At 43.5% G+C, this 144,179-nt stretch overlaps 2 protein-coding genes across 7 annotated transcripts in view; one reads left to right on the top strand and one right to left on the bottom strand.

The window, feature by feature from the left end:
* Positions 1-27,893, bottom strand: part of SSBP2 (single stranded DNA binding protein 2) — a 134,859-nt gene extending 106,966 nt beyond the window's left edge. For all 6 annotated transcript variants that reach the window (XR_014616933.1, XM_084225744.1, XM_084225745.1 and 3 more), the window contains exon 1: positions 27,759-27,893. Coding sequence is in view for 5 of the 6 variants with exons in the window: in XM_084225744.1 (XP_084081870.1) it covers positions 27,759-27,817 (59 nt within the window). In the remaining variant the exon portion in view is untranslated. The remainder of the gene's footprint in view (positions 1-27,758) is intronic.
* Positions 27,894-82,210: 54,317 nt separating this feature from the next.
* Positions 82,211-141,724, top strand: ATG10 (autophagy related 10). The gene is made up of 8 exons (XM_084225018.1): positions 82,211-82,305; positions 84,343-84,468; positions 88,670-88,789; positions 119,897-120,023; positions 126,463-126,560; positions 139,433-139,530; positions 139,793-139,912; positions 140,279-141,724. Exons 2-8 carry the CDS (start codon positions 84,355-84,357, stop codon positions 140,289-140,291), a joined length of 690 nt encoding a protein of 229 aa, XP_084081144.1. The 5' UTR covers positions 82,211-82,305; positions 84,343-84,354; the 3' UTR covers positions 140,292-141,724.
* Positions 141,725-144,179: the final 2,455 nt, after the last annotated feature.

Raw genomic sequence — 144,179 nt, 5'->3', positions numbered from 1 at the left:
ACTGGACTAGAGACCAGATAAGCCATGGCTTTGGATCAAATTCAAGCACTGCTTGAGAAGTTGATAAAACCTTTTCCCTGTGCTTAGGCAGCTCGATGATGGACCTCGAGGCTGCAGGGATTTCCCTGCACACCCCAGCACAAGCAGCAACCGCAGGGTCACCTGCACATCCCACACACCACTGAGATTTTGGGCTGTTCAGCCTGAGCCAGCAGGCTGCCTTTGCCAAGAGGCCCCACTTAGGCCACTCTACTGCTCCCTCTCACAGCTCAAGAATGATCTGTGTCACTGTGAGTGCCCTGTGTCCCATCAGCAGTCTGAGTGGTGCTCTTAGGAACACCCAAGTATTGAACAGAACACAAGCACTGCTTGAAGAAACAGTCCTGGGGTAGAACCTCAATGTTTTCCTGGCACTGGAGCGTCCTGAGAGCTTCTGCACTGCCATACAAACACAGCCAGTCTCAAATGTGATCAACGTGATTCACACCCAGCTATTCCTCCCTCTGCACACAGCAGAAACATTTTCTTTGCATTCATCCAAGCAACACCCAGTGCTGCGAGGAATGGGGGCCTGGTGGTGCTTCCCAAAAAAAGCTGATCCTCTCTGCCAGCAGGCAGACCCACCTCTGGTCTCTCTTCCACTTGACCCCCTACAAGATGTCCCAAAAACTGGCCTCCTGAAATGAGGCCACCCTCCCCTTGGTAACTGCTCTGATAGCACAATAAACAAGAGCAGGGTTTTTCAGTTCACCCACATACTTGCAGCTGGTTTTTTTTGTGTATTTATGTTCTCATTTCACACACTTTTGCTACTTGAACTCCTGCAGACTTCAAACACTGGCACAGCCATTACCAACCACGTGTTAAGTTGAGCACCAGTGCATAACTAAACACTGAATAGATATTTGGTATGCACTGATCTTTCGGGAAAGATCAGAGATGTGTGCCATGGTGGTGTCTGCAGTCTCCCCCACAAGCACTTAATTGCATGGTTTTACATATTTTCATCAGCTAAGGACACCTTGGTTTGTGCTGTCACACTGCAGCCTTCCCTACGTGGCTTTTATCTGACTCCAGTTGAATTTCATATTCATTTTTTGTCTCAGGTCTCAGCTCATAGAAATTACTACAGATCCAAATTACTGAAGAATCAACATACTCTTCTGAAGGCTCCAACTTGACTGGGACAATTTCCATTGATTCCCAAATACTTCATCAAAAGGCAAGCTTTCTTGATGACCTCCAAATTTCAAATTTAAAAACTGTCATTTTTACACCTGTGTTTGACATATATATTCCTCAAGATTTCCAGCAGTTTCACAGGCTTCCGAGTCCATGGTTAGGGAAAAAAAAGTAATATGTTTTATGAAAACATATTGATTTTTAAAGTTTCTAAGTAATTTGGCTTAACCCATATAAACTACACAACTTACCATAATTAAAAAATATTCCAAATGGCAGTTAAAAAATAGCTACCTGAAAAAATACATTTCAAAGTGTAAGCTGAGACTTTAATAAAAATACTTGAGGTTCCATCTCTTCCTCATAATAACGGTGGTAACCTTCGTCTTTCCTGCTGCTTTCAATGGGATAGCAATGGGTTTTTTACATGGTATTTTGTCCCTGGTATAAAATTTCCTGTATTTGGTGAGTTTAATGCCATGACCTGGCAGTAAGCAAAGGCAGCAGCACAGACCTGGCACGGAGAGAACCACAATCAGAGAACACAGCAGAGTCACAATCCTAACCAAAATGCAAACTTAAAAGCTTTTAAATCACAGAATTACTAATTGATATATGACATCTTAAAATATTACAGCTGTTTCTGAAGCAGCTGCTTGCTCTGAGTAGAAAAAAACTGTCTATAGCATCCCCTGGAGAGGGCTGAGGAGGAAGAGAGCAGAGCAGCTCCCCAAGGATGAGCTGGATCAGCACTGCCTGGACATGCAGTGCCCACCAGCCTCACTGAGCAAGCAGCACCTAATTTGATTTTCATTCATACAAAGAAATCAGTGTTTCTGAGCATCTGGCTCCTACAAGGACATGGTTTTGCTAGTAGCGTTCCCAGCCCTTCTCAGAGAATGTACATTTAATATCCTGTCCAAAGAACCCCAGGATATTTAGGGTTGGACTACTGGTCTCCCTTGTAAGTGTCATCAATAATGTTGGGCAAAAGAGTTCATTCCTCTTTTACAGCAGATCATGGTAAAACCCAAGACTGTGCCATTCCCCCTACTCACTGCATGTGTTCAGACTCTGTAAAATGCAAACTTTGCACTGAGAGCTTGGTAGGGTGCCCTGAAGACACAGTAACAAATCATTTTAGGAATTTTGTGGGAATCATACGGGATGGTAAGACACAAGAAATTCCCTGAGTATCTACCTAAAAAGTAATGGTGGCAAGTAATTTGTATGACTTATTATGAAGCAGTAAAATTTTCTTCTGGAAAGAGTAAGTTCTGAAATTGTAAGAGCGAAGGTATCAGACCTCAGAAGTCAAAGAAATTCAGGGAACTGGTGGAGAGACTTTCCTCAGAAAAACACATAACCTGGAGAAAAGAAGTGCAAGACAGATATCAGGTGCCCTAGGCTAAATGTAAAAAACTGATGGCAAATATCACTGGAAGACAAATAGGAAATAGTAAGAGGTTACTCTGGCTGTATCCAAAAATTCATTAGTGATCTCAGAAAAGACTGCAACAGCTCAAGGGAGAGGCTCAGTTGTCATCTACTGATGCAAATACTTGAATGGTGTTAATATTGTTACATTACTTTACTTTCTTCATTGCTGTTGTAGTCTTTTCTTGGATCACAGCTGTCTGTGTGCGAGGGCAAGCACACCCGTGGAGGTTCTCAGCACACCTGAACTGCATGTGCAATGCCTGAAGCACAGATTTCTCCTCAAATCATTGTGGTCTGCACCCACAGGAGAGCTGCACACAGCCTGCTCTGGCCAGACCCACACCTGCCTGCAGAGCTCCCACACATCTGGCTGGGCTCTCACCTGCTGACTCCCACACATCCGGCCACCCTGCTCCAGGGATTTACACTCTCGCCTGCTCCTCGTGCCCACCCCTGGCTGACAGAGGGAGCTGGAGGGAGTCTCTTGCTGCTCCCTCAGACTGGACCATGGCGCAGAAGGATCAGCCAAGACCCCCAATTACTCAATGTTTCCACTCAGCAACATCTCTAGATAAACTGGGGCAAGCAACTTGAGCTCTAGCTCACACATGATGACTTTGCTGAGCCACCTGTCCTCTCAGACTGCCCAGGGGATGGTTTAATACCCAAATATGAGTATTTTACAACTTTACAGATAATTTTCTTAGACTCTGAACTGGAAGTTACCAGAAACACCTTCCTTTTGAAATGCAGGCCATAAAAAAGACATAGTGGTTTTCTATATCCTCCCACAATCTTTTTATAGTAAGAATACTTTCCAAACAAAGAATCCCAGCAACAGGAGGAAGGTATTTGATAATCAGGCTCACCAAGAGTTTATCCACATATAAGAAACCTCCAAAGTTTAAAAAACCTCAGCAATAATAAAACCTTGCAGTACTGAATTTCTACTACCAATGTTTGACTAACAGTGTAGAAAATTTGAAGGCTAGCTCTCCAAACTGCTACCACTGGCTAGTGTTTGAAAGGAAGAAACCAGATACAAGAGAAAATAGATGGGAAGTATTTGATTCTCCACTGACAGCTGATGTTTGATGGAAGAACTGGCAGAGTTTTTTTTATGAAATAGGGAAAAGAGGCAAAACATTTGTCACAGTCTCCAGCTGTGCACTTTTTCTAAATCAAAATTTAAAGGGCATAAGCATGCAAAAGACTCCAGTTCTACCATGTGCAGGACCCAATTCAGACTGGTAGTTCTGCTCTTATTAGTTATAAATGCATTCCGGTACATGACATGCTCAGTTCAAAAAAGGGTTGCCTTACACTTGGTTTACTGGGGAAAATAGAAAATTCTTTATTTTCTTAAGTATATATTACTAGAATATTTTAATCCAAACTGGATTCAGTTATTAACTTCATGGATAACTTCACAGGCAGGCAGGACAAGAAATGCAGGATATAAGTCAATGTCATGTTGCCAAAATGCAATTTCTGCAGCAGGTAGACAGGAAAATAGGAGATTTCAACAGGGCATGGACAGGTTTTAGGATGCCAGAAGTTGGCACCGGAAAGTATAAATAAGCAAATAAATAAATAGATGATGTTAAAAAAAAAAAAAAAAAAGAGTGAGGGGGCAGAAAAAAAATGAGAGGAAGAAAAAAAATGGAAAAAAAATTCCAGATAGGCTCTTCACAGCCCGACAGTTTAAGGTGCTAGAAGTGTACACTTCAGTAAACTGATGTGCCCCAAAACTGCAGCCCGATTAATGTACCTGACTGAGCCAATACCTGACCACAGCCGCTGCACAACAATTCCAAGCACCAAAACCCCGGGGGATCACCATCCATGCCACTCCAGGCATAGCAAAGAAGTACCTAAAACTCTCAGCTTGTGATCAAAAGGACAAAGATAGTGAAGATGTCTTAATGGAGTCAAAGGTTTACAGATTAAAAATACTGGTGAGCTCCATGCAAGAACTTCAGTCAGTTTTTCTAAGGAGAGTTTCAGAAAATATTTTCCAATATATCATAAGTGATGCACATTTAATGTAACAAACCTGTGTAATAAGAGTGCAAAAATACTATACTTTCAAAATGAACTCAAAAATGTTTTATTAAATATAAATACCAGTTTGCTTTTTGTTCATGTGCAAACTCCTGCCTGAGCACAATTTTTCATTTCTTCTCAGTGACATTTTAGAGAATTCTGATTGAACTGCTTGAGGACACAGAAAAGTTCATTAAAAAAAAAACTCACACAACTTCCATGTGTTTTTCACTTCTCAGTTAAATATTAATAGAATATTAATATTCAGCAAATATTTGTATTTAGGATGCTGTTTACACACCACCTGAAATTGACTTGAGATATTTATGTGGTATTAAAGAGATTCTGCTCTTAAGCCACAAAGTACACACATAGAATACCAGATTCATGGAATGGTTTGGGTTGGAAGAGACCTTAAAACTCATCCTGTCCCCCCCTGCTATGGGCAGGGACACCTTCCACCGCCCCAGGTTGCTCAAAGCCCTGTACAGCCTGGCCTGGGACACTTCCAAGCACATTGCAGTAATTACACTGCTATTCCATGCTTCATTTATTGCCTTTATCCGCCTTTCTTCATTTTCCCTGTTTCTTAGCCATAAAAGAGAAACTCATCTTGAACTACTCTGGAAACTCTCAAAAGCAGATTTCGGTGTAAGAAGTTGGCACACGGGAATTACAAACAGCAGAGAACGGGGATTTGCTTTGCTGATCCTTATCCTCGACAAGACTCTTACCTGCAGAAGGAAGGGGAAAGAGACTTTCTGCTTTTTCTGCAGCCTGCCAGTACTATCTCTGCTGTGTTGTGGTAAAGTGCTGGTACTGCCAAGGGTGGGAGAGGGAAGGGAGATGTTCCAAGACTCCACCAAAGATTTTGCACAACCCACTTCCAGCACCAATTGATGAACTAAAGCCTGTTAAGATCCTTTTACTCTTTCTACCAACTATATATTTTTATCAGCATACACAAATTAATCCATTTATGCCTCCCTGTTTCATCTTTTATACACAAAGTGGAAGAGGATAGACTTTTTCAGGCACGACCACTTCAGTTTTACAATGCATTATGTTCAAATCTCAGTGAAACTATGTTTATGCCACATAAAGCTTTTATGAAGAAAAATTATGAATCAAACTGTAATATGCACTTTTTCAAAAAGAAGTATTGATGCAGGATTCTAAACAACTGCAAAGACTCAGAGTGAAGAGAAAGGTATTAAACTTGCAATGAATAGCATTGAAGTGGAAAGGAAATCAACACTTGAGATTTACTAAGGAACTCTCCTGTTTCTGCATTAACTGTTCACTTGATATTGAACAGAGTAAAAAAAAAAAAATCACAAAAATTTCAGCTCTCAGCTTAGCGGTGAATATCCTTCAGTCCTGTCTCACATCTAGTGGAGACAGATTGAAACAGAAAAAAACTGACTATACCTGAAATGAACAAAACCAACCAGCTACCATCAAAGATAAAAGGACAAGGAAAGGCATACCACAAAGACTCATTACTAAAAAAAAAACCTCACAATATATCTGTCATATTAATTCAGCACTATGTATGATTTATCTACAAAAATTTCTCTCCTCAAAAGGTGAAACCAGAAACAGATCTCACAAGAAATTGTACATACATACAGAAATCCGCATTAAATGCAACATTTTAATTCACATCAGCAGATGGCTGCATTAAAACCAAAAATAAGGAAAATGTAACTTTCTGTTTAAATTCAGAAATTATTTTTCATTAGGAATACCATTTTTTACTCTCAACAAGAGTCAAACTAAGACTTGAATCTAAATCTTGTACTCAAGTTGAAACACCCTGCTTTATCTTCCAAATTATGCTTGATGCTTGACTTGGTCCTGTGTCTATTTAGAAAACACACATTAGTTTTTTAAAATATTATTTTATTAGTATATGACAAGAATACACACAGCACCAGGCATTCACAGCTCTGGATTTCAATTTCAGCTCAAAAAGCCATTCCCTCCTCAGCAGGGTTTTACTAGAAGGCAGGAGTCAAGTCCTGGAATTATATTAGTACTAACTATAAAGTATTTATAAATCTGCATTGAGTAAATCAAATGTTTAATATATATTTTAACAAAGGGTCATTTGTTATGGATTTTAGGGCAGCAGTTAGACAAAACACTGTCTTTAACACCTTCTACTGTGTGCTTATTGCCATACATAATACACACTCTTCATGCCTGTAACCTGTTTAATAACAGACATTAATTATTTATTAGCCCTCTATAAACAATTTATAAATGTTCTCTTACTATAAAGCATGACTGGACTGGCCTTTACTCCCACAACGAAGGCGTCTGCAGAATTTTAACTGCTGCATTAGGAAGCAAACCCCACTTATAAAGAACTTAACAGTAATACACATTTTGGGATATAAAAATGTACCCAAACAGGACAGCTCATCATTTATCTCAGAATTCAGTGCTATGTAGGGAATTTCCCATAAATTTATGTGAAGTGGTTATAATAGCACTGCTAACAAAACTGAAATCATGTTTAGGTGCAACAGAAGAAGTTTTTCCATACCTTTATCATGCATCTTGAAATTGAAGAAGTTAAATTTTTCACCTTGGGTAGGCTGGAGTGTCCTACAAATAGTCTTTTTAGCAAGATCACTCCAGGCACAGCTGCCTAGGGTGCCTTGCTTGCCCAGGAGAGAGTGAAAATTTCAGGAAAACTGCGTTTTGCCACTCAAATTTTCAACAGCTTTGGAAATAAAGTTGTACATTAACTTAGGGTCAGTCTTCTCTTTCAGAGAGCTGATGTTCTTTCTATTTTTAGTATTAAAATCAGTTAATAGTTTTAGCATGTACAAGGCATTTTGTGGCTCCTTCTGGCACTGCACTGGTTTGATTTTTTTCTATAAATGCTAATTTTTCTTGCGTGAGAACTGCATTAAATTTAAAGCAAATCCTTACACCATAGCAGAACACAAGGAAAGTTCCTTAATGGCAAGACACAGGGAACAACACTTCCCTCTAAGTTTTCAAGTCTGCTGTTTGCACCTCTCCTCTCTAGGATTTTTCTCCAGCTCAGTGAGTAATCAACCACAGCTTTGTAACACTGCTAAAACTTGTGGCATTTTTCTGATTAAACTCAGAATTTTCCTTATGGAATTTTCCTTATGGGACACGTCTTTTCTGAACAGCACAAGATCTGAGCAAACTGGTGGAACATCAAACCCAAAAATATCAGTGGTGCTACATGTGTTGCCTGTGTTGCTCATCTCTGAGAGCATGTTCAGGAGAAACAACTGCAAGTAAGACCACATGCAAAAAAATTCCTAACCAGGAATAAAACAGCACAGACTGTTTAACTCCTTGCTCCCAGTGGTCTGGATTCCTTCAGGAAAGAAACACTGTACCAGGGAAACATAAAATACAAATAACACAAAAGCTCACATTATAAGATTAACTCTCATGCAGTTCAAAACTACTCATCTATTTAAAGTCAATGAGAAATATAAATCATGGTCAAGGCTGCTCTTTGTGCATGCAAAAAATGCCTGTCCTTAACAATAAAGTGTCCTCTTCAGATCTAAATTATGCCTTCTATGTATCATCGCACTTAACATGGATGGACAAACCGGAAAACAAACCAAACAACTTCATGCCCATATGAAGCTCCCAGGATAGATGACAAGTGGGTAACTGTGTAATTTGAATAAAAGAGAAAAGAAGCTTTGAGTTCACAAATGAAACAAGACTAGTCGTTGTTTATAAGATGTGTAAGTAAGAAGTAAGCGGAGATAACAAAGAACATTCAGGTAAAAGAAAACATTAGGAAAGACACAGAAGAAAAAAAACAGGATGACACACATTATGTGGCATTTAAGATCCTTAGCAAGACAGCCCAGAGCTGGATGGACAGAGGTACAAGGTGGGAATTCAAGAAGCAGAGCTGGGGGTGAGAGCAGCAGGAAAGAACACAGCTGCAGTGATAACACTGGGCTGCAAGAACTTCAACAACCCTGATGAGCAGCCTCTGGTCTCTTTGCAGCAAGGAAATCAAAGTGCCAACACAACACAGCAGAGAATTTTCTGGGGTTTCCATCATGCCTGTACATGTGATGCAGTCTTTCCACTGCTTGGTCAACAAGACAAGCCCACACAGGATTTGCAGTCACTGAAAAGGTCTTAAGCACCCTCCAGGGTGATGAAAACCACACTTCAGGACTCTCACGCAGCTATCCGATCCTTTAGAGTCCTGGAGATGCACAGCTTTGAAGGTGTCCTCAGACTACAAAGCAACAATCTAAGGTGGGGGAAAAAATACATGTATGGGAATAACAACTGAACAAGCAAAGCTGAGATAAAGATCTGTAAAGTCCAACAGGAGCCTCAAGACAACCCTGGAAAGATCAGCACAGTTAAAAACTGCTCATTATTTCACAATGTGTTCCTTTCCCACTGCCTCTGACCTAAATAATGTCCTTGCTTTTCAGGAGGTGGGCACTCTATGGCTTCTCACTGCTCCCCCTCTCCAGGAGAGCAGAAGCATTACTGTGACTGAAACCTAAACCCAGGGACTCTGCTTCTTGTGCCCCAAAGAAAATGGCAAACACCCCAAAATGAAATGCCCTTGAAAAGGGACAGAGGTAGGTAAACACTGAACTGTATCAACCATGAGACTGCAAGAGATGGAGATGCACTTGGAATTCTTAATCTCTGTGGTGTCTGTCAGATTCTCTTCATACCTAGAAATGTGGGACTGCAGGAAAAAGGGAGCAGCATGAGGAGAAAAGGGAGAAAAGGGAGCATCTGGAGGTACACGAGTCTTGCTACAGTGAAAGTAACATAAATCTGAGCCAGATGCAGCCTACCTTTATAAATTATTTATACTGGGAATTCCTGCAATTTCTCCAATCCTCCCTGAAGGTGCAACAGCCACGGAGAGATAACTTTTAATAAAATATATTTTCCAAAGGTAGCTTGGGCATCAACCATCACAACAAACAGAAGCCCCATGAGAGCTCTGGGACTGACACAGGAACGTGTCCAGGGGGCTTTGGAATGTCTACAGAGAGGGGAATTCCAGGCCCTCCCTGGGCAGTATCCCAGGGCTCTGCCATCCCAAAAGAGAAGCCAGACCCTGCTGCATCTCCCTTCCAGACCTGTGGGGACATTTGGGACAAGCTGCTCACCAGCAATGGCCACAAACATTCCTCAGGAAACCCAGCCTTGCCCTACATGTCTTCAACTCTGCAATGCCACACTAAAAATCTAAACCAAAATTTTGACTCACTGCCACCTCCTGATCTCCCTGGAAGGCCACTCACTGAAACAGAGGAAACTTCTCTCAGTACCTTTCACTGTTTTAGTAATCTTACCTATCCACGTAAATAAACATGAGCCATTGCCTGCCTGTTTGTGAAAGCCTCACATGGAATTAATGAAAGCAACATTTGCTGCTTGTTCATGAGTTTGATCACACTTCTGCAATGATGATCTCATTACACCATCCAAATATTAGAGTTTTGGGCAGGTTTTTTGGAAGGAAGATACAAGGGGTAACCATGATTTCTTTTTATATTCATCCTTAGCCAACATCACTGAAATAATTACAAGGAATTGTTACAGATGAGTAATCAGATAGTTGGCGCTCACAATTAAGGGGTGGACATTATATGTATGTTAGGAGAAGTTTTTGTAGATGTATAGTTATATTACTGTAATATGTCCTCCCCCCCCCAGCATCATTATCACCGGATGGCCTGGGGCTCCCAGTGCTCTAATTTTTCCTTATTTAGTGCTTTCTTTGTATTTTTTGTTAAAGTTTAATAAACCTTCAGAAATTTTAAAAAGTGAGCAGTTGTTTCTCACAAAAATGCAGGAGTAAAGTTATCAAGAGGCTGCAATTTTTCATTTGCCTCAGACCTGATGTGCTTTCCTGCTTTTTTTCACTCAAAAGCCTGTAAAACTATTTCATTTAAAACAGCAGAAGAAAAATACTGTTCTCATTTCAACATGCGTAAACTGTTCCCACAACAAATGTTGATACAGTATGTGATGTTTTGATTCAGAAAGTTACTAATCTCTGTTACAGACTTCATACCCCTGCACTATTCATATATGGAAGTACCAAATGCCTGGATGGAGTATAAAACTAATGTGGATTAGACCATAGCATGGAGAGGTCCTGAGGCGGTATCACCCTCCTCAAAACAAACTAATATATGCACCCCAAAAAACCCACAGAAACACTCAAAACAAACCAAAACACTCTCAAACCAATCCCCCCCGAAAGAAAACAAACAAAAAAATCCCAACCCAAACAAAAACCAAACAACAAAAAACCCCAGCCAACAAAGCACAAAAAACCCCAAAATCCCCAAAAAACAAACAAAGCAAACACCAGAAAATCCCCACAAAACCCAAAATAACCCACACAAACTAAATATAAACCACAACAACAAAAAAAACCCATCCTCGAACTCCCAAATCAGTGCTTGTGACTTCAATCTCGAGCTGAAGCACTCAGTACACACAACACTACACCAGGAATATGTTCCCCTTATGCTTCCATTCCGAGTATTTGTGTGTTAATTTTAAAAACAGCTTTTCAGAGCAGCTCCTGAGGCTGGTGCCTTTCTCGTTCTCATGCAACCTGTGACCTTTGCAGGTGAGAGGGGGAACATCAGCCCCCTGAGGTGCTTTTCACACTTCCCTCAAGGTGAACAATGGGCGGGTGCAAACTTTACAACAGCAGGACTAAATTTCAAAACCAGTAACCTGGAGATGGAAGATTAGCGGGAGACACTCGATAACGACTGGTTTGACAAAGCACTCGGAGTTCCCCAAATTCCAGTGCATCTTGCTCCACCTGGCCCCTGGGAAGGTGATTGTCTCCCATTCATCCCACCTGGCCTAAAGGGTTTTGCTGATGCCCGCGTTTTGTGCGTGTTCTACATAAATACATATTTATCTGTTGAAATCTGTGCTGTTTTCTGCGGCTAAGTTGCTCTGGAGGAGGGCACAGCTTAATTCTTGCTCCAGTTATTTCCCTCCCCAGGGCTGCCATGAAAACAAATGAAATCACATGGATGATGATCTTGTCAGGTCTCATCAGCAAAGGAAGAGCCGGCCTGGTCATTATCAGAATAAGAGATTGAAAATAGAACCTTAAAACAAAACTACCGAAATTTTATACACCGAGCTGAAGTGACTCACCGCAGCTTTTCTGTAACAAATCCCTTTCCTCTAAGGATTTTACAAAACTTTTCAGGTTCATGAAGGACCACTGGAAAAAAGTGGTACAAACAGCAAAAATAATGAGCCAGCTGCTCCATTTATTTAAGATCACTTCGACATGCATGGCAGTTTAAAACAAGTTGCACAGGAAATCCAGTCAGCAAAATATATTTTAAAAAAATTTTAAGAACTTTATTAGGACTGGATTTGCAAAGGGAAAGAAATTTCCAACCAAGATGCCAACATCTATTAGCCTGGCACAAAACAATTAAAAGTAAAGAAATTTTGACTTCTCACTAAGTGTTAAGAAGCTTAAGATTAGTATTTGGTTAATCCTTCAGTCCCACAGAGAAGCCCTCACACAGACCAGACAGCATTCTGGCGGCGGCAGTGCTGCCCCACGGCTTCTCAGCAGCATCACTCATCATGGAGCAGGAGACTGACAGCTCCAACCAGGAGCAGCTCACCTGAAACCACCTTGTACAATGCATATATGCAATCAAAGGGGCACAGAGACCCTCTGTGCCAAAAGGCTGAGGTGATAGCTAAGGGTGTAATATGAACCTGTCTTTAAAGACAAAACTGGTGTACCTACAGTGAGCTGAATCCTGTAGCAGACACTAGTGTCTGAGGAGGGACTTGTGACTCTCAGGGAGGAACAGGGCAGGAAGGACTAAACAAATATTAGTAATTTTTTTATTAAAAAATATATTCAAACATTTTAAAAGCCTTTGGGCACACACCCCCAAAAATAACCCCACTGCCCACAGTACTATTTTAGGTGCCATCTTTAAGGCTACATTCAGCTTTGCCAGCGGCTGCTGGAAGGTTGAGGGTCCCTAAGGGAATCGTTGGGTGGTGAGGAGCTGCTGCAGAATTGCCAGTGCAGATGTGTGCCCAGCCAGTCCCAGGTAATGGGATACATCCTGGTGGCCACAGCAGCCTTTGAGCAGCTCCAGCTCCTGCCACAGAGCAGACTGGGACCAGAGCTTGGACAAAGCCTCGGCAGAGAAGGCAGAGTCAGCTCCTCACTCTGCAGAGCAGGGGCCATGGCACGTATTGTCCAGTATAAGCAAACACCTTGGAGGGGATGCAGAGAAAAGGCACCATGGTCCGTTTATATACAACAGCAGATGCCATTTAATTCTCATTAAACTGAGCGTGATTCCCACCACCTGCCCCTCTCACCCCCACCTCCCAAGCCCCACAGGGACAATGCTGGAACAGCTGATGGAAACACTACACTGAGGCAAATCTACAGCTTTTCATCTTGAGTCTGAAACTTTGTTGGAAAAAGGGAAAAGAACTGATGACAGTGAGATCTATGAAATTATGGTTAAACAGGCTGAAGTGGATCTTAAAGGCAAAAGGTCAATGTGAGTGGCTTTTAATATTTTCTTTCAAAACAGTGCTCATGCGGGTTTCATGGAAGGGTAAGGTTATTCTGAAACTTGAAAATGCTGTGTGTAAGATGTGCCATCAAGTACAATATCTGGAATATTGAAGATCTCCATTAGACCACAGAAAAGACAACCAATAAAACAGTAACATTAGTAATAAGACTGAGCATTCTGCTGCTTGGAAAAAGAAAAAAAAAAAAAGGGGGGGAAAAAAGATATTTCCAAAGAAATTCTATTCTTTTAATGCAATGTCCCATTTTATGATTCTCGATTTTTAGTTTATTTACGTCTTTGTGTTTTTAGGCGGAAATCAATGATGTCTATTTTTTTATACAAACACCACCTCCTAAAATAAAAAGGAAGCTTAGGAAGCTTCAGTGAGAACACAGCTATGGCAGCATCACTCAGAGAATGGAGTAATGAAACTGATGCAAATACTTCAGACCAAGACACAAACTTCCCCCCAACTCTGAAGTGTTCAGTTTCCTGGGAGTCAGTGTGGGCAATTTGGCAGGCATGCTCATGAATATATTAACTGACAAGAGCCATCCTCCCCCTCCAGTTAATATATATCAGGAGGAAAACATGTAGAGAGGCTCAAATAGCTAAATATCTCAAGCTAAAAATATCAAGAACTCCCTCAGCTGGAAGTTGTTAGCAAGAGCTCTGATAAAAATAAGGAACCAGGACAGCATAAATTCTTTCCTTTCCCTGCAGAAAATAAACTACATTTGGGAGGAAAGTATTCAAAACATAATAAAAGAGGTGACTCACCCCTTTCAACATGCAGCACACAGTGCATGGAAAGGAGGGGAGGGGGAACAGGGATGCAAACCCTGTGCAGGAGTCCTGCAGGGAGAGGAGCAATTCCCAACTCCAGCTCAGCTCCTGGAAGGACCAACAGCTCTGCCTCACACACACCCTGCCCTGAGGGACCCTGAAGGGCTCCACAGTCCCCAGAGACAGTAAATGACCACTCTGAGTGAATGGCTGCTCCTGGATCCTTCTCCTGAGGTTAGTGGGATGCCCCTCCAGAAAGCTCCCAATACCTCCAGCAGGAACTGCAAGGCTATGGACATTTTAAATTCACCTCTTAGCCAACAACATTTCCACACATAGGCTGCATTCTTTATTTCTTGCATATTTCTCAAACTTACCTTGATGCAGTCCAGTGAGAAAACCCAGAAGTAGCAGAGCCAGCTTGGCTTTGGTTTGCAAGCAGACACATGCACATCACCCAGTTCTTTCATTTTTGGGCAGGCAGGATATCAAAAAGCAAGCCCAAACCACCTACATTTAACAGCCTTCCACACTCAGAAGAAAAAGGAGCTGAGAAGGATGGGCTTGTCTCAGCCACAGAGGAAACACAGCAAACACGGTGTCTTAGGACTACTAAACCAGAAAGTAATTTAGAATAGCATTCCATTCCTTCTTTCTGGATGGAGCATTCCACATAAAGAGAAATGATCTGGCTAAAGCACATCACGAGTGCTCATCTCACCATTTCATAATCACATAATTGACATTTGTACATCACATTGGGTCACATGCCAGAGACACTCAAGAGGGAGTGGACCTTTGAACCTTTCAGAGTCATCTCCAGTGCCTCCTTCCCTGCAGTATCCCACGGCAGGGAAGGATGCTTCTGCACACCAACATGTCCATTTCTTGTAGAAATAAAAGCTCAGGAAAGAAAGAGAGTAGTGGTGCAAGACTGTATTTGAACATCACTTGAATGCCCAAGAGAGTGATAGAATTTACTTATTTTTACAACTGCATGATGTTAAGTAAAAAAAAATATAACTCTGCCGCGAGGAAATACTCAGATCTCAGCCACCTCAGAAAGAAATTTTCTCGGACTTTATTATACAAATACAGAACACTATGAGTGGGCTGAAAAATTACTGTTTATTAAACTTGAATCTTTGAACATAAATGGAAAAAAACCTTGATTCTGATGTAAGGACATCTCAACATCTTCTCAGAGGATTGTCACAGCACAACTCATGGATTGCATCACATCCTTGAAAGAACTTTTTCTAACAGTTTGTTACAGTAATTTTTCGATTTTACATGTTGGATGAAGACACACAGAGGTTCTGGGAAGCTTCTTGTGCTGAACAGCGGGTTGAGGGAAGAGATAGGAAGGTTTGTCCCAGCAGCACACCTGCGTATCCAGGCACACTGTGTAATAACTTAGAATATTTATCTGTTACCATTGCAGCCATAAGGCTGTGGGGCAAAGAGGGTTCAAACACACTTTGATCCTTGAGATGGCTTCTGTATTATTTCAAACAGTGGCACACCTGTCCTGTGTTCTTTAAATGCTCATGTTCAGCTACAATATCTGCCAGCTGGCTCAAGAGCACCAGTTTTCCACCCATCTGAGATCCCTCCATGACCTCCACAATAGAATCCTTCATCCTGTGGCTTTCAGAGTTATCCTAAGCCCTGGAATCAGAGTGTGAGGTTCTGTCATACACCTAGGCAGAATCAATAGAGCTGAAAGGAAAAAAAAACCCACAAACTAAAAAGTGGACAAACAAGAAGGAACAAGCTTTTGGAGCACAAAAGCTTTTTCAGGTCACTTGGTCTGTCAAAAGGTAAGAAAAAACTCTTTTCTCTTTTGGATAAACTTGTGTCAGTTGCTGGGGCTGCTGTCGAGAGAGAAACATGGATGGAAGCTTGATGGGGGCATTAAAAGCTCTTGCACCAGATTAGCATTAGGGAAGCAGTGCATTCCCAGGCAGAAAAGAGTTACACATGTGGACTGCTCTTGCTGTTTCCAGAGGCTTTCATTCACACTTCTCTAAATACTCAAATACTTTGCTTTAAGAAGCTGGGGTGCTGGGTAGTTCTTTTGTTGGTCCTGAAGAGAAGTAAATACAGGTGTTGAATATTGATCCTAAAGACAAGTAAATACAGGTGCTGAACATAAAATCAGCCTTGGTGAGGTAACTATAGTCACAATACAACCAACAGGTAGGACACAGTAAATTTTGTTTCCATACCAGAGAACATGACAAGGGTATAAGGCTGCCATTGAAGCAGCTCAAAGATGGACCAAGAACGCAGTTACTCTATTAACTCTGAAAATAGCCCTTTTAATTTTATTCGTATTTGAATCAAAACTGCTTATTTTGTCTTTTTTTCCCCCACCAATCTGCTTCTGTCATTCGGAACACGCAAGTGATGCCCAATTACCTGTTCTAAAGACAAAGATATCAATCCTTGCTCCATAAATATTATTATACAAATTCATACATAAACCTATTAACACACACAAACACAGGCAACACAGTGACAAAAACTGGTGCTGGGAGAATGCAACGGTCATCTCTTTTTCAGCTATGTTAACTCTTTAAATGGGCTTGTAACAAACTGCCTGTCACAGAGCTGGACTGAAGTTTAGCTGAAATCCACAAGTGAATCACAAAGGCAGGAAGAACATGAAAACATTTCCATGTTCAGGCTGCAGAATACACAGCAGCTACTTTGCCAAGCTGCACTGTTGGTCCCTTTAATCTCGTTTCTTGGTTCCTTTCACAACACCCTCGGAATGCCTCAGAATAAGGTGTCGGGAAGCCCGAGGCACATCTGACACTACCATGGGTTAGGTTTCCCTACACTTCCCTCAATTAGTTTTTCACTTGTGCCCTGAATTACTGAGGATTTCCAATGTTTGTGTTGAGCATTAAGTGCCTGTGTTCACTTCAGCCCACAACCATTTGCAGAAGGCAAAGCTCTCTGTAAAAACACGCCACACCAGAGAGCCCCTCTAATTATGCCTTGCCCATTGAATGTGTACACTGTGCAAAGAGAAATTAAACAGAAACTAATACCAAAATACTTCCACAAGCTCTGTGTGTTTCCCTGTGGCTGCAGCTGATCATCCCCAGTGCTGCTCCATCAGGGAGCCCCTTATGCACGACCTGCTCTCTGAAATATGGAACAGGTACTCCCACAAGCTGCTGCAGGCATGACCCTGCATTTTCAAAATCATTTATTTGGCTCACAGTCCAAGTATTGAAACCACAGAGTCCTCTTTTGACTTTCTGAAGTATTTTGTAAGAGCTTTACTAGATAGCGATATGAGTGAAAAACTGCTCAATCCACTGACTTTTTTACAGGAAAAATGCTTCTGGTTTTATGGCAAGAAAAGTTTCAGTCTATTATTTAGAGTTTTTTTCCCCTAAATGAGTAATCACACCCAGAATTGGAGACTGATACTGGGCAACTTCTTTCTCTTTCTCTTTTTTTTTTTTTTTTGTTTTTTCTTCCTAGTTTAGAATTATTCACCACATAACTACATATTTACAGGTCTGATTGGGGAATATGGGTAACATTTTATAAACATTTTTTTTTTTAATTACTGGATTTAATAGGAATACATCTGCATCCAATACTCCAGTCTGCTTTTGTTTCTGATCATCTATTTGGGATAATCTGTGAAATCATTCAAAATAGTTTTTTTAAGTTCCCCAACTGCAGTTGGACAAATAATTTAAGTCTTGCATCTTTGAAGCATAAGACAGTTTTATTTGGGGTCAGGAGCTGTTTATTTGGGTTTTGCTACATTACAATAGCTCACATTATTTCAGAAAATATTTTGAAGTATATACAACTAGGTTTGTGGATGCCCATGTCTACACATAATGGTCTTGTAAAAGTAAACATCTTTCCTTCATAAAGAATTAGATGTACATTTACAAAATTAGAAGTGACACTGGATTTGAGGAGCTGCCTCTGAAGTCAGGAACACCAACGTGTTTTACCTTTCAGATCTGCTCGTCAAGCCCATTACCATCACCAGAGGCACATTTCCAAACTTCCCACACTGCTCTTCATCTCCTGATCAGAAGATCTCCTTCATCTTTTCCAGCTTTGTATTTTTGCTAACCAACTGTCCTGTGTACAAGCTCTGTGTGTTTATTTGTTGATCATATATTTCTACTCCAACCCAAAAAATCAACTTTTATTTGCCTTATTTTACAATGTGCCTACATATCGGAAATTATTTTACAACGTGCATACACACAGGAAAACCAAATTCCTCAGGCTACAATAGATGCCTTTTAGTTTTTTAAACATCACCTTCATGTACATGTATCCTCTCCAAATCCACATTTCAAGGAATATTAAACAATAAACAATGAAAGGAGCCAAACAGTTCAAGAGACGCATTATAGGAGTCATAACCTTCACTTCCAGGGCAAATTCAGATTTGGCAAGGGAGTTTCATAATTCCTGATAGACCTGATGAAATGTCAGTAACTCACCCCCCACTCCAAACACTCAAAAAGCATCTGCACCTCCCCACCAGCACCTCCACTCAAAGGCTGACCCAAACAGGAGCCATCCATGGCTGGCCCTCACTCTTTTGAGAATTAGCTGGGAGAGGACCACAACATGTCTAGCATGGAGAGATCAGGAGAGGCTTTGGGTTCTCAAATCCTGCTGTTGCTGCTCCAGGGACCTGACAAAGCACCGCAACTTCTGAGGAGCATCAGGTGGCAGCCTCACCTCGATCCTCACGGATCTCCCCATATTTATGACACAGTCACACACCCCGTGAGCCACATGATCCCCTCTGTCCCAACACTGTCAAGAACAACATAGTTATTAAGGAATTAATAACACTCCAATATCTTACTCAGAAAGCACAATGCCTCCCAAGGAAAGGAACACAGGCTACTACAGTTTGCCACTGATATTGCTGGATTTTTTTCCTAACCTCTAAAACAGGTTTTTGAGACTAAAACCAAACACTTTCTTATAAGCATTAGGCTGTTTATCACAGAAAACATAGACAGTATTTTACTTTCTTCTTCTATCTGTAAAAATGCTTAACCCAGCAATGGAACATTCTTGCTAACTTTCCAAACTCATTAGATCAATATAAAAATGCACCTGCTAGTAACAAGACATTATCAATAGCAATATAAAATTAAAATTGCATGCACTGGAATTTACATATACTGGTAACTCCTTAGTACTGATTACTTATTGCTTCTGTATTTTCAAAACACTGGATTCTTCCTATGAAAATTACAGGGTTTTGGTTTGGTTTGAAGATGAAATGTATCCCAAGACTCCAGGCATTGGAAATAAAAATGGAAATAATGTAACACATGGAACATTGTGTAATCAGTAACTTCTTAAATTTCTTTCCAATACAGTATTTTATTTAGGAATAGGAGAAAAGAAGAGAAGAAACAGTTAAACCTAAGAAGTCAGAAATTAGGAATTCATTAGCAATGTAGGCCTGATAAATCTCTTTAAGCATTTAGGGTTAACATCAAGGGTTGTACTTCAACCAGACCCACACAAACTCCAAAAAACACCAAGGCATAAGCCCAAAGGCAGATTTAAAACCTAGCAAGGGTGGGATAAAGCAGCCCATGAATTCAATGCATAGACGAGCTAAACAACCCTCACTATCCACATCCATAGCTGAAAACTATACCTGCCATCAGAAATGTGATTTCTGAAATCTGGGTTTCCTCAAATTGTAATTTTCAATTGATCTTTGTACAGGAAAGAAGGTGAGGCAAAAAGTGTGGTGTCACAGTGTTCTTCCACAGGTGGCTCCACCTTAACAATAAACCCCCAAAAATTCTGGTACTCTTGCCCAAAGAATGACAGAACTTTGGAAAGCCTAGAGAAAAAAATGGGCAAAAGAAATTATTTTAATTTAAATTTTTGTTCTTTTATCACAAACTAGGCTGGCTTTCCTTGAGAGGAGACGTGTATGTCAAAGCTGTGTGCAGCTGGGGCTTGGAGGAGCCAAAAGCTTCTCTACAAGAGCCTCAGGTCACTCTGGGCACAGGGAAAGGAGGGCCAAAGGGAGAGGAAAGGAAGGGCTTTAGGGATAGAAACACCTTCAAAACAGAAAGGCAAGAGGCCAGCATTATCTGTCAAGAAAAAGAAATATCAGCTCAGTTTGGTTCACCTGGGAGAACAGGCAGTGGGCGAGGAGAAACCGGTGGAAAAGTTAAAATACTAAATTCTGACTCTTAGCCTATCACATGACACCTGCACCAGCAAACATCTTCATGAAATTAAAAATCAGGGTACAATTGCATAAAATAAATTATGGAAGAGTCACTAACAGTTTCTATGGAAGAAAGAAGGTTTCAACAAAGCTCTTCCTACCCTCAGCTAACTCCACTAAAAGACTTTCATTAATGAGTGCTATGTAGAAATACAGAAGTGTACATGACAAATCAGAAAAAATTACAAGCCCTTCTGGGGACAGGAAGAGAATAAGGAAAGTTAATAACAGAAAATTCAATACAGGCAAATGCAGAGTACCATGCTCAGGACTAAGAAATCAAATACACAAATATGAAATGGGGAATAATTGGCAAGGCAGCTATGTTGCAAAAAGAACCTGGAGGGCGTGTGACTGCAAAAATGGATTGGATTATTTAAAAAACAAAATAAAACAACCTCCCCCCCATACAAACAAACAACTCGCCCAACAATAGCAACAATAAACATTCAAGTGTTCCAGGGAGTATTAACAGCATTGTTTTATCTATATTATGTCAAATGAAAGGTAATTATTTCATTCTGCTCTGGATATGCTACTAACAATATGGAGAAAAAACAAACAGTCCAGAGGCAAAAACCACAGAAGGTGTGAAAGGAAAAAAAAATGACCCACCACAAAAATGTTCAGTTTATTTTTCTATCTGATGGAAAGTGAAAAGCTAAGACTCTATGCTTCTGACTACTGCCATATTTCAGTTTCTTAGAAAGGGACATTTTATGTTCTCACCTTCTCCCTTCCTGGAACTGTAAGTGAGAAATACCTCAAAGACTAGAGAAGCGTGGACAGAGGTCATCAAGATTTCTGGATTAACACATTTGTTGGTGTCTGAGGTTGATTTTCTCCCAGGAGCTGAAACAACACCTGCCCACTGCCTGAACAACCTGGTGTTAGGGGTCAGTGGCTCCACAGCGCAGAAAAAAACCTTCAGCTGTGACTCAGCCTGGACCAGCACTACTTCCTGGAATGTTTGTGCACCAAAGAAAGCAGGAAACAAGTGGTCCTAACCCCAAGCAACACAGCTGGAGGCTCTACGGATGCAGCTCCTGCACACTGATGGAGAAAAAAGTCAGCTGGTTTAGCCAAAAGGAGCCTTAGCAGAAAATTCTTAAAAATAAGGTGTTTTGAGCCATTGCTTCCCACCTGCAGAGCACCACATGAGGCTGTTCAGGGCAGTGACCCTTCCATGAAGTGGCTCTGCTCAGCCACCCCAAACCACAGAACCAGGCATTTTGAGCCTCTCTCCCGAAGCACAGCAGCCTGGAGGGGCCCTGCTGCAGGTGGGTGTGCAACTCTCCAGCCTGGATCATTTCAAGTGCATTTCCCAGTGTGAAGTGTATCCACAAGAGAGACAGCAGTTTCACAAAAATACTACACTTCTACAAGTTCCTTTGGCATCTCATCCTGTGGCAAGAGAGACAGTGGAAGCTGTCTATATGCATTTCTGGTTTAAGTGATACTCCAAGAAAGAAAAATAAAATAAAATTCAGGCCTACACAGCTCAAACTGGGGACGCAACAACCAATAAACATTTTTGTGTTTTGCTTTTCTGCATCTTAGTGCCACTTCCAAACTGGCTGTCGGTCAGGAGTGGCTTGATGCCTATTTTTAGAGGTGAAGCTCAGAAACTGTGGAGCGGGGCACCAAAGAAACAACACATCTTCCTGTAGGAACAGCCGTATTATGAAACAGCAAGGCAGCCATAAGGCACAAACCGCAAGACAGCAAAATAGCAAATTATCAAATAGCTGCTCATTACCAAAACAATGCTCTTCCCTGCACAACAAAAACCCCAGAGCTTTTCTTTTTTTTCCAGAGGGGGGAAAAAAAAATCAGTGAACATGCAAATGAGGGCAAAGTGAGAAATATGCTCGATGTATATCTGCATTTTCCAAGTTAAGAGAACATTTTTGGGAATGCAAGTACAGTGCCCAGACACTGCAGAGACATACTGTTCCAGCTGCTTCTGAATGGCAAATCCTACCCTTCCCTTCCCGGGCTCTGACTTCCCTGAGTCACAGCTCCAGGACTACCCCTCGGTCTGCTGCCATCTCATAGGTGTGGGTCGGTTTTACCTTGGAGACAGCAAATATTACACCCCTGCTCTTTAAGTCCTTCCTGGCAGCAAAGGAATGGTCATTTCCCAGCACCTGGAGGGACAGAATGTTCCTCCTAGCTCAACAAAAGCTTCCCACTTCCTGACCTGCCTCCTGGCTGTCCTGGCTCTGATCCCTCTTGCCAGGTCTGTGCCCCTGGTCCAGATGCTGCAGCCTCCTCCCAGATCCCTAACCCCAGATCCCTGACCCCAGACCCCGGATCCCAGACCCCGGATCCCAGACCCCCGATCCAAGGGCCATTTCTCTTAGGGAGCAATTGTCTGTCTCCCCTCTCCAGACTGACCATTTCCATCCCATTTCCTCTAAACTCCCTGTCATCCCTGTGTCCTGGCCCCTCACAGCTGCATGGCTCCAGCTGCTCACATCTACACTTTCCTTCCCACCCAGCCCCAATTTTCCTCCCCTCTGATCCCAGGATCTGCTGCCTCCCAGCGAAGATGAAATATTCAGCGATTACAGTCAGTAAGCCCTAAGCATATGCAAATGGATCTTTTTGAAAAGGCTTGTATCCTGGCTAAATTCAGATGCTTTGTCATGCAAATGGGAGAAAGACATCTCTGGAATCAAATCCCTCATCCTTTTCTTTTTCAACCAGATTTAAAGTGTTTTGAAGGAGAGGGGTATCATTGGTCTTCCACCATAAAAAATGAGAAAACTTTTAAAACATTGGAAAACACCTATTTTCTTTGCCCAATTTTCAAAATGGGCCACATTTGAACTGAACTTTTACACACAAAAAAAAGTTACATGAATTGGCACAAGGCTTAAATATTGTACTGTAACTTTTCCACCCAAACAGTGGAAGTTTGGCAAAGGTACTGAAATCTTGGCTGCTTTAATACTTGTGACAGTATCATATGCCTGTAATTTAGGCAGAATTAATTTCTTCTGTTTAATCTGAATGGCAGCACATACATTACCTGAGACATTTTCATGTGATCCCAAGACACCTGTGCAGAGTAAATGAGCACCTGAAGCACATGGCCAATAATAAACACTGATAAATAGCTACTATTTCCAGAGCCCTCTCTTCTGCACAGTTTATTAAAATGTATATATTCTTGTAAAATGCCTGATGTTCACAGACTCCCTGAGCAGCACAACTGCAACTTTTACAAGTTAGACCTGATGGCTAGATGTCAAACCCAAACTTCACAAAACAGGCAGGATTGAACTACCAGATTTGTCTTCAGAAAGGCGGGGGGGGGAGAATTAATGCATCTTTTACCACAAAATCTTAAGAAACTAGCTGGCCACTTCCCAGGGATCAGGGATGAGTAGCAAATTCATCACTGAAGCCAGTTAATTTTTATTGCAGTTGAAAAGGAGACTTAACTATGTAAACTCGTGCAATGCAGTCTTTTCAAACCTGAGGGGGAAAAAACCCATGAAAGAAGACACCCAAAGAACTCCACTCATACCAAGGAACTGTACATATAAACAGGCAACCTCTCAAAACAGACCTGAAGAGAAGCAGTATTTTGATAATGCATCATTTTATAAGAAATTAAATTGCAGTCTCTAGTTATCCATCTGGGTGTCTGCCAAGCCCCAAGAAGGTTTGGGGCTTCTTGGGAAGAGGATTAGTTTAGATCATCACTGGAATATGAAGAAAACCGAACTCAAAACATAGATTACCACCAGAATTTAGTTTTCCTTATATGTTTGTTACAACTGCTTTTCTACAGATCTATTTTCAACTTAAAGTATTATTTATATAAAAACAGATAGATATATTTGCAAATGGAACTTGTGTGGTCTGGTCTCTTTTTTTCTGAAAGATTAACAGTTTAGAGAGTTTCACCATTCAGTGAAGTGTTGTCAGGTCCGAGCTTCTAATCTGAAATAGTCCTATATTAAGGAATAAGAGGGGGGAAAAAATGAAAAAAGATTGGTCACAGTTGCTGTGAAGAGGTAGCAATAGAGGATGTGTGGATTCTTTTTAGTCTTTTTTCCTTTGACAATGTAGTAGGGTCTGAGCTGGTGCCGGCACAGCAGTGTGGTGAAGAGCTACCGTTCAACACAGTTTTTCCATCCTTGAGCAACAGGGATGGACACAGCCCAAAATTAAGGCACAGCTGTTCCAGAGTGAGAGGAAGGGGCGGAAATCACTCTTGTGATTTTTGTCTCCTCACCTTCCTCACGCCTCACAAGCGTGCCCTCACCTTCAGTGTTTTACCCAGCCGTGCTGTGCTGCACCTCTCCGGCACAAAATTGGGTATTGTTAGCCCCAAATTCATCTACCCACACTTCACATGTGAAGCTAAATAGCGCAGGCGGTTTACCCTAGAGGTCAAGCAGAAGGGACAAAGAGAGGGACCATAAAACAAATGCCATCTTGGAACTGAAAATCTGCCAAGGGCTATTACAAATGGCTGGCAAAACTTTGTTCATTTTTATAGTAATTACATAACCTCAAAGGACACAAATACCGAATGCAGCACACAGCAAGACACCGTGCTACAAGACACACTTGGCACTGGGTTGTTCTGTAAAATATATCACAACAAATATCACAAACAGCAGCTGAACAACACACATCTTTTCCACACTTGGTAAATAAGCTTTTCACACCCTGGTCCTCTCACTGGCACACATCCTCATGGGGAACACACATGGTCCACATAATCAGGCATTAAAAACTGAGGGAGTGTATTTTTTTTTAATTTATTTCCTCAATTATTACAAGTGTATTCTGGAGATTGGTTACTGGGTACATATTTTAGGCACTTAAAATCTTGGAAACACGCCAGTGTTCAGTTGAATTTTCTGTAAAACTTTGATATTAAACATAATTATAATTCCACTTTTCTTGATTAAATAAGTACTTATTGTATCAGTCAAACATATGTATTTTTCTCTGTGGTTTCCAAATTAACACAATCTCATGCCGAAGTCAGAGCTGTATTTTTGTAGAGATATTTAATTGGACAGCCACTTCTTTTTGAGCGGAACAAAAACTCAGGCATTACCTCGGGACAAACATTTCATGGCTGTAAAACAACGTCCTAAGAGGGAAAAAACAAAATGCAACCACAGTTTTTTGGAAGTCACAAAGAAAGCATATGAAAATGGCAAGGACGTGATCCGATCAGAAAGAAGAAATTTTAACAGATGAAATACCAAAAAAATCTGGAATGTAGACTACACATAATGGTATTCAACATCATAAAGCAAGTCTCAAAGCTTTTTAATTTTTTTTTCCCACTGGAGGAAGGAGGACAGGGGTAGAAAGATGATGTTTCTAACTCCCAGCTGAGTTAATTTGTAAGGAGATGCAACCATGAAGTTTCTGACCTGTCAGGTCCACGATCTAAAAGCAAACCATTTCAGTGTTTTGCATAAAATAATCTACACGTGAGGAATCCACATTTCCAGCTGTTAGTTCTTAGTGGGAGACAACGTGTATTTAAATCGAACAGCACCATCTAGCAGGTCCTCATAACTTTACTTAGGAGGGCAGTTGCTACTTGACAATAAGTCAGTTTGGCAGGCTTGCCCTGAAAATTGTTAAGCATTTTCAGACCAAACAAAATATTACGTGCTTTATAGCGCCAAGAACACCGAAGAAAAATCGGCTACAATGAAAACAGTAGGACTGAAGACTGTTTAAAGTTTCAGCCCCACGACCAGAGCACTTGTGTGTGTGGCTTGCACTGGGTAGCTTTTGCCAAGCAGAATTAAAACAACATGATCTTCATCTGATCCGATGCAAAGCAGCCCTATGGATTTGTTTTCAGTCCCACTGTGAGATCCCACTGCGCCCTTCAGTGATTTACCGAGTGTATTGACAAACACCAGCAGCCATGTAGCACGAGGAAATGGTTTAATTCCCTAATTTTGCTAAGACAAAATAAACAGTGCTTCCACGAGCCGGCCAAGCAATTATTTTTAAAATTATCCCTCCGCTGGAACTAAGAAGTGCCACTAGTTGATCCGATTTCAGAGCCCAAGTTGTGCCTCCCGCTCCATATCAGCAATTAACGCTTCCCGGCAGGGCTGCCTCTGTCTCCCTTCACTTTGCCGTGGCAAAGTTAGGTGTGAAATTGTCAAACGCTTTAAATTCCCCTTCTCCTGTAGAAACAGAGATGCCTGGCCTGCCGCTGTTGCAGGAAACGTGCATGCCAGCCTCAGGAATTAGGAAGTCTTGAAATAAAAATAATAAAAAAAAAAACAACAACAAAACAACCAAACAAAACCAAAGATAAAAACGCAGGAAAAGAACTAACCCAACATTAACAAAAAAAAAGAAAAAAAAAAAAGGCAAGAAACCAAATGAAACCATCAAACCCCTAATTCCTAAACTCACACGCAAGGGAAAAAAAAAAAAAAAAGGAAAACAACTAACAAACAAACAAACAAAAAACTTTTAGGTGAAGGTTCAAGACAAGCTGCCTGAAGGGAAAATCCTCGGCCGTGCCCAGAGCGCAGATCCCGGGTGCGGAACCCGCTCTGGAGCGATGCGATTTTCGGAACAGAGAGGTGCGAACCCGGTCTCTGGCAGGCGGTCTCCGCCTCCGGACCCCCTGAGCAGCCTTACCCCGACCTTCCCACCTCCGCTACACTTCGTCCCCCTCCTCCTCTTCTTCTTCTTCTTCCTCCTCCTCGCACGGGCTTTTCCTCCCCCTCCACCCGCACCGTGCCAAGCCGGCCTCGGTCACGCCAAGTCGCGGCCGCTACAGGACAACTTGAGGAGACGCCGTCCATTCCCCAAGAACTGCGTGTTCCTCCCCGTTCTCCCGGCGGTGCCCGTGCCGGGGGCACCCTCAGCCCTCCCCGTCGGGCAGCGGGCAGGAGAACGCCGGAGCGCGGCTCGCCCGGGCGCGTTGCGCGCAATTAGGAATAAAAAATAATAAAACCCTAGCATGAGTTCGGGCAGGCAGCGGGAGCCCGGCCGGCCCCGGGCGGGGGGCGCGGTGCCCGCTCCCCTTTGTGCGGCGGGGCGGGCGCGGAGCCCCCCGAGAGCGAACAATGGGGGGCCGCGGCAAAAGTTGCGAAGCGGCGAGTTGGGACGCGGCCCCGGCCCCTTGCCCGGGCTCTTTGTTACCGGAGGGGTCCCGGCACCTTGCGGGGCCGGGCTGCGGGGCGGGCACGGCGGGGCAGCGTCCCGGGCGGGCCTGGGGGGACACCGCCGCGACCCCGGCCGAGCTCGGACACCGCGTCCCGGCGCGGGGAGCCGGCAGCGCGGCCGCTGCCCCCCGCGCCCCCTCGGCCGCGGAGCGCCGCAAACTTTGTGAGGGGGCCGCGCGCGCGGGGCCGGCGGGCGTGTGGGGCGGGACGGGGGGGGCGGGGGGCACTCACTTCTCGCGGGCCTGGCTGTCGGACGGGACGCTGCTGTTGCTCTTGCCTTTGCCGTACATGCCTGCGGAGAAGCTCCCGACTGTCACGCACCTGTCAACCCATCACCGCCTCCCCGGGACCGGCCCCGTCGCCACGGTGACGGGCGCCACACGCGCCCGCCATTGGCCGGGCCCGCCCCCCGCGCGGTGATGGACGGGGCGCGCATCCGGCCGGGCGCGGCCCCGCCCCCCCAGCCCCCCCCCGCGCGCCGCTCCCCGCGCGAGGGGGAATTAGAAACGGTTCGAGAAGGATTTTAAACAACCGGCTGTTCCCGGCGCCCGCCGCGCCCCCCGCCGCCGCGCCGCCGAGCGGGGAGCGCGCCGGAGAGACGCAAACTGCGGACCGGACTCACGGCCGGCCCGGCCCGGGCAGCGCTCCAGCGCCCGCTCCGTGTCCCCAGCCCGACCCCCCGGGCGGCCAAGCGAGCCCCCCACCCCAAAAACACCCCCGAAAGCACCCCCAGGGGAGGGTCTCCTCGCACCCCTCACCCCCAGGGGAAGGGACCCCCCCCCCTCCACCCAGGGGCGGTGGAGAGCGAGAGCCGGGACCGGGCTGGAGGTGGGGAGGAAACATTTCCTGAAGCGAAGCAGCGTGTCTTAGAGTAGCTTAAAAAATAATTTAAAAAAATTTAAAAAAAAAAAATAAAACCCACCCACGGTCTGAAGAAAATTCAAGGAAATGCTTTGATTTTTTTTTTTTAAAGTTACATGGCAATAATTGCGTGCTCCGCAGAGACGGCAGAGAGGCAGAGAGCGAGAGCAGCCACTGGGGCCATTTGTTACTTAATTTCTCTTTTTTTTAAGTACGCGAAGCTCTGGAATTTTTCCGCTCTTCCTCCTCAACCACAGTCCCAAATTTTGCAGATACTGATGCCTGCTTGTGTTTAAACTGCGGCTAACCTTGTACACCCACTCCCGCGTGTGACCCGTGGGAGGGGGGCTTTTAGTATTTCGATGTTTTAAGTGAGCAATGCCAACCCTTTTTTTTTTTGTGTGTGTGTGTGTGTGTGTGTGTGAAATGCACCCATCATCTGTCTCCCCGCCGTGTTGGCAGGCAAATGTCAGGAACAACCAGGGCCACGGAAAAAAAAAAAACCCGACCAAAATTCGAGCAGGGAAGTTGTGCCAGACGTAGACCACCAGCATCTGTTTATCATTGTTGGAGCTGCAAGGGGAAAAAAACATCCTCTGGATCCTGAGCTGCCGGAGCGAAGGGAATGGTTGGTGAGGTGAAGCTGGGGAGGGGGGGATTAGGAGAGTATTAATGAGCGGCTGGAACAAATTAGCGAGGGAGCAGCAGAGACAACAGGAAGGAGCGCGAGAGGCTGGAGAACCCCGAGGTGCTTGTGGCGGCTCCCTGCCCGGCGTGGGATGTGTGTGCTCGAGGAACCCACCCCAACAATTCATCTCGTCGAAACACACGGCAACAAAAGCCATTTTGTGCCAAAGTTGGTGGTCTTGGGCTTTCACCCCATTTACACGCGATTTTTAAAAATATTTCCATTTTTATTAACAGCGTGAGAGTGTGGTTGGAGTGGATGTAGGGAAAGAAGTAAATTAGGCTGACATCATTCACCCTGCTTGGGACCGAGGCTCCTGCTCCCGAGTTACACCCAGGAAACCAGAGGAAGCGGGTTATGGTGTGAGGAGAAAGTGGGAAAGGAGAAAAAGAGGGAGGAAGGAGTGAGTGGAAGGGAAGGAGAAGCCGGCAGAGGAAATGAAGGACGAGGAAACGAAGGATGCGAAAAAGAAAAAGCAAAGTAAAAGCACAGTGCACGGTGAACTTGGGGGGAAAGACCAGGGAGAGGACCTGAGACGTTGCTACAGGGTGAACCAAAGGGAGGCGTTCTGGCCGCGTTGGGGCAGAGGAATTGTCACAAGCGTCGTGCCCGGAGCTGAGGTGGCGGCCGGGCGCGGCTGGTGGCAGGACGGGGCACAGAGAGAGCCAGAGAGAGGGAATCGGGGCGGGGAACAAAGGAGGGCTCGGGCTGCGACTAAGACCTAAAAGAAGGTTGCTGAGGAAAGGAAAGGAGAGAGCGTGGACATCCTTGGCCAAGCCACAGGGGTAGCTGGAACTTCGGCGCGGATGGCCCGGAGCAGAACTTTGATGGCAGGGTTTGCTCGCCCTTGGGGAAGGGCGGGATCGCCCATCAGGCGGGATGAGCAACTCCCCTCCAAGGCTCCCCTCTGCCGCCCGCCAGCCGTGGTATCAGCAGGGCTTTCACACGAAACTGATAACGGTGGCGAAATCCTTCCCGGGCGAGACAATCCTCCAAGGCTCTCGTTTTGTCTGCCTCAATGGTTTTGGTTGATTTGTGTGTGGTTTAAGGGTGGGGGATATCTCGGGAAGGCGACTGCGTCAGTGTTGTGTCAGCCCCGTGAGGGGAGAATTTTCTCTCCTGGAAAAGGACAATGTGGAAGTGTTTCCTAAAAATGTGATGGCGAGATAGCTGTCATGTCCTTTGGATATGCATCCCAGGACGGGACTTTCGCAGCTGAAAACGCTTTGTTCCCGCTTTCCATGTGATTTATTTGCATCCCTGTGGTTTATTTTGGCCTGAAGGGCCGCCAATGGGGTGTGCAGATCAAATGGTGATTTGGGGCAGAGCGGTCTGAACTTCGGGAGGGGCCCTGGGACAGGAGCAGGACGAGCGAAGACGGTGAACGCGAAACGTTAAACGCTAAAAATTCTCTTCACAGCTACCATTTAACATTCTACCAAGCTACCATTAACATTCAGGTGGTGACTTTGTAATTTAGCTCGGAGATCCTTCAGTGGGAAGCGCAGGAATGGCGCTCTAGGGAGCAGGAGGAGAGCGGGGCTGGGACCCGCCGGGTGATGCTGCCCAGCCCTGCCCCGGAGCAGGAACGCCGTGACCCATCCGCCAGCAAATCCCCACCACCAGAGTGGGGACAAAACCGCAAAACTTAGCTCGGCAGGCAGGGAAATAACCACGGAAACCCACCCGAGCGGCGCTCCCGGGCTCGGAGTGCCAGGAATTCTCCCCGGGGGCACATTTCGCCGGGTACCCCTGCCCCGCTCCAGGCATCCGAGCACGAACGCCGCTCTCAGCAGGAGCGCTTGGATCTCGGGAGGCCGGCGCTGTAATTAATGAGATTTGAGGCGCGAGCGCCGAGACAAAATTCGAGTTTCCAATATCGGGAGTGAGGATCCAGCCTTTGTTACAAAAGGGGATGAGGGGTGGCGGTACTTTAAAGCTTCTCAGTCCGACACTGGGAAGGAATTCACAATGTATTTTTAGAGTGTTATAAAAATCTCTTACATAATGCTGATTAATTCTTCGGTTTTAGGGAAGAGCACTGGGCTTTGTGTATAAGAGTGTTGACCAGCTAAGCCACTGAAAAGGGCTGGTTTGGGCTGGATTTTTTTTCTTTTTCCCCTTTAACTTTTTCTTGGATATAGAGAGCTGCAATTATTCAATTATTACAGGATTTTGCCTTTTGTTTGGGCGTGTTATGAATGTTATTCTGGAAACTGTGCCTTATTCTTGGAAGTCTTTATCATTTTAAAACATATGCTATGTTATATCACCCTGTCTGAGATAGAGGATAGCTCCAAACTGGGTGGTTGGTTTTTTTCCCCCTCTCTCTTGCTGCAGCTAGTTAGAGTATGGATTAATGTTAAGGATATCTGCAGTGAAACCTTGCTTGTGTGGCTGACTTAAGCAACGTCACATTACAGGATCACGCTTTTATTGATACAGTAATATGTACAATTACTCTGTATTTCTGCCCATTCCGTTGATCCTCAAAAACCATTGATTACTCCAACTGCCAGGTTTCACACAGCCCTTAACAAAGGGCTGTTCAGGAAATTAAGTCAGTAAATGCTACTCCCTTATTTTAATTCCAGTTATCTATACTTATTGCTGTGTAGCTGGGAAGATTTTTCGGGCAAGATATCATGGGAGAGAGACGCTTTTGTTTAGTGTTTTTCAACAAATACGTGACCAAGGCAGCTTTGAAGCCTTTTCTGAGGAATCCTTCCTCCTTCTGTAGAATGTTTAATCTTCCTGTGGAGTGCCAACTATGAGACTCCTTCTGCAGACTTTCATTCTGGTGCCACACAGATGAGCAGGGGTTGCTCAGGTGATTGAACGAGTCCTAAATCGTTGCTGGAGGATGGAGAGAGCAGGAACGCTTAGGTCAGAACAAAATCTTTATTTGCCCCCTCTTTTCCACCAGAGAGGAGGAAAAAAAAAAAAAAGTAATTATGGCTCAGAGGTAGGGAGGGATAATCCTTGTGGGTCCCTTGCAGCTTGAGGTACTGTGTGATTCTGGATCTCAAAGAAAAAGGCTTACCAACAACCCAATAACCCCGTGCACTTTCTGCTTCCAGCAGGAGCCGCAATTCCCTCCTGCCTCTGCAGAAGGAGCCAGGCTGGTTTGGCAGCCTCCTGTGGCACAGTTCATCCTTGAAGGGGCCACAGACAGCACAAACACCATCAGCTGGGAAGGAAAACTTGCTGGGAACAAACCTTCCACGGGTTTATTGCTCTCACTGGCTGTGCTGGGGCTGTTCACACAGAGTTCAGAATGGGGAAATTATCTGTACAGGGCACCAGTGCCACACGGTCTGAACCTTGCAATGGAAAAAAAAAAAACAAACCAACACATTTCTGTGTACTGGTTTCCTCCACAGCTTCTTTTCCTGGTGTTTTATGTGGTTTCAGCCCTCCCTGGTGCTGTTTCCACTGGAGGGGCTGTCACAGCCTCTCTCTCTCACACAGACACCCGTGTGTGAGCCTTTGGTGCCGGCTGAGGGTTGAGCTTGTGCTCCCTCTCATGAAGAAAAGTTCAAATCCAGTCTTCCTCTTCTCCCCAGTCACACATTTTGACTTCTAGAATGGGAATTGATACTTCCCTTGGTGAAATGGATTTGATAATTGGGTTAAAATTATGTCTACATATACATAAACACCCCTAATATGAGACATCTCCCTGAATTCATTGGTTAACTCGTTGTTTTAAGCCATCTGATGGAAATTACATTTTACCAGACAACCCAGTATGGGGAGGGGGGGGGGGAATAGTATGAGAAAAAAGTACATTGCCTTAGTTATTAATCATTTGAAGGATAGCTGAAAGTCACCATTGCAGGCTCAGTGATGTGTCACATCAGGAGTGTGGCTCCTTGTGCTGCCAGTGACAATAAACAGAAGAAAAACTGCATGAACGCTGGGGATACAGGTGGATGTGAGGCTACATGGGACCCTGATGCTGCACGAAGCTCCACATGGACAGATCTCTCTCTCTGCTTGATGTGGGTGCAGGGATTTGTGGATTTGTGGCAAAGGACTTTGCTGCTGAAGTGCCTTAGCTGCCACTTTTAGCAGTTAGTGCTGTGCTAAAAAAAAAAAAAAAAAAAAAAAAAAAAAAAGCCCAGCCAGAAATCACATTAGCAGCATCAAAATTGCTTTTATTTTCAGGGTCAGTACCCTCAGCAATATGTTGCAGGAAAAGGTTGATCCCAGTATGGAGCTGCTGATAATTCCCAAGTTGGTTTGACATATGCAGGCTGCTGTCGACTTCAACAGGCTTATTTAACACATTTGTTTCTTTTGGGTTTAGGATTAGCCAAAATGCAATTTTGTGAAGCTGCACTGATGAGGTTGCCTGCAGTGGGCTCTGGGCCTGGCAGGACTCAGGTTGCACAAGCATGACAGCAGAAAGTCTGCCCCTTTAGCCTGGGCTTAACCATGGTTAGGGCAAAGAACCTCTTCATAGGGCTCAAGACTTTTACATTTATTAAAGTCTGCTCATAAAGAAGAGACTCCAAAGCCAGCAGTGGTGCTCAAAGTGAAGATCTGGGAAAATAAATGGCCCAAGCTATCGCGCTGTGACAGCTTTGGCAAACCTTTGCAGAGTTTTGTAAAACAAACACGCGCGATGTTCTCTTCTCCGGGTCGGTCTCTGCGTTAGAAGTTCATCCCCAACTCAGAGGATGAATAAAATAGTTCTCTCTCCCTCTCCACATATTTACTGAGCACATACTGATGAATTACGTGCCATCCCTGTGCTGCACCAGGCTCTATCAGCACGCCCTGCAGCTTTCCTGCCCTCCTGGAGGTGTGCAGCCACAGGAGATGGAGAGATCATTCCAGCCTGCTCCACGGGCTTCATATTCCAAGGAGCTAACTCATCTGGATCCCAGGAATCACAGAAAATAAAGCAACTGTCTGTGGGCCTGCTCTGCCTTTCAGCAAGCACAAAATGTACCAGTGGGCACTGATAACCCAGTGTGCCTCCGCTGGTTCTCCACCCCAAGATTTGGGTTCTTCTGCTTTTTATGAACCATTTGAGGGTTTTGTGTTCTGCTGAGAATATACTGAAAACTGAGAAAATGTCACTGTTTTGGACCTGTGGATCAAGGAGGGGGTGGTGACGATGAAAAGCACTGGCACATGTCAAACCCAAGTGGCACCAGGTCTGACTGGCTGTTTAACAGCTGGCCCAGAGCAGTGTTAAAAGTAAGAAAGGAAATCACAGCATTATTCATTAATTTATGCTTATGTATGTTTTGTTTCTCTCAACACACACACACGTGACATTGCTCATATATATTGTTCATCTGGTAAGGAAGAAATAAAAAAAGAAATTGATACCAGTCTGCATATGTGTTCAAAAGCTTAGCAAATTCTCCGAGCTCTGCTGGGGATCAGATTTCATGAAACTGCAATAAAAAAATCCTTTTTTACCTTGTCTTTGTGTGTTCTGAGGTGGGTTTGTAAGGTTTGAATTACTGGGTAATAACCAAGAAGTCTCCTTTTCATGAGCCTGCAGCTGGGAAATGGACAGTTTAATATTAATGGAAAGAACAAACTCTTCTCCTTTCTCCCTCCTTTCTTCTCTGCACTTCTGCTTCATCATTTCCTTTTCTGAGGTCCCTGTCCTGGAACTGCCTTTGTGGAAGTCCAGGATGAGCTACAAATCAGGAGTAGAGCCCAATTTTTCAATTTTTCACTTAATCACTGCAGTGAGAGTCAAATGACACCAAGTTGTGAACATTCAGGATAGAAAAAACCCACTTCATTGGAGTATTTGCAATTATTTATTTAACTGAGAAACTAATATCACATGAAACTGCAGGCTTCCCTTCTGAAATACTCAAAAAGTGCCCTGATATCAGTGTGCCAGTGGCTTCTAAGAGAAGAAAACCCTAAATGTTTGTTAAGAATTAGTTGGCAGAAATGATTGAATGAAGCAACCAGCACCACCAGTCTGTATCTTGGTGTATATCCACTGCAGGTCCATCCTGGCTTCACTTCCAGACAAGTTCATTGAGAAATGGAAGTTAAATACCAAGGTTGAGCACATTGCCACCTTTTTATCTTTACATTAAAGAACTTATTCGTATCGTTTTCCCTTTAAGCCAAGTGCTGGGAATTCAGTGTGATGGATAAGAGAGGACAACCCCAAGTCAGGGTCTCCAGGGACTGCTGGGTCTAAGGTAAACATAAAGTTAACTCTTTTTTGGGCATTTCTGGCATGAAGGAGCTCTTGGCACCCGAGGGGCTGTGGGAGCCTGTGGAGAGAAGTCATGGGACTGAACTGAGAGAGCTCCAAAACGTTTCCTGCTTCTCCTTTTCTGGGGAAAAAATTGTATACTTGGAAAAAAAAAAAAAAACCACCAAAAAACCCTTTTCTGATGAGTTCTCTGCTGGTTTTTGAGCTCTCCTTCCTGTGTCTAATCCTGTTTTTTAGGGAGCTGAACACAAGGAGCTCCTCTGACCTGGCTGGGTCCCTGTGAGGTCTGTTCACCCAGCCAGAGCTGACCTTGGGCTGGAGGCTCTGGGTGTCCCCCCAGGTGGGCTCTGTCCCAGGAAATGTGGTGGGAATGTGGGGGGGTGAGGAGAGCCCAGCCCTGGCCCAGTGGGGCAGGGACAGAACCAGGGGATGTCCCTGGGATGGGCAGGGATGGAACCAGAACCAGGGCATGTCCCTGGGATGGAACCAGACCCAGGGCATGTCTCTGGGATGGGCAGGGATGGAACCAGAACCAGGGGATGTCCCTGGGATGGAACCAGAACCAGGGGATGTCTCTGGGATGGGCAGGGATGGAACCAGAATCAGGTTCTGTCCCTGGATGGGACGGAACCAGAACCAGGGGATGTCCCTTGGATGGGGCAGGACAGAACCAGAACCAGGGGATGTCTCTGGGATGGGCAAGGATGGAACCAGAACCAGGGGATGCTCCTGGGATGGGGCAGGGACAGAACAAGGGGATGTCCCTGGGATGGGGCAGGGACAGAACCAGGGGATGGTCCTGGGATGGGCAGGGATGGAACCAGAACCAGGGGATGTCCTTGGGATGGGGCAGAACCAGAACAAGGGGATGTCCCTGGGATGGGGCAGAACCAGAACCAGGGGATGCTCCTGGGATGGGCAGGGATGAAATCAGAACCAGGGGATGTCCCTGGGATGTCCCTGGGATGGAACCAGAACCAGGGGATGTCTCTGGGATGGGCAGGGATGGAACCAGAACCAGGGCATGTCCCTAGGATGGGGCAGAACCAGAACCAGGGGATGTCCCTGGGCTGGGGCAGAACCAGAACCAGGGGATGTCCCTGGGATGGGCAGGGATGGAACCAGAACCAGGGGATGCTCCTGGGATGGGACAGAACCAGAACCAGGTCCTGAGCACAGAAACTTGTTGCCTTGGGGCTGTGAAACACACAGAGCCTTCTCCCATCTGTTGTCTCCTCAGCTCTCCACATACTTGCTGCCTGGTGTGGTGTTTTCCTGGATATCTGAGTAAGGAGGAGCCTGAAATCTAAGGTGAATTGTGTTATTTAAAATATCCTTCTTTTATGGTCAGAATTTACAGCCCAGCTTCATGAGGCTTGCCTGACCTGTGGCACCCTTTTTCCCCTGGTGATTTAGAAGTGGCCTTGAGAAGCAGAGAGGTTTTAACTCCTTCCAATTCCTTCCATGTTCTGGCTTTTCCCCCCACTTCATTTACTCCTGCGCTTAAAAAAACCCACAAAACCCAAAATAATCCTCCATCAGCACAAGGTTTGTCTGGGCAGTGCATCCCAAGGTATGGATTTTAGAGAGGGAGGATTTTTTCAGAGTGCATTTTTCATGTGGCTGCTGCTGACGGGCAGGAGGTGAGGGCAGGGAGGCAGGAGTGGAAATCTCCATGGCCTGGGAGGGCACCACGTCCCACGGTGACAACTCACTCCATTCCAGACACTGACCAGCAAACAGGGATGTGGAAGAGGAGGGCTTTTTAATCTCCCTCCTTGGCCTCGAGGGTTTTGGCCCAGAAAGAGGCAGAAGTTATATAGAATTCCCAGAATACACCCCTAACTGCATTGGCTATAATAGGATTTTTTACTGTGCAAGGAATGAAATATCAGGCTCTCATTGTTATCTTTCCTCGTGCAGCTGTAAAGAATTTATTTGTGAGTTTTACAATATCCAGAGGTGGTTCCTTTGTACCCTTTTTCAATAAAGTTGAAATGCCAAAAGTTCTCCAGTTTGTTATTGCTCTCTTTGCCCAGCACAAAGCCCTTGTAGCAATGCTGAGAGTGGCATCTCTGTCTGATCCTGAACCTCCTCTTAAAGAGGCCATCCTGGCTTCCCTGCACAGCTGGGAGATCCTTCCAATGCCATTTTTCAGCCTGCCCCTCCAGCATCCTGCCATGTGTGTTTGTGGTTTTGGGGACCTGCTTTATTTGATGTGCCCCTGGCAAGAGTCTGGGCCATACTTTGAGTTTTAGGCATTCCCTGTTCCGTGTGTTCAAATTTCTCATCAGCCCAAAAGCGTCCCACCTTAGAATGGAAAAAAAAAAAGAAAAGTTATTTAAGATTGTGGGGATAAAAATGCTTCACTAGGAGGAGTTTCCTGGAATACCAAGGACTCAGGGAACCAGTTCATTTCCATCTGCCAGCTCATGCTCCATGTGCCAGCTTGCTCCCTGGTCTCCTTTTTTACCATTCCTTAAAGAGCTGGGCCCTGATTTCTTGCTGCCTCGAGGGGAATCAGGAGTCAGCAGTGGTGTGGCTTCCCAGGCACTCCACTTTTCCATCCTCAGCCCGTGGCTGCTCCTGAGGATTGCTCTGGGTTTGATACCGAGGGTTGAGCACGTTTAATCCTGACAAACACAGCCCTTGTTTTTAAAAAAACACTGTCAGCATTAAAGGTAACCTGCAAATTGATGGAAATGACAAATTAATGCACAATAATAAGGAGATTCCATTTATATTACATTTCTCTTTCTCCCTACATGCTGATTCTTTGAAGGCAGTTTTAAAAAATACCTTTCTTTTCTTTTTTTTTTTTCTTTTTTTTAAATAGAGTGGGACTTTTTTCCTCTCTTTCAATGAATTTTATGAATCCCCTTTCCCCTCCACAGATGGCTGTCATGTCTGGGGAAACAACACAAGCTGAATTCAGCTATGGCAAGTCTGATGGTGCTCTCTGCTGAGGAGTGAGTTTCCCATTGAAACCAGGATGGTTTGGGACACTGGGAACTGCTGCTGAGGAGTAAGGAAACAACAAACTCAAATTTTTTTTGAAGGCCACGAGGGAAACAGTGAAGAAAATCTTTCATCTAAACCCTTCCAGTGACCCTACCTTATAGATGTCCATGGATTTTCAACAGGCACCACCCAGCCCTCTCCTCATCTGAGAAGCACTTGGACAGACGGATGTCAGAACAGTAGGGGACTAATAAACTGTTTCAAGGTTCCCAGATTAGGTCTGCTTGGAAATTAAAAATAGATTTATAGATACTAGCATCCCATCTGAATGTTGTCCCAGATTTCCATGGTTCCAGCGGTATCTGGCTCCTAACACAAACAAAAATGCCATAATTTGTTTTCCATCCTCTCTGATGTCAATGTAAACAATCTTTTGGAGGGGTCTGGATGTTTCTCTGCATGAGGACGAAGCTGAACTCGGCAGTATTGTGTGAGTTTATGAGAAACAGAAGGGGAATCTGACAAGCTTGGTGACGTGGTCCAAGCTATCTGAACCTCAGGGCATGTCTTACACGAGAAGGAGCACACCAGAGCTGGAGATGTGTGCTGCACTCCCTGTTCCACTGCTCATTGGCACAACCATGTCAAGGCTTGAGTTAAATGACCCAAGCAAAGGCCAAAGCAGAAGGCATAGGAGTGGCCAATGTTTCACACAGTTCACTGTCTCCTGAAGGTATTAATATGATGATATTCTCTTTATTTCAATATTTGTGAGGAAAGTCAGTTCGTACAGGGCCACGTAAAAACTCAGGGAAGGCAAGATTCACCCCATTCTCCCCTCTTTGTTTCTATTTCTTTCCCATCTATTCCTATTCCATTTAAAAATAACCTGGTGCATCTTTCCTGGAACACACAGATATATACACACACATGTCTATTTATATATATATATGCATGTAGATATGTATATACATATGTAGTCTTGGTTCTTGCCTTGCAATTTGAATTTGAATCCCATCAACTGCATTTCCCAAGGAGTTCTTGCATTCAGACCCAAGTTACCAAAAACATTTGTTTATTGCTTGCAAGCAATCATTATCTGCTGACAGAGGGCTGGAAGCCCCCTTCTAAATTGATGTATTGGAAATATTTTAGGGCTTATTTTCCTGAAGGAGCTCAGGTAAGCGAGTGAATGGGAATGAGTGCAGCCTGTCCTGCTTTTCCAAGAGCTGGGAGTGGGAATTCAGGGGTCAGGGCACCCCAGAACAAGGGATGCTGGAGCTCACCACGAGCTCCCACCCTAGCCTGCAGACCTGGCTCTTCATTTGGAAGTCCAGTCACTCCCTGCTGGGCTAACAGTGCTGCTCACCACAAAGGGCTCAGCAAGAACTGCTGCTAAAATTGCTCTGTGGTCAGTTGTGTTTCTGGGAATTAATTTCCAGGCTGCTGTGAGGAGGTTTATGGCACACTGTCTCCCCTCACTGCCAGAAGTTGCCCAGGACCTTTTCATGCACGAGCAGAGGGTTTTAAAATATGCACTTGCTTAGGCACATTATTATTCTAAACATCTCGAAGTTATGTTCTCCCTCCTTGTCACCATAGAAATGATTACACAATTACGTCCCCGCTCCTCCACGCAAGGGCTGCCTGCCCGTCTGGGGAGGGACAGAGGCTCTCCAGGGCACTGGGGATTGCTCCACTGCCAGGCAGACACCTTCCCTCCACTTCCCAGCACCTGGCAGGGAAGGAGCAGGTGCCATCCAGGCTGGCCAGAGCAGTTTTGGGAGGGGCAGGCCAGGTGCCTGCAGCCACGCACCTGCCTCACCTTTGGGGTGGCTCCTTCCTCAACCCATGGCACACTTGGCATTCCCTCTTTTTAAACCTATTTCAGGGTAATTTTTTTTAACCTCTTTCAGAAACTCCTGTTTCTGCCCCACTCTTCTCTTTGGCGGTGTTTCTTCCCTGTAGAAACGATCTTTTATGGATCTTGAGTTCAGGGTCCAAGTTCCCAACGAGTCCAAAGAATTCCCTTCTCTGAGCAGCACATTCCCCAAGAACTCTCTCCACAGAGAGCCCTTTTCAAATTCCAAACTCTGCTGAGGCTGAGTCTGTTCCTCCTTGTCCAGAAAAAGTGACACTGAAGCATTACATAAAATATCTTGCTGTGGTTTGACATCTTGTTCTGAAGGCATCATCCTGAAAAAAGGTATTGACAAACAGAGGTAATTTTAGAGAGGGAGCAAAGCAGAATGTCCAGATGCCGATGTGAGAGGATTTATGTTTTTATATATATACAGTAAAAATAGCCTGGTTAAAAGGCAACCATGAGGGTTTGGCAAGGTCCCAGCATTTAGAGGCCATGAGAATACAAACACAAATGGCTTTTACCAGTCAATTCAGGGATATTGCAGCTGACTCCAGAAGGAGCTTCCTGGGGGAAAGATGGATCCTTGGGGCTTACACAGAATAGCTGACTGCAGAGAAAATGGCATAACTAGGCAAACTGTGTGGAAATCAATAATATACATAAGTCATTGAAATAAAGGGAAAACTCCTCACAGCGAACGTCCAACGACGTTCTCAAAGGAAATGGTGAATAGCTCATCCATCAGAGCATTTACATCTCATTTGGATAAAAACTGGGATTTTTTCCACATGGATTCCCCTGGCCTCTGCCAATTCCTTGAAAGCTCGTGGGAGCCTCAGTGGGGTTTGGTTACACCTCAGCAGAGGACGAGCCCTTATCCACCCAGTAGAGAAATATTTCTCCTGGCCATCTGCCACCGGGAACCAGACCTCAGAGCTCATCCTGGTCCTCTGCCTTGCATTTCTCGTGCTCTGCCTCCCCTGTGCCTCTGGTTCTGGTGCCTCCTGCCCTGCAGGTGCTGTGCCCCACCAAACCCCATGCCAGGAGCCCCCTCCCCACTGCTGCACCCTGCAGCAGGCACAGCTGGAGCTGCTCCTGCCTGGGACCACCCTGCCCAAGCTGAATGCACCACCCTGGCTCTGTGCTGGCTCACCTCACCTGGCCAGGGCAGATCTGCTCACACAAGCTGCTGATTTGTTTATCTCTTGTTCAACAGTCAAGCACTGGAAGCCTCAAATCTAAAACTCCCCAGTTTTCCTAAGACCTTTCAAGTCAGCTTTCAAAGGCAGTCCTTTATTGCTGGGTTATAAAACCCTTTACAGAGAGAAAACTTCAAGTCTGAATATTGAAGTGAAGTGTTTAAAGTTCCTTTTTGGATTGTGAGCCTATTATTAAGGCAGGATGGGAACCAGTTTTCAGCCTGTCCTCTACACGGAGTCACTTTTTTGGACTAGGCACCGACCACAGAAGGCTTAGAAATGCCACTTGTAATTAAAAACATTGTGCCTGGATCCCTCTGCCTTTATTGAGGTGAAATGGCCACTGGAAGCAATACAAGTGGAGGCTGAGGAACAGCAGCAAGCTCTTGTCCTCTGTTTTCTAATACACTTAACTGTTTATGGATGCTGGGGAATCTTGGTACGTTCTGTACGTTTCAACAGTAAAATGGATGCAATTTCCTCCAGCTTTGACAGTGATTGTAACAACAGCCAGGGCTCTGTGAGGCCAAGCAGAGCCACCTCTCCCTGTCCCCTTCCCCGTGCCATCTGAGACGACTGCCAGCCCCTCAGCCTGCAAAAACCTGTGAGCTGCTGTCCCGGCTTTCTTTTTGTTTTTTCAGCTTTATCTCCTGTGTTTCTACTAATGCCTTGTCTACTCTGTGGATCAGAGACTTTTATCTACCCGTCTGGAAGGGCTTAGCACAAGGCAGCCCTGATCCTGCCCCAGCCATCCGACATCGGCACTAATTGCACAGCACTTTAATTCCTCTCTAAGTGTTGTGTAAACTGCTCGGCTCTTTTCCTGGTGGTGCCCAAAAAAAGGGTTTGGGTGAGATGTCCCCTGCCAGCTGCTGGCCGTGGGTCCCCTCCTGGGGGTGGAGCTGGGAAGGCACAGAAATGGTTTTTTTACCTGTCACAAACAGCCTCAGAGGTGCTGAGCTCCTTGCCATCACATATTTTCAGATGGTTCCCCACTCTGCCACATGTCTTCCATGCCCAAGTTTAGATTTCTTTCTGATGAGGGCTCCCAAACGTGCTGAATTTGGCACGAAGTTGTTTTGTGCACTCAGCAGACCACAAAGCTGAGGAGAAGCGCCAGCAGCTCATTAACCCTTGCATCCCCTCCTTTTACCATGCTCATTATATCCTTTTCCAATCCACAGAGGTACCACAGGAAAGACTTGAGGGTCAAGTGCAGCATCCCAGCATCCCAGAACTGCCTGAGAGGGTGGGAATAGGGAATTTCACCAGCTGGGATGCAGCTCCTGCACCGCCACACCAATCCATGATGCTTCCCATTTGAACAGCAGCCTTTTGCTTTCACTTGGTGTTTTTTTCAGAAGCACACCAGTGAATCTGGTTGCCACATTCCTCATGGAGTGCTCCGTGGCAGAATCCCAGCCCACAGGCAGGAGTGAGGTCGGGGCTGGGAACCTGGTGGTGCTCAGGGGGCAGCACAGGTGACATCCAGCCCCTGTCACCACCAGAGCAGTCTGGAAATATTGCAGCCTGCAGCAGGGGTGGGAGGGCTGAGAACAGCTCTGATGTGGTGCAATTTAATTCTGGCCCTGCCCGTGAATCAGCAGGACCTGGAGAGCTGTAAATCCTGGTGGATGTTGCTCCCTGCTGCTGACGGTGCAGCACGGTGCCACGCTCTGTGCTGGGGATGTGTTCAGCCAGGGCTCTGCTGGAAGGGCTCTGGATTGCTGCCACCAGAGCCAAAAACTCCTGGGGGAGGTAAAATCTGATGTGACACCACGTGTCTGGTGGGCAGCAGAGTGACAACACAGGTGCCTGGCCCCCCTGAGCCATGTCTCCACCTCTTGGGTTTGCCCTGTGTGCTTCTCAGCCAGAAGTAGAATTTTTTTTAGTCAGTTTTAACTGATTGTGAAGGCTTCTCTGCTGCCTTTTGGAGTGCAGGATGGAGGCAAGGAAAGCACTAAAAGCAGGGATTAACTGAGTCTCTGTTCTCTGCAGACAGGTAGGGCAGAAATCACCAAGGAAATCTGTGTGTTATTACTAACAAAAAATTAATGTGATTGACACATTCACCAGTTTAAATACGTCTTAAAACATTTCACAGGCAAAATCTGAAAGGCATAGGTATTTCTGCAGTGAGCCAAGGAGCTGTGAAGGAGTTGTCTTGTGTGCATGGAAAGCTTCAGGAAAGGGAAAGAGGGATGGGAAATAATGGGGGAAAACCCCCTGAACAGGGTGGTGAGTCTCTGCTGAAGCACTCGTACCTGCAGACAGACAGACAGACAGACAGACTGCGTGCTCAAGGCTGTTCTGTGCTGGAGGAGTGGGGTAGGATGGAGCTGGGAGAGCAGGCTTGGAATGCAGCAGAGGGCAGGGAGAGGGGAGCACAGAGCCAAGGGCACTGCCAGGTGTGGGGCTGAGGAGGAGAGGCCAGAATGAGCACACGGGGGGCAAGGAGGGCGATCCTGGGCTCTGTGTCCTGCTGGGAAGGAGGAGGAGGAGGAGGAGGCTCCAAGGTGCTGCCTGCTCCCTGGGGTGACACCAGCACCTGGCCAAGGGGAAGAAGGATCAGGTTCCTCCATCCAGCACTGCCAACCTGCAGGGAAATCACTCCTGGTGGGCTGGGAGGGGTGTGCAGGGCTGGAGACTGGAACCACACAGAAAGAAATGCTCAGCATCATCCAGCAGGAGCATTTATGGGGCCAGGCTTCCCTGCACCCCTCGCCAGGAAGGGGCTGGAGAACAGCTGGAGAGCCACTGATAAATTATGGCTTGTCTCCTGCCACAGACACTGAAGTGCATGATAGAAATCTGTCCTTAATGATCACTGACCTTCAAACAGGAGGGGGAAGAAAGCCAGACCCAACCTGACAGCATCTTCTCTGAAGATAAAAAACCAAAAAAAAAACCAACCTACCAAAAAAACAAACACCCAAACAAACCCCATCCCAAACCCCCTACATTTAGCTGGATTCTCATGGAGGATCACGTGTGCCACAAGAGGATAAATTTGGAGCATTCTCGGTTTCAGAGTGAATATTTTATATAAACAGACTAAACAGTATAGGAAAAATACAGTGCTGTGCACAACAGCAATGCTCAGTGAGCTAAAAAACCAGACTGGGCCAGATCTTAGTGATAATTCCCAGTGCAACCTATTCTTGAGTCTGAAGTCTCCTGAGAGATACCTTACATAACAGGAAATTGTGGATAATCACAGAAAATACATCAAAGCCATTTCAGATATTTCTAACACAACATGTACTAAATGTTATTGGGGGGGGGGGGTGGTGGTGGTTGGAAATAAATGTGCAGATTAGCATTTAGGGTTGTAGGGTTGGTTTTGGGGGTGGTTTTTGTTGTTTTGTATTTTTTTAAAATTATTATTTCTATTTTTTTCTTTTTTTTTTGGAGTCAGTTGCAATATTTCCTCCAGGAGCAGGGGCTGAGGGATTTTCCAGGGCGTGGAGTTCTGACCAGGCTGTGTGTTCCATCCTGCCCGTGTGATCTCCACGGGAGAGCACGGGGAGGGAACAGGCACGGAGGATCAGAGGCAGTCAGGGAACATTAACTGCATACATGCATAATTATGGCTACGGTGACCTGATGGAAATTTTGCAGGGATTTCAGAACGTGTGAACCTTCCCCGAGCCCTCCCCGTGTCCGTGGCCAAACAGGAGGGGTAAATAATGAAATTATGCCGTGGGGAGGCGTTAACCCACCCCAGCCCCTGGAATTGTGCTTTTTCCAAGGGAGGGTGGCAAAAGGCTGCACCAAACTGGGCTTTGCATCCACCCATTCCGGGCAGTGAAAGGAGGGAAATGCCAGAGTGGCTCTGGCTGCCACCATCCACAGGGCCCCCACTGTGGGTGCATCCCCCCATCTCTCCATCTGTGCTGTTTTCCTGTGCTCTGGAAGCATTATGATAATGGAAAGGTGGGAAAACTCACATTGACCACGGTTTTTTTGTTTGTTTATTTTTGGTTTTTGGTCGGTTTTTGGTTTTTTTGGTTTTGGGTTTTTTTGGGTTTTTTTTGTTGTTGTTGTTGTTTGTTTTTTGGTGTTTTTTTGTTTGTTTGTTTAGGGTTTTGTTCTGTTTTGTTTGGGTTTTTTGGTGGGTTTTTATTTTCTCAGTGTTGAGCACTGTGTGTGCTAACTTAGCCCGAGCTGGGGGACTGTGTGCTGTGGGGTTTCAAAAAACGCTGGGATCGATGGCACAGAATCCACCGTTCCATGGTTTTATACCAGCCTGCCTCAGTCTAAGGTCAAACTGGAAAAGTTTCCTGACAAGAGCTGCAGGTCTGAGACTCTGCCTGGCTGCTGGCTGAGCTGAGCTGCCCGGGTAGAATACAACCCGAAAAAAAATCCTCTAACAGAGGGGAGGGGGAGGGACTACAAAAAAAAAAAAAAATCCAAAAATTTAGGTTAAAAACAAAAGTTATGGCAACGTAAGTGCCTGTAAGTTTTGCAATAATCCTCCAGTACTTTTTGCATCCCAAAAGGCTCCAGATGTGACCAGCCACTGCGAAGTGGCGAGTTGTTTATCAGCATCCTGCTCCGCAGACGGGCACCTGTAATTCCACTCGCGCTTTGCATCAGCAGAATTAAGGTATCCAGTAAAAAATAAAAAAAAGGCAAAAAACCCCAAACAAACAAAAAATGAACAAACCAACCCCAAAACCCCAAAATTCTGCCAAGGTTCTGTGTTTTGGGGCATAAACAGGGACAGTGCCAAGCCCTGGCTGTCACCTCGAGGTGAGGGAGGTGTTTCTCTCTGCCGGGTGTTGAGGGTGGCTCTGCCCATGAAAAGAGTGGAAATTGATAAAAACCAGCGATCTGTTTGGCACCTGGATTGTTTCCCAGCTGTGAGGGATGGGGCTGCCCACGACCCGCAGGCTGGCTGGGTACCTGTGTGTTTGAAAAAATGCTGAATTTCGCTCCCTTCCTGATCCCTGGCCTATTCACAGCTTCATTTCTGGTTTGGGGAGCAAAACTTCCTCTTGATGACTCCTTTCTAAAAACGAGTGCCACCCTCCTCTTCGTTTCTGCAGGTGGTGAATTCAGTTGTTGGTGGAAGCCTCCAGATAAAACTGCTGTGCTCAAGGGGCAGGTCTGTATTTTCGGAAAGTCACCTCCATGTTTGTGTGAAGCACCTGCCAATTAATATGCTTAAAAATATCACTGGAGTTATGTAAGATCTTTAAAAATCCTTCTGCTTCTTGACTCTGCGGCACTTCACCTGTGACTAAAAGTCATCAAGCTTCAGCGTGCTTTAAAATAAACTCCAACCCCAAGCAGCCCTCGTTTAATAGAAGCAAGAAATTATTAACCCCTTCCTCTTGTGCAGGGTTACCCCAACCTGCCCATGTGGAACACAGTCTGATCTTGTCTGGCACCCCCCAGCCATGGTGCCCTAAAAGATGACATTCTTTTATACATATATAAAAGTATGCATCACTCTCCATGGATGATGTATGAAAACCATGACACTTACCATGTTATTGGCATTGGGATGATGATGGCTGGTGGGTAAACTCCAAGCTGAACTCACCAAACCAGCTGCCCACTGTCATTCTGATTCCCCCATCCTTTACATTTCTAAAGTTTTTTTTTAAGGAAAAGCCTATATGGAAATGAACCTCCGGGGCAAGTTGTGGCCAATGGATTTTTTTTTTTCTGGTGCAGTTTTGAAGGGGGGAGGTGAATGATTTTGGGTGACATGGGTGTGAGGAGTCACAAACACATCCAAGCAACAACGGGCACCAACGACAAACGTGCTGCTTATGGCACCTTTAAACACATTAAAACACAGGGGGATTTGTGTAATAGAAACATTAAATCCTTCATAGCACTGTTTAAATATACAGGGCGTTGGAAATCATAAAGGTTTTCTGGTTTAAAATTATAGAAATACTGAAAGTGGTACGTGGTCTTTCCTCCCTCAGGAGCTGGTTTGGGCTGCTGGCATTAATGAGAAATTTTTTTTTTTTTTTCCTTTGTGAGCTCTGGATGAGGCTTTAAGGCAAGACTTATAAATAAATAAACAAATAGATAGATAAAGCCTCTCCTTTCTCATTTGCTGCCCACTCAGAGATTTTTGGGACTGGAGCCGCTGTTGCTCACCAGGTGCCCAGAGCTGGGCAGCGCCTGCTCCTCCCGCAGCCCTGCCACTCCAGCAGCCCCAAATATATTTAGACAGATGACTCGATTCCCTCACCACGAAGATATGTGAGTAGGAATCGTTGTCTATCTTGTAAAAACAGTGCTGCACTTGTGCATGCCTGTGCGGGGCTGGCAGAGGTTTTACAAGGTGCAGGGGAACGCGCGGCTGCTTACCTGGGGCGGGGAGGGACCCAAAAACCCAAAAAAAATCCCAAAACCCCAAAATCCAAAAATCCCCAAATCCAAAAGCCCCCAAATCCTCCCCGGGGTGCCCAGCCCGGCTCGGGGCTCCCTCTGCAAGGCACAGCCTGCACCCAGGGGTGAGCACTCCGCCCGGCTCAGAGGGAGGATTTAGGAGCCAAGCCTAGTTCCATTTACATCATTAAAATCCTAATGAGCCTGTAAATCAGGGGAGGAGCACGGGGGAGGTCGACAGGGTTGGGTGGGTTTAAGTGTCTGGGGAATTTCTCTGGTTTCGGTGGAAATACAGAGCAGACAGCCGGAGCTGGGAGGAAAAAAGGGTTTCACGCTCTCGTTAAGATCTGAAGGGTGTAGCAACAACTATCAATTTTGAGTCAGATTGTTTGGCTTCCCTCCGAAAAGAGATAATAGTGAAAATGTTTGCTGTCCCAGATCACAGTGGCCAGTAACAACTGGCCTAAAATTAGTAACAAAAGTAATTTTTTTTTTCCTAAGCTATCCTTAATAGAGTAGTAATTAAAACTGCTTTTGTATACCACAGTTTACAATTTTCTTCCGACTATTAACAAAACCTGATAACAAAACCTGATATATTTCCCAAGATGCACCAACACGATTACATTTCCCATTCCTTCCCTTTTGTAAGCAAGCCTCGATATTTCAACTATTACATAATGTGGAATGATCTGGAAAGGCATATATTCGCTGGTTTGAATCTGAAGTTTTAATTAATGTGTTTAATCAGTGCTTTGGTGTAAGAGGGCAGAGTTTGGAGGCTGGAAAAGGCAGCCCTTCCTGCAGAGCCAGGGCAGAGCACTGGTTTCAGTGGAATCCTCCAACCAGCACAGCCCATGGAAGCAGCCTCTCCTCTGAGCTGCAGCCAACTTGTTTTTCTGTTCCTTAAACAGTCCTGCAGCACTTGCCAGGAAATGCAAGAAAATAAAATGACTCACTGAAACAGTAGTTGTTTCCATTGGAAATTATTAAAACAAACGGCAATGTTATCATATATTAACTTTAATATTAACATTCTGCAGCACAATTGTTTCTGATGATGAGTGGCAGCATCTCAACAAGGACCATTTTGTCTTAAAAATAATATTAGTGTGAGCTGCTGCAAGTGGTGAGGTTGCCTAATGCAGCAGTGCTGACACAAGGCATGGAGTGACAATTTGTGGACCATGGAAAAAACCCACTGTCTGCTGAGCCAAGCTGACATCCCCAACCTGCACAGCAGCAAATCTGTGATGTAACTGCGAGGCTCCTTCCTCACAGGCACTGTTAATTCCACATACCACCGCTGTTATTTGTGTGTGTGTGTGTTGCAGACACACAGACAGGATTAATTTTTTTTATTTTTTTCCCCAAAATGTGAGGGGAGTGGCTCTAAAAGACAAAATTCCAGACAAGGTTTCAAGGCTGCAGGGGAGAGTTTGCACATCGAGGATTGCACTGAGCAGAGTAACAATGGAATTATTGCAGGTTTTTCCTCTCTGTTTCCTTTGAGAGCTGTGCAATCCCTATTTCCCTGAGCTGCCCAGCAGCATCACCACTCTTCCCAGGGGCTGGAATACCACAGACCTTGGGAGCAGCTGATGCAAAGGGCAGCATCCCAAGGGAGGGAGAGACCTGTCTGGTTCTGCACTGCTGGAAATGCTCAACACCTGGGATTGCTGGGGTGATGGGGCAGGTCTGTGGTGCCCTGTGAGCAGTTGTTGTTTAACCAGGGGCTGGTGGCTCCTGACTAAACATAACCCCAGGTGTGCATGGACACCCTTCCTGACGTGGTGACTGCGTCATAACCCACACATAAAAACCAGCAAGGCTTGAAATGAGGGCTCTGCTGGGAGCATTTGCGTCTGACAGGCTGAAATATACGTGGAATTTCTGAGTTATTTGCTTAAATTGTGCAGTTTCTGTAAACAATCCCAACAGCAAACCTATTAGCTGAAATATTCATGCAAAGTAAACAAAAGGAGCACAAATGTAGCCAAGTCAAATTCAGCTTTCTGCCTTAGTCAACACTTGTGGGAGCGCTTTGAGAAGCACATTGCTTGGCTTTTCAGAACTTCTAAACACTGGTCTTTACAGATTAAATAAAAGTAATTAATAAAAGTAATTATTAAAGTATGTAAAAGTATATGACAGTATATAAAAGCACATCTGCTCCCAAACAACAGCAGAAGAACTTCTATAAAAATAGGAGGATGCAAAGCAACACTCCCAGGCGTGAGTCTTGCCCTTTGTACCTGGACCCAAACTATCAGTTTTCAACCCCAGCTCCTTTTTGGCTGCTTTCTCCCCCAGAGGTGCCCACAGTAGAGAGGGACACAAATATTCCCTGTGCAGCTCCCCTGAGCTGGTTTGCCCCTGGGTGTGCCTGGACACGCTTTGTTCAGGCTGGCTCTGGGCACCTACAGCCCAGCTTCCCCTCCCTCCAGCCCTGGGCACATCTGGAATCGGGATTATTGGGTAAATGTATGGCTGGAGTGTCACGAAGGCGTTTCTCATCATTTTTCATCACCAATCTGACACCTTACAGCAGTTTATGGAGTGATGGGTGGGAGGGCACAGGGTGGGCTCAGCTCTTGGGGCCAGAATTCCCGATTTTCCCGGCCCTGGGGAGGGAGGGAGGGAGGACACCTCCAATGGCAGGTTGCCTCCTAGTGCCACGCTCAGGAAATGACCGAGAGGTCAGAAACCACCGAGGCCAGGGCAGCGATTTCTTCGTCGCGGGTTCCTCACCCCAGGGGCATTTAATTCCCCCTCATCCTCCCTTTGTGAGTGGATCGTAATTTTCAAACAGAGAGTAAAATTACCTTAAGTCCTCCCTAAAAAAGAAATCCGGAAGAGGTGGTTTTGTCCACCACAAAAAATGTTGTTTCTGGTTTCTGTCATGAGTTAAACTCCTGTTTTATGGAGTTTGTACCAGGGACATTCTGCGTGTCGTTTTTTTCTTACTTCAAAATCAAGTTTAGCTCGGTCAACCATTTGTTTCAGTTTTTGGTGCAACAAACCATTACTGTCTCCATCACATACGGGATGAGAAAAGGAAGAAAGTATTTGTCCCAGTTCCTTTCCTTTTTCTCCTGAGGATGTCTTCTGGAACCACAACTCCTCCATCCTCGTCCCAGAGATGAGATCCATTGTCTTTGCTTCTCCTCGCTCTCTTGGCAGAAGTAAATACAATTTTTTTTATCTCCCACCCTTCCAAATCCTCCAGCGAGAGCAGTCGGGCGGTTTTCACACCTCACACAATTGCAAAGGCATTTCGGGCACGCTGACAACGCCCTCCTGAGTTTGCTCCGGGCCGAGGTATTTTGGTAAGGAGCAGAACTTGCAGGATGTCGAACACTGGGAGCAGCACTAGGGAGGGTTCTGTGCCTTCCATTTCCAGCAGGAACTCGAGGGAACAGCAGAGGGGCAGGGCAGGGCTGGGAGGTGGGTGAGGAACAAAAAGGGGGCACTACCAAGGCTTCACCCACCCGACACCTCCTGGTGGACACAGGAGCAGCCTCACCTGAGCACCCTGATCTGAGCATCCTCACCTGAGCATCCTCACCTGCAGAACTCTCACCTGAGCATCCTCACCTGAGCATCCTCACCTGGAGCATCCTCACCTGAGCATCCTCACCTGGATGATGCAAACAGTTGTGAACAGTCCCATCCCACAGCGGGGTCTCTCTGCTGCAGCACCCCGGGTGTGGAGCCTCCTTCCCTTTCCCCTCCTTCCCTTTCCCCTCCTTCCCCGCCCAGGGCGAGGAGGAGGAGGCAGCCCCGAGGGGGAAGGACAGCAAGACTGTTCCATATGGAAACCTGGAGTGAGCAGACTTGCGGGAATTGCAGGAATTGCGGGAATTGCAGGAACTGTGCTTCCTCCAGCAGCTGTGGGGGAAGGTCTGAGGGGAGCACCACCAATAAAGTGTATTTCTGCCAATGTCTGCTGGCTCTGGGCAGACCTGTCGGGGAAGATGAGACAGGAAAGCCTTGTAGATATGACTGCCTGGCAAAAGATTTTGAGAATATGGGGACCATAAGCAAGATGGAAATGAAAGCAAGTTCTGAGATCCCTCAGTTACTGAACAACTGGAAAACAATGGTGTGGCTGGCTGAAGGCAATCCCCTTTGGATGGAACAACACCCTCTGCTTGCAGACAGCTCCAAGGGGCAGAGCTGACCCTGCTGGCTGGGCAGAAGGGCCCAAAGAGGAGTTTTTAGGGTTTAAAATGGAACACAGCATGGCAATGTAATAATTCTTATGGGGTGTGTGTAAGCGCTGTAGGATTTGTATCTTGGGCTAGACTGGTCAGTGAGAATTGGAATTTTCAGCACAGAGGAAGATTTGTGGTACTGTAACGGGAACCTCGCTCTCTGACCCTCTCACTCTCTCACCCTCTCACTCTCTGACCCTCTCACTCTCTGACCCTCTCATTCTCTTACCCTCTCACTCTCCTACCCTCTCATTCTCCCTCTCATCCTCTCTACCCCTCTCTTCTCTCAGGCCTGCCTGCCCTGGCAGCCCCCAGCAGTCCCTGCCCCCCGTGACCCCAAGCTCCAGCCCTGGCTGCCGAGATCTCTGCTCCCCATCCCTCCCCACTGCCCGACCCCGACGCGCCTGCACAGACCCTGAAGGCACCAAACCCTCTGTCTGCAGAGCCTGGCACAGCACAGGAGGCACTGGGAACCTCAGGAACTCCTGCTGATCCTCACCAGGTCGAAACCCACCCCAGCTTCTGTTTTCAGCTGGAGGTGGGGAGGGAGTTGCTAAGGTTCAACTCTTAAAAAAAACTGTAATAAAATTGTCTGGAAGAAGAGGTTTGACTCTCTCCTGCAGGATTCATTACTTCCCCAATAAATGCAGCATGGCATTACAACATGTTTGTATTGTGACTTCACTAGCTTTTGTTATGTATTTGAAATATAATAATATTCGATAATAGTTCATGGCAGAGTTATTTTTAAAATGTATAATAGTGACAGCATTCAGACATATTACAGACTTCATTTGAATGAGAAAAAGTTTATGATTCACTTGCCTTACAGAAATTGTATTTTACTGTCATTATCAAAATTACATTATTTAAGTACTGCACGATTTTCATACCAAATTATCTTTTCACAGGAAAAAAAAATCACTGTGGTAAATTACAGTGTATTAAAATTCTGAACACCATTTTCATATTACATTACAAACATTCTTTGTGCATTGTTTCTTCTGCTGTAGCTCTGCTCTTTCATCAGATATAACCCAACATGAGATGCACAAAACTGGACTGAATGGGGAAGAATATGGAGGAGTTGCTGGTGCTGGGATCTCTGATGCTAAATGTGAATGCTAATCATCTGTGTTCCACTATGCTTATCATCTTCCCATGGATTTCTGGGCTGATTTTCCAGGTCCAGGATGTTGCCAGTGTCTTTTGGTACGCATGGATTAGGTTATTGTGTTAGGGCTGGAATGGCTGGGAGGGCAAAACCAAAGAAATGCAGTAAAAAGCTGCTTTTTGTGGAGTTGTAAGCAGTTTCCAGCAGAAATCTGGAAGTCCCTGCCCACCCTGCTCAGCCCCAAAGCCTGGAGAAGGGGATGGATTTGGTTGCTTGAACTCAGGTGTGGCTCTTACTGCTCCAGGTGGGTTATTAATGAGGAAAATTTAACGGGAAAAAAAAGGCTAATGGCAAGAGGAGGTGCTGGCAGCCCAGCATTTATTCTGTGGAAGCATGCAATATCAGACAGAAGCAGAACTCATGTCACTCTGACTGCCAAACCAGCAGGTTTTCAAACACACCTGACCCCAACCAGACTTTTTAGTATTTATCACAAAAGACTGTGGCTGGAACAAACAGTAGATTGTCACCCAATGGCCCACGTGACAGTCTGATCTCAGTGGTCATAATTAATGATTAATTAAGTCATTACTTTAGAGACAACTCAGCCTCTGAACAAGCCAGCTCTGCTCTCCTCACATGGGACATCCCAGCCCCAGGAGGGAATTCCACCCCCACTCTCTGTCCTGCCTCTGTGCTGGACTCTGGGGAAAACTCCTGAAACCCTCATACTTGTCTAATTTGTTATATTATAAGTTATTATATATAAAATATAGATTTATTCTATATAATATAATATAGGATTATATTCTATAGGATTATATTATATTCTATAGGATTATATTCTATAGGATTATATTCTATAGGATTATATTCTGTTATATTATATTATATTATATTATATTATATTATATTATATTATATTATATTATATTATATTATATTATATTATATTATATTATATTATATTATATTATATTATATTATATTATATTATATTATATTATATTATATTATATTATATTATATTATATATAAATATGATATAAATATAGTTATTTATAATATCGAATTTATTTTATTATTTATATAGGAGAAGCTGCACCATCAGTCAGAGAAAGATCAGGGGGCATAACCATGGGTTGGTTGGAAAAGATGCAGTCCGAGGGCAGTACAGGGTTGGTCTGTGAAACAGGGGACTGAAACTGTGACCCCATGAGAGCAGCACAGCGAGGGCTGATGTGGTCCACGCTGAATTTCGTGGGGTTTCACTCAAAAACAAACCCAGGGCTGCTCCCTGGAGGGAATGCTGTGCTGGAACAGGCTGGGTGGGCTCATAGGCTGTGGAGTACACTGAATTTCAGAGCAGCAATTCCATAACTGCACGGGGAGCAGAGAGTTCTGCTCCATGCAAGGAGAAGCCCTGAAGTCACTGGAGAGCCAGAGCTGCATCTGCCACAAGCCAGCACAACATTAGTGAGGGCAGGGCATCCAGGGGGGCACGGGGAGCAGCAACAGCCTCCTGCATTTTTAATCCTAATGCATGTGATGTCTGGGCAGGTGCTGGGGAGGGAGGGCCACTGAGAGCAGGGGAATGCACAGGTGAACTGAGGAGGCCTAAAACATAGTGAAATCTGGCACTCAGAGGAGAAAACAGGGGTGTGCCATCAGGGGCTGCCCCACCTGGAGAAATCACATCCCCAGCAGGGAGGCCCATGCGCTCCTGATGGAGGAACTAATTCCATTTCTTCAGAACAGAGAGGGAGAGAACATGATGTTGGGGATGGGAACATGTTTTGGGTTATTCTATGCACACTGTGCAGTGTGCACACACTCTTCCTTGTACCTGGTATCATTTTACCACTATAAATCCTATAAATTCATTCAATGCAATATGTAGTGTTACTGTACTGCCCCAAAATCCTCGTCACCTTCGAAAACCAACTTCACATCACCATTGCTGTGAAATCACAGGTGAAAACAGGACTCTCATCCCAACACCATGGCAGATATGTTACGTCTTGATTCTAAATAAAACTCAGGCTTTTATACAATTCTATAGGAAATATAGTTTTTTAGCATGCATAAACCAGGATTTCACTTCTGGTAATTTAGGATGCATTCCAATCCCACCATCCAGAAAGGCCAAATGATACGTAATAAATGATTGCTGAGGAAGAGGTATCATGCTATCTGTCCTGTCCACAGCAAATTATAAACCTATCCTAAACCGCAAACGTTGAGTTCTTAATCAAAGAAAACTACTTCCAATAATTTAGCTGCAGGTTTTTATACATCTGTGAAGACGTACGTCAGTCGGAAGGATGATAAAATGTTTTTAGAAGATCAAATGTTATTTAAAAATTCATATTGCTTTATGCCTTGGAATTGTACCGGCAGGCCTTTTCATTTCCCTTCAGCCTGAAGGCCATGGGCTCAGCTCTGTGCTCTTGGCAGCCAGAAATAAAAACACAGAAATGTGGTTTTTTCCCACCTGAATGACGACATCACGGGGGGCGTCGCGGCAGCCTTGAATAGCCAAGGTGCAGCCAGATCCTGCTTCCTTCATCCCAGCCAAGGCTTGGGCGAGGGGGCCAGGACAGGGTCCCTGGGAGCAGGAGATAACGAGCCATAAGCAGGGATAATGGGGCGATCAGAAGACGTGGAAAGCCTCGGCTGAATATCATTAAAATCTTCCTGACGGCGAGCGCTATTGTGCCGCGGAATAATCTCGGCAGCTCTGCCAGGGGAAGGTCTCAGGGGCAGCCCCAGGGCTGATCCAGAGCCCCCAGACCGTGGAGGGGACATCTGCCCACCCTCCAGAGGGGTCTGGGCCTGGCCGGGCTGAGCAGGGCAGGTGGATTCACCTGGAGCCACAAATTCCCAGGGATTTCCCCAAAATTGCTGAATGGTTGCGAGGGGCTTCCCCGCACAGGCAGCGCTCAGTGCTCCTCTCATGAGCACAGCTGAGCCCCACCAGAGGCACCTTCCACCTGGTGCAAGCCTAAAGGAGCTGTAAAACTCCCCAATTCTGGCTGAGAAGCCAGCGGGAAGGAGGAGCAGGGATGCAGAACAAGGCTGGATGTTCTTGCAGCCCAGGGGAGGTGCAGGTGGCATTAGAAATCCCAGATTTCTGTTATTCCTGATGTGGGCAGAAAGTCAGGGGAGCTGCAAGCCAGGAAGCACCAGGCACAGCATCACACGCTGGAAACAAGTGAGGAAACAGTATTTTTCTTTTTTTTTTTTTTTTTTTTTAATTTTCCCCATGCATCTTGTGTATACCCCTGTAAAATAAACTGGATCAGGTGGGAGCTGACAGCCCCTGCCTCTGCTCTCTCCTGACAGGCAAAACTTGCAGGATTGTGAACTTGAGCTGCTACCTGGCTCCAGAAAGGCAGCAAGACTAAATATTGCTGGGAAGTGCCCCTGCACAAATAATCTCACTCCTACGTAGCAGAGCAGGCACCAGAGATTAAATGCCTTTTGATGCTGAAAAACAGCAAAGTGCCACAAATGCCAAATATTAAAAATCATTTTCCCAACAGCAAACACGCTTTTGCCCTTGTGTGAATCCCCTGCACTTGGGCATTTTTCTCAGCACCTCATCCAGCCCTCCAGCCTGTCCATGTGTTTTTGCTCTGCCCCACGCTGGCAGATGCTGATGTGAGAGTTTCTGCCTCCCAGTAAAGTTTCTGTAGCTCACTGGTGGGGGAATTTTTACCCATTACTACATGTACCACAGTCAATGAGATGCAGAGATCCGCAGCACTCATCTGAGGCTAATAAAACCAGATTAAATAAAGTTCCTGTGGGGTTTTTTTTTAAATGTAAATTTATTAAAACCTCAGGATCTGTGCATGGGGAAAAATAACTACGCACCTCCTCAGTTTTCAACTTGCAACACCTGCTGGTCTGTTGGAGAGGGTTTATCCAGTTACTCTTTGTGACTACATTAGTTTAACCCAAAGCAGAATGACACAGTGAAAGGAGTTTCACAGCTGCTTCTTGGCATTTGCAGCCCTGTGCTGTGCTCCTCTACATCATTTCCTCTGTATCCCTGAATGGTGTTCACCTCTTCCTACAGCACTCTCTGTTTTGGAGTTTTGTTTCACTTTGGTTTTCCACAGCTCCAGCACAAAGTCTGTCCTTACCCCGTGTACTTGCTAGGTTGCAATTTTCAGTTTACCAATTGAATTTCAACCAGATTTTCAGAGTTTTCCTAATTTTAAAAAAAATTTTGAATTTTCACCCTGCCCTTGACCGTGACCTCCACTTGCTGTTATCTTCAGAGGAGGGAAACTTTTTCTACTCTATTAACCAAGCCTTTGCTAAAAACTGCTGTACAGTATTGGACTAGAGAAGAGCCCCCAGTGTGAAATCCCATTTGATAATCTGTTTCTACTTGGACAATGTGACACCTGTGCTCTCCAAACACATTTCCAGTAAGCTGATTAGTAATTTCATGTCTCCCTGCCTTGCACAGGAGGGCTCTGTGGCACAGAGACACAAACTCACTGGGTCCAAAGCTGTGCCATGCCCACGGATTCCCCCTGCTCCTCCTGCCTGTGGCTCTGTCCTGGAACTAAATCAGTTTGTTTTGACACAACCTGCTCTTGACAAATTCATCTTGCCTGCTGCTTGTCTCTTTGTGGTCTTTTAGAAGACTACAAATATTTTAATTATTTGATCCACAACTTTCTCATTTGATTTTGTTCTCTATACTACGATGCCTTTGAAATGCCTAGTTGTATTTAATATTTTTTTTTTTTGTCCTGGCCTACCCTCTTTTTTTTTTTTTTTTTTTTTAGTTTGACCTAGTTTCCAACTTCCTGTACTCCCTTCTTGTGTTTTAAGCCATTGAAACATGCCTGATTTAGCTACATTCATTTCTAGCCTGCTTCTGCATTGGCAGAGTTTATGGTTCTGCCTTTAATATAGTTTTTTAAAGGAGCTGTCAAATCTATTGGAAATCTCAGACCTGTTCCCCAGAAAATCCTTCAATTTCTGTTATTTACTGAACAATGACTTCCTGACCACCATTTGTAAGCTGATTTTCCCCCTGTTTTCCTGCTTTCCTGCCTCGCCTCCGGAGCAGTTAAATTTCTGCATGTCCCTGGCTTCCAGTGTTTCCACACAATTCCATCAGTGTACAGAGGCATCATTCCCTTCAGCAGGGCACAAAAACTGATTTTTCCTGTTACTTTCACCCACCAGCTTACAACTCATCCATCTTCTTTCCCACCCAGGCCTTGGGACAATCCTTGCATCATCTTGGTATTTGAGAAAGCACTCTCTGCTGCCCTCCCCACCCTTCCAGGGAAACTTATACCCTCACAAATTAATATTCCAGTCATGTAAATTACTTGAACAAGTGCCTGCTATGCTTATTAACTTGCAGTTTTGATCGTGCACCAAGACTTTCAGCCGTTCCTGTTAATTCCCCCACTTTTTTTGCTGCACAAAATTGTAAGATATTGAGTAGGTGGCTTCATCCTCCTGCCTGTCCCTCCACTAACCACAAATACCATATTTTTTTTGGTGTTTATAAATTTGGTGAATATCCCCAGGTATTCCACTTGTAGCCCTTTGGGCTGAACTTCCCCAGTGACACTGTTCTGACGTGTCACAACTACTGCCAGGAGTGTGAAAAATCCTGGATTCTGGCATTGCCTTTTTTCCCACATTTTTGAAGACGGACGTTGCGTTTTTCCTTTAATTTCTTTTCTGGTGATTGCGAAAGGAAATAATCATAAAGACTCCTACGAAATAATGTGATGTCAGCAGAAGTCATCAAGAACTCCACTGAAAAAACTGAACAAGGGAATAAATTCAAAGGTGGTTTTCTAAATGCTTTTTAAAATAAAGCCCAGTTTTGATGAAGTTATGCAAAATCTGAAATTTTCTGCTATTTAATAATATTAAAATTCCCTGGGTTATACTGAAGCTCCGGAGATACTTAGAGGAGCTATTAGGGAAAATTTGGCGGGATTTAGGAGAGTCTTTCAGCATCTTGTGAAAGCACATTTTCTACCAGATGTTTGTAAAGAAAGGAAAAAAAAAGCATATTTTGATTCCATTGAATCATCAGCTGCATGAGAATCTTTGTCTTCTGAAAGCCCCTTAAGCACTTTCTCTGGATCAAATATTAAGAGAAACTTCCATTAATTAATACCATTTTTTTTTTTTCAGAGGATGACAGAGATTTGGTTTGGAGCTTCCTCAGGAAATTTCCTGACAATTTGTAAGACAGGTTCTTCTTTTCTGTCGTTTTTTAGTTTCTCCAGAACATTACTAGCTGGAGAGTGGTGGAGTTTTTAACAGCAGCAGGAGAACGTTGTTTATAATGCAGAACTCTTCCTGTCACAAAATTACCGGGAAAAATATCAAAATAATCTATTTTAATGCCACCCATAATTACCATCACCTAATAAGAGCAGAAGCACATCACATTCCTGTGGAGGAATTCTCTGTCTCTCTGCTCAGGCTGTGCTGAAGCATGATTTCCAAACTCACTGCTGCTGCTGGTTTCCAACATTTCCACTTTATTTCACCTTCCCGACCAGCACCAACACCTGCCCATCGCCACAACCAAGCCAAGATTTGCCTCCAGTGGCACTTGGGGACACTGCAGCCACCAAACCTCCAGCAGATACAGCTGGGTGGGTGTCCTGGGGTTATGTACAGGACAGGATTGCTGGGACGTGCCTTGAGCTGTTTGATTTTCCAGCAGCAGCCTCAGTGCAGGGCTGTGACAGCGGGAAGGTGCCAGCAGCTCACGTCCCAGGCAGCAGACACAGAACTCGAGGTCACAGCTCGCTCTGGAAGGTTTTTCACCACTCACACAGAGCAGAAGCACGCTGACAGTGGTTCCACCCAGCACTGTGAGCACAGGTACCTTGGGTTAAACAATGCTGCTTATTTCAAATCCAGCACTGCCTGTGAGCCTCCAACACAGTGCACAGAGCTCCAGTGTTAGGCTGAGAACTCCCTGACACCTCACTGGATAAACTTTTCTGCAGCTTGGGGAGTTATTCTGGACAGGTGTGAATACACAGACCGTGGTTCTGTTTGTCCTTATTTTTCTTCTTACATGACTTTTCTGCTGAGCAACCTCACGGCTACCGCTGACAGCTCTGCCGCCTCTGAGGCCTGCCTTCTGCAGCTTTCCCAAACCCCTCTGATTTTGTGGATTCCCACAGGGTGGGTGTCCCGGAGGTCTCTCCCGAGCAGCTCCAGCAGCTCTCCCAGATGTTTGTCGCCACCGCGGCCGCCCACGGGCGCAGCTGTGCCAGCGCAGCGCGGGGATCAGCGGGGATCAGCGGGGATCAGCGGGGATCAGCGGGGATGCTCCGGGCGCCGGGAGGGCTCAGGGTGCTGTGGAGCAGCACCTGCGGGGCTCCGCAGGTGCTCTGGAAATGTCTCGGTCCACTCGCCCCGAGCAGCTCCTCCGCCCCTTCTCTGCGTCCCTTCCCAGGGCGGGGGAGCAGCCTGTGCCCACCGTGGCTCCTCCCGTGCCACCGCCAGCGCTGGTTTAATTAGCCCAGCTGAGGGTTAATTACGGTCCAAGACGGCGGGTGAAGCCACAGGGCCGAGGAGAGTGGGAGCCAAGCCTCCCGCGGTGGGCTGGATTCAGCTGGGGCGCAGGGAATTGCCTCCGGAGTTCGGGATTGTGCTGAGCACGGGTGGGTACCCCAGAGGTGTTTCTGTCAGTGCTGGGCTCACCCAGAGCCGAGGCCCTTCCCTGCCCCTCCTGCGGCCGCCTGGGAGCCCAGGACAGGTGAGCCCAGGTGAGCCCAGGTGAGCCCAGGTGAGCCTGGGGATGTCCCAGCCCCGGTGGCACCGTGCTCGGGGGGAAGAGGAGGGCAGAGGAGGAAGGGCACGTTGACAGGGTGCTGTTTGTCCTCCCAGGTCGCTGTCACAGGGCTCCCTGCGCCCTGGGAGCTGCTGAAGGGGAGGTGGGGAATGAATTCCTCTCTTGCTTTGCCTGTGTGCGTGGCTTTTCCTTCCTTGTCTTTATTTCAACCCACGAGTTCTCTGAGTTTCACCCACCCAGTTCTCCCCCAGTTCCACTGGTGGGGAATGAGCAAGTGTCCATGAGGGGCTTGGCAGCTGGCTGGGGTGACACCTCGGCTCACAGACACCGGTGTCAGTCCTGAGTTGGCAGACACCCAGAAACTGTAGCAAACTCACAGCCCAACCCAGACTTGCCCACACATCATCCACAGGTGTCCTGGTTGGCACAGTGTCCCAGAGGGAGCCATCCTGCTGCTGTGCCAAAACAGCAGAATGACCCCTCCTAGACAGCAAAGTGAGAGCCAGCCTCATAAGACAGGGGTCTGCTGCACAGTTGAATTTTTTGCTGGATGTACAGTGGGTTAAATCAGTCTCCCAACCTGAGAAACCCAAGGCACCAACAAACGACCAACGACAAATGCACCCACAAAAGCAATTTCAAAAGTGTGCTCCACTGTGAGCATTCCCCAGCCAAAGAGAGTGACCCCACAGTTTGGAGCAGCTCATTAATTTGCAAATTCTCCTCAGTACAAAACAAACGTAGGTGCATCATTCAGGGATGGGATCTCCTGTTCTCTCTGGTGTTTGATCTGTCTCGGTAGCTGCTGGAATCAGATGTTTCCAATAAAAGTTCAAGGAGCCCTCAGTAGAGACGTGCAGTGATCTGCCCAGTATCTGTCCGTATCTGACTTGTTTGTTCTGAGATTGAGCGAAGATTTGGAACCTAAGGTTTTATATCTCCCTCTGTACATGTTTGCTTTAGTTTATCTGCTCTGATTTTGAATGTTCTTGCCGCTCATAAAAAATGTCTGCTTTCTTTTGTAGCTTGGAAACTGCTTGACCTCAGTTATCTGCTGTGGCAATGTGTTCTCTCATCTGAAGTCATGTGGTTTGATAAAATGTTTTCTTTCCTTGGTGGTGAGTTTGTAAATACTGATGTTCCACTCTCCCTTTGTGCGAAACAGTGGGAGCAGAAGCTGTCAATATTTTTTTATTCTGCAACAAACCATGAAATCAGCATTGGCATGGCAAGTCAGGGCAGAGTGATCCTTCTGCAGACACACTGCCCAAAATGCCCTCCAGTGCATCAACAAGATCATGAATTTTTTGGAAACAGTACCTTCAAAGTATTCATTTCTAACTTTTAGAGGCTCAGGAGGAAAAAAAAACCCCTGTAGGATAAAGACCTGAAAGGGGACCTGGGCTTAGAAGTGGGTGATTTCTTCTCATGACCTTCACAACCCTTGGAAATCTTGGAGAGATCCTTGGAGTTTCTGAACCAAAACTCCTCCATATCTGATCTCCACGCAACTTTTCCAAGTTTCATGTTATTTGTGCATGAGAAAACTTTGGACACAAGGTGGCAAATGCTCGAAGCTGCTTTGAGTGGGAAAAAGGAGAAGATGGCTGAAAAAGACAAGGAGCTGATTCTTGTGAGCTGCAACCTGAAGCAAGTTTCTAAACAGCAAGACCAAGCATGTTAATTCTCCTGGGGTTGTAGAAAAACTTGAAAAGATAAACATAATTCAGTCTTTCGTGGGTTGCAGTAGCAAGGGTTTGGCTCAGAAAAACCCCAAACAAAATATGCATATAGGTGTTTCATTGGAACTACAGAATTTAACAGGGAATCTGAATTAGGGAGATGGTGGTCTGAAATAGGAAGTCTGAATTAGGGTAATCTGTTTGATGAACCTGGGTTAGAGGTATTAACTCTGGGCACCACGTGTGAAACCCCCATCTCACTGAACTCCTTGGGGATCCTGAGTCAATCCTTCAGCATCTGGATTTCAAGTCGCTCACTCCTCAGAAAGAGAGGAGTTAATGCTCATGTGTGTGTCTGTGTGTCTAATCAAAGTGCTATCTTTTTTAGACAGCAAAAAATCAGGCATTAATTAGCAGGAAGCACTGGAGTTGGGCAGAGAGCCGTGTGGAGAATACAGCTGAAGGAGCAGAGTGGACCAACCTGGAAGAAGCAGGAGACAGAGCAGAGTCCTCTGAGTGATGTAAAGCAGCAGACTGGAATTGTGAACCATCCTGAGCAGGGAATTAAGCACGGAATGAAATAGGCCAGCTAGCCAGGAGGCAGCAGGGCTTACTGGACAGCTCTGCTTTTAATGAGCCTCTCGCAAGCCACACTCGCAGGATGTCAATAGTGCTCCTACTGCATCTATTTTATTTATGAATAGATGGATTCTCCGTGGCGATGGCAAAGGCAGAAATATCCCAAAGGCACCAAACTGCCCCTGCAGCCCCGCACAGGATGGGGCTGTGTCACGACATGGTGGGACATGTCACAACAGGTCCTGAGGTGGTGATGGATGTGGAGATATTGCAGCTGCCGACGAAGGTGGCTCTGCTGATGGCAGGGATGATCCCATGTGCACCAAACACGAGCTGAGGGGCAGCCTTGTTTGCAGTGGGAAAAACAAAAGTGACTCGTCTAATTGCTGCCCCCCAAAAATGAAATACAGCCCAACTTCCTAACAAACCGGCACTCCCAGGGAGGTCCCTCCATCCCGGGAAGGAGACAAGCAGCCGTGTCAGTGGGAATTCTGGGAATCGGGTATTCTTTAAGACAGAAACATGCCTCTGAGCATGTACCCAGGGAAGCATTTTTGGACTCCACAGAGTGCCGTGTGTTCGAGGAGGGCCAGCACAGCCTCCCGCGCTCTGCCGGCCCGCCGGGACCGGACCCGGCTCACCGGGGAGGGGCTGGGCCGGGCTCTGGGCTCTCGGCGGGGCTGGGGCCGGGTGGCTGCTGCGGGGTCCCGGGCAGACCCCGCGGGCACCCTGCGAGCCCGGGCAGGACACACAGCAGGAACATCCCCGGAGCCGCCGCGGCGCCGTCCCCGCGCCCGCCCGGCCGCGGGAGGGGGCTCGGGGAAGCCGGACCCCGCGCTCGGGAGCTCGCTGCCCCCGGCCCGTCCTGCATCCCCCGGGCCGAGCCCGAGCATCGCTCCCGCTCCCACTTCGCCTTGGCCGGGCACCGCCATCAGCCGGAGTGGGAGGAAGAAACATTAACTCCAGCAGCTGTTTCTTGACCCCGGCTGTCAGCCCTTGCCCCAGAGCGGGGCGCGCTTGGGGGTTCTGCTCTTGTTTCATTTTTTTATTACTTACAAGAAAAATTAACAAAACTAAATTTTTTTTTAAATAAAAAAAAAACAAAAACAAAACGAGAGTGGGACAGCACGGCCATGGGGGCACGCCAAGGCGGGTGAAGTTTTTTTTTTGGGGGGAGGGGGCGTTCAGTGGGACGTGTCCCCCTGCCGGGGAAGGGTAAGGGGGTGTGCGCGCTCCCGGGCGCGCTCCCGGGCGCGGTCCCGCGGCGGCGCTGGCGGTGCCGCGCGGAGCCGGCGCTGGGCGCCCGCAGCAGCCGCGGCAATTCCCCAGCATGGGCGGCTTGAAACTGCTGGGGCTGAATAGCATTTGCTGTTCCGGCCCCGCGCCGCCTCCCGCCGCCGCCCGGCGCCTGGCGCGGCCGCTCCTCCCGCTCGCTCGCGTTGTGCTGACACAGGCGCTGCCCGTGCCGGCTGCGGCTCCCCGCGCTGCCCCCAGACCCCCCGGCCTCCCCGGGGTCCCGCCCGGCCGTGCCCGGGGGCGGGTGTGCGGTGCCCGCGGGCGGGGCAGGCTCCCGGCGCTGCTTTGCCCGTTGGTTGTTGTTGGGGGGTTTGGTTCAGTGTTTCGGGGTTTTTTTGGGGGGGGTTAGTACACGTGTGTCAGTCGCCCTGCCGTGTGTCACTCGGGGTGAGGGCACGGCCGCGGGTGGGGTTTCACTGGAGGCAGCGCAGCCTGGGGAGGATGAGAGGTGCCGAAAGTGGCCGTCCTTGTGCCCTGCAGCCGGGCGGGAGCAGGGAGGCACGGGCTGGGCGGGCAGGTGTGCCCACACCTGCAGCGCCGGGCAGGCCGGAGCTGCGCTCCACGCTCCCCGCCCGCACCTGAAGTTGCTTCCACGCAATGCGAAGGGTTTGGGAGGTCTCGGGGGGTGCTGGTTCGGGTGGTTTTCTGCTGGCTTCGTGTCCTCCGTGCCCTCCGAGCCCTCGGAAGGCTTTGTGGAAGGAGCATTAACTCTTTGCGGGGCTCAGCACGCACATTCCCCTGGCCGCTGGAGAGCAGCGGGACCCTCCAGCCACGGCCGGACGCGGCGCAGGGTCACGGCCGAGGGAGGTGGGGGAGGAAGGGGAGGAAGAAGGCAGAGCAGGAGCCCTGGGAACGGAGGCGATGGCCCCTGCCCCTGGCTGGGTCCGCGGGGCGTTTGGAGGCACAGGAATGGATCCCTCGGGCAGCATCGCTCCGCGCCCCGCTCCCGCTGCCGGCGGCGGCCGCTCCGGCCCCTCCAGCGGCCCCGAGCGGGGAACAGCAGTTCCGAGGAGACGGATGCTGGAGTGAAGATGCCCCTGGGTGTGTGTGTGCTGGGGGACACGGTGTGAGGAGGAGGAGGAGGGCTCAGAGGGCTGGCACCCCGCGCAGCCAGCGCTCCAGGGACTGAGCAGCGTGATCAGCCTCGCTGGCTGTGGGCGAGTCATCCTGACCAAACTGAATAGTAGAATGAAATAGTAGCTGTATATTGTACACTAGGAAAATAAAAATCTCGAGAGCATATGTCCTAGATTGATCGAAGGATATTTATCTTAAACTAGCAGAGATTATTCTTTCCCTTTAGGTAGAGTGGGAGTACCTGTCTGTGACTTCTCAGGTTCATACAAACCTTTTTCTGAGGCGATCAGGCATATTTTGAGCTCCTCTAAACTTAATTTGATTGCAGCTGGCGAATAACTTGTGTTATGGGTTTTTACAGATAAAAAATCATGATTGTACCAGTGAAAGCTCACTGATGTGTCTTGGAATGCCGAGCTGCCTGAGCACAAAGCAGGAATCTCTCTCTGCCCTTTCAAGAAAAATCTTTTAAACTTTCTGGAAAATACTGTGCTCATGCCTAACTTGTGTTTCTTTTTTTCTTTTTTTTTTCTTTTTTTTTTTTCTTTTTGTTGTCTTTATGTTTAGTACAATTGTGTTTTGGGGAAAATTTAGCTGGAATTACTGTAATGATTTGCTGAACATTTGCTTCTTTGCCAGCTGTGAGTGCAGGTGAGACATCAGCAACCACACTGGAGGACAAGTTTCCAGATACAGAACCAAGTAATACATATTATATATAAATATATATTGCATATAAATTATATTATATATGGCTATAATGTCAAATATTACATGTATAAGTATGTCCTGCAGGGTTGTTTAATGCAAGTTTAATAACAATGCAAGTGTAGAAGGCATGTTGCACTGAGACTAAAGGTAAATCTAGTGGAGCAGAAGTGTTGTCCTAAATCTAGTCAGAACTATTATGTGTTCCATATCTTAAGCAAAGATTACTGTTATTTAAACTGCATTCTAGGTACATCTTGTGCATATTCTTAATCCAGATGTCGCATTTCCCGCTCATGAAGAGGGTGGCATCTGGGAAAAATTGTAATTATCAAAGTCTGTAAGCATGAGGCTTCTATGCAGGACCCCTCAGCTGCTTCCACAGAAGCTGGTGATGAAGTCACAGAGATCTCAGGGGTACAGGGTTAGTTTCCCAAAAATATTATTCTTGTACAAAAAAAAAACCCAAAACAAAACCAAAAAAACCCCAATCATAAAGTAATGGTACTACTACCAATAATAATAATTAATAATAATAATACATTAAAAAATAATAAAAAAGGGGAAGAGTAAGCAGTTGGGAAAGCAAACTCTTTCATGGCCAATGCAGACAAAATTCAGGTTTTCCTGAAGTTTTCATGGTGAGTTTTTGTTCTTCCCCAGTGCAGTTGATAACCATCTCTGTGATATTCTGTGCAGGAGCAATTTCTCGTTGGTGCTGGTGCCAGTTTTAACCCAAGAATGCCTTGCCTGCAGTTGGAATCTGGTCTCTGGTGTCTCTGTCGTGTTTTTACATGCTTAGCAGCAGAGTGCTAATGAAGGCATGGTGCAGAGAGGGTGTGCTGGTTTTATGGCTGGCTAAAACACAGACTTAGGTTTGAAAATGAAGGTGCTAAAAATTAGATTAATGGGGTCTGGATAAGCAGTTAAACAGTGCCTAATGGATTAAACTACAGTAAATACTCAATGTGTACTTCTTTTTCTGCAAAAAGTCACATTCTGTTGTTATTATTAGAGAAATATCTTAGGCTAGAAGGAACAATTGCTGATTTTTTTTTTTTACCCCCATCATTTATGGTTATTATCTTTTGAATTATTTTGATTTTGGGCAGCTGTTTATTTATTGGTACAGTGGCTACCAATCTTCCTGTCATGAGTCATGACACACTATTTCAGTTACCCCTGTGGACAAAATCTTCAATCTTACCTTCTTGTGGCAAAATTTACAATATTAGGAAATTACTTAAATAGTAGGTCAAACACCCATTCACACATGGCTTAATTCTTCAGTATGTGCAATAAGAACACACAGGCATGTGAAATGTGGATTTAACATTTCAGTGGCTCTCCTAAATGTGAATTTGGCCAGCAGAGGAACTCTGTGGTGAACTGAAGTTTGTTTTTGTACCCCACCAGTGGCGCAGACCCGAGCTGCAGAGCAGATATTGACTGCACAGTCCTGGAGCAGACAGTCCTTATGTCAGGGTAACCTTTTCAGTAGAAAGTGCCCCAAAAATAAGAGCTTTTTGGTTGCTGATGAGAAAGATAAATCTGTAGTCACAGCATTGAGTTTGATAAGAGAAGAATAGGCATCTTGGCTAACAAACAGGGTTTTTTTGTGGGTTTCTTACAAAAATTCTCACACAGTTTCCAATGTCCAGGTACTGTTTTGTGTGCCCTTTAAGTTTTCTCTTTTGGGGGGGAATGGTTGCTGCATGTTACATTTCTAAGTCTTGCTGCCAGTACTTTTGGATGCAACATCGCCAGGCCTGCATTAATCTTTGAAAATATTCTAAAAATGTACCTTTGTAAACTGGAATAATGGGAGCATGGGAGCCTGCAGCCACTGTGGAGCAGCAGGTTGTATTCCCTGTAAAGAAATTAACTGAGCAGGGTATAATGAGCACTGCCTGCTTCCTGGGAGTTGAGGGGGAAGGAGTGGAACCAGAGCAGAGCTCGTGCTGCTGTGTTTCAAAGCAGGGTGTGAGAGGAATTTGGAGCAAGAAAATGTTTGGGCAACCTTCTCCTTTTGTCTGAAGAAAGAAATAAAGAAGAGGGAAAAGGAAAAAAAAAAAGTCAGTTAATTTGAGATATTTTTTTGGTTATTTTTAAAGGGAAGAGTTAGAATGATCCTTTTCCTGCCAGGAAAAATCCTCATGATATGGTAGGAAGTTTTTCCTTGCACGTGGAGGAGGAGGACAGAAATAAGACAGGGACTCCTGAGGGACCCACATTCCACCACGGCAACAAGCTCATTTATTTTTTTGTGCCAACACCAGAAAAGCAAATCTGTGATGCTGGTAGGTCCTGCAGCTGGAGCCTTGGGCTCTCAGGAACTGTGAGGGGATCACCAGAGGGGAAATCAGAGAGGCTGGGGAGGACAGAGCAGCTCCCAAAGGGACCTGGAAACGCTCCCTCCATCCCTCTGAGGGGCCTGGCACCACGCTTGCCCACAGTGAAGGCTCCTCTGAATGAGTGGGAGGCTTTCTTCCACACCCTTGAAATCAATTTAATAATTCTATCTTCCAACCAGGTTTAAATAAGACCAGCAGCAATAGATTAGAGACTCAGTAAAGGAGCATTAAAAAATACATGGCTGCTCATTAAAAGAGTTTAATCTAATCTGTGCCCTCAAAAAGGTGGGCAAACACAATGCAGATGAGCCACTAATTACCACACCAGAATGCTGATGTGTAAAATGAACAAATTGAAGCTAAATTCTCTGTTCTGACAATTTTGCATACTAGACTTCGCAAATGTAATAGTGTTGAACACATTATTTTATGTACAGTGTGTACAAAATACTGACAGTTTTGTTAATACAAAGAGTGCTCTTCAGAGGACCCCTTTTCTAGAGGGAGGATCACCTAAAATCCTGGAAAAATTTCCATTTATGGCAACAAAGAAATAGTAAACATAATTTTAATCCCTTAATATTTTCTAAATAATCCCTAAATATTTTCTCCTCAATAGGAGAACCAAAATCAGAGTGAAGATTCCAGAGAAAAGTTCAGTCAAAATAAAACCAAAAAGAATTTTCAGAATGCACTGTTCTCAAAGCACTGCATTTCAGGATTTTTTTTTTAATGTCCTTGAAAACATATCCGGGGTGTGATAAGGAATGCAAGATTTTGGGGAAGTTATTTTATTACACATAAACAAACAAACAAAAAACCTCCCAGAAACAAAAAAACTCGCCCCCCCCCAAAAAAAAACCCAAAACCCCAAACCAAACCAAACAAACAACAACAACAAAAAAACCCACAAAACAAACGAAGGATCAAACAACAACAATAACAGCAACAAAAAATACCAGAAGAAAGAAAATGCTTAAAAACATGTTTATCTCAACTCCCAAATTCTTAACTTATCTGGAAAGTAGCTATTGCAACCTTTTAATGCAAGGTCAGCACAAAACCAAAGACAGAGATAATGCAAAGGTTATGAGGCTGATTTTGCTTTGTATGGTGGATTGTGGGAGGACAGATGCAGTGGGTTTTTTTTTTTTTTTTGATTGAAAACTGCAGCTTTCTTTAACTTTCCAAGCATGTTTTAATTGGATTGCAAGGATTATACTGACTCCTCATTGATAAAATTTAAATAAATAATGAATTTCAGCTGTAACTGAAACTGATTGATACTAAGAGTGATTTTACCATGGAGTAGTAACTTTGTGTGACTAGAACGACTCAAAGTCCAAACAAAATTGTGGCAGTGAAATGGAAAAACCACTGTGTGATAAAATATGCTTTTTAGCATCGACTATGCAAGTGGTGAACAATGCAGGTATTCCCCAGTGAAATAAAACTCAGGGAAATGAGTATAAATAAAAACCCAAACAAGCTCTGATCCGTACAAACTTGTCCTGCACACACCTTCAAGAAATATTGTATAGGCTGTGATCAAAAGGATCGTCTGCAGTTTCCATATGATACCATCATTTGTGGCTGGCAGTTCATGCTATAGCTCATGGATACAAACTTTGAAGAATATTAACAATATCCCGTCTAATGGCCCTGTGTTTTTTGCACTCTCTGCCTCGGCATGTCTGCTCAGGAGACACTTTCTTCTTCCTACCAGCCTTCTCTCACTGAGAGGGTTTGTGACGTTGCTCACACTGACAGAAGATTTAACCTGGCACTGAAGTGCTGAGTAAACGAGCAAACAAACAAAAAAAGAGCACGGAGTGGCCAAGAATGAGGCATTTCTTCACACTGCCAAGCTTTTCCTGCTCATCCATCCTATTAGGCAGCAGGTCAGCATTGGAGCAAAGCGCTGTAGGATAGAAAACTCCTGGTTTTGGGATTCCTTTTGAACATGGGTTTCTCAGAGTAAAATCTATCTGAGCAGAACACTCCAGTGTTTCCATTATTTCTTTATAAAGCTGCAGCTCAAACAACGTCTGAAACACTGGGTAAGGTCTGGCCAGCTGTAACTGCTGATGTTGTAGACTTGTATTTAAAAGACTGCACACAAACAGCACGGGACAAAAGGACCCACATTTGGAGGATGGATACATGCTCCAGAGGAAAGGCCAAGTGCCAGCAGAGTCATGGAGTTTATGTTAAGCATTGCAGTGTAACCACATGCCCTGGAATGAATTACTGAGCTTCTTAAATGGTCATGCTAATGTTTTTACTTATGAGTTCTTACCTGTAGAGGTATGGTCTCATAATTACGGTAATTACAAGGCTTATGAGTCTCATCACTCAAATCACCTTGCTCCCTCAAGACATTCTCAAAATTGCTATCTGTCTGATTCCCACACACTGAAAAGGTAATTTTGGAGTAAAGTTTCCACAATGAAAAAACAGCTCGAATAGTCAGAGGAAAGAAATACTCAGATCTGTTATTCAAACTCCTCCTCACTTGCAGTTTTGCTTCCTAAGCTCCCGAACCTCTCATGAGCAGGGAGGCAGCAAGGGGTTGGTGAGGAGCACAGGGGTTGGTGTGGGGTGCTGCAGAGTGAGAACTACAGTACCGAGTCTAATAACTGGTGCCTGAGTTAATGCCCAACAAGAGATGGGAAGGAAGAAATATTTCTCTGTAGTGCCACTGCTGCTGTTTCCAACAGCACCAGCCAGAATGCTGAGAGCTGCACTGAGGGCTGCACCAGCAGCGTGCTCAGGATTAAGGTTGCTGAATATTTCTGGGCTTTAGTTTTTCCCTTTAGAGTTGTAGAATCATGGAATCACAGGTTGGTTTGGCTTGGAGGGACCCTAAGCCCGTCCAGTGTCACCCTCTGCCATGGCAGGGACACCTCCCACTGTCCCGGGCTCCCCAGTGTCCAGCCTGGCCTTGGGCACTGCCTGGGATCCAGGGGCAGCCACAGCTGCTCTGGGCACCCTCACAGAACAATTCCTTCCCAATTGTTCCTAATATTGGGAACAATTCCTTCCCAATATCCCACCTAACCCTGCTCTCTGGCAGTGGGACGCCATTCCCTTGGGTCCTGTCACTCCAGGTTATCACCCAAATTCCCTCTCCAACTCCCTTTTAGGTGCTGATATTAATTTATTGTGCCCCTGGTTACTGGTTCCCACTTGGATGCTGAGTGATTTCCTGTAACTTTTTGGATGCAGCCATCCAGCCAGGTCCTTATCCATCCAAGAGTCCCTCCTTCAAACCTGTCTCTCCAATTCAGTGCCAAATCCTGAGTCTACACAGAGCTAAGTAGTTCTGCTATGAAGACAGAAATTATTTAGAATGCAAAAGAAATCTTGTATCCTACAGGGAATAGCTGTATGCTTAATTTTGAAAGTTCAGAATTGCCTTATGGCTAAATATGTGCATGTGTGAAATCTGGAATTTGTGGAGATGGTGACTGTTAGCCCCCAAATACATAAGAGAAAAACAGGAGTAAATGTGAAAGAGGAATGTTTAGAAATGCACCCTGTTTCACAGTAAAGCAAAGAGTTATATTAAAGAAAAAATACTGTCTTTTGCCAGAATAATGAGCATATTTTGTATATAAATTCAATTATTAAAGATATATGAATTCTGCTTTAAGACCCTAATTAATGCCTCTTTGGAAATAAGATGGAGGGACATCCAGTGAAGAGAGAGAATGCTATAAATAGAAACCCCAACAAGAGGGCTGCTGCTGGAATGTTCATGATACTGTGGAATCCAAACAAGCAGACGGAGTTCAATAAATGAAATGTAGGGTAGCAGGAGTCCCACACTCTGGGTGTTGTATCTCATTTGTGTCTGACATTACGTCACGTACAGAACAGTTGCAGTTGATGTGATTTTTTGGCAATGTGAGATTTATAAATGCCTCCCCTTCAGCCTTTTCCAGATTGAGCTGGAGGTACTCCCCGCCATGTCCTCTGAAAAGGAGCATTGGCTGCTGAAGTAACATTGGCTCCTTAGAAGGAACCAAGGGAATTGAGGGCAATGTGGGTCACTTTGGACCTTTCATCTCTAATAAATTCAAACCTGGTAAATCTTCCGGTGCTTTTTGATGACACGGTTCTTAAGAAAAGACTCTCAATTATAACAAACTTACATTATCCCTAGTAAGCCTTTATCTGATAATAAAACCAGTAATAACAAAACAGTAGGGACCTAAATCTAGACTTGTTAATGTTAAATACAACATATCCATGGTATGGTGGATATGGTTACAGGCTCGAGCCATTAAAACACCATTTTACGGCTTCCCATTCCCCACCACACTGCGGCACCCATATTGTGGCACCTGGGAACATGGTTTAGTGGTGAACATGTGGGGCTGGGTTAAAGTTTGTACTTATTGGTCTTAGAGGCTTGCCCAAACTCAAAGGTTAAGATGAAAAAAAAAAAAAATTAAGGAAATTAACATTTCTTGCAAGAAATACCCTTCCTAAGCTCAATTAAAAATGTTTCTTTTTACTTACTTAATATCATGTCTCAAAATCCTTCAGTTACTGTGGTCTGATTATCTCATCACCCTGCCTTCCCTTCCCTTTTACTCTGAACAATACTGTACATTTTCATAGTAATTATACTTTGATTTTCTATACACCCATGCTCTCACTTGAGCATCTGAAAGGGCCTTAAGTACTATTGAATTGATCTTCAAAACACCCCTTCCATTATCCTCCTCATCCTCATTCCGCAGGTAGGTGGAAATAGCAGCAAGGAGCCAGTGACCTGCGAAAGGCAGTGGAGAGAGCAGGGGCAGAGATGGAAGAAGGTGAGAGCTGAAAATGGGTGACACCAGCCTCACCATTATCCCCCAGCAATTCCCCAGCTGATAAACCATGATAGAGCAGCTCTTCCTTGGCTTCTGGAAACCCACAACGAGCTGTCATCTCCCAAAGTGCTTTTAGCCACCTCAGTGTGTAAACATTTTCCTGAAAAAGGCAAGATAATTTGCCAGACAGACAACATTTGTAGGTGTTGTTGCAAACATACACGGATATGCATTTTTACATGAACTAAATACACCTATCCCTAAAACCACATTGTTTGACTGAGCAGGTGAGGGGACAGGAAAAGTTTCCAAGAGTTAGGATAAAAGGGATTAAGCAGAAAGTGACCTGGATTTGGGTAAACTGTCGGGACGGCAGACGAATGAACCATGGCTGGGAAAGCGATGCTCGGGATCCCTGCTGCTGGGTGGGTCTCCTTTGAATTGGTGCTCGGGGGCACATTCCACTAGTCTTACATGCAGAGTAACCACCTCTCTGGCCTCTAGAAATCACGAACAAATGTATACATCGCACACCAGGGATCCACCGTTTAATTTCACATCTTATTTTGGCTTTGTTTCTCGAATTTAGCTGCTTCTGTGGAAATTCCTGGGAAGAGGAATTGGTCTCTTCAGCGTGATTTAGTCTGAGTCTTACAGGACTTAGGCGGGTTTGTCATTCCTCAGGTGTTGCAGCCCCAGCACTAGCCCGGATAATGCAGAGTGATTGCTGGGCTGAATGAATCCTGACACAGCCGCCCTGACTTCTGCAGAGCTGCACCGGCGGTGAGTTTGGCCCGTGGATCCCATTGTTATGGTAAGGAGCTGTCAGTGCCGCGCACAGATCAGGGGAGCTGGCGCTGATGAGCTGCTGAAGCTAAAGTGTGCTATTTCACAGTGTTATTAAATAAATCATTCAAATTTCGGTGACAGATTGCTCTCAGACTCTTCTCTTCCCGACTTCCTTTGACTCCTGCGGTATTATTTACCCGGTGAAAGCGCTGCACAATGGCTGGGGCTGGGGATTGGAAGTGGTTTGGATAACCTCTACCCCCTGCCCTGCCTGGAATCTTCCCGTGCGGTATAACTGTGCTGTAGGTAAATACTGCAGTGAACCCTTGTGCCAGGGTAAATTTGGTCAAGTGGGGCCAGCACTTTTGGGAATTATGGACTAAAAGTAAGAAATTCTGAGGCAAGTACAAGAGTACTGAAACTGCAAGAACCTGGTGCTGGAATTCTATAGACATGGTTTGGAGGGTTGGAGCCCAACAAATACTTTTTTTGCACACACTTCTGCAGTGGAAATTGTCAGCAGTTTCAGGGTCAGGAAAGTACTCCAGCAACATTCAAATGATCATCTTGCTTGATATACGCAGTGATTATGCAGCATGCTGCAGGTTTCAAACTTTACCTGAATAAATGCACAGATGTTATGGGGAAAAGAACCACCAAACCCAAACAAAACTAGATTTGATAATAGCTCTAATTTACCTGCTGATATGACTTTTGGAGGTTCTGGTAAATTCCTGGACTCTGTAATTCAAAAGAAGGAAAAAAGTCCTTAGCCTTGTCCAAATAAAGATAAACAAAAGCATGAGTGTTATAAATAAACTTTTGTTATTTAACAGAGTATTTGGTGAAGTCTAGCATAGAGGTGATATTTTAGCATATGCTAACCTCTTCATTTTAGGCAGCAGGTCTTTTCTATGATGTAAAAAAAATTCTTATCAATAACAAATGAGAGAAAGGTATATTAAAAATGTTTAGAGGGCATGATCTTTTGTTGGTGAGGACATTAAAACAGGGATTTTCTACAGTGCCACAACTGTTGTATTAGGAATGCTACAGAGTAGTAAAATGATAAGAATTCCTTGGGGAGGGGAGACCTGAAGGAGAACTGCATAATCCCTTGTTTCAGGTTACTTTGTTTCTGCACCCATTTAACTCACATTTTAACAAGTGGCTTTGAAATGCTCACAGACAGACCATCACCAGGCTATGCACTTGTGCTTAAGAGATATTTAATAAAATTTTTTTTTTTCCCCAGTAAACTTTTAAGTTTCTTACGGAAGCAGCTCCAATCTGGTTTTGATAAACTCACATTAGTGTTACCAGCGTGCCCTCTGACAGCACAAAGCAATTTAATTTCATTATTGTAGGTCCATGTCCACAGCCCATTGGATGTTTTCTAGGGTACAGAAGCCCAGAGCCACATCATAACCCCCTCACAGCTCCCAAAGACCACCTCAACCCATGACAATCCCCTCTTTAGCTCCACAAATCTCCCCAAATCCATAACTACCCTTTAGCCCCCTGAGACCCCCCCCACCCAGAGCTGCCCCAAATTCACGATAAGCCCTTATAGCCCCACAGACTCCTCCTGAGTCCCCCAGGCCTCCCAGGTTCATGATAACTCCCCAGAACCCCTCCCAACTCCCCCAGAGACCCCCAATCCTTTTTTATCATCATTAACCCTCAAGTCCCTCTAGAACCCCCATAGCTCCCATAGCACCCTCAGACCTCTCTAGAGCCCCTTCAAATCTAGAACACCTCAGAGCCCCACAACTCCTCTGTACTCCCAAAACCCCCCGCAGATCTACCAGAACCCCCATAACTCCCTGATAGCTCCCCCAGACCCTTCAGACCACCACAAATCCATGATAAACCCCATTACCCCCTATGGCCTCCCCAGACCTCAACAAACACCCCCATAATCCCTCTATATCCCCCTACAGTGCCCCAAATCTAGAACACCCCAGAGCACCTCCAAATCCCTTTGTGCCCCTCAGACCCCCATAAACCCATGAAAACCCCGTACAGCTACCCCCAAACCACCACAGCCCCCCAGATCTCCCCCATCCCATGATAATCCTCCTATCAGCTCCCCCAAGCCTCTCTAACATCCCAGAACCCATGATAATTCCCTTGAACCCATGATAATTCCCCTTTAGCCCCCCAGGCCCCCTGTACCCCTCCCCAGACCCCCCCAAACCCACGATACCGCCCCCACAGGTTTCACCCAGCTGCCATCAGGAGGTGTTTTCACAGCTCTGGTGTGTCTCCAGCGTGCCAAAAGCACACTGCAGTTGTGCTGCTCCACTGCTGGGTATGGAACTGGAATTTCCTCCTGGGATCTAAACAGGAAGAGGAGGGTTTCATGGTCTTTAATAAGAGAAATTAGCTTTTACTGAAATAACAGGGAGTGGTAACACTCAGTGGGTAACAACCTTACTGGGAGTGACCTCAGTTGGAGTATGAATTTAAGCTCCCGGGTTTGTTGCTTTGCTGTCACAGACAAGGGGAAAAGTAGGGAAGAAAGGGAAATGAAACCAAATCCAACTCTTGGAATGATGCCTGTGGTGATCCTCAGAAGTCCGGGGGTCAAACGTACAGATCCCATACATCCCTGGTGTGCAGGGTGTTGTGTGCATGCAGTGACATCAAACACAACTGTTAAGCCCAACCTGCTGGGACAAAACCTGCACTGCATGTACTATACATAAATTCCATACCAAAAATATACAGAAATTCTTTTACACTTGTGTTACTTCTTGTTTGGCTTCTGGGTAATTTCTGTTGTTGAACTACTTTATTTTACACACACAGAAAAAAAAAACAAACAAAAAAAACCCCAAACCCCCTTTAATCTGTGTAGAATTTCCCTCTTAATCTTCAACTGGATCAGTTTCCTTAGGTAAAAGAGTTCCATAGACCTGTACCAATTTACTCTGGAGCTTATCAATATGTTTAATTTATGTTTTTGGCATAAAAGTAACCCTAGTTATGATCTACCTACAAAAATATTTCACACACTGCACTTATTTTTGACTTTTTAGTGAACTTAACACTGGTATTGTAGTTTGTTGGTTTAATAAAACAAGACAGAAAGACTAACTTGCTTATTTATTAGATTTATATATATTTACTACAGTTCCAAGTGTATCCTCTTACTGTAATTTCATATAATAATGACCTTTGCTCCACTGCCCACAGATATTTTAATGCTGTTTTGACCAAGAACTTGTGAGCTAATTAGAACAAAATCTTTCTGCATCAAGCAGTTCTTCTCATTAATTGCAACATCCCCCAAATTCAATTTCCATGCTCAGGAGCAGCACTTCTGACACTTTCAACTGTTGCCAGCTTTTGTATGGATAGTATCAGTATTTCCTAGATAGCCTGTCTCAAGTTGAGTTTGATATATATTGGGCTAATAGGAGACAAAAAAAAAAAAAAAAAGAAAACAAGAAAGAAACATGAATAACAGTACCTTGCAAAGAATACAGAACAAATGAAAAAAAATAATCCGAACTCTGAAAGATTTATTCAACTTTTATGTAAAATGGAAAAGGTAGGTAAAATTGCCAAAAACAGAAGGTGGCAACAACTGCTGCATTTTGACTGTACTTCCTTCAGTGCTGATTGGAAACATTTGCCACTGGAGTGGAATAAAAACCTTCATGAAAAATGAATGCTGTTTGTGTACCTCTCAGTTTATTTCCTTTTGAACTTTCAGCACAGTCACGGGGCCCAAGAGCTCAAACAGTCGAAGGCACAGAATACAAGTTGACAAAATTCCTCTCCATTCACCAGCCCAGCAGTAACCACAGTCTTCAACAGGTCTCTTCATTCCTCCTTTTCTGCCAGCAAAAGGAAAAATAACACTACTTGTGTACCTCACAAAAGAAGAGCAGTATTACAGTGATTACTGAAAAATAGAGTTTGTTAACAATTGTGAAAAAGTAACTGTCCACTTACCAAGTTGTATCAGGAGACAGGATTTTGACTACTAAGTCTCCTGAACAAACACAGCAGAAAAATGCAGATTATCTTATTTTTAATTCTTATTACATATAGTACAGAAAATGAAGAAACCTTGTGTTATAGCACAGGTGAAATGGTTTGAGCACACTGTCCAGCAGCATCACAAGACATTCTCAGAAGCATTTTGCTTTGGCTACACCATTATTTCTGATTTGGCCCACCTGGCAATAATCTTTTGTTACAAAACTTTGCAACACGGGTACTGCCAGGCACTGGCAATCACAAAGTATTATCTCTTTTTGTCCCAGCAACCTCACTCAGTGTCAGACATTAGGAGTAATCAAAGAACAAAGTGTAAGAAGTAGCATTAGAATTACTGTGAGGAATTACTTTGTCAGGAGATGAAGCACACTGAGGAAGAATCATGGAATGAAATGTTCATGGTGTTAATTCTGCCAGTCTGGGAGCTGTTTCTCCTTTGGAGAGTGGAGTACTGCATGAACTGCTCGACTTATCAAGGAGTTTGGGCTGGAGCCGCATTTCCTGGGACAAAAGAGCAGGATGAAGAGATGAAAAAGACCTTTCAGAGGTCATTCAGTCTGGCTGATAAAGGATTATTCTCCACAATCTTTATTTAGTTCAGTTCTAAAATTCCCAATCAACTAAGTCCCTACAACAACTGTAATTTACCGTGAAATTTTTTTGTTGTGATATTTGATAAAAATTTGGTAATGGTATCAATGGCTTTGCTCATTCAACATCATCATCCTCAATGATAAATATATATATTCTAAATGCATAGTAATAAATTTAGAGGAAAATTAAATGGTCTGATGACCTTCTAATGCATTTAAAGCAGTGACACAAGGAACAGGGCTATTAATGCTCTTGCCTGGCAGAGATGAGATGGAAACCCAAGGCATTTTTCAGGCAAAAGGAGGAAGAGAGTGGAGAGAACCCCCCACTTTGGGATTTCTTGTCCAGTAATTTCAGAGCAGCAGCAGATGCATTTCCCTTGATAAAGAGGCACACACTGCAATCTACTGCAGTGCCCTGGCAACGGGACTGGAGATGACCAAGTTGATACCAGGTGCTGCAAGAACAGAATTATTTTACTCTACTCAGCCTTATTTTGTCAGCCATGGCGACTCCTTTGCCAACTTCGATGCAAGATCAGGGCCCTCTCAGCCACTTTTTATACAAGCCATGTCTCAAACCCAATGATTCTTCCCTAAGATAATCCAGAGAGACAGTAACAAAGCTAAAATTAGAAATCAGGAGCTGTAGCTTCCAAGGAAAAGCACATTACGTGACGTTTTTTTCATTACCACATGCATTTACTGTTAGCAAAAATGGCCTAGAGAGAACACTCCACAGTGAAAAATCCTCCCCCAAAACTCAGGGGTGGGTGACAACGTGGTGTTTTATGCAACAAATTTAAAAAAAAACATTAAAAAAACCAGTTTAAAATATATATAAATAATTAATTCTGATGATTAAATAAGGGCTATAGCATCACAGCCTATAATGCAATCACCCAAACTATGAGGCTGATTTTAAAAATTATGTATGCAGTGAAAATACCAATCTATGAGGGCATAATAATCTGTTCAAATAATACAATTAATGCAATAATATACATAATACAATTAATAATTCTCCAGAATAAGTTAATGAAGTAAAACTTCGTTTATATATACACCTAATGTCAAAAACTGCAAACTTAGGTGGAAAATTTCATTGATCACAAGTGGTGAAAATCATCTTTGCACATGAACTCTGGTATTTATTTGAAGGACTTGGCTGCTAACAGGAATTTTAAGAACCAAGAGAGACACTTTACTTCAGAAATATATGAAAAGGAAGAAAAAGAAAAAGAAAAAAAGAAAAAGAAAAAAAGAAAAAGAAAAAAAGAAAAAGAAAAAAAGAAAAAGAAAAAAGAAAAAGAAAAAAGAAAAAGAAAAAAGAAAAAGAAAAAAAGAAAAAGAAAGAAAAAGAAAAAGAAAGAAAAAGAAAAAAAGAAAAAGAAAAAAGAAAAAGAAAAAAAGAAAAAGAAAAAAAGAAAAAGAAAAAAAGAAAAAGAAAAAAAGAGAGAAAAAGAGAGAAAAAGAGAGAAAAAGAGAGAAAAAGAGAGAAAAAGAGAGAAAGAAAGCATTGGCCCTCCTGAGCTCTCCACACCCAGCAAATTACAAGGAAATTTGGAAGTGCACAGTTGGGAAAATGTCACATCACAACAGACCATTTGCATACAGAAGGTTTCCTGAGTAGTGTGGTCTCCAGACTGGTGGGGAAGCTGTGGTTTACTACACACACAACAATCCTAGACCTATTTAAAACAGCAGTTTATAGCTAAATAGGTAAAAAAAAATATTTTATGTCTATCGTGTTATAGTGCATTCTGCACACACTGCCTTGGACTGCTTAGCCATGCCAGGCAAGACTTTACCACTGGAAACCGTATGGTTTAATAGACTCTTTAATTTAAAAATAACTCCAACAGCCATTTGCATAGCAGCTTCAATGCTCCTCCCAAATTCTCAGACCTACAGGCAATTACAGAAACAGCACAGCTGGGTAATGGAAGGAACATTGGAATACATGCTGACACCTCCTGGAAACGGCCGAGAAAGTGCTCAGGTGACCCCCCTGCCTTGTTAACTCCACACCACCTCCTCCTCCTCAAGGAGTACCTGATATCTTTATACAGCGGGGACAGGAAGGTGACTAGGCCTGCTATTGCCCAGGTCTTTGTGTGACAACAACCTGGGCTGGATGCACGGAAGGCTGGCTCCTCCCGGGCTGGCTGGGCACCCGCACCTCTCACCGGGCTGGGGCGGGCGGCTGCAGCCCCCGGGGTCCCTCACCGCCCGCAGGGCCTTCACACCCCGCAGGCACCTCGGCCCCGTCCCTCCCTCATGGCCCTCGGCCCTCATTCCCGCTGCCCCTTCAGCCCCTCATGGCCTCCAGCCCCGCTGCCCCCATCTCTGCCACCCTCACCCCCGCACCACACCCTGCTTGTCCCCCTCAGCCTTCATCCCCTAGAGCCCTTCATTCCCTCACCCCGCTCTTTTCCTTCATTCCTCTCATGCCCTTTTTTATCCCCTCGTATTGCCTAATCGCCCTCATCCCTTTCGTTCCCGGCATCCCGCCATTCCCTCGTCCCCATCATCCCCCTCACTCCTTCATTACCTCACCTCTCTCATTCTCTCTTCCCCCCATTCCCTCCCATTCCCTCACTCCTTTATCCCCCTCACTCCTTCATTCCCTCATCCCTCTCAATCCCTCATTCCTTCATTCTCCCATTCCCTCACTCCTTTATCCCCCTCACTCTATCATCCCCTCATTCCCCTCACTTCTTCATTCCCTCATCCCTCTCAATCCCTCATTCCTTCATTTTCCCATTCCCTCACTCCTTTATCCCCCTCACTCCTTCATTCCCTGGTCCCTTCATCCCATTCCCTCACTCCTTTACCCCCCTCCTCCCTCTCATTCCCTCATCCCTCTCATCCCCCATTCCTCCATCCCCTCATCCCCCTCGCTCCCCCATTTCCTAACTCCTTCATTCCCTCATCCTCCTCGCTCCTCCATTCCCTCCCCACCCCCCCATTCCCCCTCATCCCTCAGTCCCCCATTCCTTCATTCTCCCATTCCCTCACTCCTTTATCCCCCTCACTCCTTCATTCCCTCATCCCTCTCAATCCCTCATTCCTTCATTCTCCCATTCCCTCACTCCTTTATCCCCCTCACTCCTTCATTCCTTCGTCCCTTCATCCCATTCCCTCACTCCTTTACCCCCCTCATCCCTCTCATCCCCCATTCCTCCATTCCCTCATCCCCCTCGCTCCCCCATTTCCCAACTCCTTCATTCCCTCATCCCCCTCGCTCCCCCATTTCCCAACTCCTCCATCCCCTCATCCCCCTCGCTCCCCCATTTCCCAACTCCTTCATTCCCTCATCCCGCTCATCCTCCTCGCTCCTCCATTCCCTCACCCCGCCCCCCCCCATTCCCCCTCATCCCTCAGTCCCCATTCCCGCCCCCACCGACCCGCGCGCACGCGCAGCTGGCCCCTCCCCCCCAAGGGGTAGCGGCGGGCCCGCGCATGCGCAGCGGGGGGCGGGGCTGGCGCGCGCCCGGAGCGGCGGGAGGAGGAGGAGGAGGAGGAGAAGGAGGAAAAAGAGGAGGAAAAGGAAAAAGAAGGAGGAGCGCACGGTACGTGAGGGGCGGCGAACGGGGCTGGTCCCTCCCGCTCTCCCCGACCCTGTCCGCCGGGGCCGGGAAGACTGTGGAAAGGAGGAAAAGGAAAAATCTGTGCGGGGCTCGCCTGGCCTCCAGCAGCCGGCCAGGCCTGTGTCCGAGCGGGACGGGCCCGTGCGGGTCGGCTCGGGGCTCCTTCACGGAGTCTGGGGAGGGGAGCTCCGAGAGGGGATCCCATCTATCCATGCAAACATCCCCAGGGCTGCCAGAGCACGGGCCGGGCTCTGCTCGGTGCCGCCGGTGCCGGCAGCAGCAGCGGCGGCCATCAGAGAAAGGGCGGCCAGGGGCAGGGCAGCGGGAGGAAGAACTCGTGTCCGTGGAGGGGCAGAGCCCTGGAACGGCTGCCCGGGGAGGGCCGGGAGTGTCCCTGTGTGGAGACATGGCAGCCCCAGCCGGGCACCTGCCTGTGCCCCTGACCACGGCTCCCTGCCTGCGCAGGGCTGGGCTGGGGCAGCTCCAGAGGAACCTTCCAGCCCTAGGGCTGTGGGATTCGGTGATTCTCCACAGCTGCCGTTTTCCAGAAGCACGCAGCTCTGTTTCAACCCTGTGAGGGAGCTGTGCACTCAGTACGTTTTTCAATGAGTGCGGTTTGCATCTCTTCATCAGGGCTGGGGCACTTGGGGAATTACAGAAACACCTGCACTGTCTGTTTCCTGCTTTTCCCCTTTCCTGGCATCCAAGAGGCACAGAGCCTTGGGTTAACTGCTGTTGAGAGTAATGTGTTTCAAGTGCTAATAAATAATTTTTGTCCTGGGCAGACAGGATCATGATGTGACTCAGGGTCAGGTACTGAAAAATAATGAGCATTGTGTGACATGCTGTGTCACTTGTATTTCTTGTTAAGGAGAGGTGTGATCTGGTTGTAATAGTTACAGGTTATTGTTGTGATAGCTACTGATGGGACAAGGGGAATGGCTTTAATATTAGAAAAAGTAGGTTTGGAGCAAATAGTGGGACAAAATCCTTCCCTGTGAGGGTGGGTAGGCCCTGGCACAGGGTGCCCAGAGCAGCTGGGGCTGCCCCTGGATCCCTGGCAGTGCCCAAGGCCAGGATGGACACTGGGGCTGGGAGCACCCTGGGACAGTGGAAGGTGTCCCTGCCCATGATGAGTTTTATGGTTCCTTCCATCCAAACCATTCTGTGATTCAGGGGTTTGTTTGTGGGGCTGCCTGATGTCCACAAACACATTAAACCAGCTTTGTTTATGACACATCCTCATTGAAATGGGCAAGGGGAGGGGGGGGCAAGTAAAAATGACCAAATTATCTGAGAAAAATTTCATCTTCAAAACGCTGTCAGAAAACCTTTTGAGGGACAGGGAAGGTTTTGAAACTATATTTTTGGGCCACAGAGAGCTGCACTGCGCTGTTAAGGAAATACATGTTAAAAGGGCAGCTCTGGGCTGCCCAGTACAGGGAAGACACCACAATACTGGAACCAGTCCAGGTGTTTGGTGAGGCAAGGCTGAGAGGGCTGGCAGGAATGAGCCTGGAGAAGAGAAAGGTCAGTGGGATCTTCTGAATGCCCATAAATACGTGGTGGGAGGGATTAAAGAAGATGGCGCAGACTTCCTTCAGTCGAGGCAACACAAGAGGCAACAAGCACAAACTGATAGGTAAATGCTTCCAGTTAAACAGAAGAAAAAATATTCCCTACTGTGGTAATTGAGCACTGAAACAGGTACCATAGAGAGGCTGTGGCATCTGCATGCTTGGAGATAACCAAAACCCAGATTCAAACAAACCTGAGCAACCTGCTGCAGTTGACACTGCTGAGAGCAATGGACCAAAGGTCTTCAAAGGTCTCTTCCAGTCTCAGCTGTTCTGCAGATCCATTATTCCCTGATGGAATTGAAGAAAAGTCTTTGTGTTATTTAAAGCAATAGGTTTTTTTCCTTCTGGTTTGTTATTTTACTATTCAGCTGCTATGATTTAGTGAAATTTCTCAGTGTTTTTCTCATCTGCCAGCACTAACCTTCGGTTTGCTCTGCAGGTATCCTGTAGCATGGCAGGTGAAGAAGACTTCTTTTTGGAGGAGAAAAGATTCAAGCAGTTCTGTGAAGAGTTCGTTAAGCACTCGCAGCAGATAGGAGATGGCTGGGAGTGGAGAACAAGCAAGGTAAAGCAGTCAGAGTGTTGGGTTATAGAGGCTCTTGCTGGGCTTTTTGAGCTGTCGACAACCACCACATCCTTTAACTGCACGGGTATGTTGAGTTGAGGATTTAGGCCAGTGCAGGTATTGAACAGGGTTGTGGATTTCTTAATCCTGGGCAATCTATCAAAACCCTTTTTCAGCTCTGGGCAGAACCAGACAATGAATGTGGTGTCACTGTGAAATTCAATCCTTCCTACTCTGGGCAACTGCATGTGGTTTTATATCCAAGGTTCACTTTAACCCTTTAGGCTGAAATAGCACATAGTCTTTGCTCTAGATCCTTGGCTTAGTACTTTCATTGCAATACTGTCATTTGCAACCAGAAATATCTGCCAGTATTAATGATCAGTTCTCATCATTTGGTGCTTCTCCATAACTTTCAAACCTCTACAGTAATAACTACATATTGTTAGTAGGTCATTAATCAAAATTTTAAATAGCACAGGGCTAAGACTAGTCCCAAAGGACCCCATTAGAATCACTTATTTTATGATGATTTGCCCATTTTTTAAGTTACACTTTGAGATCTGTGAATTATTAATTTTTCATCCTATAGCATGTGTAAGATAACTGTGGGATCATTTTAATTATTTTAAATTTCCACTTGTGGAATCCACAGATATCTTAGGAAATTCTGAGCATGTATTGTTCCAACTTGTATGTTTATCAACCAAACGTGTCTTCTGAAATTACACTGACAAATTCTGTTTTCTTTAAGAAGAATGGTTTTGCTATACATATTTTTTCATTTACTGAGTTCTATATGACTTTTGTTATTTTGCTCAGGATATTGTCAAACTAATATATGTATAGGTACACAAATTATCCAGTATATGTATTATAGTGTATAGATATATGTTGGTACAGTATATAAAAATTTATGGTTCCAGTATATGGAGATGTGTTGATACATGCTGGCTTACTCCAGGATGTAGGATTTCATGCTGTCTTTTTTCTGTATTCTGTCTTTCTATTGTATAAAATCTGCTACTCTAGCTTTTTTATTTTTTTTTCTTTAGAGTTTAATGGCTTCAGTGTTTTCCCACGTTTTAATGAATTTTTTGCGAGAAAAGTCATGCTTTTTCCCATGTGTGCCATTGTTCTTACATGTGTAGTTGTACATTAATATTTGTAACCCTTCCATCACAGACAATCAGAATTTCAGTAAGAGGGAGAAGAGGGAGGACCTTGGACTTAGATTTGTTCTATTGAGGAGTTTTTATAAGAGTGCAAATATTAGCCAAGTGTTACAATGCACCCTTTCTTACAGAAAACCATTTGAAACTTTAGATTTCAGTTCAAGGCTATATTTGTGAGGATTTATTCAACAAAGAAAGATGCTCTGAGCCTCTACTGGGAATTTAATACATGGGTCAAAGTCTGAACTTTCTGTGAAATAAGAAGCTTTGCTGGAAATAGCAGAATGAGATAGATTTTTGTTCTCATATAAAAAAATTCTAAGAGCGTTGTTTTCTTTTTTTAATGGGCCAAGTTGGCGACTCTGTGATTTCAGTGTGTGATAAAAACCTGGCCACGGAGACCATCCATTTTCAGTGTGGAGTCTGAGAAGAAAGCTTTTCCTCAACAAGATGTCTCATTGTCTTTTTGCCTTTTTTTTTTTTTTTTTTTTTTTTTTAACCTGTATATGTGTTGTGGGTAGTTTGGGGCACTCTTAATTTTGCTGATGTAATGCACTTGGATCTCATTCCTCATTCCTGACTCACGTGAATAGACCCATTGATAGCAGTGAGACCACACAAGTGAACCAGGCTGGTAGAACTGTGTTCCCGTGTTTTCTGTGGAGATTAAATTTAGATGATGAAATACTCATTGTTCTTGTGGAGCTGGCTCTTAGTGCATAAGCTCACATGGCCCAGGCAGAACCCTGTATTTATAGCTATAAGTGAAATGTTCCAAATGATGTTATTTTTATAATGTGTTCTCTTGGTTTGGGGTTTTTTTTCCACCGTAAGAAAGCTGTAAAAAAGCCAAGAGCACCTCTCCTGCAGGAGCTGGTGGAGCTGAACTTGGGTGCTGCTGTTAAGGATGAATGGTTAAATCTTGCTGTGGAGGTCGAGATTTAGCTGAAGCAAACGAGGCCCTATTTGCTCTCTGCTTTGTGTTTGTTTCATATTTAGTGAGGTTAATCCAGGTAATCATACCAAAAGTTGCATTTGTTCCCTTTGGCTTCCCTTACAGCTGCAGTAGGAAGGGACTCCCTTAGCACATTAGTGGGATCAGGGTTCTGGCTACAGCTGTGGTTTATAGGGGTATAGAAGAGTACAAAACACCACTGAGTGCAGCAGGAGGGATGCTGCTCCTTCCTGTCTGCTCTGACACAGCTACAGAGACTGCTGGCTCCATCCATCCATCCATCCATCCATCCATCCATCCATCCATCCATCCATCCATCCATCCATCCATCCATCCATCCATCCATCCATCCATCCATCCATCCTCCATCCATGTTTTCTCGTGGCACTCAAAGAGTGCAAGGCTGTGAAGTTTGGCTGCACTCTCCCAGGCAAAGAACCAGTTCAGGGAGGAGGAGGCTCAGTCCAGCCCTGCTCTGGCACAGCTCACTGTGCCGTGGGGCATTTCTCCTCTGTGGGTGGCTGCAGCCCTTCTTCTGCTGCTCTCAGTGGGACAAATACCTGTGTAGGTGTCTTTCCTCCTGCTGGCACTGTTGGGAAGCTCCACGAGGAGACACTTGAGAGGAGCGAGGAGATGCTTGAGAGAGAGTTGAGAGTGAGAGAAGTGGATTTTCTATCACTAGTTTAGGCTTAGTTTTTCTTTCACCATTCTCTGCGCACTGGGTTCCTCCCTGCACAGGCTGCACTTGGCTCTGCAGCCAGGACTTGCATGAAGGTTGGTGGGTTCATGCTCTTAATGAGATTTGTTGAGAAAATAAGGCATAAAGTAGGAGAAGTGGGCAGTGTAATTGGCTATGCTGTTAGTCATGCTTAAAAATCAATGGAAAAAGTACACCTAGGGTGCATTATCCTTTTTTTAATGCATGAAACTTTATCAGAACAAAGTAAACAAGTAGCTCTTATATATTTTGGAGATACATTTAATCTACGGTGTCTTTGGAAAGAGAGAACTAGTGTGTCAGTATAAAACCTGTGATGGTTTAAAGATAAAAATATATAGCAGAAACTCTGTCAGCAATGACAAATTAACCAAAGACTTAAATCATAGTTAAATAGTCTTGTCTAAAAATTTAGTGCTATGTTAATGAATTTTGTAGTGAGACTGTTTTGAATAGAATCCTTTTTCATCAGATGTTGTGCATATGCTGTTTGTCTAAAATAAAATGTAATGAAACAGCTAATAAACTCCCAATTTATTTGTTTCCTTTGAGAAGTAAATCCTCAATGTGCAACTACTGTTCTTTGTGCTCTGTACTTGCTTTCTTCCTTTCAGGGTGTACCTGTTATTAAACATTTTCTCTCCTCTTGCTCCTAATTAGGAAAAATAAAATGTGCAGGTAGACAGGCCAGTAATGCAGGAAAACTCCTAAACCTTTCTTCTGCCACTCGGGGATTGTACAACAGTGCTTAACAACTGTGGGCTGTGTGGCCTGGGAAGCAAAATGATAAAATGGGAACTGGGAGGAGGCACAGCTTCGTCTGTTTTCTCTTGCGTTTCACCTCAGAGGTGATCAAGAGAAGGAAACAAGTTGTGACTCTGCATACATAAATTCTGAAGTGGTTTTGTTTTGTTTTCAGAATTTTGTAAAGTTAGAGGGGGAAACAGAGCAAAACCAAACCAGCCTTGCAGGAGTTGGGAAGTTAATCCTGGCATGAATGCATTGAAATAGGTCAAAATCGTTAATAGCTCCTCATCTCTTCATCACCTTGGTGCACTGCCTTCCCGTTCTTTGGCACTTATCCTGATCCCCAGGGTGCAGTTGTTTTTATTCCATTAATAGCTGTATTAAACTTTATTCTTGCTGTTGAGGTCTTTGACTTCCTTCAACACCAAGAGCTGGTGTAAACCATCCGTGAGAAGGTGCTGAGGAGCACTGCAGTCATCAGTGCCTATAAAAAGACTTGGAGCCTGTGCCTAAATACCATGCTCTGTTTATTTTCTAGAACAGTGAAGGCATTTACCATTTTGGTTACAGAAAATTTCTTTTTTCTTTCTCTTTTTCTGAACACAGGACCTTGGTGATGGTTATCTTAGTAAGACACATTTCCAAGTAAGAAACAGACACATCCCACCAGACCTCAAGGAGAAAAACAATGATAACACTGAACAAATGTTATTTGCACATGTAGAAGTAAGTACAGATTTTTGAACTTATGTGTTTATAAAATAACTAATAAAAATAAAAACCACTATGCTAGTAAGTCCTTCCAGCAAGACTTCAGATCTGAAGTTACCAGTGGCTTTTAATTAGTTGTCGTACAGTTATAGGAAAACTAATTATACACCTCATTGAGTATTGGTCATGAAAATTGGGACTAAATGAAAAAGATTCCATCATTCTTTGTATAGGTGTTCTCCTCATAGGTTAATATTTCTTGGTATTTTTATTCAATAACATTAAAGAAACTTTTTTTTTTTTTTGTGTGTGTGTGTGTGTGTATTTGGAAAAAGGTTAATCATCAAGATTTATTTTCTACTATGGAACTGACTTAAAAACTGAGCAATTTTTTGAAATTGCTGGTGGGGGGCAGTGAGGTGTTCCTGAAGGAGAATAACTGTGTTTCTTCCAGAAAATGAAAACTGTTCATCAGACTCTGGTTGGACTGATCTGAATAATTATTTGCTTTCTGGAGTCTTCATTAGAGCTCCAGATTATTAACTAACCAGGATATAATTGACAGGGATTCCCTCCCTTGTTGTGTTGTTACCATAAAAAAGAAAATAAATCTTGGATTATAATAGACTGAAAGCAATGTATTGTGTATGCTATAAGCTGTTGAATAGGTGGATGTGGAAAACTTTGCAGTTACCTTTTTCTGCAATTTCTTTCCTTTTTTCATCAGCACTCTGATTGCATTTTTTTCCCCCACTGAGACTCTGGTACATTTATGACATTTCTGGTCTGAAATGAGTATTCTTTTGGCCTGGTTTCTGAAGGAAATGGCACTTAAAACAATTGTGCTATTAGTCTGTGATACAGTCATTTCTACTGATTTTTGAGCTCACTCACAGGTTTCAGCTGCATTTTAAAGAGCTATCCAAGTCATTTAACGAATAGCTGAGGCATTTTTCAGGTTTTTCTTTAAATTGTATTCCAGTATTTTGTAAAAAGAAGGTGGGTATCAGTGCTTCAGGGGTTGTTATTTAATTGTCATTAACAACACTGTTTGTATACTTCAGTCCTGACTTGCAACAACACATTACTGTTTATATTGAAAATTGCTTTTGATTATTGTGACCTTTTTTTTCCTTAAATAATGAATCAAGTCTTCGTTACAGAGTGCATTTTAAAAGAACACCTGTAAAAAGCTATCGAGTCCTTCTTCTGGTGTCAGTTACAGAAAATACCATGAAACAAAAGAGACCTCAGCATCTCTAACATACTGAAATGTCAGACACACTGAAATATTATAATGAATAATACACTGCAATAAGATTCCAGGCCAAGTTTTGTGATTTGTCAAGATACTGAAGTGAGCAGTCCATGAGATATTTGGAAAGATTTCTTTGTTTTGAGCCACAGTAATGTGCAAATTGGAAGGACCCTCTTGGAGGGTCTTGGAACCTTTGTACCTGTCGTGTAGGAGCAGTAAAGATGAAAAGTGAAACAAGAGAAAGGTCTCAGAAAATTATGGAGGTTATAAGACTATAAGAAAAATAATTTAATTTCTTCTCCAAAACATTCAATGCCTAATGGAGATGATGTAAAATTTACATTTTACATTGAGCTGAAGGGTAACCAGACTATTAAAGTTATTTAATCTATCAAATAGGAAAATGAAATTTGCTTTGGATATGTAGAGTAAAGCTGTGTGTTTAACACTAAGAAATATGAAAATGGTGACTGTAGACAGGTTACATTTTCTTAGGCACAGTAGTTCCTGTGTAAGATGCATGTTCTTTTTCACAGATATTGAGTACTAGGGACCAATTCCACTCTTAATAACAATCTGTTATTTAAATAGGTGTTAGGTTTTGGTTTTTTTTAGTTTTAATGTATGTTGTACCCATAAATCACATGGTGTAATGGAATTACTGCAATCTGTTTGAGTAAGTTATTGAAATGCATTCTGATGAAAAGCAAAAGTTGTGATCTTGGTGGAAAATGGAAATGTTTCTTCTGACTATATGCATTTTTAAATTAATATCTTAATATTTTAATATTAATATTTTTAATGAATAATTTTTATTTTTATGTATTCGGAGCTTAAAAAAGCTCTAAATAGGAAATAAAATTTGTTTTGTAAAAAAAACCAGCCATGGACTGATAGCTGCATGTTTCACAATATTCAGTTCCAGAATTCCTGTTATGACCTTGATTTTTCTATATTTTTCTATATTTTGTCTCTATTATTTGTATCTTATTGGAATATTTCCATCTGGCTAATCTGATCTCCTACAAGGTGTGGTAGATACGATGCATGTGCATATAATAATATAATTAACCCAGAGCAGTAAGAAAGGAAAAATACGGAAATTAAGATCTGAGTAATCAACATTCATTGTTAAGAACAATCAGTGTTGATACAAATAAAAAAAGAATGTACTCTGGAATATGCCAGGGCATAAGAGGCCAAAAGATTTTCTTCCCCTCATCCTGGAAATTCAGCTCAAAGGTTAGAAATAGAACATCAGTTTTGACAGATGAGGTGAAAATTTGGAGGAAAATCAGAAGAGAGATTTTTGAAGTTATGGGAAAGTTATTAATAGTGAGGATTTAACTCCTGTGTAAGGGAGTGAACCCAAGACACATCAGGGAGGAGGTGATGTAGAATAAATCATAAATATGTCCTAGTGTAGTGGGGTACAGTTAGGATGTTAAAACTGCAGAGGGGCAAAATTATCTTTGTTCTACTCAGTTTTAGCCTGTGAAGAGACACTGAAACCTAACGATATGGTAAAGAAAATGCACAAGTAGCCTGAAGTAACTTTATTCAAATAGAAAATCAATTAGCAGTTATCCCCGTTTCAAAAATATGCTAATCTTATGGGATCTACTGGAAACCTGACCAGCTTACTTGGAGTTTGTTTCACCTCATTGATTAGCATGGATGGTTAATGTTTCCAGCCTTCCATCTCTTTGATTGGTGAATAAATATCAGGAGCCTTTCTGGTGAAGGAGTGATGAATAACTTTGTATTCTGGTCTTTTCCACAGAGCAGTCTGTATTATGTGCTGGTTCCTTTTATACAAGTTGTGTTTTCATCTTTAAACCAAGAATAAAATTCTATGTGGGTTTCTTTCTGCTTATTTTAGATATCTTCAGTATAGAGCTTGTCACTTAAATCTTTGTTTCAGCCTGAGGAGGTAAAAAAGCATTTTTGGATATAAATCAGTTGACCTATTTTAGGTGTCTCCTCTAAGAGAGGATAAGTCTAAAAGTGTGTTTTTTTCCTCAGGGGTGATCAAGGTTAAGCTACATGGCTGTAGGTGCCTTCATGTTGTCGTGTGAGCCCCCTACAACAAAAGGTGGCTCTGGGCTCCTTACAGCACTCGGAATTTGTGCTGGTGACTTCACTGGAGCTGAGATTTCACTTTCATGGTGGAGCTCATACTTAGTTGAGGGTTGTGTTTTGTGGAGTAGCAACTTAAAGACAATTTAAGGAGGTTTGTCTTTATACTTGGCAGTGTCTCACTTGTCAAACTGTTTATCTTAATGAGGTGCCTGGGGATCCTGTGTTAGGCAGAGCTCATTTTTCCATTTTTCCATCCTCCTGGAAGATGATTCACACTGCTCTTCTGGTATGCCATCCTCTGTTTTTTGTGGTTTTAGTTTAATCAAGATGTTTATTTCAACATTCTGATTGGTAAACAGAAACTACTAATGGCATTGTGACTGATGATAAACTTCAGGCCAAGTTGGTGGAGGATGCTCTTCAGACTAGTGAGATGAGATTCGGTCCCTTGGATATGAGCTGAAGAGTCATAAACCTTTTAGAGTCTCTTCCAAAAGAATAAAAATAGCCTGAGATGCAAAGCAAGGGACAGATAGGAGCACATGGGCGCCATTTGAAAATTTTTAAGTTGCCATTTTGTTCTGGTTAAATTTTTATTGAATCAGTTGTTGTCTTTCTGAGCTGTTCTGACTTTATGCCAGCTGAGTGTCATCTGTACTTTTCCACAGACAGCATAAATCTTGTGTAACCACCATAAAGCATTCTGGCTAATTCAACAACAATCTTCAGTATGTATTCTTTCTTGATCCAAATCAAATCTGTCCTCCCAGGACATCTGTCAGGGTCTTTATCAGTGAACATGGGACTGTGTCTTCTTTTCTAGCAAGGACAGAACCGTTACATACGTTATTGCATGAATTGTTGATAAGGTGAAAAATACCGTACAAGATTCAAAGTGAAGGTAGTTCTCCTGCCTCAAAGAGCTTATACTCTAAATGAGTAAAATGGGAAAATCTGGATTCACTTTATGCATTCTCTTTGTTTGTTATTCAAATAGCCCAAGGGAAGCAATAACTTGGAGTAATAATTCTCAGTGTGTGGTTTGTCTCAGCTCCTCTGGGTAGTGCAGAAGAAGTGAGTCAGCATGGAACCATTCCTGGAGCTGGAGCCACTGCCGCTTTATAAAGAATTGGGCAGGTTGGGAATGCTGAAGGTCTGTTCATACCTGATACTGCCTTTGGAAAATGAGCACTGAGCCCCAGCAAAAACGGATGAAGTTATGCATTTGCTGCGTGGTGGGCTCCACCTTTGCTGGCAGCTGTTCGTGAGTGTTGGTGAGGATCTGCCTGATGGGGGATGTGGCAATGAGTTCTTAAAGGTCGTAATTCCATGATGTGCTGTTCAGCTGTGCTTTTAAGATTGTAGAAAATAGAAAACTACAATTTTTAGCAATTATTGATAATTTTTTCTCTAAACAAATCCAGTATTTTTACAATTAGGAACAGCTCCTTTTTGTTTTTCCTGTGCAAAAATAAGATGAATAAACAAAAGTAAATGTAAACATTTGCATAACCACAGTATTTGTTGGATGATTAAGTGAAAACCTAGCAAACAGTGCTTAAGGAGAAAAATGTAAATACATTTAATAGAATCCAGCATTCACTGCAGGAAATAATGGAAGTACCTTAGTAAAGAGGAAGAAAATCAAGTATTGTGTACCTAAACTATCAGTTTGTAGTAAATGTGTCGGGCTCAAGAGCAGTGAGGTTGCTTGTGTACCAGCACTGTTTTCAAATATCACAGAAATGAAACCCAAATGGAGACCTGTAAGAAATAAATCAAGAAACCACTTATGCAGAAGAGTTTTAAAGCCTATTGCAAAAACAGTGAAGATCCTCGTGATTTTGCTTAAAAATCTATTAATCTGAAAGTGGAATTAGCCTTTATTAAACCACAGGAAAATATTCTAGTGTGGATTTTATTAACTGTTGTCTGCATGGAAAGGCTTGGCAAAATAACGGCATTGTTTAGAAATATCAGGGCTGGAAGGAACTTTGGTGGAGGCATTGCACCCCTTCCTTGAGCTGGAGAGCCCTCAGAAAAAGCAGAATTCATCGGACAGAAGCCACCTGAGTCCCAGTCCTGCTTTGGGGCTCCTTCTGTGCTGGGATGCCTGAGTCTTCAAGGAGGAAGTTTAAATGTTTCTGCTCCTGTAAAGTTCTGGAGGCACGGGAGGTTTTTGTCTCCCACACACAGACCTTTGTGCATCATTTTCTGTGTGTCACGTTGGAATCCTGGCAAATCTTGTTAGCAGGAGTTACATTTAGTTTCCAACAGCTTTGATGACATGCTGTTGGCTTGACTGTCGTTGAGGGTGGTGGGACCCTGATCTGAATTCTCTATCTTGCACATTCTCTGATTGCTGTTCTGTTTTACCCACTAATAACTTTCCACAAATCTTAAGAAATATATCAAAAGCAAGTATATAAACTAATTATGATGCTTTTGGGAGAGCTGAAGGAGGACTTTGTATGACCCCCAAAAGTGATTCATTTTCTGTTTAGATGTTAGCATGGAGTGATTTCAGCTTTTTATCTGCCATCTTGGTATTCAGAGCTGTCACTTAATATTAGAAAAAAATGCTACATCAGACACAGGAAAAGATGTTCTAATTAAGGTTTGGTAACTGAATGTGACAGTTGAGTTGGAGTCAGCCTGGTTGAAGGCATGATGTCATTCCAGCACAATATCTTTCTTCTGCAGTAAATAAACCTTCATTTCCTGTGGAGCACACTCTGAGGCTGTGGGGACTGAAGGTGATTTTCCCAGAATCTGAACTCTGAGGGAGTAGCAATGCCAGAGACAAAACTATTTATAAGCTCACCGTTTTGTGCTGGTGATCCTGTGTTTTAGATATCAAGAAGGGGTATTGTTGTTTTGTTTCCATTTAGTGCATTTTCTCATGATGTCTGGAAAGGTGTTTTGAAAAACCTTTACCATGCTTTTAGATGAAAATCAGAGTAAAGTATTTACACTTTTTAAATTCTTCAAGTTAAAATTTAATGAAATAATTGTCATTTGATTTAATGTCATAAGTGTACATTTTGCTGGGGTTTCTTTGTAATTCATTATTATGAGGTTATAAAAAATAGTTTTTAAAAACTGTGCCAGAACGGACTTGAACTGTGATTGTCTTCATAGAGTAAATTATGTTAGTTTACCTTAGAACTGTGTGTAATTTTATATACAGCAGCAGTATCAGAGATATGTAGGCTACATAGTCACTTACCTACATGGACTGTGTGCTTCCCCTCTCAACTTGCTGGGTTAATAGGATTTTTTACAAGTCTTGGTCGCTCTTCCATCAAATGTTTTGATGCTTGGCATGCCTTGATAGCTGGGCAAAACATCAAGAGATCCCAGCTTCTGCAGTTTTATCAGTGGAACGGCTCGTGAGAAATTAAAATCTGTTTTTCTGTTTCCAATTTAAAAAATATTACTGCTGTGGTCTTAATAGGAGAGACAGTTTTGAAGAAAAGACATTTGTCCTTTCTTGTACTGTTTACCTGCTCTCTCTCTCTCTTTTTTTCTCCTCAAAAATGTTAAAAATGCCATGAATGGAGGAGATACTGAACTGATGGCCATATCAGCAGTGCTTATGTTGGCACATTTGGCCACAATTTGGCTTCCTTTTATTTAATATATTGAACTAATGCATGTTGTAACACAGTACCACTGTGACATTTCCCAAGCAGTGCTGTGTGCCTGGGAATAATGGGAATGAAAACTTTGGGGGGGATCTAAATTTCCCAGCTTAAAGTAATTTTGATGTCAAGACACTTAAGGATGCAGTGAAACACGATTCATATTGGTCATAGTTGCTCAGAGTTTTTTAATCACTGAAATACACACATTGCAGGAGGATTTTTCCTCCAAGCATATGCATTGGGATGTGATGTTAAATATCACAGAAAGATTAATGCTAACATTCTTCCATTCCTGAAAGGAAATCTCCAGTATGTTTGTAATAACCAGACCATGCCAGGTGTAGGTAAATTTTGTAGATAAATACACATTTTCAAATACTTAACGACATTAATTCACAAAGGAGAGGCACAACACTATAGTGTTTGTCAATACTGTTATACCACAATAGAAACAAAATCACATTCTGGTCAGTTGTTAGAATTTTACTTTTAATGGTGGCCCTCAAAACACTTCATGTTTCCAGCCTTGCATATATGCCTGCTTTTGTTTCTCTTAAATTAAATTGTACTGGTTCAATGTTATGCTCTAATTTTCTGGGGATGATGATTCTCATCTGTATTAGAACAATGCTTTTATTTTGGCCAAGTGCCTGTGTTTTTAGCAGTGTCATATGATTATCTTTCAGTGTGTTTGGATTGCTCTCCTGCAGCACACAGGTCCTGTTGGCTCAGAGTGAATATTGCAGATTTAGGGCCTCAGAGTGGCTTCCTGAGAACCAGCCTAAATGGCCAAACTTCCATATGTTGCTGCTTTGAGGAAAATTCATGGTTATTGTCCTTTTAGCTGTGAGGTCCAACTGTGAGTTTTGTTTGCTTCCCAACACCATCTCACTCTCGTTGTCTCTCAACTCTCAAGATACATGAAAAAATGTTTTTCTCCCCTTTGTTACAAAGAAGGGTTGCAGTTTTCTGCTCTTGAAAAAGATGCAGTCTCATACTTTCTTTTTTCCCCTGCATGATAAGATTTCTTTACCATGACTCTTTTTGTTAGCCTTATTAATTAAGAAGCAGCCACTGTGTGTTTGTATTAATACTGTGAATAAAGTAATTCAGCTTTTTTCTTGAGGTCAGAATGTGGTGTTTCTCGAGAACATTGTAGACTTATATTGTATAATCAGTATGTGATTTTGAGGTCAGGTCCTTTCTAGATATAACTAAAGAGCATTGAAGTTCACTGAAACTTAGAAACTTGTGCAGGAAAATGTGTTCTAGAGTTACAAATTATTTTTCATGAATCATAACATACCTTATTTTTCCCCATATAGACCAACACATGGAGAGAAGACACTTCTTTTTTACCTTGTAGGAGTCAAGACTTTAATATATATACTTAAAAAACATGTCTATATATAAAGAGTGTATATAACATAAGACTTTTTTTGTACTGCACTGGTACTCAACATAATGCTGCCAATGCAGAGTGCTAAATTTTGGAGCTAACGTGATTATGAATGCCCCAATTTCAAAATTTATATTCTAGTATATGGCAGAAATTAATTTGGATCTGTCACCTTCTGTGATACAGGTGTTTTCCTGAATGAGCAAGACAATAGATCTTTAATACAGAGCAGGGGTTTTTTTCACTTGATTTAGGTTTGTTAATGTTGTGTAATCTTTCTGCCCTGGTTTGCCAGGGACTAGTTCAGGCAGCACTTGGACATGCTTGCTGACTTCTTAAATGAGACACTCATTTCTCCTGAGTGCAAGATACTGAGAGCACATCCTGAGCACAGGGGACATTAATGCTTGGGAATGGAAAATACTCTTCTTGGCCTCAATGAATGAATGTAACTGGGAGTATTCTGCTTCATGGGTGGTTTTCTCATGATCATCTGTGGTGGTAGCAATGAAAATGAGTTATATGCGTTGACTCAAACATCTCTTACCACCATTTTTCTCTGACTTCTGAGGAAGATACAATGTCATACACCAAATAAGATTTAAGTTTGCTGTTTGAAGGGGAAAACGATAAAGTGTAAGAACTCGTTGAGATCATGAGATAGACATTTTTCTAGGATTAGTGATCAATGAAGTTGTGGAAAGGCAGACATGTCTAGTATGGGAGAGAGAAAGCTGGAAGACAAAAGACTTGTGCTGTAGGTCATACTTTATAACATAAGCTTTGTGTCCATCTAGTGATTTTTGTAATATGATCATTAGTGTTTCCATCTGTATTTTGTGATTTTCTGTATTTGATAGCTTGCCAATAAAATTTCTTTCCCAGACAGCTGAACCTAGCTTGCAGACTGACAGGGCACAGAAAAACCCCCCACCTTCAAAGGAAAGCACATTAAAAAGCTCAGAAATCACCCGAAAGCGTTAACGGCTCTGTTGGCTGTTACACGATGGGATGCAGGAATTGCAATAATGTTCTCTTCCATCTGGTGCCTGCAAACTTGCTGTTTTCGGAGGCATTCACTGCTGTAGCAAACTGTTCACTTATTCATTCTTGTGTAGTTGCCCGTTATTCTTTGGAAAAGGCTTGGGTTGAAAGCGGCTCGGTTCTTTGTTGCAGAAGTCTCAGTGTCAAACATATTACAAGGAGATGTCAGTCCAAATGCAAATACTATCAACTCTCAAAGCCTCTCCGCATGTTGTGTATATTTGGAATGTGCTGTGAAGGTGTAGTCCCAGGAGCGAGGATCTTGACTGACAATACTCAAAAGAAAATCATGCAATATCTGTGCCAAAACGTCTATCTCAGGCTGAAATTTCAATTTCCGCTTTAAATTTCCTGGCTTGTGTTAGCTAACATTACAGCCTTGGTTTTCCTTCTTTTCCTGGGATCTCGGTGGTTATTTTCTTTGTTGCATCTGGACTGGTTAATTTTCAGGAAGGTGAGATAGCAACTGAGTGGAAGGTGTCACTCTGTGAGGGAGGAATGGTTTAAGGAACTAAAGCAAGTGAAGACACATTTCTTATTGCCAGACCACGAGATAAAGGCATTCATATGTAATTTCTGAGCACAGACCACTCAGAAATGTCCAACCCTTGGTCATCCCTGAACATCTAAAGGCACTATGTTCATACAGCAGTAGTCTTTGGTGATGTGTTTGTAGCAAGATGGGTTAGCCATCACCTGTCATACATGATCCTATCCCAGAATTTAAGTTAATCTCTTCAGTCCTGCAGTGTTGAGCAGGTAGATTAACTTATTAACAGTTATCCTGGAAGTATTATAGGAATTCCTAGCATTCTGCCCATTTCAGGTGAATGTTATGTAATGATGTACATTTATGTAAATCTTGATGTTGATTTCAGAAATTGTGAGCAGTGTTGGTGTGTGTTGAGATGACCTTGGAAACATTAATTTCCGTATATGTAGATTTTCAGGTGCTGTACGATGCGCCTTTGTCTTTTTCAGGTTTTTTTATTTTCTGGAAGGGTTTGGTGCTGCCTGTATTGTGTGTGGGATCTGGCACTGCTGTATTTCCACGTGCTGCAGGTGCAGTGTCTGAAATACCAGCCACCAGGTCTGAGGGCCTCAGGGCTTTTTGAATGAAAGCTTAGCTCTCATAGGCAGGTATGTGGGAGCCAGTGGTTGTACCTGGATTTGACTCAGTTCCTTTGGAAATGCTCTGGGGATTAAAATTCTGTTTGTCACCACAGTGTACTCTTGAGGTTGTTTTGTGCTTTTGAGTATCTCTAAATTAAGATATTATCTGCTTGAGTTCAGGCAGTAGCAGTGCAGACGTGGGTAGATGGTCACGGTGACCTTCAAAACCAGTTATTTCTTCATCAACTAACTTGGAACTTTAGCCTGAATATGATGTAATGATTTATTGATGACTGTGATTTAATGATTTAAGTATCTAGCTTAAGCAAACTGAATTCCATCTTTCAGCTTTGTTAGTACTTCAATTAGTGCTTGTGAAACTTTTGTTTTCCCTCCTACATACTCAGTGAAACCCATACTTTCGAGATGTTGGTGGGTAATACTGATCTTTTTGGAAGGGAGGTGTGTCAGAAGAATTAAGCATTGTTATCTGGGCCATACAATTTCCAGCAGTTGTGGGAGCTGAGCTGTGTCTGAGCTGATCTGGACCTTGGCAGCACTGGGTCCTCTGCCTCTCCTCAGCAGAGGCTTCTGAGCACAGATGCTTGGGAAAATCAAGCCACATAGGCACTTAAAGAGAGCAAAGCCAGTCTGAATGAGAATCTCTGATTTTGAAGGTATTGTCCAAGATTTAGAAGCTAAGGCAAAGTTAAGCTGCACAGGTTTACAAGGAAGAGTACAAGAGCTAGAAAAACTTCATGTATGAAATCCTGAAACCTAGTAGGATGCATGGAATATATTTAAACATCTCCTTTGCAGGATTCCTGTCTTTCAGCGGAGTCACAGCATGTGTTCTAATACATGTAAATGTATATTTAATTACTCCAGTGTTTAAGACGCAGAAGTATAGTTAAAAATTGAAGAGAATATTGAATCAAAATTTTGATCCCATGGTCTGGTATAGGCTAGAAATATTTAGCAGTCAGAAAAAAAAATATCACTGCTATTATTATTACTGTCCATTTGAATACAAATGTAAATGGCAGACTATCTCATAAGTTTGTAATTTTAAAAATATTTTTAATTGCTGCCTGTTGTTAGATGCTTTAATTCCATATTCCCCAGGTTTTGTCCTATATTTTAGAAGGATAGAGACACATTTGCTGTTTAAGATCAGATGTAGTTTTTGTGTAAACCATAACTGCACAAATTTGAATTCTGGGAAAAATGTTAAACATTGGAAAGATGAGACTGCAAAAGGTCTGCTACACCATGGTTAGCAAGGTATAACACTTTCCTTTGGATTGTGTTAGAAAACCTGTTTTGATCTGTTTTTCTGTGATGTGTGCTTCACTTTCTGCCCTTGCCCCTTCTCAGAAATTCTTCTTTCTGTGGAGTGATGCTAACCCCACTTGAGCAAAGTAAAGGTTTTTAAAGATAATTAAGCTCCTGCAAGTTTTATGGAGGTAAGTGGCTGAGTGGAGGACAGGCCATGAAAGTTCTGTGCCTGAGGTAATTTACTGTGTGCCAGAGAATCCACAGGATAAAGGCCTTTGTAAGTCCCAGCTGGGGCAAGAGCCCTCTCCTTCCTTGGGCCTAACACTTGATGCAGATCTGAAGGATAGAAAAATCAGCCACGCCAAACATTTCAAAGTAATTCCAGGTAATTCTGGGCTTACAGTACTTAGCAAGCAACTTAATAAGCAATTTCAAAATATTTTGTCATCTGAATTTGAGGCAATACAAAACAATAAATATGAATTGATTAAAGAACTATGCTTGCATTAAAAAAGAGACAGTTTTTTTGCATTTGATTTTTCCCTCTCTTTCCTCAAGTGCATGTGCTTTGGGAAGACAGAGAGTGCATTTGATGGAATGTGAGTAAAGGCACCCTTGTATTCCTGGCACAATATTCAAAGTACATGAATATTAAAACATTGCATTCTCTGGGGGAGCCCAGCTTAACTGTAGCTGATACAACATTTGTCCCTGTGCATGGCAGGTTTGAATGCTTATAAACAGTGAGAATACCTTGGCAAGGTATTTTTTCATCCACTGTTAACCAGAATTCTGGTATTGGACTTTATTTCCTGTGCCAGGTTTTTTTACCTCATCTACCAACTCTACTGATTTTCTTTGTCTCTGCATAGAAAGTGCTGCCACAGTAGGGTCTCATTATAGAATTTTATTTGAAACCCATCTCTAGAAATATCTCTAAAAATAACTAGACTTTAATGTCCCTTTTTAAAAAAGTCTTTCTGAAAACTGCTGAGATAATACTGTGACAGAAATCTTGGTAAAAAAGAAGAAATAGAAAAATAACTTTCATGGGGTGGTTGGTGACGTTTCTCAGTTAATATACTTCATTACCTTAAATTGTAATCCCTGTTCTGGTACACTTAGTTTTCTGGAAGGTATTCTTACACTATTTCAATTAGCTGGTACTTTCAGATTTTGTCCACTGGTATTTTAAACTGCTCCTGAGAATTCCCTTTTACCTGTTGTTTTTCTAAGGCAGCTCTGGATCACAGACTTTGTTACCCTGTGTAAACAGCTCTAGTGTTCCATCATCTCTTTTTTCAGAGCTGTTCCCTTACGTGTGTGAGGCCCTTCATAAAGGACAGCCCTCCTCAAAGATGTAAATAATATGTAATTAAAAAGCATAATCAGTTTTCTTTAGTGATTGAAGGACATTTAATGGCCATACATGAGTAATACAACAAAGTGCTTAAGCAAATAAAATTGGAATTAAGTGCTTCAAAGTTTTAAAAATAATGATTATTAAGAACTGAACACTTGACACTTTGAGCTGTACTTATTAATAATTTGTAGTCAAAGAGGGAGGGAGTGAATGGATGAATAGAAAGAAGTGTGAAGAGTAGGAGGGAAGTGAGCTGATGCAATACTTTGGTAAGGAAGGGGATGAGCCCATTCTAGTATTTTACAGACTTTTTTTTAGTAGCTTCATAATGCCAGAAATGAGATTGCAAATTGTTTAATTTTCAGCATCAGGAGAGCAGAAGGGTGGGTTTTCCCTTTTTTTTTTTTTTTTTTTGCCTTTTTCCCTGTCCATTTTTTGAATTGTCTTTTACTTAAATTTTCCCCTACCAGTATAAAAAAAACAGGATATTAAAAAATTTCTTTTCTCTGTAGAGTAGATACAGCTCTTTTAGTTAGTCCTGAAGTGAACGATTTGTTCTTAAATAATAAGAAAAATACAGAAAGCTTCTTCAACACTTCTCTCAAAATGTTAGTTAGGGATACTTGTTGTGGGACTGTAAGTCAGTTTGAGAGGCTCTACAACTTTGTAGTTTAAAAAAACACTTGAAACAAGTTTTGAGTAGGTCACTAATTGGATTTGAAGTCAGACTTGTAGAATTATTTTTCCTCACAAATCTATTCCAAGTGTCTTGTTTATAACTATGACATTATTAAATTTAATTACTATTCTGGGTATTATTACTAAAAATTGTAAGGGTCTTTGGGATGTAGCAGCTGATGGATTTCTCTCAGCATTGTGCTTCTTAATGAGCAAAACCTGAAACTCCTTCCCACTTGGTTTTAGCATGTAGTAAGAATTACAGAACAGCTGGCCCGAGAAAACAGGCTCAAAAGGACATACCATTAATTGACTCTGTTTAAAATAAATAGATGGACAACTTGAGGGTTTATGTTTCTTAATTTCCAAAGGACAAATTTTAAATTCTGGAAGAAGTTTAATGGTTTTGACTGAAGCATGCTTCACCTTTCTCCAATCAAATGTGTAGGATAGTCTGAGAAGCAGCCATTGCACCAAGATCATTAGGAAAAAATCCCCAACACTTAGGAATGGCACAAAAGTGTAGTTTTGGCTTTTTAGAGTCAAGAATTTTCAGAAAGAGAACCTGCTTTGTATATGGTAAATAGGTCTGAAAAGAGGCTGAGACAAATACCAGAAGGTTATTTAACTCTGCATGTAGCAGTAGTAAAGAAAGAGAAACAAGCCCAGGGAAAAGATTGCAGATAGCGTTATATTTTACTCTGTTCACCACGTAAATGGAAATAAATTCCTATTTCCAGTAAAGATTATTTCAGACAAGGCAGGATGTCTGGTGAGGATGGGTCTGATGAGTAACTATTGAAGATAGTAGATGCTTCAATCAAGGGGGAAGCAATTTTTGAAAGGAGATCATGCAGAAGAAAGTTGGACATAACTTCTACCCTAGAATTTCTGTCAGGTGTCAGAAATCTGTTGGGTTTTGGTTTTTTTTTCAGTTTCAAAATGCAAAAAGCTATATATTCATTAATCTGGCATCAGTGGTATTCAAAGTTTGCGAAGAAATTCTTAAAGAAGATTTAAGTAAAGGTTGAATATGGAAACAGGATGGAATGCAAGGTGATGTTAACAAGGTAGTGAATGTATTGAACCATTATCTATGATCTGGCAAAATAACTGAGGGACTGGACAAAGACAATTCAGTGCTCCTATTTCTTGTGGAGTTTAGTAAAACTTTTTATCAATGGACCACATGAAAGCAAAGCTGTGTGATAACACCACAAAAATTCACCCTCAGACAAATCTCATGTTTTAAGTTGCAGTTGCAGGACAGGGAGTTGGAGAGGGTTAATGAAATTTGTTGATGTCAGAATATCTGGAGGCATTGTCAATACAGCAGAAGGTAAGAAATTCCTGTGGAGAGAGACAGAGGAGATCTAGGACTGGCACAACAGAGCCAGCATGAAATTTAGTGGTGCAAAGTATAAGTTCATGTACTGGGGGGGAGTAGGGGTAAGGTAATGCTGCTTCAGAAGCTTGAAGCTCATTAGTTGGAAATGACTGAGGAGGAGAAATAAATGGGTGTTTTAGTTGATCATAGGATTACTGTGAACTGCTCCTGGGCATGAATGAAATATAGACAGGCTTAGGTTCTATCTGGCTGTTGCTCTTTGATGGAATTGGTATTAAACAAGGATGTTGAGGACTTGTCTGTCATGTTGTATGTTTAATTACAGCTACTCCCACTGAAACAAAAAATTAAGAGAATTAAAATATAATGGATTTTTTATGTTGATTGGAAAAATCAGATTGGGAAAAGAGAAAAGACTAGAAGAATTCTTGCTTAGTGTTAAAAAAGAAAGCCTGGAAGGAAATATGGTTTATCTCTGTTAATACATTGGGCAAAATGCTTTGAAATGCCACAGTATGAAAAAAAACTCCTTAAACTAAACGATCATGTTGCCATGAGAATTTACAGTTATAAACTGAACTTGGATAAACATGCAGTGGAATCAGAGAAGTGGGATGCTGAAATAGCTTTCCAAAAGGAACAGTAGTATCTTGAAGTCAGTTAGTTTGCAGATAAAAGTATATAAATCTATAAAAAGGCATTCTATGATGTTTGATACCTGTGGTAACAAGATATTGAACTTTATCACCTAGGAGGTCCCTTAGCCTCCTGTTTTATAGATCTTTGCTCATTTGTGTAATCTGTGGCTGCAGTGCAGGATGCACATTTAGAGTTAATGCCTTTGTTTATATGTAAAATCAGATTCTGCAAGGCTGCTTGGAGAGCAAGGAAATCAAAGCAGAGATTGCACAAGAGCGAATATTTTCCCTGTGTGAAACAGGACCCTCATCTCTACATAGCTCTGTGAGAGAGATTTTCACTTTTGGCCTAGATAAAGGGTCCTGAAAGCCTGGGATCTGATTTTGAGAGTGTGTGATCCTCAAAATCCCCCAGATTTTATTCTTTTAAAAAGCTGTCTCCCAGGTTCTGTTTTCATGTGAAGTTCAGCTAGGAGTTTCTTATTTTATGTCCTGATGGATTAAAGAAGAGAAATGCTGAAAGGTTAGTCAATTATTTCACCTTTGTAGCCAAGCTTTGTCTTAGAGCAGAGAAGCACTCTGGTCTTTAAAAATGCAGTTATTAATGACACACAATTTTAGATTATTCACAGGTTTAGATTTTTACCTTTTCCTTGGTAATCTTGTTTCCAGCTCTGTTACTGCGAACATAGTATTTTCCTTTCCTGGGTGAAATTGGTATTACTTTTTTAGTCATTTGGTGTTAAAAAGGAGCAGAACTGACAGACAGTCTACTCCAAGGAGGATGTGTAACAGGAAGGCAGCAGGGATGTAGAACTTGAGATAAGTTTGGGATTTTCTGGAACTCTGCAGGAGTCCTGCCGACTGGAGGGGTCCATATGGGCACCTGGAATCTCTCAGGTGGTAGGAAAAGACTCTGGCACCATCTGTACAGAGTGCCTTGGTTGAGGTTTATACTGAGAAAAAAATAAGCTAACCCTGATGACAGAATTACAATTTTATATGATAAAATCTAATATTAATATGCTCTTTTTAGGTTGATTTTGTCTGAGTGACTCAGACAGTTGCCAGTTGTGATTGGCAACCAACAACAATGATACGAACACTGTCATGTTTCCTCATGGAAATGACAGCAGACAGCATAATTGTTTGCTATTCTGCACAGGTTCAGATGGGATTGCGCTGCTTCTGTTCAAAGGAACAAGTTCATGGGACTAAGTTATTGTGTAAAATATTGGAGACAAAAGACTTAGGTGGAGGGAAATGGAATTATAAAATAGAATGGGCATTAAGTTGTGCTAAACACTGGCAACTCAACAGATTCTAACCTTACACCTTAAAACAAAATTAAAATCTGTAATAATTTTTTTTCACTTCCCAACATGGCATATGCTTTTTCTTCAGGCTTATCTCTATAACTAAGAATTCAATATTACTTTTTTTTCTTTCTATTTTAGGTTAACAAAGTTACATGTTTCCATCTAGCATCTGATTTTTCCCTTTGCCCATTCCAAATTTGGCTTGGTTCTATGTCTGTTACCTAATATCTGGAGTATCAACAATTCCTTTAATGCCTGTGTGATTAAGAGAGAAACAAAAAAAAAAATCAGTTAGTTTGAAAGCACCTAATATTAAAGGGAAGAAAGACACAGAAGTTCTGTTGAACGATGGCAAAATGAAGCAAAGCAAATACATCAGAGTTGGTCAGTCAGTTTTGGAAAGCTGTGTAACACACTCATCATCCTTCATAATTTTAAGGAAATATATGTATTTTTAGTTTTTGTTGTAAAATTCATGTTTCTTTTTTCTTTCCTGTGTTTGTCTTTCCTCCAAAGACTATATAAAGAATTGGTATTTTCTTCTACAGAGGAAAATGTGGGAAAAGAATATGTTCAGATGTGTTTTAAGTATGCTTTTGGCACCCATTTCTGTGATTAATGCTTTTTTTAAATTTTCAAAAGTATTACCCCTCCTAGTGTTGAAATTACATTTTCAAGTTAAAGATACAAACAAATCTTGCATTTACTGTTGCTTCTCTAGCGACCTGGGTTTACAGTGGAAGTTACTTACTGGCATGGTAATATTATTAATTCTACAGACACAGTTGTGGTGTTTTCCTGGGTTATATCTGATAAAAGTCTTGCACCACCTGAAGAAATGAATACATTTTGGTGTTTGCAGCTTTGGGTATTATTTTATTCTGTTCATCAAGGTTGCTGGAAATGTAATTCTTTCTGATTTGAGCGTCTCCATGCTTTGAAAATATGTCTGATAGTTCACAGGAGTATTGGCAATGATTTTGTTTTTAAATAAGTGTTTAGCACAGAGAGTTGTTTTCCTTCAAAAAGAGATTTGTTAGATTGTTTCAAAGCATGGTTTTTACAGTTGGTAAAGCTGTGGAGGTGCCAGGCTGTGTTCCCAGGCTGTCTGAGGCATGATGATGTTGTCCTGTAATTAGAGGTTCTCCTCGCCTGTGGTGAGGCAGCCAGCATGTGTTTTACCATTTTCAATTGTAAAATTAAACTAAAAGGACTTTTAAAATACATAGGTATTTTCCCAGTGAATGATTACAGCCCAGTAATATTTGATTTACATTTTGGAATGTTTGGATTTGAAACCAAAGATATCTAAAATATTTGTTGAGTACTTTACTGCCATCACTTGTTTTAAAGGTTGCTGATGTTCCTAAACAGAACCAAATTTGAATTTATTTTACTAAAATAGTGAGCTGTAAAGTCACGAATTGGGGGTGGGGTTTTATTGTGTAGGGTTTTTTTTTTTTATTGTGTAGGGTTTTTTTTTTTTTAATGTTAATGTTTAAAATACTGAGCATTTTGGCAGTAGGGATCAGGATAAGTAAATTATACTCTCCCTTCTGTAGTGATTTTGAAATGTACGTTTGATCAAAGCTTTTCACTTTTTTGTCTCTGTTTTCACAGAGTAGCTCTTGCTTGTAGGGGGTAGAAGCAAACAGAATGAAATAACTTTGTAAAAGTAATCTTGATGTAGAATCTTCAGTGAGCCCTGTATTGTCACTTTGTATTGGAAAAACCTTCTTAAAATATTCAATGAAACCATTAAGGCAAGAACTTTACCTTGAATTAATCCATCTCTGCATTGCAATGTTTACTTTCCTATGCTGAACAGTAAAATAGTCTATGTAGGACTTTGCCTTTCCTCTTGTGTCTTGGTTTTCTTGGGTTTGTTGCTGAAAATTTTGCCTAACTTCTTTTAAGGGTGGAGCTGTAGGATAAACAAACACAGTGCAGCTTAAAAGTCATATCACTGAAGACTGTTTTTGAGGACAAAAAACCTTGGGACAGGGCTGTTTGATATTTATGATACAGATGGTCTACTGTCCTTGAAAGTTAGAACAAACTTTGGGTCACATCAGAACTGTGTATAATCAGTATTTAGTGTAGTGGTCTGCATTCCTCTACCATCCTAAAATTGGTTGATAATAAAAACAAGAAAACTGGAGTTAAATTTCTGTCTAGCTTAATGTTACATGTTTTAATATACTGATAAGAAATAAATGAAAATGTGACTGTGAGGTGGCTTCATTTTTCTCTTTTTTCAGAGTTATGACTGCAGTTTTAATGAACATTCACTTTTCTTTTGCTTAGTGCTGTGTGGATACTGCAGTACAGGTGAAGGTGTCAAGAGAATTTGAGTAGAAAATCCATTTTCTACAAACTCAGATTTTTTTCAGGAACTTTGTTTTCTAATTAGATAAATGAAGTAGTTCATCTAGGATCAGATTAATCCTAATGAAAATGTGACAAGGTTTTAAACTTTTCTGAAAGTTTTTTTTTAGCAAGTTTAATAATCTGCTGCATTGCCCAGCAGAGCTGTATTTTTAAAATCTTTTCCCACTAATGCCCTAATGCACACTACTAGGATTATCAAAGTGAATGTCCAGCTGATTCCAAGTGAGCCTGTTCAGATTTATATGGCACACTTTAATTTGGAAATTCTGACATTTTCTATTTTAATATTTACCATCTCAGACCAGAAGGTTTTTGTCCTGTGAAAAGTGCTCATATTTAACTTCTGTATTGATTAAAGAAAAAGACAAATGTTAAAATCCTGGATTTTGTCATGGAATGAAAACAGCAGCATTTGGGCAAATCTCAGCATTTCGGGTTCTCTGCTCTGGGTGTAAATCACGGCTGAGGCAATGAGCTCGGTGTAGTGTGTGTGGGATCCCTGGTGGCAGCAGGGAATGAGGGGCATTTGTCTTGTGATTTGTTGGCCCTGTCAATACTCGTGTGACAGGGGAGAGCAGAGCTGAGATCAGCTCATGGGCAAGCTCAGCGTGGCAGTGCAGGTGTTATAAACTCCATTTCCTGCCACGGTTTCCATCTCCTGCTCTATTGACTGTGCTGCCCAGCTCTGTATCATCAGCAGAATTTGTCAACAATCTCCTGCTTTTGTGCTCAGGGTGTGGAGGAATATTGTAACTAAGATTACTTTACTGCCCAGCTGTAGAGGTGCTTTGTTAGTTGACTGTCTCCTGGTCAATAATTCTCTTGTTAGCTTTTCATGTTATTCTCTCCCTTTTTCCACTTTCTTGTGTATTACATTTTGAACATAATCCCCATCTTCTCCACTTTAAAGAACTGCTTCCCATTTGGCCTGATATCAAATATTTTACTGCATCCAGCAAGATTGAATCTCCTGCATTTCCTTGTCCACTAATTCAGTTATCTTATCAGGGGAAGGTATCGGGTTCCCTTGGCTTGCTCTTTCTTTGACAAACCAATGTTAAGTTTTAATCCAATTTCTACATAGCTCTGTATGATGAATTATTCTTTCCTTCAGAAATGGTTCTAATCCCTTTTGCCATTTGTAAGTACCACTTGAATTTTGGCAGTTCTTACTTTCTTCTTTAAACTTAGGCTTCAAGAAGTAGGATTTTTTTGCTTGCCATACCTCTTTCTTGTTCTCTGTAGGGGTTTTCTTTTCATACACTTGGTATCATTTGTGAGGTGGTTATGCATTCAGATCTGCATTTTATCCTATATATTGTTTTCAGTAGTTCAGGGTGTAAATTTTAGGAAGTTTTTGTATCTGTGACTTAAATAAATTTAAGCCTCTTCCAAATTCCAGTCCTTCCCCATTTAAATTTTTCTGCTTTAACTCATGATCTCCCTTATTTCTCAAATATCCTAAAAAAACCTAAATATAGATTTAGAAAGCTTATTGTGGGCAGTTTCTGAACAGATGCTGAGTTCAGGAGGACCCATGAAATGCCTGTTCTGTTGTTCTGTGGTCACCTGGACGTGGCAGGCCAGAACACATTTCCCTGTCCACCATACAAAGATGTGTTACAAAACCCTGACTGCCTCTACTTGAACTTGTAAAATTCCTGGCTGATCCTAGAAAGCAGAGCACGCTCTTGATTTTCCATTCAAGACATTAAAATTTCAATAATCTCTGCCAGTCTGATGGCAGATGAGATTCCCACCTGACTTGGTGTCTTGCAGTTGGTTGTTTTTGAGAGATTGAGCAAGACCCAGCAGTCAAATAAACTTAATATCATGTACGCACCTATCTTCATGTATTTTTATTTGTATGTAATTGTAATCTTTGAGTCAGATTTATTTTATGTAAGCAGCTATCCTATAATCATCTTAGAACTTTGGTAATCCGCATAAAAATATTTTTGTTTGTTAATTCAGGAAATTTAGGTGAAGAAATAATAGCAGCATTGCATCCAAAACCACGAGAAGCATAATTTCCTGCAGTTTGTGTTTGTTTGTTTTTGTGTGGTTTTTTTTTTTTTTGTTTGGTTTTTAAAAAAACTTTTTTAAAATTTTTGTTTTATTTATATTTTGCTATTTCTTCATCTCTGCTTTTATTCTCTGTTTGGGTAACAGGCAAATCTCTTGCAACACTTTTCCTGGTTTAAGACTCTAACTATACCAGGATCCTGTAAATATGGGTGGCTGGTGGTGTCTTTTTATTGAGAGAGGTCAGTTTTGTGTGAATGCCTTATCATTATTTGGACTCAATGGTTTTAGAGCTCTTTGCCAGCCTAAATGATTCCATGATTCTACAAAATCCAAAGCAAAATCCAAAGCTTCTTTCCTCTGGGAAAGAAGTCTGCTGTAAAAAATAGTTCCACATACCTGCGCTCACGCTGTGCATGGGTGTGTAGATGTTTGCAAAAACAAGCAAATTGATATAAAAAGGCATCATTAGCCTTTTTCTGTGAATTGGGTGGAGTGCTCTGGAATTCAGTTTATGAAAGACCCTGGGAGCTGGTTTCTGCAGTTGTTAGTCCTGAACCACTCACATGTTACTTTCAGTCTCAGCTAAGTCAGAAACTCTTCTGTTTCCTGAAACATGATGGAATAGGGACTCCAGCAGTACTGTTTGAAATATCATATGGGCACCAAGCCTTTTTTCTAAAATTATTCATTCAGAGATTGCAGTTGAGTTGCAGAAACCTATAAACTGAAGTTAGGAAAAAAATCAATTAATTTATCTTTGATTTTGGTGCAACACTACCATTTGTAGCATCTGCTTTATGAATTAAGCTATTGTATGGGATGTTAAAAATATATTAACATATTTTTAATTGCTTTTTCTTCCCCAGATTCCCTGGTTTTTCATTTGGCTGAAGTTTAATATTTAGGGAAGCATGGTCCTGGTTGTCTCCAGTTGATTCCTTTACATTACCAGAGACAATTTAAGTAGTAAATATCTTGCTGTGGGACCCTGTTTGGGGTACAAGCAGCAGCATGCAGTACAATTAAAGGTTCTTGAAGCAAATGTTTAGGAAAATACTTTCCAAGAGATCTGCACATGATTAGAATTACTGAGTGCTCTCCTCTCTGGCTTCCTGTTTTGGAATTGAATGCCTTCAGGACACTTGGAATATCTCAGTTTTGAGAAGCAAGAGCAATTTAACCAAGTCTGTACTTCATTGTCTTAGCTATGATTTCAGTTAGTTGCAAATAGGGATAAATATATGGAATAACCCCTGAGATACCTTAATCAAATGGCAGGAATAAATTATAGAGCAGCTTTTAAGGGAAATGAGAGCAGATAAAATGTCCCAACAGTCAGAGCCATGTTCTGGCTCTTTCTCTGCACATGTGTACAATTAGTGGCTCTTTCCTTGCTTCTTGTTTCCCATCCTGTGGGATAATGAGTTTGAACATTTTTTGGAACAACTTGCTAATTGCTTGAAGTATTTTATGTAGGTTATTTATAAAGTTTGAACGGAAAATTTGATATGGTTATTGAACAGTTGTATACAGAACAGTTTCTTGAGGTCCCTCCACCTAGTTCTGAGCAATTCAACTGCAAGAATAATTCCTTGAAATGAGATTAATTTATTTAACAGTTCAGCCATTATGCTGATTTTTGTTGTAAGAATCCATCAGCCTGGCCAAGTGCAGTTATGTACATCTGTACCATTTCTTGGTGTTTTTAACCCTTCTACCACAGTGGTGTTGTCTGGTCATTGTGTTTGTGGGTGCTGTTGACCCCATGTTTCCCACCACAAACAGCAGTGGAAATATCTGGATATTCTTAATTCTGTACTGGGCTTTCTTGTCAAATAAAACACAGTTTGAATGGAGACTGTTGGAAGAGTCATTCCAGACAAAAACATTGTCAATAATTAATGCAGATTTTCTACTTGGCTTTAAAGAAGTGTAAAGCAAATTCAAAGTGGTTAAGTTTGCATCAAGACTTATGTACCACATTTCTGGAAATTGAAAAGACCATGTAACACTCCATGGCAGTTTTCATTTGAGATTAGACTAATAAAGGAAGTATCTCCAGCCACTGTGAATGTCTCCAGTATACATTTGGTGTGTTTGATCAGTGACATTTGATAACTTTGTGTTTGTTACTATTTAGCATATTCTTGCAGAGTATTGTGTTTGAAAATGAACTTAAGGGCTTTTGACCTGCCTCAGTCTGAGTTCAGTTTTGTATTTCCTTTTTAGCAGTGATTACAGAGTTGAAGGTAAATGCATTTTTCTTGTATAATTTTTGAATACAATAAATAGATTTTAAGAGTGGGCAAAAGCTGAACATATTTGACTTGGTAGGGTCTGCCCCTGTTCTGTTTAAAAATGTAGTTATTATACTTGGATATTTCCAAATGCAAGCAATCATTGGATCTTAAAGTGCTGTCATTTTTTGTCTAAGTGTAGGAACAAGTTCAGGTTTTCTTTTGGAGATTTTAGGAGTAACTTCGCAGCTATTTTGAGTAATTTTATAAATATTTTCAGTGATAGCTAAAATTTTTGAATTCAGGCTGTTTTAAGTGTGAAATGAATCATTATAACTTAGTATCATCTTTGTGTTTTCCTAATAAAAGAATAACACATGTGTTTTAGCCCTAACATATAGGTAATAGGATTGGATCTCTCACATCCAAATAAGCCAGTTGTAATTAAGCCACATTGTTTATGATTATTGTTTCTAATGGTTGTGCTTATCTAATACAGTCCAAGGCCAAGCTTAGGTTAGCATCTCAAGTAACTTTCAAGATGTATCATTTTGTCAGATACTAACTTAATCAGATGCCATTTCCTTTTTCAAGTGGTCAGCAGCCAATTGTTTTATTTCTAGCAGTAAGTCACTGTCCTGGTGTCAGAGCTGTTCCCTTGGAGAGTCCTGGGTGGGCACCAGTGCAGCCACTTCTAATTGCAACCCTTCATTTCAAATGTCTTGTTTTTACAGCGCCAGATTTTGTGATAATTTGAGCATTTCTGTCTGTAACTTTTTCACCAGAATTACTGTTAAACACTGTCTGTCAGTCTTGGCATCGTTTTCATACAGTTTCCCATCTGAGAAATTAATGAGGATTTGAGTTTGTCTTCTAAAAAGTAAAGGTTTGTAGGCATTTGCTGTCAGTCTCCCTGTTGAATTAAGCGTGGCCAAAACTGGGTTGCTGCTGTGATTCACAAAGCAGAAATAATAATCCTTGTTCTAAAAAAATAAAGCTGACCTAAAATACAGCTGAAGTGCTACTGTTGTCTTCTAGTGTAGCAGTTTTTTTTTCCTTTTTTTGCCGGTTGTAAAGCACAGAGCCCAGTCCTGGAAGCACTTCAGTGCCGAAGAAGCAATAATCTTGTGGAATAGTACTTAACCTCAAAGCAGTAGCTTACTCCAATTTGTGCAAATGGAAGATAATGACAAAAATGATGGGAAAATCCTTCAAAAGGAGGCTCAGGGGGGCCCTTGTGGCTCTGCACAGCTCCTGCCAGGAGGGCACAGCCGGGGGTCGGGCCGTGCTCCAGGGAACAGGGACAGGAGCAGAGGGAACGGCCCCAGGCCGGGCCAGGGCAGGCTCAGGGTGGGCACAGCAGGAATTTCCCCATGGAAAGGGGGCTCAGCAACTGCCCTGGCACTGCCCAGGGGGGTTTGCAGCGCCCAGCCCTGGAGTGTCCAAGGAATTCCTGGGGGTAGCACTCAGAGCTCTGGGCTGGGGACACGGTGGGGATGGGCAGAGCTGGGACTCAAGGATCTGAGAGGGATTTTCCACCCTCAGTGATTCTGGGATGCTGTGATTGTTCCTGGAAGGCAGGTGGCAAAAATGAGTGGGTACAGGCACCACTATCTCCAACTGCTCCTTATCCCACCATAGTTCCAAGGAAAGAAAACTGCTGTGAATTCCCCAGTCTGAGGAATAACATTGGCATGGAACATTGGTGGGGGGCAGTGGAGGTGGTTCCAGGTGGGGCTGCTCTGATCCTCTGTAAGGTCCGTGTCCATGGCTTCAGGGAGATCTTCCCTTCAGGAGTTCCAGCTAATTTGGGTTGGTCCATCTTACCTCAACAGATGAGCTGTGTCCCTCTGTCTCCTTGGATTTCTTTGCCTCATTTCCCAGATTTCCTGTCATTCCCACCAGAAGAGGTTTCCTAACACACCGTGTCTCTGCTCCAGCCCTGTGCAGACAGCCTTGTACTCTCTACATGAAAACAAGAGAAAATGTTTCTTCTGTGGGAGGAGAAAAGCCACCAAAATCTGCATTTTGTATGTGACAAGTCAGGAAGAATGAGGAGAGATTTTGTAACAGCTCCCCACCTTTATATGAAGACAAAATTCACAACTGTTCCGTTTTCACGGTCCGTTGCTTCTTTTGCTTGAAAAGGCTTTGCTTTCACTTGTGATAGTGGTTTTGAAGCAATCAAAAGACAAATCTAATTTCCAGCTGTTAGAAATGATTGTTCATGCATGAGGAGCTACTGCAGTTTTATGTGCCATGTCTTTTTGGGATGGAAGTCTTGGTTTTGGTGTTTTGGTTTGCTGTGAATAACAGAAGGCTTGGGTTTGGGGTGGGGGGTGGGGGTGGGGGGGAGGACTTTTTTGGGAAAAAGTTATTTTGAAAATGAGTGGATGCTTTCATAGCGTCATGGACAGGGTGCTGAGTTCAGCCAGAAGATTTCTCTTTGGGAAACGACATGTTTCAGGGATCCACTACATGTTTACCTTGACTCCACTGGTGACATAGTGGCTTTTCAGGGCAGCTGTGTCTTGCAAAAGAAAGCTCCTTGCACACAGTATTTTAGGCATCACCAAATGATTTAGGAGCCACTTTGTTTCTCTGTTATTGAGTGTTTAACCAGGTTCTTCACTTGGATGACTAAATTGTAAGAAGTCTTAGACAGTGGGAAGGATTTTGTAGCTGCACATAGAAAATAAATCCATAAGATAACTTCGTTATGCTTCAGACCACTTCTGCTTTCCTTGTGTTTTCCTCATCTGTCACTAGTGATGTCAGCGCTAGAAAGCACCTGGAGGTGGTTGGATTCCCCATGTGTTCTTCACTTAAGAAAGCAGTTTATCAATGCACATAAAAATGGTGCAGCTGGTGGTAAAGGGTTTTGTACAACATCCATATTGCATTGAAATTCTTCAGGGAGATACCTGCATTTTTACAGGCTGTGGTAGAGTGTGCTACTTTTGATTAGAGCCTGTAAATTTGAGCACAGTGTGAGCATTTAGTAGTGATGAAAAACAGTGACAGTCAGTAAATGCACTCAGTGTCACCCCTCCCCAGGCAGGGCCACCTTGCTGACCACTGTGACCCCGCACTGCATGGTCAGTGACCAGTGGTGGCAAAAGCACCACAAGGTCTGGAGGTCTCAGTTGAGTTGAGATCCTGCACAAGAGGGACCAAGGCCTGCATAGAGACTGGACCTCGGTGGCTGCAAGAACTGGATCTGGAAGTTTGGGTGCCTGAGAGAACAGCCGGGAGGAGAACAGAGATAACATCTCACCACATGGCCACACCCTGCTCATCAGCCTGCTTTAATTCTCCCTGAGGAACACTGTCCTACCATTCAGTTTCCATGCTCAAATCTCCCTGTTTGCCAGGGAAGGAGTGTTGAAAGAGCTGATCCTGAAAGTTCTTGCGTTTCAGTGGTGGCTCTGCACCTCTGTAGATAGAGGAAGAGATACACTTTCAACTTTAGAGGCTGAAATGAAATTAGAAGTAAATGCATTCCAAGCAATGAAGGCAAATTTGCTTACTAATCTGCGTTGCATCTCCTTTTTCCCCTCTTCACACTGAAAGTGCCTGTGTCACCTCTTCCCAGTCCTGCTGCGTTTATGCAGGAGCGTCTCCCAGGAGCCTGGACAAGGCAGGAGTAAACAGAGGCCAAGGCAGCAAGAAAGGAGAGGTGGAATGTGGGAACTGGGAGAAGGGCAACAGTATCTGGACATCCAGGAGAAATGTTTATTTGCACCACTTCTCTTACCTTTTCCCCCAAAAGGTGGCCTGCTTTTAATTTCTAAGGGCATTCAGGTTGAGCAAGAAAAGTCTAGCTCAGTGGGCCTCTGAAGGTGAGGTGGAGATCGGAGAATGTTTGGTGTCAGTGGGGAAATCCATTTTCTTAGGTGATTCTGTCATCTTCCCAGCTTACCCTGTCTGCCTTGCCTTTCCTTCATGGTCTCCCTCCAAAGGTACCTTACCCCACACTTCCTTGCTGTCCTGCTGCCATTAAACTACCCAAACCCACAATTAACTCTCTCCTGCTGTTAAATTAACTTGTTTACCACAGGTTTTAAACTTGCCTTCCTCATCAGGAGGAATAGAAATAGTACAAATATGTTTTTTTGCCTTCAGAATGACACCTGGCAGTGTTTCTTACCTATTGATTTAAATAATTTATCATTTTAAAAGGAACAAATCGACATAATTTGTTTTGGGGATACTTAAAGGTTGAGGACAATTTTATATCAATTAAAATCAGTGGTAATTCATTTATGATGGAACTAATGTAATTAATTAGATAGTTGCTGCTTATCTTCTTTCTAATACATACATTACTTTTAAACATCTGCTCAATAGTCCATTATGATAGCACAGGAGTGATTTTACCTGAGAGCAGTAGAGGAGCAGATGCTTCCTCATGACAGCTTCCCAGTTTATTTAGGAAACAGCCAGTCAGTCCTGGATTCACAATTTTAACTTGAAGCATGGCAGGCATGCAAGTAAATTTGAAAATCAGAAACAAAAAATTAGAGAAACAACTTTCTTCATATCATTTTTAATGATTGCAGTTTGGTTAAAATGCCTTTTTTGGTTAGTGTTGTATATGACATTTTTAAAGGCTGATGTTTGTGTTTTGTCTTGTTTTGTAGTGTCTGTACATGTGAATGTTTTGCAGCAGTTACAAAACCATCCAAATTTAAATTTGATTTCAGTGTTGTCCAGTAGAGTAACTAAAATTCAGCATTAGTTCAAAAAGAGCCAGAACAACAATATAAATACGAAAAATGTCTAGAACAATTATTCAGAGAAAGAGTTAAAATAGGTTGTCATGGCATATGTAAAAATAAAGTGTCAGTTTTGGTTGTTTAAAATAAGTTACACTTGTGTTTTGTATTTATGGCTTTATCAGTACTGGTTAAAGAGTGAAAATAAGGTCTTGTGGGCTGATATAAAACTGTCTGAGGCTCCTTGGTTATAGTGGCCCATTTGTAGATTTTTAGCTGTTTCAAAGATCATCTAAAATGACTGTACTCATTTTATTCGTCTCATCAGCAAAGTTCATCTCATCAACTACAGAGATACCATCGAAACTTGTAAGCTACAAAATGTACTTTGCCTGCAAAAATACTGTGGGCTGTACTTGCAGAGACTGTAGAGAGCACGATTGCGCATCAGTGATGTGTCTTTTTAAATCAGAAAACGTAAAATTGCTGTTTCCTGAGAGGAAGGGGGATTAGAGTAGCCCTGAGAAGGATTCAGCTATTTGCCGTTGTGTGCAGATCTAAAATAGTCACAAATTAGTCATTTTACCATTATATACAGAATGCAGTGTATGCAGACAGTCTTTTTTCTAGAACAGCGGTATTTAACACAGGAACAGGTAGTGTTGCCATTTCCAGAAGTATCTTTTAGGGCAGGGTAAGCTGGTGACTAAGCAGGAGGCAAGGCCATGGTATCTGATGAAACATTAATGCCTGAGAAACACCGTGCAGGCTCAGTTCTGAGCACAGACTCTTTCTCTTCCCCACCCTGACTGTATCTGGGTTTGGTTTTTTGTTTTCTTTTCCCACAGGCTGCTGATGGTCTCTTTTGCTATTCTTACTGAAGCATTAATCAATTTTAAAGAAGGTTCAGTGTTATATACAGAATTTTTTTTTTAAAGCTGTATTTTACTTATAACCACTGGGTATGACTTGTGTGAGGAGGAGAAAGAACATCCCTTCTTGGTCTGTCACTCATGTATATGGGAACTGGGCATGTCATACCTGTCTTTCTCTGTCCTGTAACATCAGGAATAGCAATCAACACTGTCCTTCTGGCTGGTTGACTTCTTCATTTAAAACTAGGTTAACCCAGAGGGCATGTTTTCAAACATTCCCATTCAGTGCTTTAGGCACTTGTTTCCCCATAAGCAAAAATCTGCCATTTTCCTGCAGACATCTGGGATTTACCAGGAAACCTCTGCTCCGTGGCCATCTGTGATCTTCTCACTTTGTGTTCAAAAATGTATGGGCAGTTCCTTGGTCTGCAGCTTCTCAAGGTCTGGGCTTTCACTTTTGGATTTCTGTCCCTCTGCCTCAGCAGCATCTGGGTGCCTAATGCACTAAATCTGGGGAAAGTCACATCAGGAAAAAAAACCTGAAAATATCTTGGGTGTTGTTACTATTTAAGTTTTTATATTTTGTCATATATCGATTCTTCCATTGCTGACTTGATAAAGGATGTGAGAGAAAAATGCAAAATAGCTGTAAATTTCTGGTGTGTTGTATGAACATAGTGTTCAGAGGATTCTGGTTCTTCTTTTCTGCTCAATCTTCTTCTGTTTTGCTTGGACAGATACCATAATCCAATATTCAGGGTTGCTTGGCAATAGCCAAGTCATGAAATGCACGCCCAACCTGTGGGGCGTTATGGTTGCTTAGTTCATGCGTGTAAATTTGGGGGTTTGAGCGCTGAACAAGTCCACTCCCAGAGTGTCTTCTTGGAAAGTTTGTTCTTATGTTTAATCTTAATGGCATTATTAATTTAATGGTTCCATTTTCAGAGACATTGAGTTATGACAGCTTTTAGAAAAGTCCAAACAACTGCGTGCTTAGCACTGTTGGAATATTAATTTGAAATGTTGTGAAATTCGTGCTTCAGCTGTGGTATATCTCAATGCAATTAGTTTCGTCTGTTTTGATTTGTTTCAAATCTACCATAAACTTTAGTACTTTACACCTGGAATATACTCTAACAGGGGCAAAAAAAAAACCTCTCAGTTTTTTTATTACACTTTTTGTTATTATTATAATTACAGTATATGATATATTTTATATTATTAGCAAAAGCAACTCCTGGCAAAAAGCCTTTAAAGAAAGTAGATCAGAGGATTTTTGGAGGATACATTTGATTTGTCTTTTGGCAAGCCAAACTGGATTATTTAAGGATACACTTCTAAAATGGTCTATACTGAATGTAATGAGGACAGGTACAGCTGTAGTCCCCTTATTGTGCCAGTTACTGTGCCATGAAGATTTTAGAGAGAGCCTTGGTGCAGCTTAGAAAGATCTCAGTTCTGGAAAGGCTTGCAGATAGTTCACAGTTTGTGGAAGGGAGTGTGTAAGATGTCTTACACTGTAGGTTTCAGACTTCTCTGATTTTCTTGCTAGCATTGAAAAATTCCCTCGGGAGTTTGCATGAGTAGTGCTGTGAAAGGGGTTGTTGCCATTATTTCTGTTGTGCGCATTTACTGAGTTCATGACAATTTCCCTGGGCACAGCAGCAGAGGCTGACGTGCCGCTGTGGCCACGTGTGTCATTTCAGGAGCCCTCGGATGACTCCCAGGCCGCTGGGGTTTGCAGCACAGAAGAAGTGGTTCGCTACGAGTACCACGTCCTCTACTCCAGCAGCTACCAAGTGCCTGTGCTGTATTTCAGAGCCTGCTTTTTGGGTAAGGCCAGCACAGACTCCATGTGCTGCATGCAGTAGATGTTGGAAATTCTGTATTAAGTTGAGGAAGAGATGTAATAAGAAACCAAGAGGTGAGGCTGCCCACCAGAGAATTTTTCAGTGCTCTGGACTCAGTGCTCCAGGATCGTGGAGGAGATGATATCATCTCAAGCCTGAGGGAGGCTGATCTTTGGCTTCTGGCATCCTGCCTGTGTTTGACTGAAACTGCCGGTCATTTTTCTTGTTCTTTTCTTGAAATGACTACAAAAACTTAGTGCTGCAGGTTTAAACTGGGCTGGGCAATCAGTGGATGTAACCACAGTGCTTGAGCCACAGTTTGAGCCACAAGGCTGGGGTCTAAATGTGTCTTTTAAAATGTATGCTGTTTGCTGTTTTAATTTGCTGCTTAAGGGAAAATAAAATAATACCGATAGGATATTGACTTTTTTTTTGTGTTGAAGCTGGCTCATGGAACAGTCTGATCCTGTCCCCTCCCTGGTATGTACATCTTGCTACCCACTGCTCTGTGGCTGTAGCCACTGTGATTTCAGCCCCTATCCTGTCAGGGGAGGAAGGAGGAACACTCAGCCTCCCACAGAGGCCACTGTTGGTGTCACTCATTTGATCAGCAGGCACAGAGTGATCACACTGCAGCACTGGCTGTGCTCTGTTCCTTGCTGCCTCAACCAAGCCTGTGTACCTGTGCTCCAGGGGCACCTGGCTTGTGCCTGCAGTGGTGTGGCCAGCAGGACCAGCTTGTGGCACCTGGGGACAATGTTGAGTGGTGAGCATGGCTGTATTGGGTTAAGGCTTGGACTTGATCATTTTAGAGCTCTTTACCAACCTAAATGATTCTATGATCAGCATCTTCTGTGTTTTGAATAATATCTTAACTTTATCTAGATAAAGATGTCTGAATGTTGCCAGTGATATCTTTTCCTTTTTAATTAAAAAGTAGCTTAAGCTGCTTTGAATGTGTTTGGTAGATTTAATCACTCTCTGCCTTATATTGTTTAATGGTTTCTAATTTTGCAGTGTTAGCGTTTCAAAAAGCACTTCAGATTCAAAATTGAAGAACAAATTCTCGTAGGCTCCCTGGTGGAAAGATTTTAGTCTGAGGTGCAGTTTCAGGAATGGATAATTTGGGGTAAATTTTCATAGTGGGACATGGGGAACTGGGGACATTGCTCTGCCTTTACCACCACCAAAACTCATTTGCACACATCCTGTTGCAAATTTATTTTCAGCATTATTACAGGCATTTACAAATGCGCAGCGTTTTTTGCCTTTGAACTTATTGCGCAGACAGGAAGATGAAGGTAGTTTTGCTGTGAGAGATGGGTTAGCCTGTTTGTGGTCCTGAAAAATGTCATCTTCTTGATTTTTGCTGAATTTGTAGTGCAGTGTCTACAGAAGAGGACGGAGATGGTGCAGGTAGAGGAAGTAGGACAGTATCTCTACTGTACTTCCATATAATTAGTATTCACCATAAGCAGTTAATCACCAGAGAAGAGCTCACAGAGACAAAACAAGTTGTTTAGCTTGTCAGCACCAGGGAATCGGAGGTGTTGAAACATGACTCCTTATAGCTGGAAGTGGATATTACAGGAGCCAGTGGATGATCTAATGCACAATGCTGGTATTATGTGCCAACAGCTCCCCTTGCAGTACAGAACTGTAATTGCTCCTACAAGTTCAATTATCCTTTAAAACACTCCTTGGGAACCTTTCACAATGGAAAACAAGGGCTTTTTTTAGATGCTTCCGAAGGTCACCTGGGTTCTCTTCAGCATTTTGCATTCTTTTTTAAATTATAACAATATCTGACTCTTGAAGGGAGCAGGATACTAAATGCTGGCAGTAAGTATGTTTCCTACAGTGTTACCAGCTGGTATTCTCTGATTTTAATTATGGGCAGCTTACTTTGAAAATGAAGAATTCTGTCTTCCCTCTACGTTGTTGTTCTGCCTGTGCTGTGCTGTCTGAAGGTCCCAAAGTGGGATTTTTGGAAATGTACAGCTGGCATGTGCTCACAATCACTTGAGGTACCTGAGCAGAGTATCCTTTGTCTCGTCCCAAATCTGCTGTGAGGAAAACCCTGGGAGATGCCCTGAGTTTTTTGCTCTTGAGGTAACAGTCCATGTGATAGGCTCCTCACTTTGTTTGTCAGACAGTCAGCTCACTGCATTGCTCACCTGCACTAATCAAGGAACAATCTTCCCCAGACTTACCTCAGTTTCCCAGTCTAAATTCCTACCATTGTTTGTAGACTCGGTAAGAGGAGGGTTCCTCACAAGTCTCCTGTGAGCTGTTCCTGGTTCCCCTGGGATCCTGCCCATACTGATCCCTCTGCTAATTAGAGCTGGCTTCGGGAGGTAGAGGTGAGCTGTAATTCTTCCAGTGGTTCCACAGCCCTGCCCCGTCTTGCCTCCCCTAGCACAGGGCACAGAGCTGGAATTCAGAGCTCTGCTTCCTCCCTGGCAGTGTCTGCAATGCCCATCACACCTGGGAAACAATGATTCTTCTGTTCAACCTGGCTGAGGCTTTTGCAGCGTTCACTTCTTCCCTTTGTAGAACAGCAGCTGATGCCAGCCCGTCCAAATCTGCACTCCAACAGACGTTCTACAAACTTCTCTAGAATGTTGAAATCAGTGAAATCCTGCCTTTCTCCTGCTGCATGTGAGTGCAGCTTCCATTTACCTGGTCTCTCAGCCCCTCCTAGGAAAAAGGCTCCTTGTGGAGTTGCTGGGGGGGATTTTCCTGTGGTCTCCAACTTGGTTGGCATCCTCAGGAGCTTGTGCCAGTGAAGACATCCAGTTCTCACTCCTCTCTGCTAGAAGTTATGTTCAAGCATTACAGATCATTTCTTCTGCAGAAGGGAAAAAGTTGCATTGTATCCTTGCCCTTGCTGTCTAAATTGGATTAAATAACTTACATTCTTTAACTCCTCTTTTTTTTTGTTTTTTGTGAGATGAAGTTTGCTACATAAGGTGGTGCAAGGTAAGGTTTGCAATTTTGATTGCAACAGAACTAAAACATTTTGAGAGACATCTAAACTTTCTTGTAATCTCAGGGGATGCATTTACGGGGAAGATCTTGTTCCGTGCAAGGACAAATACTTCAGTTGAAAATAGTGATTAAGCATGATGAGACTGTCTGGAAAGGTGTTTTGGAACATTATAGGGTACAAGAAGATATTTTTAGGCAGTGTGTATATACATAAAAAACATTTTTCACTGCCTCATGATCCTTGCCACGTGGCATTTATTCCTAATTTCAGACCTGCTGAAGTCACAGTCAAGTGTCAGGAGCTCAGGGCAGAGGCTAATTTCTCCAAAATCAGCCCTATGCCTGCCATACCATCCAGAAACGGAGCACTTCTTTCTTCCCCTGGCTTCTGAGACTACCAAATAGGTAGTTGAAGAAATGCATGAACCCCTGCTGATATCTGATGTCAGCAATTAGCCCTCTTGGAGACAGATGGTGTAGGCAATTATCCTTCCCCTTCAATGCTGGCATCAGCCAGATGGGCTGAGCTAGGTCCAGTAAGCTTTCTTTAATCAGCAGAGTATTTTCCTCTTTTCCTACTCTTTAAGATGTCAAGGAGCTTCAGTCTTTTCCTGAACGATCCCCATCTGAAGCCGGGCATTCAGAACCCTCTTGCCATACATTAGAAAGCCCACAGTGAGGTATCAGCAGCACAGGTGAGCACAGGCACCATTCAGGAATCACCCCATGTGTAGAGAAAATAATGGCTCATCTCACACTTCTCCTTTTTCCTGCAAAGGCAGAGGAAGCAGCAGGAAAGCTGGCTAAACACTGAAAAGAAAGAGCAGGACTAATGGGAGTCAACAAGGACTGCACCCTCACTCCTCTAGAGAAGAGAAAAGGAATGAGGTTTTCAGGCTGACCTGCTCAAAATACTTTCTCAGCTCAGTGGCAGCTAAATCCCTGCCAATGAAAACCATGCTAATCAGTGGTTAGAGGGAGGGAGCTTCTGAGATAGGGCAACTTCCTCCAACCCTGAAGGCATGACTTTCTGTATTCACAACCACACTGGGCCTGACTGAAGTGCTTTCCAGAATACAGATTTACTTCCTGAGCTCAAAAACATGTAACCACCGTGTCCTTTCTCAGAAACACAGCTGCTCTAAAGACCATATCCTGTAAGAACTGGTTTTATTGTGGCTTTGGACATAACTGAAATTGAATAATTTCTGTGATCATATATTCTCATAAGCTGTACGAGGTTTTTTTTTCTCATTTGGTAGTGGTTTTTAATATTGTTTCTTTATAAAGTACATGAGAATGAAGCCTCAAAACAATTTTTGCACCATTTCACCCTAAGTGTCAAATAACCTTTAACTGAAAATCTTAGAAATTGTTGGAAGCTTTTAATTGGGAATCTCTGAAATTACTAAAAGCCCTCACTACACATGAAGAAAATAGAATACAGTGACTTGGAAAGCCTGAAGATTTTCTCTGAAAACAAATATGGAATTTTGTCTGCCTAAAGAATTTTTGCTCTTTGTGAAAATTAAGGTCCAGCTGAGAATGCAGCACCTGTGTGGTCTGACAGCCTCACCTTGCTACTGTGAGAGGGCACTCAGTATTCTTCCTTTAACTATTTCTTTTTTGTGGGGATGTGATTGAGTTAACCCCAGCTGGGCAGTCAAGAAGCTCTTCTCAGAAAAGTCTGTTGCAGTCTAAACAGTGTAAATAATAAAACTATCCCAGTTGCACTTGGGATAACCCTTGGGACACACAGCAAGCTGTGTCCTTGTGGGTGGATGGTGATTAAATAAATGCATCGGTGGGTGAATCTGGAGCCTTCACCTTCCTCCCCTGCCCCTTCTCTGGGCTTGGTGCTTCTGTTTCCTTCAGGTTCTGGCTGAACTTCCCAGCTCAGCTCCATCCCAGGGAAGAAAAGAGGCACGAAGACAAGAGGCTGCTTGGCTCAGCAGGTGCCACAGTGGGCTCTTGTTGCCAGCAGCAACAATTACTGCCTGCTCTGTCAGACCAGCTGGATGTTTGAAGTCTCAGTGGTTGTAAGAATGTGTAACAGGGCTGCTGAACATGTGAGAGTGGTGGAAGAAGGGTAAGAGAGTCCAAAGAATACAGATCTGTGTTTAGAGCAAGTCCAGGAGCTTGTGAATAGAATGAATTCGCCATGTGGTAACGACAAAACTTGTTTTTAACTATAACATGATTAATATTTCAGTAACTTCTGATCATTTATAAAAAAGGTACTAACAGAGTCAGAGTGATCCATTGCACGTGTACGTGAATCTGCTCAGTGTTATTATAAAAATTCTCAGAGAGATTTACAGAGCACATCTAGAGTGGCAAATCAGATGTTGCATTAGAACACGTGTTATTGTAGATTTTACAGTTGGGCTTTCTCTACTGAGAACAAAATTGCAGTTATGCATGGCATTTCATATCACTTGCACACAGGTGATCTGAGTGTAAATACATCCTCTTGGAATAAATTTATGGTGCTGTAGCAAGTTTCTTTCTGGATGTTAGACTGTCCCCAGCACAACTCTGGCATCTGTCAGCCCAAGGCAATGGATGTGATGGTCTAACAAGTCTTACCTTCATAAGGATAGCATGGAAAAACTGATTAATATGCTGTTACCCCCTCAGATACTTAATTTGCCACGTGATTCTGCTATATGGTTTTTATATAAGTTCAGAACTTACTGGGTTTTTTTAATAAATATGTGCAGGAAATAAAACAGAGGCTGTAGGCAGCTGGTTTGAACTTGTGTCTAAACATGGCATTCAAATATTAATTGTGTGAATAAATCTTTTTCATTTTACAGACATACAAATGTCAGTAGAATAAAACTGATAATCAGAGGATGATCATTTCTGATACCTGATAAATGCCAAGATGAAGCTACTTATTGAAAGTCTATCAAAATACTCTGTTTGCCATAAACAAATATTCATTAAAATACATGTGCTTATTTTCTAAGTGGTTGACACTAATATCCTGGCATAATTCTAGCATCACAGCTAAAAACCTGATGTAGTAAAGCTATATAAATGCAGCTCAAGAAAACATTGTGGACACAGAAAATGCAGTAACCTTTTATCTGCAGAATTTTGTTCCTTAGATTTTCTTCACTCTCTCACTATGAGTTGCATATATTTACAGTAGGTGATTCTTCATTATGTTCTTTTGCGGTTTTAAATCCACCTTATCAAAGCTTTGTTTTACAAAACCAGTCACACTTCACACCTTACAGTCAGCACACAGTGAGCTGTTACTCTCAGGTGACAGAGAAGAAAACCAAACAGGGAATTTAGGGTGATTCTGTGTGCACCTTCAGCCAGGATTTGAGCAGTTTTCAGTTTTAGTTTTGCTGTTCTGCATTAAAGATACGGTGTGCCTAGGAGCTTTGGCTGAAGGTGGTTGTTTCTTCCCCCAGATGGAAGGCCTTTAACACTGGATGAAATATGGGGAAGTGTTCATGCATCCTACCAGGCTCGTCTGCAAGAGGGGCCCTGGGACACTATTACACAGCAGGTGAGAATCCTCTGGTCCTTCATGAAACTGGGGAATGAAATATATGCCTAGATCCTCAGTGGTCTTATTCCTGTCTTGCACAGAAGGGAAAAAAACTAAAATAATAAAAAATTATATATGTCTATATCATGTTGTGCTGAACCATTTACTAGCAATAGTTTCAGTCCTGGATTTTGAAGGATATAAAAGTGTTCACCTTTTAAGGCTTGCTCTGACAATATCTCACATTTAAAATATTTCTTCAAAGCCAGTCCTCAAAAATTCAGGCAGTTTCTAAGTAATCATGAATTTGGGTAAATACAAAAGCAGACTTGTTTATGTAAATAAAACATATCAATGTAACATTTCATGGATTGTCTGGTAATCAAATTACCAAAAAAGACTGGTGTAATTTTCAGTTTTAAATAGACTTTCAGTCTTCAGGGTTGAACAAGGGAAAATTGGTTTCCTATCCTAAAATAAGCCGATGCTCTCTAATAGCCACATGGCTCAGAGCTGAGCTTGGTGTTCTGGTGTCTTCCCTTTGCTCCAGGTCTCATGAGCAAATCTGACAAAGAATTGAGACTCTCCAGGTGTGAGGTTTTTCCCATCAGACCAAGATACCAATGTGTCTTCTCTCCCTCCCCTTCTCCTCTTTGATTTTTTTATTTTAGCTGTTTCCACGCACTCAGGTCTCTTGCCACAGCATGACAAGGAGGTGACATCCACCAGGTCCTACAGGTGCACCCTTAATTGAAATAACACAGTTTAATTACAGGATGTCTGTTTGTGGATGGTGCTCAGCCATGGGAACCCAAGCAAAATTCTTGTTTTTTGCAGCCACAGATGATTATTTATCTTATAACAGCTTCCTGAGAAGCTACCAAGCCATGGGTGTTCTGGTGATTGCTGTGCGAGTGTGAATTCCAGTTGTGAGCTGGCAGGTTCTTATAATACACACTTTTCACATGAAGCATTAATTACCTGGCTTGTCTGTGAATGAAGAAGAGGAAACTGGGTTTTAATAACATGATGTAATAATGTGCCACTACTGAGAATAAAGCATAAACGGGATGTTTGGAATGTGTGAAATCAGAGTTGTGGAAACCAAAAGGAAATTCAGGTCACTCCCACACGGGGATTATTTTTGCTTCTTAAGGGACAGTAAAGTAAAAACTGTCCTGCATCTAATAACTGGAGGTGTGTGTGGGATACTTACACACAAATTCCTGCAGAAACAGGAGTTTTGGGTGGCAGATTGTATGGAGTGATGAATATGATTCTGGGACACTCTCCAGAGGTGGTACAGTCAGCTGTGAGTGCACTGACAAACACAGGAAGAACATTTTGGAGAAAATAGCAGAGTTAACAGCTGCAAAATGTGACTTTCTGTGAACTAAGGAGATTATGGAAGATAATGAAAACTAGCCTGCAAGCCTCAGATCAAAGAAAGAGTCAGGTCTACAAGAAAAAACTGCTTTTCTCTGTCAAATGAATCAGGGTTCTGAACTGAAATATGGAGTTTTGTCTTGCCTTGCTGCTTTTCTGCTGACCCATTTTGTTATGTGGGTTAGGCTTTGCCTGCAGGGACACAGATCCTATAATGCAAGTCACTGGGCAAACTCATCAAATCAGGCTTGAGCACTCAGTGCACATGAGCAGCAGAATAAAAAATGGTTTAGGATTTTAATCCAAAAGAGATACAAATTTTAGATGCTACAAGCACTCCACCACTGGGAAGAAAAATTGAGTTTGCCAAGAGTAGCATGCATGTTACTTAACGTTTAACTAGAGGTGATCTGCACTATGATTGGCAGGCCAGGAAAAGAAAGGCTTCCTGACTTTTTGTGACTTTTTTCCCATATATTTTATGAAATGAGGGTGGCAGACCTGTGCACATTTCTGATGCAACTATATTTTGGTGAATTCTACTCCCTGTGGTAGAATACATCTATAATGAAATAAATCTCAGGAACTGAGACGAGCTGCAAAGAGTGGAGATATTTGACATTTGCAAATTTTAGGTGAAATTTGGACTTTTATAGTTACTTTTGATGATGGTGGAAAGCTATGCTCGTTTCCAGAGACAGCATCTTGAAATATTTTTCCCGACTAGATTACTACAAAAAGCAGAAGTCAACTAGTTACCTTCTCATAAATAAATTAACATGATAAGGTTGCATAGTATTTTATAATGATAATTGATAAATGGTGATGATTTAATTGCACTTCCTCTAGTAATAATCTTAAAATGCTCAAATGAAGTTCCTGTGATTGGCTTTCTTGTGAGTTAAATCTCCCTGGGGTCTTCAGTCATCCCTTCTCTACATCCGGCGATAACTTGCTTTAGCTGTTTTAAATAATACAAATCAATTAGAACACACAGCTGTTTAACAAAACTTCCAAATGTTGCTACAGGTCTCTGTGGGTATTTCCTGATGACTTATAATGACATCAATTTAGCACACCTGGTAAGATCTGTGTGAGCTGGAAGTGGCTTAATTCTGCAATGACAGGAAAATTAAGGAGTATTTATGGATTACTGTTGCCTTCCAGAAATGTTGCCAACTGTGATTTTCAGCTTCTTTTTAGGAGGATTCAGAAGTGGAAATACAGATATGGCAGCCCCATCTCCTGAATTGTTTACTTGAAACTTGGTGGGTGCTTTTTAGTGTTGTTTATTTATATTAGTAATTTAAATGCCATATAAACATATATTATATGTATGATGTATAGTATTTATATTAGTTATTTATTAGATACCATACACAAATACATAGTGGTACTGCCTAAACAGCTCAAACTTATTGGACCTTCTGTGTGTAATAAATATAATAAATAGCAGGTGTAATGTCCCAGTTAAGAAGGCAGCAGCCCAAAAATGCCATGGTCAAATGCTAAATGGTGAGGCAAATTGAGAGAATAAAACTTCACAAGAACAGGAAAAAAGGTAGGGAAAAAAAAAAAAAAAGAAACAGAGTGGAGAACAGAAATGAGACTAATGGGGAGAAATCTTCCCAAATATGAAGTTGAATTTATTTCAGCAAGTAATAGTGTGTGGTGTAAGAACCAGGAATTAAAAAAAACCAAACAGATAACTGATACTGAGGTAATTTGTAGAGACTGCATTTGTCCTTTTATGATTTTGGAAACCTCTCTGAAGATGGGTGGGAGATGTGAAGCAGCAGAGGGTGACTCAGTGGTTATAGCCATAACTTCAGGCTGTGTGGCCCTGGCTGGGTGTTCTCTGTGGAGTTGGAAATGCAAGGCTGAAAGGCTTTTATTGTTAGCATGGGTGTGGGATAGGCATTGTCAGGGCATGAATTTTCATCCTGCTGTGGCTGAGGGCTGCACGCCTTTTTGAAAGTGCCTCCATCAAGATCCAGGACATCCGTGTAGCCTTCACATCCAGGTATTTTCCACAGAGTGTGGAATGTGCTGGATTGATGGATACAGTCAACTACTAGGAGGTAAACTGAGGCCCACTGATTTCTCAAGCACCTTCTGAAATTTAATAATAATGGAATAAGGGATTGAAAAAATAATGGGTAAAGGCACTGCTGAATGTTCATAATATTTTTTTCCTGATGGATATTTATAAAAGTGTAGACAAAGCAGAAGGGCTTCAACAGGGGGAGAGACGACACTCTGACAAATATGTTTCTAAGACTATGATGAAACTGAGTATTGATGTCATTAATTCTATGAACACAGGTACCCAAGTCCATTTTTGATTCTTGTTACTTCTGCTAATTCACGCCTTCCTGTGTGGAAGCAAACTAGCAAGAGAATTTTTTAAGCTGATGAATGAAGCTGATCACAGTCAGTAGATCACCAACAATTTTGTTTTTAACAGAGTGATGTTGTCATAAAGGCTGACCTTCCCCTGAGGAAACAAAGTCGTAAATACAATCAAGAATATGTGCTAAGGCTTAATCAATGCTTAGTGATGATGGAATGGAAAACCAAACATCCAGGGATAGAAATTGAATTGCATTATTACAGGAGGCTCAGGGGTTGAAAAACTACCCCATAAAACAAGAACAAAACTTGGTGACTTGAAGATCCTGCAGAAATAGTCTTAAAAATTAATCTGTGAGTCAGGATTCCAAAGGGCTCTGGAAGCTGTGGAGCACATGTGTCCATACATGACTCCCCTCCTTTTTAACCAACACTGTTCAGATAGAATTACTTCTGCTACCGAAGTGCTCCCAGGCATGGGAGGGGACACATTTCATGTGTGACACCTTGCTTCTGGATTTGCCAGCAATAAATCAGCATTTTCCTGCATGTTGCTGCAGAGAAAGTAACTCAGACCATTCTGATACTGACTATATCCTACGTTTCTGAGTAGTGAGTGATCAGGAATCTGTTTTCTCTCAACCATTCATTTCTCTGTTTCATCTAAATGAGGTGGCTTACTTCTGTCATTTGATACTTAGCAGGTAGTTTTAATATGTCCTTTTTGTCATATCAAAAGTATTCAACCAAACCTAAACTACAGAAATCACAACACAGAACTGCACCTACTTCTGAGTTAATCCAGAGTCTTTTTCAGCCAGGAGTTAGGAATCTGGAGGGCACATTCTTTATAGTACCTCAATAATCCTGTCCATTACGTCACTTAATTTATAGCAGTGTTAACAGGAAAATCAATAAACATTATTTCTAAAATGTCAGGGATGTTAATAGTGTGATTTAAAAAAGGGGAAAGACTCAAAACTCTGAACAGAACACATTGATATAATGTTGTAGAGGCACATCTTGCTGAAAATGTGATAGGGAGGATTTAAATCATTATGGCTCAGTCATTTTGAAAAATGTGGTAAGGTATCTATTCTTAGACACATGAATCTTTCTTGCCATATTGTGGGATTTTGCTAAGTGGGGGAGGCTGTATACAGTATTTCTTAACAGAAGGTTGCTAGGATCGCTCTTAACGAATTTGAGTTGCATCAACAGTTGCTATGGATCCCCTGCTAATATTTTTGGAAAATTATTAGTACAACTTCCTGAGAAAAGGGAGTCTTACCAGTACAGACTGCAAGGCTATTTGACAGGGGAAGGTACGAGGATCGCAAAGCTGGGTTGGTATTTATTTCCCACTAAAATCTTCTACGATGCGCTGAACTCCTGGAGTTTCAACCAAGCTATAGTATTGTGCAAGCTACCAAGGAGGTTTTATTTTAAAACTGATTATTAATTTAGCCACTGATTATTAATGTTCAGCTGCCCTGCAGTTTAGTCATGCTTTTCCCCATAAGACTTCATGGACAATAATTTGTTCAAGTATTTTAATAGAGGGAGAAGACCACAAAAAAAAACTAAGTGTAGAGTAAATGCAGGAGCTTAATGGATAAGCAGCTGACAGATGTGCAGCTGGTGGCATCTGCCAGGACTTGTGCAAGGCATTTGACGGTGTCTGACATGACATCCTTGTCTCCGAGTTGGAGAGCCATGGGTTTGGTGGATGAAGCCCTGGGTGGGTGAGGGATGGGGCTGAGTGGTCACACGTGGGCATTTGGGGTCGGTGAGTCAATGTTCAGGTGGAGACCAGGGACGAGTGGTGGCACCATGGGGATCTCATGGAGCTCAGCAGGGTCAGGGTGTCCCAGGCAGCAGCGCAGGCTGGGGCTGAGCAGAGGGAGCAGCCCTGGGGGAGCCCTGGGGGTGCTGTGGGGCACAGCTGGGACCCCAAACCCTGGGCTGGGCCCAGAGCCCAGAGCCCCGTGCTGGGCCCAGAACCCAGAGCCCAGAGCCCCGTGGCGGCCCAGCCCAGCGCGGGCAGCAGGGCAGGCGGTTCTGCCCCTCTGCCCCTCAGGCAGAGCCCACCCGCAGAGCCGCCCCAGCCCCGGGCCGGCCCAGGAAGGAGCCGGAGCTGCCGCAGCCGGGCCGGAGGAGGCTCCGGGACGGGCGGAGGGACGGAGCGGCTCTGCCGGCAGCACGGGCCGGCACGGCCGCCGTCGCTCCCCCGGGCGGGAGAAGCTTCGGGCCGAGCTCGGGGCGGCCCCGCGGCAAAGATGGACGGAGACAATTGCCGAGGGCTGCGGGGACAGCGCCCGGGGAATGGCTCCCGGGGCCGGAGGGCAGGGCTGGCCGGGATCCTGGCAGTAAGGAATTGTTCCTGGCAGGGCGGGCAGGCCCTGCATCCCTGGCAGTGCCCAGGGCCAGGCCTGGAGCAGCCCGGGGCAGTGGAAGGTGTCTGTGCAGGGGTGACACTGGCTGGCCTCTGAGTCCCTTCCAACCCAAACCATTCCAGGTTTCTATAATAATTTACATGCAGAGATGAAAGCAGTATGGAGTTCCCTGCCAGTTTCTTGGGCATAATTCAGGACATGCTTTCAAGTCCCAGTACTATTGTTGCTTGAGTTACTCTGAAATGAAGATTCAGTAATATTTTCCATGCAGATCCGTAATTAATTGAACAAATTACAGTGTAATAGTATTGATTCTCTTGATTATTTTCTACTTCTGTGGAAAAACCTGTTTCAGTGCTGTGCATTGCATTTACAGATAATTTATCTAGCAGTTATCTACAGATAAGTTATCTAGCAGGTTCTGCTTCCAGAGAGCTTCCCAAGCAGAGACTTGTGAAGAGCACCTTCCCTGCCTGGTGTGGCATTTCTCCTTGTAAGCTGAGGTGGGTTCTGTTCTGCCTTCCCCCCTCCTTGGCTGCTGGCTGTTCACTTCTGGAATGAATCTGCCTACTGAACATTCCCCCCTTATGGAAAAATCCTAAATTACACCAACAGCATTGATTGCACAGTATGAAAGAAGTGAGGCTCATCTGTGGCACACTCAGATCCATTTGAGAGGCCACTGGAGTGGCCACAGGGCATTGTAAACCGTGATTTTTTTAAACTTTATTAATTTAAAAAGGCATTTTAAGTGCCACTGAAATAGGAGTTAGGTATCTGTGCTAACAGGAAACAGTTTATACCTAGGCACCTGCGCTCTGGAGTGGTGGCAGCAGATGGTGTCAGCAGTTCAAAAGCATTTAGACTAATTCTTTAGACTAACTTGTCCAGAAATGGATGCAAAATCACCTGGCAGGAGTGAGTCCTGTCCTGCAGTGCCCGGGATGCAGATCTGCTGGAGCAGTGCAGGGGGAGTGAACCACGGAGGGAGCCCAGGCTTGTGCTGTCCCAGGTGCTGCTGGGGGAGGCAGGAAACACTGCTGGGGCATCCTCTGGAATCCCTGGGATTATGGGATAAACCCTTTCAGGCCACTTTTGTCAAATGCCAGCATGGGTTTGGGGTTTTTTGGTTGTGGTTTTTTTTTCCCCTTTATAATTTTTTAATCAGGGTAGGAAATCTGTCTCCAGTGTCTTTTCCATACTTCCACAGCTTGTTGGATCGTTCAGTTTTGCACCTTAGATGAATCTCATAACTTAAGAACAGATTTTAAATAGTAATTAATTAAGACTATATGCTACATAACTAAAATGGTGACAACTGAATTAATCTACTTTTGGCAAGCATGGAAGAAGAATCATCTGTTTATTTTCTTAGGAAAATGGCTGAGATGCCATTTCTTGACAATGTAACTATGGACCTGCCAATTTTTAAGTATAAAGTTTTCTTGAAAAATCCTAAATGCATAAGTTACGTGCTCGTGAGAGCTTTAAAGCCTTAAATGAAGCTTGTTAAGCTTTAGAAACATGCCTGAGTGTCACCTACTGCTTTGATTCCTCCTGTTCTTGAAATTAATAATTCAAACCTTATTATACATATATAAAATATGTAATTATATGGACAGCAGTGTTGGCTATTCTTGATTACTGTTTCGCTTCTCCTGCATTACTTCTCCTGCCTTTTTGGCATCTTCTGTTAGCTATTTAATAAATTAATTAAAATAAAAATTATTAACACTTAATAAAATAATAAAGTTATAAAATGCAAAAAGTAATCACCACCTCTTCAAAACTGTAAATACTCCAAAATCAGGCAGAATTGGGGCATAAAATATGAATTACAGAGTCACAGAATGGTTTGGTTTGGAAGGCACCTTTGCTGGGATCCATGATGGATTTGAAGCAGCAGATGCAAAGTGGTAGGCGTGGTTCATCTCAGAGAAATTCTGGCTGGGTTAAGTGTCCTTGTATTTCTGTGTTGTAGGATCTGCCAAAGCATCTCTGCTTTCCTCAGGAAAGCGTAGCCATTTAACTGCCTTTTCAGCTTGGACTTGGTGTTTGATGAAAGGAGGACAGGATCCAGCTTGATTGGCTGCGTGGTGTTGGAAGTGGAGAAGGTGTTAATAAAAAATCATCACTGAACTTAGTTGTGGGTCTTTGGGAGCACACGGGAATGGGGACATTGAATCACGGGGGCAACTGCTGCCTGCAGAGAGCTGGGGTGTAAACCAAACCAGCCTCCTCCACAGAGACAGGCTCAGTGACCACAGAAATCTGCTTTTTGGGGTAGTTTGCATGTCTCTGTGTTGTCAGGGTCCCTTCATGCTTTCCCCTGCTCGATGCCAATGCAGATCTGCTTTGATTTTCTGAGAAAAGCAGGAGAGCAGTGCCAGTGGCACTTGCCAGGTCATTCCTCAGCACTGTCACAGGCAGGGCAGGCTTTTCCACCTCCAGCTCCTGGGTTTGGTGGGGTTTCTGTGTTTTCTTGCAAAGCTGGGGAAACTTCCCTCATTCCAGCAGGATGAGTTGGCTTCTGGTTGTGAGTTGAAGTCAGTGGCCATAAATACATGATCTGTCCCAGGTCACAGAATCTCAGACTGGTTTGTGTTGGGAGGGACCTGGAAGTTCATCCCATTCCAGCCCTGCCATGGCAGGGACGCCTCCCACTGTCCCAGGCTGCTCCAAGCCCCAATGTCCAACCAATCTCTAGAGATCCAGGGGCAGCCACTGCTGCTCTGGGCACCTTCTGCCAGGGCCTGCCTGCCCTCCTAGGGAACAATTCCTTCCCAAAATCCAGCATAATCCTAAATCAGCAGGATGGAGAAGCCCTAGTACAATTATTCTGCTACCAACAGCTTTATTACTGTGATTTACACCTTCTGTCAGGATTGTAAAAGTTCCCTGTGTCATTACAGTTCCTTAACGTGGTGCTTGCAACATAGTGATTCCATAGTAATAGATTTTCCATTGCAGTAGTTCCATTATTAGAGGAAAATCCCTTTGACCTCAAGTTGCACACGTCTGAAGTTCCATGTGTGCAGTTGCTGTTCTGGCTGTGGCACTCAGGGTCAGTCTGAAGAGAGAAATCTTCCTGCCTTCTTTCTGAATGTATGGAGTTGGATTATATTAACAAGTAAATTACTATTGATGTGTATGAAAATAAGGAATAAAAAAGAAGATAGACCATGAATTCAAGAAATCAAGAACATAAATTACTTATATAATCTTGAGTGAAGAATTTTTACTTAAACTCAGCTTTGTTTCAGTAAATGTGGTTCAGAAATTGGAAGAAAGGGAACAAGTTATATCCTCTTTATTAATTGCATCACTCTTTCTTTTTCCTAAATGTAGGAGATTATGGGGGGCATGTTTTAGTAATTCTGCCTTCATTTTCTGACCTGGTCACTGCTGGGAAAATGTCTGGAATCAATTGGCCCTGGCTGTGGTGTTTGCTGGTAGGATCCTGCATGAACTTTTTGACACCCCTGTGTGAATTTATTTTTGCAAAGCAACATCATGCAAACCAGGTTGGGGAAGAGGCAGTTTCAGGCACAAATCCCCTGAACTGTCATCAATGGAGAGACCATAAATGTTGTGATGGATGCTTGAAGGCAGTTTAATGTAGCACTGGAGAAAATAGAAGCCATTACCCCTGGAAGAGCTCCAGTTATGACAGAGAAAATAAATGGTGCTGCTACAAGAGATGTACTGACAACAAAATTCCTGCTGGCTGGGGAGGAGAGCAGCAGAGCAGGGTACAGAAACCTACAGACAATTACCCCTTATCTGAAGTAATGTTTATTTTTGGTTTAAATCCGACATGGAGACTGCTTGATAAAATGACTTAATCCAATCTGATGGAGGTTTAGTCTTAATTATACTTGTGCTTGGGAACTGCCCGGTCTTTGCCACTGCTCAGATCAGTGCTGTGACATTTCCCTGCTCAGCCCTGTACCTGCACAGGCAATGAACAGAGCAGTGCTGCCAGAGCTCGCTCAGTCCCAGCCTGGGCTGGCATTCCTGAGCAAACCAGGGTCAGGACAAGGGGAACAGCTTCCCACTGCCAGAGGGCAGGGCTGGCCGGGATCCTGGCAATGAGGAATTGTTCCCTGGCAGGGTGGGCAGGCCCTGGATCCCTGGCAGTGCCCAGAGCAGCTGGGGCTGCCCCTGCATCCCTGGCAGTGCCCAAGGCCAGGTTGGACACTGGGGCTGGGAGCACCTGGGACAGTGGGAAGTGTCCCTGCCATGGCAGGGGGTGGGATGGGATGAGATTTAAGGCCCCTCCCAACCCAAACCATTCCAGGACTCTGTGATTAACTTTCCGTCTATCCCATGGAACATTTTGTGTCTTGCATCCATCTCTCCCTCCCAGATTTTTTTAATGGGAGGGGTTGAGGCAGAAGCTATAGCAGGAGGCACAGAACATCCTCACACATCTTTCCTGTGTCACCTGGGAGAGAGGTCTTTCCACAGAAAATTAATGAAGCAACATTTTGAGCTTCCCAATTCAGCAGAGCTGGTGCCTGCCTGTTGAAAGTATTCCTTCCCCATCCCAGCTGGGATATGCAGATGTGTGATGGATTCCAGCTTGTGGTGCTGAGCAGGCACTGCTGTAAATCAGCCTCATAGCTGGATAGATCCAAAGTCATAGACAGATCCAAGAAAATAATGGTGTTGATTTCAAATAAACTGTGTGTCAGAGTATTGCTGCCCAGAAGAGTTGTGGGCAACCTGCAAATGGGTTCTTGCCGTACAACACCAGTGAGTGCTTGTGGGAATTGACTTGAAACTCTCACACTGCCCTAGTGCATGACTGACTGGAAAAAGATTAATTGTAAACAAGAAATAGATGATTCTTACATATTGTTTGTACTGTTTTGGCGTTTTTTCTTCATGACGTCCCAGTAGGACTGTGTATTTTTGGTGTAGCTGGCACAGGACCAGCCTAGATGAAGGGTAGAATTGCTGCCCTAATATTTTGCTCAGGTTTACATTTCAGTGCATGTGGAGTGTCATCGTTCTGCCAGGTAAGTGCAGCAGGCAGTGAGCTAATGCTAATGAAGCTGATGCAGCACAAACTGTCATTAATTTTCACCCTTCTGACAGTGTTTGAGAAGGACTTGGGGTTCATCCCACCACAGGCACCTCGCCCTCTCCCAGGGCAGGCTGGGGGCCTGGCAGTGAGAGGCTCTGTAGGCCATTACCAATTCTGAAATCATCCAGGGCTTTGATAACTCCTGCATTTTTATTGGCAGCTTCCCCGTGCTGCCTCCTCAGAGCTGCTGTGTCAGTGGTTTAACCTTGAGTGCACATCAGAGCCTCACAGGATGCCATTGTGTACAGGATCTGCAAGGTAGCATTTGACTGAATCAGAGCTGATGCTCTCAGAGTGTTTTCCCTGATGCTCCACAAGCTTCTCATCCCCACCTCAGCCTTCTCCCTTTTTAAAGGCTGCTCCTTAATGGCTCTTGGCTCAAGATTTCTTTTGGTTTCTTGTATTTCTGTGGTTTTCCTGGGAGTGTGTGATACCTTCTTGTCCTGAGTAGCATGAAATTCCTGCATTTGGGGATGTTTTCAGTGTCACTCTGTTGTCATGTGAGAAGAGGAAGGACTAAAAGAAGAATGGTATAGAATGTAAAGGTAATAAACTGTTTTTAAAAGTCAAGTCTGACCTCCATGTGTTACTCACTATTGGTTTGCTGTAGCAGGAAGTGCAGGGCAAAATCAAAAACTGGTGGTCAGGATGGTTGGGAATAACTTTAGGCTGAATATTCAGCTTTGGGAATTGTCTTCATGCCTTGTTAAGAGTGCTGAGTCACTCCCACATTACTTCTCTCTTTCTGGGAGTTCGTGAAACCCACTGAAATTTTTTCCACAATTTCCTTTTTTTTTACTTTGTGGAATAGTTTTGTAAATGTTATTAGCTATATACTTTTTTTCCCCTGTCTTTAAGGTACACCATTGGTACAATCCACGTATTTTCTGGAATTATTTGGAGGCCTAAGTTAATTTGAGCAGAATATGAAAAGGGGGTTTTAATTCAAAATATTACTCTTTCTCAAAGAAGAACTGCATCAATTCACTTTTGACAACAGCAGATGGTAGCATTCTTATGCAAGTTGTGTGTTTGTAGTGTGAAACAATGCTTTCAGAACACCCTTTTTTTTGTATATTCCAAAGCTTCTGGGAGTTTTTTTAAAGTTCTCTTAGACATAAAGAGATTGATCCTCATGAGAACATTTTCAGCACCAAGTGGAAGTCGAAGTCACCTTGAGAGCACATCCATCTCCCTTCTTGCTGCCTCTCTGAACAGAACCATGTGTATTTCCCAGCACCAGCCTGAGAAGCCACCAGGGCTCAGGGTGGTTGAAGACCTTTTTTCCTGAGGGGAATGAGCTTTCTGTGTTACATTTGCTCAGACTGTGGTTTGCACAGTAGCTTTGCCTCTCCACAGCCAGTTAATGCTGATACAGTAACTTAATTCCACAAACCATCACGTTTTAACTAAAATAGTGGCGTAGCCTGGTTGCTGATCTTATTTCCCATTCAACAGAGGAGAATGTATATTATTGATGTGTAATATATACAATATAATTTCATTTGTCATGACTGTGATAGGAAGAGCAATGTGAGCTGAGATTCTGAAGTGAGAAAAGTTGCATCAGGGGCTGATTGCACCCTGCTGTGTCTTTTTCAGATGCATGTGATGAGTTTTGTGTTTTTCCCTTCCGTGACAAAGCAAATTCTGTTCCCTCTTAGGAGCACCCCATCCTCGGGCAGCCTTTCTTTGTCCTGCACCCCTGTCGAACCAATGAATTCATCTCTGCTGTGCTGAAAGGCTCACAGGAGCATCACAGGTGAGGGGCACTGCTGGGCTTTCTGCAATGCAGGTAAAGTCAATCAGCTGCAGGGTGGAAATGGACAAAGCTACTTCCTCAGTGGCAGCAGAATAAGATTTCTGTATTGTCACTTCAGGCCTGAAAATTAAAATACATTTGTGATAGGAAAAATGAAGGAACAGCCCCATCTTAAGTTGTTTAGTGACTGTTGAGGCCGTAATTCAGAAAAAGCTGGGATAATATAGTTATGGTGCTTTTTTGTGGGTTTTTTCCTCCCTAGACACATAAATTACATCACACTGTGGCTCAGTACTGTAGGCCCAGTTGTGGGCCTGAATCTGCCTTTGAGTTATGCAAAACTGGCACCTGAGCAGAGCACGGCTGCTGCTGCGGCTGAAAGGTAAGAGAAAAGGAAACCATCCTTCCCTCTCCCACCCTCTTGTTCCAAAGATCAGATGGATACATGGCAGAACCATTTCCTCCTCCTTTGAGGATGTTGGTTAATTTAGGACTCACCTTTCAGTGTTTTGCTTACCTGCCTGCCTTGTTGCCTCACTTGCTTTGCAATGAAAATTTTTGCAGAGAGAGGTGCTCAGCCCATTGCTGACAGCCTTCATGAGTCCAGAGGGCCCTTGAGCTCCTGGGGTCTCTCAGGTGTGCAGAAGTGTTTTATATTGGTTCCCCCAGCACAGGGTGGGGGTCTGGCATAACTGCTGCAAGGATTTTGATTTTACACCTTTTTCTGTGTTTGCTGTCGCCTCTCCAGGGCCCTGAGCTGAAGGACTGGGAGTGGTTAGGCTGTGATAAAGCTGCTGCAGACTCTCCTGGGGGTAAAGTTGAAGGCTCCTTCCCCCTGCTCAGCCATGCCAGAGTGGAAATGGTTGCTCATGGCTCTTTCTGTGGCCAGAACTCAGCACTGCTGATGGTGGGAATTGGCTGCAGCTGTGGGAGCATCTCCCCAGCACCACCCAGACCTGGCCTCCCTTGAAGTCACTCATCTCCTGCTGAGGCTGCACACTGATGCACAAGCCAGAGCCAGAGTTGCTGGATCTACTGAACTTACCTCTAGAAAATCTGTGGGGCAGAAAAAGCAATATAAACACGGAGAAATGTTCATGGGACGTGGTGTGAGCTTGTGGCAGCCAGGGTATGGGCTGAGACTGGGAGCCACCATGTTCCCCAGCACACAGAACATCCTCATCCTGGGAATATCCCCACACATCACACCTCGGGGAGCAAACAGGGTGGGGCTGTCACACACAGAGCCCTTGGAGCCTGCACCGAGCGAGCAAGTCCCGCTCTGCAGCTCAGAAGCCTGGAGCAGCCGTGTGGGAACAGCTGGCTCTGCCCTGCTCTGCTGCCTGCCAGGGAAGCTCCCCGTGCCCCTGGGAGCTGCTCTTGTTCCCATTTAGTGTTTCTCCGTGTAGGTGTGGTTGTTCACAGGTTTGCTCCCTACCCTGCAGCCTCCTCTGACAGCTGCTGGCTTTTGGGGGTTGCCTGGTGGTGCTGCCATGGAGAGCCAGATGAGGAGGAACTTCCCTACCACCCATCCTGGCTGCTCTCCCACTCCCATTTTATTTGCAGTGTAAAACAGAGTCTGAGCAGCTGACCCTGGAGCACGGATTTCACTCTGTGCATTCAGCAATTGTCACTTGCATGTAGAGTCTAGGGTGTGCCATGTCAGAAATGCATCCAGATTCTGTTTTTTCAAATTATGTTTTTACTTCCATTACTTGCCATTAGTGAACATGGTATACAGAATGCAGTTCTTCAAATTCCATGGGTGCAGAATTTGTTTGCCAGACATTTGGAATTAATTATGGAAGCACATAGTTTATTTTGTTCTGTGTCATATCAACCTGAAACGCCATTTTTCCCATGTAAGATTTACAAAATATGGCCCGCAGCTACATTGATTTTTTAAACACTTTTGGTAACACATGCTTGATAATTGCATCTACAGCTCATTTTTAAATTTAAGTGAGACTTAGACAGGAGGACGAGCCAACAAAAAGAGGTAATAGCAGGTTTAAGAGCTGTTAAATGTTCACCCCTGCTCTGTGAACTTCACTTGTGATACCCTGGAACAGTAGAAGCACTCAGCTTTCTAAACGTGTAATTTATATGTAAAGGAAAATAAATATTTGTATTTCACATTGAACAAGTCTCAGCAGCCATTGCTTTTCTTCCTTAATTCACCATTTGCAAAGAAAGGATTATTTGACCAGGCCATTACACTGGGCTCAAACAATGAGGTGACAGTGCTGTGTCTCATTACTATCAGTGTTTCCCTGAAATTTGCCTGGAAAACTGAAATTCAGCTCAGCTAGTAGAAGTACATGGAGGTTAGATAGAGAAATACAGGCTAACATAAATATTTGGAACCAAGGAGATACATAAGCGCATTTGGAGATCTCCTTTTTAATGGCTGGGGTGAGAGATAAGCAACCAATTTCCTGTTTACATTTATGCCTTAATGACCTAGGATATCTTCACTGAATTTTTATGCATGAAAATTATAAATATATAATTTTTTAATCAGGTGAATTGTGGCACTGTTTTGTGATTATATTTTATGTCGCGATTCATTATTTAGTTAAAGTATTGAAGATCCTTAGACCTGAGCTTGGGTTTTGTCTACATGCATTGTCTGAACTCTTGCATCCTACCAAGGAGAAAATTTCCAGTTTAGATTTGTAAATTTGCTCAGTTGTTCATCTTTGCTAAACTGGGAAGACACATCAAGGGAGGTTCTTCACTTCTGGGGAGCTCTTGTAAGAGAGAACAGTCTGATACCTGCCCTGGGTTGCCAGAATCATCAAGAGGAATTAATTTTATGGGTTTACCTAGGCCAAAAAATGTGTTTTTCTGGGGAGTGCAGTTGGTAGCCACATACGTAATCCCTCATTTGTGTCAGCATGACCAGGTAAGAATGTAACCCCCTGCCAGGAGATTTGAGGTTGCCTGCTTTGCTTACTAACAGGAACATTCCTTTCCAGGCAGGAAATGTGGAGCTACTTAATTACAGCTAAATACAGTCAAGTAATCAGTATCAATTCTTGCTGCAACTCCATGAATTTCAGTGAAACTTTCTCAATAACTTCCCCCCCCCCCTTCCTCTTTGCTATGATGATGGTTTCATGAGTCTGCTTGGACATCTGTATTTATATTGCACACGTATAAATTCAGTGCCAGCACAAAGGAAGGACGATTGCTCTTCCCTCTGAATGGTGAAGTTACAATTATTTCCTCAAAAATACTCTCTTCTAGAGAACAGCGTATGTATCAGTATTTATACCTATTTTTAGCATCATGTGGGCTTTTAAAAGTGTTTCAAGGAATTTGGTGCATTTTTTAGCAATAAATTCTTACCACCTAGAATAAAAAAAAAAAGGCAAAAAAAAAGCCTGAAGCTGAGAGCTGCAGAAGTAACCCTGTATTGAGTGCTCAGGATTAGGGAGGTGTCACACAGGTTGTTATCTCTTGGATTTCATGAAAATCTTAAAAAACCCTGCACCACGAGGAAGCTTGCAGTTCCCCACTTGAGAGCTTGTTGTAGCTGTCACCTCCTGAAGACAAATTCACCTTAAGGCAGAGGGGATTTCACTGCTGTGTTTGAACAGAGAATGGATTTACAGAGCACCCTCTTAACACCTTTCTCAAGTGTGTTACAAAACATCTCCTGTAGCAGCGGTATTGTTCAGTCAGGTGTTGCTGGTGTCAGATGGTTGGCCAGCTGCTTTAATAAGTGAAAATATTAATTAGTTTTGGTGATGAGGTGGAAAACATGGCCAGCTGTGGATTCTCCTCTGTTTGGGAGGATGTTGGGTTACATAACATGTATTTTCTAGGCTCTAAACCCCTCTAGTAATGATTTGGTGACGTTTTGCTCAGCTCATCTTTGTCTGAGTTCTTCCTGCAGGCTGCAGGTAACACAAACTATTCCTGGGCACTGGCACAACCACAGAATCACAGGATGGCTGGAGTGGGGAGGGATTCAGAGCCCACCCAGTGCCACCCTGCCATGGCAGGGACACCTGCCACTGTCCCAATGTCCATCCTGGCCCTGGGCACTGCCGGGAATCCAGGCCCTGCCCGCCCTGCCAGGAACAATTCCTCACTGCCAGGATCCCGGCCAGCCCTGCCCTCCGGCCCCGGGAGCCATTCCCCGGGCGCTGTCCCCGCAGCCCTCGGCAATTGTCTCCGTCCATCTTTGCCGCGGGGCCGCCCCGAGCTCGGCCCGAAGCTTCTCCCGCCCGGGGGAGCGACGGCAGCCGTGCCGGCCCGTGCTGCCGGCAGAGCCGCTCCGTCCCTCCGCCCGTCCCGGAGCCTCCTCCGGCCCGGCTGCGGCAGCTCCGGCTCCTTCCTGGGCCGGCCCGGGGCTGGGGCGGCTCTGCGGGTGGGCTCTGCCTGAGGGGCAGAGGGGCAGAACCGCCTGCCCTGCTGCCCGCGCTGGGCTGGGCCGCCACGGGGCTCTGCGCTCTGGGCTCGGCCCCACAGCACCCCCAGGGCTGCTCCCCCTGCTCGGCCCAGCCTGGATCCAGCCCGGAGCTGCTCTCGTGCCTCTCCACAGCCCCGGTTTGCTCGAAGTTCCTCGTTTTCTTTGTCACAACCCCACAAGTTCTTGTCTCGAGCATTTCCGTCGCTCTCCCCGCTCCTGTCGCGAC

The sequence above is a fragment of the Fringilla coelebs genome (assembly GCF_963513975.1).
Source record: "Fringilla coelebs genome assembly, chromosome: Z".
NCBI lineage: Eukaryota > Metazoa > Chordata > Aves > Passeriformes > Fringillidae > Fringilla > Fringilla coelebs.
Note: the sequence above shows the minus strand (reverse complement) of the source record. Positions and strands in the feature narration are given on the sequence as shown.

Coding starts and splice junctions, on each gene's coding strand:
- ATG10 (XM_084225018.1), top strand. CDS start 84,355: ATGGCAGGTGAAGAAGACTTCTTTTTGGAGGAGAAAAGATTCAAGCAG. Junction 84,469..88,669: donor GGGAGTGGAGAACAAGCAAG/GTAAAGCAGTCA, acceptor TTCTGAACACAG/GACCTTGGTGATGGTTATCT. Junction 126,561..139,432: donor GGGACACTATTACACAGCAG/GTGAGAATCCTC, acceptor GTTCCCTCTTAG/GAGCACCCCATCCTCGGGCA.